General features: G+C 37.0%; 1 protein-coding gene across 5 annotated transcripts; it reads right to left on the reverse strand.

Annotated features, from left to right (window-relative positions):
- Window positions 1-47182: 47182 nt before the first annotated feature.
- Window positions 47183-113864, reverse strand: MBNL3 (muscleblind like splicing regulator 3). 5 transcript variants are annotated; one of them, XM_080652884.1, is made up of 10 exons: window positions 113591-113864; window positions 75321-75485; window positions 61873-62064; window positions 60555-60791; window positions 57291-57441; window positions 55504-55539; window positions 53334-53428; window positions 52452-52507; window positions 52052-52125; window positions 49895-50061 (listed from the first exon to the last, which is right to left on the reverse strand). In XM_080652884.1, the coding sequence occupies exons 1-9, from the start codon at window positions 113765-113767 to the stop codon at window positions 52107-52109; spliced, it is 1128 nt and encodes a 375-aa protein (XP_080509010.1). In that variant the 5' UTR covers window positions 113768-113864; the 3' UTR covers window positions 49895-50061; window positions 52052-52106. The 5 variants fall into 5 exon arrangements, with proteins under 5 accessions (XP_080509014.1, XP_080509012.1, XP_080509013.1 ...); XM_080652885.1 differs by lacking the exon at window positions 113591-113864 and adding an exon at window positions 82722-82848; XM_080652886.1 differs by lacking the exons at window positions 52452-52507; window positions 113591-113864 and adding an exon at window positions 82722-82848 and having other exon boundaries at window positions 47313-50061.
- Between the last annotated feature and the right edge of the window lie 30315 nt (window positions 113865-144179).

Here is a 144179-nt window from a genome sequence, read left to right on the forward strand (position 1 = left end):
CCCTCTGCCCTTACCTCCCCTGCCCCACTGTCCTCATCCATAGGTGTACGATTTTTGTCCAGACTCTTCCCACAATCCCCACCCCCCATTCCCCTTGAGAATTGTCAGTCTACTCCCTTTCTATGCCCCTGATTCTGTTATATTCACCAGTTTATTCTGTTCATCAGATTTTTTATTCACTTGATTTTTAGATTCACTTGTTGATAGATATGTATTTGTTGTTCATAATTTTTATCTTTACCTTTTTTCTTCTTCTTCCTCTTCTTAAAGAATACCTTTCAGCATTTCATATAATACAGGTTTGGCGGTGATGAACTCCTTTAGCTTTTTCTTATCTGTGAAGCTCTTTATCTGCCCTTCAATTCTGAATGATAGCTTTGCTGGGTAGAGTAATCTTGGTTGTAGGTTCTTTCTATTCATCACTTTGAATATTTATTGCCACTCCCATCTGGCCTGCATAGTTTCTGTTGAGAAATCAGCTGACAATTGTATGGGTACTCCCTTGTAGGTAACTAACTGTTTTTCTCTTGTTGCTTTTAATATTCTCTCTTTGTCTTTTGCTCTTGGCATTTTAATTATGATGTGTCTTGGTGTGGTCCTCTTTGGATGCCTTTTGTTTGGGGTTCTCTGTGCTTCCTGGACTTGTAAGTCTATTTCTTTCACCAGGTGGGGGAAGTTTTCGGTCATTATTTCTTCAAATAGGTTTCCAGTATCTTGCTCTCTCTTTTCTTCTGGTACCCCCATAATTCGGATGTTGGTACACTTGAAGTTGTCCCAGAGGCTCCTTACACTATCTCCATATTTTTGGATTCCTTTTTCTTTTTGCTCTTCCACTTGAGTGTTTTTTTCTTCTTTGTATTTCAAATCTTTCACTTGTTTCTTCTGTTCCTTTAGTCTGTTGTTGGGTCTCTGTATAATATTTTTTATTTCAGTCAGTGTATGTTTAATTTCTAGTTGGTCCTTTTTCATATCCTCAAGGGTCTCACTAAATTTATCAGCCTTTTCTAGAAAATTCTTGAAAAACCTTATAACCGTTGTTTTGAACTCTATATCCAGTCGTTTGCTTTCCTCCATTTCTTTCATTTGTGACCTGTTTCTTTGTCTCCGCATTTTGGCTGCTTCCCTGAGCTGGTAGAGTAGCTTTGTGTGCTAGGTGTCTTATAGGGCCTAGTGGCTCAGCCTTACCAGTTACCTGAGGTGGATACTCTTGGTGCACCCCTTTGTGGGCTGTGTGCACAGTCTTGTTGTAGTTAAGACTTGATTGTTGTTGGTATCACTGGGAGGAATTGACCTCCAGGCCAATTGGCTGTGAGCATCAGCTGTGTCTACACTGGGAGAACTTCTGTGCCAGACACACCCTTATGAGAAGATTTGCAAAATCCTCTGTGCTCAGCTTGGATGGGGCAGAGTCTCAGGGCGGAGCAGACAGCATTGGCTTCCCATCAGCCCTTCCCCAACAGGCCCCTGGGTCTCAGTGTCCTGTGGTAATCACTGCAAGCACCTCTGAGAGAAAGCCACCCTTGAGTTTCGCCCACTGCCAGACAGTCCATTTTCTCCACGAATGAGTCTGGGTCCCCAGAGTCTCACCCGGAACTGGAGTTCAGCGCAGTCGGGAGCTTTTGTCTCCCTCCTGCTTGAGAAAGCCAGCCGCATACTCAGTTGCCAGTCCTCTCCGCGTGCGTGTCTCTATACATCTGCCTTCTGCAGTTCCTGTGAGTCCCAGTGTGCTTTGCTCTTTCCTTCTAGTTGTAGAATTTTCACTCAGCCAGCCTTCCTGTGGTTCTGGATGATGTCCATTTGTCTTTTAGTTGTAGTTTTGAAATTGTTGTGGGGGGCAGCAGTTTAGGTGTTTACCTATGCAGCGATCTTGGTTTCCCCTCTGACTTGTATTGTTTTTTCCCCAGAAGTCTACAGTCATTCTTTTGGTTCTCTTTTATGGTATTTCTTTTTAATCTCTTGTTACTTTTGAATTTTTCTCTTTATTGTGGCTTTTCAGAAATTTTATTATGATGTGTCTTTGTGTTGTTGTTTTTGTATTTATTCCAATTGATTCATTGGAATTCTTGGATCTTTGAGTTTATAATTTTCATCAAATTTGGAAAAAATTTTGGCCAATATTTCTTCAAATATATTTTCCAACTTTCCCTTTTGCTTCTTTCTAAGACTCCAATTAAACATGTATATTAGATTGCTTGGTATTGTCCTTCAGGTTTCTGTTCTTAGCTGTTGAGTGATCTTTGGTGTTTGGTGTTTTTGTGTTTGTTTGTTTGTTCATTTGTTTTTGGCTTTTCTCTCTCTGTGCTTCATTTTAGTTAGATTCTATTGCTATATCATCAAAGAAACGGATCTTTTCTACTGCAATGTTTCATTTACCATTCAGGTACAAAACTTTCAACAGTATACTTCTATTTCAAATATTGCTATTTTCATATTTGTTATTGTATTTTTCAGATTTAGAAGTTGCACTTGACTTTTTTTAATAATTTGCCATTATCCCCTCATTATGTTCATATATTTTACTTTATTTTCTTGACCATGTTTAAAATAGCTATTTGAAAGTTATTTTTAACTAATTGATTGACTTTTCTCTTAATTGTGGGTTTCTGTTTTTTGCTAGTCCAAATTTTGAATTGAGAATAGTTTTTAAGTATCTGGATTTGTTGTCTTCCTTAAAAGAATGTTGAGATTTGCCTGGTAGGCAGTTATGTCACCAACAGCTCATTACTAGTGGCCCGGTGCACGAAATTCATGCACATTAAAAGGGGATTAATCAGAGGAAATAATTTAATATCGCTATTTGCCCTTTCTCTATAATAGAAGTGTCAGAGATGAAAGAAAGTTAGTAAAATGTATATAAAAACCTTCCTCCTGTCAGAGTCTGGGGCACACCATGGGACCCAGAGTCAAGTCCCCGCCCACCCACATGTGCCTCAAAATCACTTGAGATCCAGACCTGCCGCCCACCGCCCCATTGGGCTAGATCCAGTCCCAGCCATTCCCACCCTTGTCAAGCCCCGCCGGGCAGGGGACGTACCCTCAGGTTTCCTGGCCTGGCCCCAGGACGGTGGGCATGGCCTGAGGTCCCCCAGCCCATACCAGGGCGGGGGGGGGGATGTGCCTTGAGGTCTCCCGTCAAGCCCTGCCAGGTGGGGGACATGGCCTGAGATCCCCTGTCAAGCCCCGCCAGGCAGGGGTGCGCAGCCTCAGATCCCCCGGCCTGGCACCGGGAGGGGGGCACAGCCTCAGGTCCCCTGTCAAGCCCCACTGGCAGGGGGGTGCAGCCTTAGGTCCCCTGTCAAGCCCCGCTGGGTGGGGAGCATGGCCTGAGGTACCCTGTCAAGCCCCGCCAGGCAGGAGGGTGCAGCCTCAGATCCCCTGGCCTGGTGCTGGGGCGGGGGGTGTGGCCTGAGGTCCCTCTGCCTGGTGCTGGGTTGGGGTGTGGCCTGAAGTCCCCTGTCAAGCCCCACCTGGTGGGGAGTGTGGCCTGAGGTCCCCCGGCCTGGCACTGGGGCAGGGGGAGCAGCCTGAGGTCCCCTAGTCCAGCACCAGGACAGGAAGTGCACCTTGAGGTCCCCTGTCAAGCCCCACCGCCGGGCAGGGGGTGTGGCCTCAGGTCCCCTGGCCTGGCGCTGGGGCGGGGGTCGCAGCCTGAGGTCCCCATCAAGCCCCACCGGGTGGGGGTCCCAGCCTGAGGTCCCCCAGCCTGGTGCCAAGGCAGGAGGCGTGGCCTGAGGTCCCCTATCAAGTCCTGCGGGCGAGGGGTACAGTCTGAGGTCCCCTAGCCCAGCATCAGGACAGGAAGCGCACCTTGCGGTCCCCTGTCAAGCCCTGCCAGGTGGGGGGCACGGCCTGAGGTCCCCTGTCAAGCCCCATAGGGGCGGGGGAGGGCATAGCCTCAGGTCCCTGCTGATTGCTCGTTAAGGCTCCTTATGGGAACTTGGCCTCAGGTGTGGGTGTAGCCATCTTTGTGACAGAGTGATGGTTAATTAGCATATTCACTCTTTATTAGATAGGATGATACTTTTCAGTCTTGTTTTGAAATTCTGTTAAAGAAACTCTATTATAGACTTTATTCAGGGTTTATTAGGCTTTAATACAAGATATACCTCTTCTTGAGCCTCTATTGTCATTATGCAGAAGGTATTCAACAAGTTCATTTTCCATTATCTGGTTGGAACTCAAATGTCTCCTATCCTTGTGTGAGCTATGTGAATTTTTCAGCTTACATCACCCTGGTAATTTTTCTTTGCCCCATAGAATTTCACTATATGTGTATGTGGCTTAGTATTCAAAAACAGACTCCAGGGTACCCCTATGCAAATTTCGGAAGGTCTCTTCCTGAAAGTCTCCCTCCTCTTCTATGCTTTGTCCCACAAATTTGACTCACTTCAACTTTCCTAAAATCCAGTCTCTGTCTCCTGAACACAGCGTGTCTCATATGCTCTGCTTGAGTTCCCTCTCCTTGCACTATGGACAAGAAAGTAGGGTTCAGGTTGATTGTTCTAGTTTCTCATGGATCACATTCCTATGCCTAGAACAATGAGTACACTTCTTCTCAACCTTGGCATTATTAAAATTTCATTATTTGTTATGGGGAGTTGTCCGTGCATTGTAGGATGCTTAGAAGTGCCTAAACTCCACCCAATAGATGCCAGTAGCACTCCTCTATTTGTTCCAACTAAAAATATCTCCAGGCATGACCACGTGTCCCCTGGAAGGCAAAATCCTCAATTGAGAATCAGTGCTCTAGAGAATGACAGAACGCTGAGGGTGGGTTGAATCTCAGGGCATCAGATTGACCCATAAATTCCTTATGGCACCTGCTTTTGCACCTTTCACCTAGATGTGTTAGGAGCAGTTGAGAAAAGAGCTGAGTAATCTGAAAGTCAATAGACATGTGCAAAATGGAAAAGGAAATAGTAAGTTATTCTAGGTATTGGAGGTTTCTCCTCTCCCTGAAATCCAGAAGAGATTTCTATTGTATAATATAACTAATACAGGCTTTAGATTCAGATAGACCTTTTTTTAATTATATCTCTAACACTGTTTGGTTGTTCAGTCCTGGCCAACTGACATTACTTCTCTGAATCCCAGTATATATATAATCTTTATATATATATAATCTTTATATGTATAATCTTTATATATATATATATATATATATATATATATATATATATATATACACTTTGATTTTAATTTTCATATTTATAATTACAACTTTTTCCTAACAAGTGAATAACTTTTATTTATTTTTATTATTATTTTTAAATATTCACCCAATTTTTTTTGTTTGTTTTAGAGAGAGAGCATCTATGTGAGAGAGAAACATCATTCTGTTACCTCCTGTATGTGCCCCAACTGGGAACCAAACCCTCAACCTTTCAGGTGTATGGAATGATGCTCCAACCAACTGAGCCACCCAGCTGGGACTAACAAGTGTATATCTTTTAATTGCCATGCTCTTTTATCTGCTGAGCACATTGATAAAGTTAACTAAGTAAGTGTGGATGTTGTAGCCAGTGAGAATGAAAATAAAATGGGTAAGAAGAATTTAACTTGTCAGAATGGCTATCATCAACAAACAAGTGCTGGTGAGGATGTGGAGAAAAAGGAATCCTCATACACTGCTGGTGGGAATGCAGACTGGTGCAGCCTCTGTGGAAAACAGTATGGAGTTTCCTCAAAAAATTAAAAATGGAACTCCCATTTGACCCAGTGATCCCACTTCTAGGAATATTTCCTAAGAATCCTGAAACACTCATCAGAAAGAATATATACACCCCTGTGTTCATAGCAGTGAAATTTACAATAGCTAAGACTTGGAAACAGCTTAAGTGCCCACCAGCAGATGAGTGGCTAAAAAAATAAAACAACTATGGTACATTTACACAATGGAATACTAAGCAACAATAAAAAAAAAAAAGAACTCTCACCATTTGCAACAGCATGGATGTACCTGGAGAATATTATGCTGAGCGAAATAAGCCAATCAACGAAAGATAAGTATCATTCATATGTGGAATCTAATGAACCAAATAAACTGATGATCAAAAATAGACCCAGAGTCATAGAAGCATGAACAGACTGTTGAACCTCAGAGAGAAGGCAGGGGAGGGTCAGTAGGAAGAGATTAACCAATGAACTTATATGCATATATGCATAACCTGTGGACACAGACAATGGGGTGGTGAGGGCCTGGAGGGGGAGGAGGATGGGAGAGGGCTGGAAGAGGTTTATGGGGGGGAAAAGAGGACCTATGTAATACTTTCAACAATAAAGATTAAAAAAAGAATTTGAAGTTCCCAAGAGCTCTCTGGAGGAGAAGGAAGAAGAAACTGAGAAGGAAGGAGGAGAAGAAAGACAGTAAGATGTAGTGTACAATGTAACCCCATCCCTATGATTGCCAGAGTTGCAATAAAGTTACTATATTCACAAATATTTTGTGCAAGAGGGATGCATAGGAATTTGCATATGTTTGTGGAAAATGAACAGGAAACTGAATTTCACATGAAGGTTGTCACTGTGAGGACAGAGATCATGTGAGAGAAAGCAGAAGCCCAGGAGACAAAGGAAGCCACAGAAAATGTGGATTGGAGTTTCAATTTCCACTGATAGTGGATTTTGAGGTTTGTGGTTAATTTTACCTGGAGCCAAAAGTAATGGAGGCTGTAAGTGATATTTACCATACATGCTAAAATGGGAGTAAAAATACTTCAAAAGATTATATGAGAATGAGAGCTAATGTAAGTAAAGAGGACACATGAAAACAGGTCTGGCATATATATATATAAAATTTAATAAGTGATAACTATTATTAATTTGAATATTACTGAATTTTAGTTGGTGAAGGTTTAATCAAATATACCATTTTGTCACTTTTTTCCTTTGATAGTGCTATTCGACCCACCTTTTACAGTAGGAATTCTCCTTCCTATAATCTTCACCTCCACCTGCTCTATCTACAGAGGGTTATCAGTCTGAGACCTCTCAGCACTAAAGAAATAACCTGGAGGACTCAGGGTTTCTCTTCTTCTAATCCAGTTCCTCTTGATGACCATGACAGAATTTCATTGATGTGCATCTTCCTGTTGTACCTGTAAAAGATTATCCACTGTGTATTTGCCCCTTCCCCAAACCTCCAGCCATTTAATCTTTGCGTTCCACCATCAGTTAAAATCAGAAACCTTGAATCTGTCTTGTTCACTAGGTCCTATATCATGACATATAAAAATCCTGACAACTACATTTTTATTAAATTTGTTTTCCTGGGTTTTACTCATAACACTAAAATTCATCCCCAATATGCCATAATTTTAAAAAATTATCAGTGTGCTTTTACAGTTACTATAGCAGTAAAGTTTGCACTCAACACTATTATTACAATTCTCTTTTACTTAGGTTCATGTTTTAAAGACAGGGAAGCAAAGAAGTAAATAAGATTAATGCCATTATCACTACTGCAATTTTTTCTGTTCTTGAAACTCACAACCAGTGATACATACAACAAATGATTGCCTGAAAACACATAAAAACCCTTCTCGGAAAAAGTGGGCTTTTTGTTTCCATCATGGTGAAACTCAGGTCCTTTGATAGGATGACTGATGACAAAAGATAGAAAAGGCTGAAAAGGTTTACCTTTGTGCACTCTACACCAGCACCCTGTGGACACATGAATATGAATAGTGGTGTGACTCCTCTAAACTTCCCAAGATCAAGTAACCCAGACTACAATTTGCTACTGATGGATGGAGCAACCCTGGGATCAGGCCTTGCTGATGGGACAGTGGAGTGGCTCAACAGTTTTTTATGCTTGCTATATTTACTTGCTAGTCTTAGTTCCTATGGATCCTGAAACTCCTGCAATCCTCCTTCCTATATACCTGCAAAGGAGCAGGGATTATCTGTGTAGATAGAATTAGTTTGGGAATTTGCTTTTTGGATAATCCAAGCTAGAAATGGGATATTCTATCTGAAGCAACACAGGAAACATTAGACAGGAAAATTAATCAATGTTAATGGAAAAGTTCAGAAGTTCAGTTCTTTGAGATTTAATATCAGTGGGAGACAATCTATGGAAAACAAGTGGGTGGGTCTTGTTGGGTTTTGGCTAATAGCCTTGTAGGGAGGTAGATGCATGGTGTGAGTTGAATGGTTTGGCTATTTTCCCTAAGCATCTAAGAGATTTATTACTTCAACTCTATATTTCTACTGCCAGCAAGTGTCTACTCACCACACCTAACACTAGGACTCCTTCAGGAGGGAAAAAAAGAAGCTCATTTAAAACAGACTCTCTTTTACTGTTTCCTTCCAAGAGTAAAACCCATGAATCAATACCATCATTTTCAACTACCCCATTTTTCTCCCCGTCCCCAAATTTGTTTAAATATCCCCAAACAGTAACTTTTTGTAAAATATCCCTTTATTTTTTGAAGGGACCTATTACATTTAAACTAGACGGGCTTATCAAATATTTCTTTGTACTTCATATTTTTTCTCAGGGTAGAAGCGAAACTAAAAGAGCTAATCAGTTATAAAGCCAGGAAGAATTAAAAACTCTATTTCCATTTTATCATGTTAGAAGCCCCTGAAAAATTGATTTTAGAAAGCTTGACACAGGGCTTCTATAGAATTGACTCTAGATGATGTTTTCATTAAACCTGGATCACAAATACTGAAACCCAAAGGGGGAAATAGATTAGACCATTAAAAATATTTCAAATGTTGCATACAAAAAATCATAGATGTGTGAATGATGCAACTTTGTGTATGGAGATGAATATATAATCTGAAAATACAGACTCATGTTAAGTTAATTAGTATAAGATATGCTTCTCCATGGCAGATTCAAGAACAGTTAATAAGCTCTCAAGAACAGTTAATAAGCTCGGTAATATTTGGCTCTGTGTTCCACAGATTTTAGTTTAGTAAACTACAACCTTTTCCTTCAGTCTAGGTTTCTCATTTTTCCTTATAATCCATAGGGCTTTTTATTGGAACAATCTATCACTCTCTGGAGTTTGGCTCTTGCTTTGCTGGTCCTCAACTCTGGGGTTCCACTTCCAAGGTTCTACTTCACCACTCTCAAAGTTAGAAGACAATTAATATATCTTAGCAACCTCAGACTTGTTGGCCAAATACAGATTGTCTAGCATTCTAGAGATTACAACATTTAAGTTCCTTCTGTTCACCCTCGCACCCTCAAGAGTAACTTTCAACTTTATAGTCTTCTTTGAGGAACATTGGACAAGTTGACCATAAACCATTGTGGAGACATTTTAGTGGCACCTCTCCATGCTGTCCTGGGATTATTCCTTCCTGACCTGGAACCACAGTACAGGATGTTTTGACTTTCCGAACCTATTTTGAGTGATCTGACTTTTAAAGAAACTATTCCATCCTCCTACCAGAGGTCTTACTGAAAGTCTTTTTGTAAGTTTTTTTTCAGTGTTTAAATATCCTTTCCTATTTTTACCAAGTGGCCTCTTAGAAATTGAAGTCCATTTGGCTATACCTGATATCCTGAAGTTTCAAACTAGACCAACATAGGACCTTTCTTTTTCTTTTAATATATATTTTTATTGATTTCAGAGAAGAAGAAAGAGAGAAACATCAATGATGAGAGAGAATCATCTATTGCTGCCTCCTGAATGCCCCCTATTGGGGATCAAGCCTGCAACCCAGGCCAGTGTCCCTATGGGGAATTGAACCATGGCCTCCTGGTTCATAGGTCAACACTCAACCACTGAGCCACAGCCACATCACACCTAACACTAGGAGTAAGGCAAGGACCTTTCTGTAGTCTTCCAACCCCATGAAACTTTTACAGTCTCTGTAAAGCTTTCACATTTGCCCAAGATCTCCCCTTTTAAATGATGACGTTGAGAGCATTCCTTTGACCTCAATATCAACTCGGAATGTAGTTCCTTTGTATAAAGTAGCTACTTAAATATTTGCTGAATTAAACAATCAGTGGTGAAATGATGAGAGGAAGGAATGCTTGAAACAGATTTCCAAGTGTCAAACAGTACTGAACAGGCAGTAGTGAACCAAGACAAAGGTTCACTTTAGGGTTCATTCTTCTCAATCTTTCTCTTTTTGTGTGTTTTCAAAACTTTAGTAGAGGGAGCCCTGACAAGACTCCTATATTAAAGGTATGCTCTACTCTGACTAGGTGGCTGTAACTGTTTCAAAATTGACAGTGTTTTCATCCAGTAAAAAGTTTTCCAGATTCAAATTATGAGCCACTCTATCAGTCTTGAATTTGGTCCCATAATCACTCCCTGATTTCAAGATAACCACAGATTTTTACTCACATACTCTACCACTGATATACAGTGTCAAGCTTAAGGGATCAAATCCTACATTAAAAATATGGCAAAAAAATATGATAGGATTAACTTCACTCTATGTGCTGATCTCATACCTTAATTATTTTACCATCTCTTCATCAAAGCCATTGAGTTCAGGTCAAAGAGAAACCAAGATATATTTATGGTCTCAACCTACTTTCTTAAGGGCCAGCCAGATGTGGAACTAATGCTTTTCTGCTATTTTGACTTTCTGCAACTACATCATTGTTTCTGAAACACCAGGGCTAAATTCTGACTGCTGATATATCCAGCCAATAAATAGCAAGGATTATCATAAGAACAATATAACCGAAGGGTTGTGCAAGAATTACTTGTCCTGTAAATTTGGGTAATGTCTTTTCAATATCCATTTCCTTCTTTTTCTCTTTTATTTAATTTATTTTTTTTAATTTCTTTATTGATTAAGGTGTTACATATGTGTCCTTATTCCCCCATTACCCCCGCTATCCACCCCACTCATGCACTCACCCCCCTGCAGTCTCTGTCAATTGGTTATGCTTATATGCATGCATACAAGTCTTTTGGTTGATCTCGCCCCTTACCCCCACCCTCCCCTACATTCCTTCTGAGGTTTAAGCATCTGATCGATGCTTCTTTGTCTCTAGATCTGTTTTTGTTCATCAGTTTATGTTGTTCATTATAATCCACAAATGAGTGAGATAATGTGATATTTATCTTTCTCTGACTGACTTATTTTGCTTAGCATAATGCTCTCCAGCTCCATCCATACTGTTGCAAATGGTAGGAGTTCCTTCCTTTTTACAGCAGCATAGTATTACATTGTGTAGATGTACCACGGTTTTTTAATCCACTCATCTGCTGATGGGCACTTAGGCTGTTTCCAAATCTTAGCTATGGTAAATTGTGCTGCTATGAACATAGGGGTGCATATATCCTTTCTGATTGATGTTTCTAGCTTCTTAGGATTCCTAGAAGTGGGATCACTGGGTCAAATGGGAGTTCCATTTTTAGTTTTTTGAGGAAACTCCATACTGTTCTGCACAGCAGCTGCACCAGTCTGCATTCCCACCAGCAGTGCACAATGGTTCCTTTTTCTCCACATCCTCACCAGCACTTGGCGTTTGTTGATTTGTTGATGATAGCCATTCTGACAGGTGTGATATGGTACTGCATTGTAGTTTTGATTTGCATCTCTCGGATGATTAGTGACTTTGAGCATGTTTTCATATGCCTCTTGGCATTCCTTCTGTCTTCTTTCAAAAAGTATCTATTTAGGTCCGTTGCCCAATTTTTGATTGGGTTGTTTATGTTCCATTTGTTAAGTTGTATGAGTTCCCTGTGGATGTTGGAGATTAAACCTTTATTGGTGATAACATTGGCAAATATGTTCTCCCATGCAGTGGGATTTCTTGTTGTTTTATTGATGGCTTCTTTTGCTGTGCAGATTTTTATTTTGATGTAGTCCCATTTGTTTATTTTCTCTTTAGTTTCCATTGCCCTAGGAGCAGTATCAGTGAAGAAATTGCTTTGGCATATGTCTGAGGTTTTGCTGCCTGTGGATTCCTCTAGTATTTTTATGATTTTCCATATTATATTTAAGTCCTTTATCCATTTTGAGTTTGTTTTTGTGTATGGTGTAAGTTGGTGGTCTAGTTTCATTTTTTTTGCATGTATCTGTCCAATTTTCCCAGCACCATTTGTTGAAGAGACTGTCTTGACTCCATTGTATGTTCATGCCTCCTTGTCAAATATTAATTGAGCATAGTGGTTTGGGTCGATATCTGGGTTCTCTATTCTCTATTCTATTCCATTGATCTATATGTCTGTTCTAGTGCCAGTACCAGGCTGTTTTGAGAATAGTGGCTTTGTAATACAGCTTGATATCTGATATTGAGATCCCACCTACTTTGTTCTCCTTTTTTAAGATTGCTGCTGCTATTCATGGTCTTTTTTTTTTTTATTCCAGATGAATTTTTGGAAAGTTCGTTCTAGGTCTGCGAAATATGCCATTGGTATTTTAATGGGGAGTGCATTGAATCTATAGATTGCTTTGGGTAGTATGGACATTTTAATGATGTTGATTCCACCAATCCATGAACACAGTATGTTCTTCCATCTGTTTATGTATTCCTCTATCCCTTTATTCAGTGTCCTGCAGTTTTCCGCGTATAGGTCTTTTACCTCCTTAGTTAAGTTTATTCCTAAGTATCTTAATTTTTTGGTGCGATGATAAATGGGATTGCTTTTTTAGTCTCTCTTTCTGTAAGTTCATTATTGGTGTATAGCAATGCCATAGATTTATTAGCATAAATTTTGTATCCTGCTACATTGCCAAATTCATTTATTGTCTAATAATTTTTTGATGGAGTCTTTAGGGTTTTCTATGTACAGTATCATGTCATCTGCGAATAAGAACAGTTTTACTTCTTCTTTTCCAATTTGGATGCCTTTTATTTCTTCTTGTCTGCTCACAATGGCTAGTACTTCTAGTACTATGCTGAACAGGAATGGTGAGAGTGGGCATCCCTGTCTTGTTCCTGTTCTTGGGGGAAATGGTTTTAATTTTTGCCCTTTGAGTATGATGTTGGCTGGGGGTTTGTTGTATATGGCTTTTATTATGTTGAGGTATGATCCTTCTGTTCTCACCTTGCTGAGAGTTTTTATCAAGAAAGTGTGTTGTATTTTGTCAAATGTTTTTTTCTGCATCAATTGATATGACTATGTGGTTTTTGTCTCTCATTTTGTTTATGTGAAGTATCACATTTATTGATTTGTGGATATTGTACCATCCTTGCATCCCCGGGATAAATCTTACTTGGTCATGGTATATGATCTTTCTGATGTACTGCTGGATCTGATTGGCTAGAATTTTGTTGAGGATTTTGGCATCTATGTTCATGAGGGATATTGGCCTGTAATTCACTTTCATTGTGTTGTCTTTATCTGGTTTTGGTATTAAGGTGATGCTGGCTTCATCGAATGAGCTTGGAAGTTTTTCTTCCTCTCAAATTTTTTGGAATAGTCTGAGGAGGATAGGTTTTAGTTCTTCCTTGAATGTTTGGTAAAACTCCCCTGTGAAGCCATCTGGCCCCGGGCTTTTGTTTGCTGGAAGCTTTTTGATGACTGCTTCAATTTCATCCATAGTTATAGGCCTAGTGAGATTTTTAGATTCTTCCTGATTGAGTTTTGGAAGGTTATATTTTTCTAGGAATATGTCCATTTCCTCCAGGTTGTCTAGTTTGTTGGAGTAGCGTACATAGTTATTTTTTAACAATCCTTTGTATTTCTGTGGGGTCTGTTGTTATTTCGCCTCTCTCATTGCTGATTTTGTTTATTTGAGTCCTCTCTCTTTGCTTCTTGGTGAGCCTGGCTAGAGGTTCATCCATCTTGTTTGTCCCTTTAAAGAACCAGCTCTTGGTTTCATTGATCCTTTATATTGTTTGTTTTTTTGGTCTCTATGTCATTCATTTCTGCTCTGATCTTTATTATCTCCTTCCTTCTGCTCACTCTGGGCATTTCTCATTGCTCTCTTTCTAATTCTTTGAGTTGTAGAGTTAGATGATTTATTACCATTTGTTCTTATCTTTTGAGGTAGGGCTGTAGTGCTATAAACTTCCTTCTCAGGACTGCTTTCATTGTGTCCCATAGATTTTGGATTGTTTTGTTTTTATTGTCATTAGTTTCCAGGATGTTTTTAATTTCTTCTTTGATCTCTTTGGTAACCCAATCACTGTTTAATAGCGTGCTATTCAGCTTCCAAGTGTTTGAATTTTTTCGGCTGTTCTTATTGTAGTTTATTTCTAATATTATGCCATTATGGTCTGAGAAAATTCTTGATATGATTTCAATCTTCTTGAATTTAGGGAGACTTTGCTTGTGACCTAATATATGGTCTATTTTGAAAATGTCCCATGTGCACTTGAGAACATATATTTCGTGGCTTTGAGGTGAAATGTTCTGAAGATGTCAATTAAGTCCATCCGATCTAGTGAGTCATTTAGGATTGCTGTTTCTTTGCAAATTTTTTGTTTAGAGGATTTATCCAGTGATATCAGTGGTGTATTAATGTCCCCTACTATGATTGTGTTGCTGTCAATCTCTCCCTTAATATCTTCCTGGAGTTGGTTTTTTTTTTTTATGTATTTGGGTGCTGCTATAATGGGTGCATTATGTTTATCAGGGTTATATCCTCTTGTTGTACCAATCCCTTTAGTATTATGAAATGACCTTCCATATCTCTTGTTATGGCCTTCACTTTGAGGTCTATTTTGTCAGATATAAGTATTGCTACCCCAGCTTTTTTTTCATTTCCATTTGCCTGAAATATATTTTTCCATCCCTTCACTTTCATTCTGTGTGAGTCCCTTGTTTTGAGGTGGATCTCTTGTAAACTGCATATATATGGGTTATGTTTTTTTATCCATTCACTCACTCGATGTCTTTTGATTGGAACATTTAATCCATTTATGTTTAAAGTTATTATTGAAAGGTAATTGTTTGTAGCCATTTTTATTTTTTGTGCCTGTGTTCCTTCTTACCTTTTTATTTCTTCTTTTCACACCAGTCCCTTTAGCATTTCTTGCATTGCTGGCTTGGTTGTGATAAATTCCCTTAGACTTTTTTTTTTTTTTTTTTTTTTTTTTTTTTTTTTTTTTTTTTTTTTGGTCTGTGAAGCTCCTTATTTCTCCTTCAATTTTGAATGATAGCCTTGTTGGATAGAGTATTCTTCGATTCAGTCCCTTGCTTTCCATCACTTTGTAAATTTCCTTCCATTCTTTTCTGGCCTGATGTGTTTCTGTTGAGAAATCATTTGATAATCTAATGGTAGACCCCTTGTATGTAACTTTCTGTCTCTCTCTTGCAGCCTTTAAGATTCTCTCTTTGTCCTGAACATTTGCCATCTTAATTATGATGTGTCTTGGTGTGGGTCTTTTCGGGTTCACCTTTTTTGGGCCTCTCTGTGCTTGTGTGACTTTTTTCTTCCCCACTTCAGGGAAGTTTTCTGACATTATTTCTTCAAATAGGTTTTGTAACCTTTGTTCCTCTTCCTGTTGTTCTGGCACCCCTATTATTTGTATGTTGCTTCGTTTCATGTTGTCTCATAGCTCCCTTAGGCTCTCCTCCTGTCTTTTAATTTTTTTCTCCAATTGCAGTTCAGTTTGTGTGTGTTTTGCTTCCCTGTCTTTTAATTCACTAATTTGTTCCTCCGCTTTTCCTAGTCTACTGTTGAAACTTTCCATGGTGTTTTTTATTGCAGCTTTATCACTCTTCATTTCTTCTTGATTCTTACATAAGTTATTGATTTTTTCATCCATTTCTTCTTGATTCTTACATAAGTTGTTGATTTTTTTCTCCATCCAGTTTATGAACTGTCTGACCCTTATTCTGAATTCTTTTTCTGACATATTGCATGCCTCTGTTTCACTTAGCTGCCTTTCTGGCGATTACTCCTTTTCTTTCCTTTGAGGGTTTCTTTGTCTACCCATTTTTGGTCTCACTGACTGATCTAGATGTTGAGACGTGTAGGGGCTGCTCCTTGGATGGCAGTGGCTTCTTGGGCTGCAGTTGCTCCTCAGGCGGTCGCTGAAATGGCTGCTCCTCAGTTGGCAGCTGCTCCTCTGGTGGGTGCTGTTCGCATTAGTGGTATCTCCTCTGGCTGGTGGGGGAGGCTACTAGCACAGCTGCTGTTCCTTGGATGAGGGTGGCTGCTCACATGGCTGCTGCTCCTTGGATCGTGTCTGGCTGCACACTGCTGCTATTCCTCAGATGGGGCGGGCTGCTCATTAGGCTGCCACTTCTTGGACAGGGGAAGGTTGCTTGCCGGGCTGGTGTTCCTCATATGGGTGCAGGTTCCTCGCTTAGCTGCTGCTCCTCAAACGAGGGACAGGCTGCTTGTGTGGCTGCTTCTTCTCAGGCGGGAGTGAGCTGCATGTGCGGCTGCTGCTCCTCAGACGGGGGTGGGCCGCTCACCCAGCTACTGCTCATTGGACATGTGCAGGATGCACAGGACTGCCGCTCCTCGGACATGGTCGGTCTGCTCGTGTGGCTGCTGCTCCTCAGTCCGGGGAGAGAAAAGATAGCACAAATGATATCAAAGAAAGATAAAAAGATAAGAGAGAAAAGAAAAAGGAAGGAGGGAGGGAATAATGGCGGCGGAATAGACAGACGTGTTCCGAGCCTTGTCCCGGAGCAGAAAGAAAGAACAGCTGAGGGTCGCACAAGGAGTGTTTGTTGGCTGTTTGGGAGACAGCTGAATTCCAGAAGGAGGTGGGGGACTGCTGAACGGGGTTCCCCTGACCTGGCAGCACCAACTGCGGCTGGGTCCCCTCCCGGAGCTGCGGGGTTGGACGCAGAGTCTGCGCCATCTTGATCCGGAAAGTGGAGCTTATCTGAAGCCTGAGAATCCACAACGGCGGCACCCCAGGAACAGCTGCGAGCCCCAGAACAACGCTCCCCAACTGGCGCAAGCACACGGGTTCAGAGGAGCTCTACACTCCACCACGGAAAGGTCAGATTTCGCCTGGGATAAGGTGAGGTCTCTGGTCCCGGCGGGAGAGAGGAACGCACATTTTGCGGGAGCTGGAGGACCAGGGAAGTCTGTGCCTAGAAAAATCCGTGGCTGTAGGGGCTGGCGTGATCTGTGATTGTGGAAAGGGGTCCTCAGAGCTGCTAAGAGAAGGGCACTCTAAAAAGCAACCCATTTTGATCTGAAGTGCAGGGACACCCTAAGAATTTCAGGCAGTCCAGACTTACGCGCAGCCCCTGCGTTCCCTGGGTGCCTGGGCTTACGCGGAGTCCCGGAGTACGCACAACTGGGCTTTTTCCTCTTGAAATTCTTGCTTCTGATTACTAAGCCCAATACATAGGATCACCCAGTTGGGGACACCCTGGGAGACTGCAGGGGAAGGTTGTTTTTCTGGAACCTGGGGATCGGAGCGGGGAGTGACCATCAGAGAGTCAGCTCTGAGGCAGACCACTCCCACAGGCCGGTGACGAGTGCCACAGAGAAAGAAGGCTCTAACACTGCCTAGAGAGGCCATAGATAGACCCGGAAGTTAATCCAGAAACACTGCCACCCAGGGGCTGAATCACAAATTGACTCTTGTGTAATCAAAAATAAAGGAATACGAGAAATTAAGACACACCGCCTGCTTAAAATCAGGACTGGCTTACAACACCGAAGAGCAGTGGATCGCAGGGAACTGCAATACTGTCTGGACTGAGAAACAGGCGTGCCAAACAGAAAAACAGAGGAAGTGAATGACCTTCACTACTTCACATTTTATTTTTACCTTTTATTTTTTTATTTTTTAAATTTTTTTTTATTTTCATTTTTTGCATCTTTTAATCAAGAAACTTTTTTTTCTTTTTTCATCACTTGATTTTACCTTTTTAATGATTACATTTTTATTTTCAATCCGTATTATTACTACTGCTATTTTATCTTTTTTTTTTTTTTTTTTTAAAGTGTCATTTTATTTTCTCTTCATTTTATTTTGGGATTAGGGTTCTACATTCTATTTTTATCTTTCCTTTAGCATCGTTTTACTCTATCTCAACTCTACCTTTAGGCCATCACTCTCTTCCTAACCTCCCCCTTTTCAGTGTCCTGTTTATATTACCCTTTTACTGCTTTAGATTTTCCCTATTCTTTCTGTTTACCCCTTGTTAAAATCTCACCCTACTTACATATCTAATCTCCAATCCTCTGCTCCAAGTCCACATACACCTCTCCCTTCGCTGTCTGAGCTATCCATAAACTTGTCCTTCTCTCTGTCCTTTTGTTGTTGTTTGCTTGAATGTAGATTATATCCAATTTTTATGCTTTTTTGTGAGATTGTTTTGCTTATTCTTCTTTTGTTTATTTTTTTGTTTGTTTTGTGCTTCAGCTTTCCCTTGCCTCACTCCATATTAGTTGGTGTGGTAGTTTGTACTAATCCCCAGGCACTTGTTGCTGGCATTTTCTGGGATTAGTGATTGTTCTATTGGAGTTTTATCCCCAATATATATAGTCTGTTCCCCTTTCTCTCTTACTCACTTTCTTGTCTCTCTTACCTTTTTTTTTTCTCTTTACTTTCCCTTTTCCCAATTTCATTTTCACACTCTTTCTTTCTTTCTTTCTTTCTTTCTTTCTTTCTTTCTTTCTTTCTTTCTTTCTTTCTTTCCTTTTTCCTCTTTTTCTTTCTCTCCTATCACCTAATTTGCCTTTCTCTGGTGGTCACCTTTATTGGAGGTTATTAATATCGTGAATACATTCCTGTTCAGTGCCTTGTGAGTTGTACCTGGTAGTGCTGTATTTTGTGCCTTTAAATCAAACCAGGAGAGAGAGAACTACATAACCAGACACCCAGAGAAGAGAGACCATGGGGAGACAAAGAAGCAGCCCGCATATGAAAGAAAAGCAGGCATCACCAGAAAAGGAAGTAAACGAAATGGAGGCAAGCAACCTTCCAGAAAAAGAATTCAGAGAAATGGTCATAAGGTGGCTGAAAAGAATGGAAGACAAATTCGACAATATGAGCAAGAACCAAGAGGAAATGAAGAAGAACCAAGAAGAAATGAAAAATGACATCGCTGCCGTAAAGAACTCAATAGAAAGCATCAAGAGTAGACTAGAAGAAGCAGAGGACAGCATCAGTGAGCTAGAAGACAAGATGGAAAAAAATACCCAAGAAAAGCAACTTCTAGAAAAAAAAATTAAAAGGCAGGAGGAGAGTCTAAGGGAACTTTGGGACAACACGAAACAAAACAACATCCGCATAATAGGGGTCCTAGAAGGAAAGGAAGCTGAGCAAGGAATAGAAAACCTCTTTGAAGAAATAATGACAGAAAATTTCCCAGATATAGGGAAGAAAAAACACACACAAATCCAAGAAGCTCACAGAGTCCCAAGCAAAATGAACCCCAAAAGACCGACACCAAGGCACATTATAATTAAATTGGCAAACACCAATGACAAAGTAAGAATCTTAAAAGCAGCAAGAGAGAGACAGAAAGTTACATACAAAGGAACCCCCATCAGACTAGCAACTGATTTCTCAACAGAAACTCATCAGGCCAGAAGGGAATGGAATGAAATATACAAAGTCATGCAAAGGAAGGGTCTGAATCCAAGAATACTGTACCCAGCAAGGCTGTCAATCAAAATTGAAGGTGAAATCAGGAGCTTCACAGACAAAAAAGGACTAAGGGAATTTATTACCACCAAACCAGCAATGCAAGAAATGCTAAAGGGTCTGCTGTAAAAAAAAAAAAAAAAAGAAAGAAAGAAAGAAACAGGAAGCGAAGAAGTAACACAGGGGTAAAGAATAGGAATGGCGACAAATAAGTACCTATCAATAATAACTTTAAATGTAAATGGATTAAATGCCCCAATCAAAAGACATAGGGTAACGGATTGGATAAGAAAACACGACCCATATATCTGCTGTCTACAAGAAACCCACCTCAGAAAAAAAGACGCACACAGACTGAGGGTGAAGGGATGGAAAAAGGTTTTCCAGGCAAATGGAACTGAAAAAAAAGCTGGGGTAGCAATACTTATTTCTGACAAATTAGATCTCAAACTGAAGGACATAACAAGAGATAAGGAAGGCCATTTCATAATACTAAAGGGAGCAATCCAACAAGAAGAAATAACTCTGGTAAACATATATGCACCCAATACAGGAGCACCCAAATACATAAAAAAACTCCTGGAGGATATCAAGGGAGAGATTGACAGCAATACAATCATAGTAGGGGACTTTAATACCCCACTATCACCACTGGAGAAATCCTCTAAACAAAACATCAGCAAAGAAACATCAATCCTAAATGACTCACTAGACCAGATGGAATTAATTGACATCTTCATTACATTTCACCCCAAAGCCACAGAATATACATTCTTCTCTAGTGCACATGGGTCATTTTCAAAGATAGACCATATGTTGGGACATAGGCAAAGTCTCTTCAAATTCAAGAAGATAGAAATCATATCAAGCATCTTCTCAGACCACAGTGGCATAAAACTGGAAATCAACTACAATAAAAACAACCCAAAGAAATCAAACACATGGAGACTAAACAGCATGCTATTAAACCATGACTGGGTTACCAGAGAGATCAAAGAAGAAATAAAAAGCATCATGACAACAAATGACAATGAAAACACTACAATCCAAAATCTATGGGACACAGCGAAAGCAGTCCTGAGAGGGAAGTTCATAGCTCTACAAGCCTACTGCAAAAAACAAGAAACAGGGGTAATAAATTACCTAACCCAACAACTCAAAGAGTTAGAAAAAGAGCAACAAGAAAAGCCCAGTGTAAGCAGAAGGAAGGAAATAATAAAGATCAGAGCACAGATAAACGACATAGAGACCAAAGAAACAATACAAAAGATCAACAAAACCAAGAGCTGGTTCTTTGAAAGGATAAACAAGATTGATGAACCTCTAGCCAGGCTCACCAAGAAGCAAAGAGAGAGGACCCAAATAAACAAGATCAGAAATGAAAGAGGTGAAATAACAACAGATCCCGCCGAAATACAAAGGATTGTTAAAAAATACTACGAACAACTCTATTCCAACAAACTGGACAACCTGGAGGAAATGGACATATTCCTAGAAAAATATAACCTTCCAAAACTCAATCAGGAAGAATCTAAACATCTCAACATGCCAGTAACTATGGAAGAAATTGAAGCAGTCATCAAAGAGCTTCCAGCAAACAAAAGCCCGGGGCCAGACGGCTTCACAGGAGAGTTCTACCAAACATTCAAGGAAGAACTAAAACCTATCCTCCTCAGACTATTCCAAAAAATTCAAGAGGAAGGAACACTTCCAAGCTCCTTCTATGAAGCCAGCATCACCCTAATACCAAAACCAGATAAAGACAACACAATGAAGGAGAATTACAGGCCAATATCCCTCATGAATGTAGATGCCAAAATCCTCAATAAAATTCTAGCAAATAGGATCCAGCAGTACATCAGAAAGATCATACACCATGACCAAGTAGGATTTATCCCAGGAATGCAAGGATGGTTCAATATCCGCAAATCAATAAATGTGATACATCACATAAACAAATTGAGAGATAAAAATCACATAGACATATCAATTGATGCAGAAAAAGCATTTGACAAAATCCAACACCCTTTCTTGATAAAAACTCTCAACAAGGTGGGAATAGAAGGATCATACCTCAACATAATAAAAGCTATATATGATAAACCCACAGCTAACATCATACTCAATGGGCAAAAACTAAAACCATTTCCCCTAAGAACAGGAACAAGACAGGGATGCCCACTCTCACCACTCCTGTTTGACATAGTACTGGAAGTATTAGCCACTGCAATTAGACAAGAAGAAGAAATAAAAGGTATCCAAATTGGAAAAGAAGAAGTAAAGCTGTCCTTATTTGCAGATGACATGATATTGTACATAAAAAACCCGAAAGACTCCATCAAAAAACTAACAGACTTAATAAATGAATTCGGCAATGTAGCAGGATACAAAATTAACACCAAGAAATCTATGGCATTTCTATACACCAACAATGAACTTACAGAAAGAGAGACTAAAAAAGCAATCCCATTTTCCATCGCACCAAAAAAATTAAGATACTTAGGAATAAACCTAACCAAGGAGGTAAAAGACCTATATGCGGAAAACTACAGGACACTGAAAAAAGAGATAGAGGAAGATGTAAACAGATGGAAGAACATACCATGTTCATGGATTGGTAGAATCAACATCATTAAAATGTCCATACTACCCAAAGCAATCTATAGATTCAATGCACTCCCCATTAAAATACCAACAGCGTATTTCACAGACCTAGAAAGAACTCTCCAAAAATTCATCTGGAATAAAAAAAGACCCCGAATAGCCACAGCAATCCTGAGAAAGAAGAATAAAGTAGGAGGGATCTCAATACCAGATTTCAAGCTGTATTACAAAGCCACTGTCCTCAAAACAGCCTGGTACTGGCACAAGAACAGACATATAGATCAATGGAACAGAATAGAGAATCCAGATATCAACCCAAACCAATATGCGCATTTAATATTTGACAAAGGAGGCATGAGCATACAATGGAGTCAAGACAGTCTCTTTAATAAATGGTGTTGGGAAAATTGGACAGATACATGCAAAAAAATGAAACTAGATCACCAACTTACACCATACACAAAAATAAACTCAAAATGGGTACAGGACTTAAATATAAGACGGGAAACCATAAAAATACTAGAGGAATCCACAGGCAGCAAAATCTCAGACATATGCCAAAAGAACTTTTTCAGTGATACTGCCCCTAGGGCAATGGAAGCCAAACAGAAAATAAACAAATGGGACTACATCAAAATAAAAAGCTTTTGCACAGCAAAAGAAACCATCAACAAAACAACAAGAAACCCCACTGTATGGGAGAACATATTTGCAAATGGTATCACTGATAAAGGTTTAATTTCCAACATCTACAGGCAGCTTATACAACTTAATAAAAGGAAGATAAAGGATCCAATAAAAAAATGGGCAACGGACCTAAATAGAATCTTTTCGAAAGAAGACAGAAGGAAGGCCAAGAGACACATGAAAACATGCTCAAAGTCACTAATTATCCGAGAGATGCAAATCAAAACAACAATGCGATACCATCTCACACCTGTCAGAATGGCTATCATCAACAAATCAACAAACGACAAGTGTTGGCGAGGATGCGGAGAAAAAGGAACCCTCGTGCACTGCTGGTGGGAATGCAGACTGGTGCAGCCACTGTGGAGAACAGTATGGAGTTTCCTCAAAAAACTGAAAATGGAACTCCCATTTGACCCAGTAATCCCACTCCTAGGAATATATCCTAAGAAACCAGAAACACCAATCAGAAAGGATATATGCACCCCTATGTTCATAGCAGCACAATTTACAATAGCTAAGATTTGGAAACAGCCTAGGTGCCCGTCAGCAGATGACTGGATCAGAAAACTATGGTACATCTACACAATGGAATACTATGCTGCCGTAAAAAAGAAGGAATTACTACCATTTGTAGGCACTTGGATGGAATTAGAGAACATTATGCTAAGTGAAATAAGCCAGTCAATGAAAGAAAAATACCACATGATCCCACTCATTTGGGGATAATGAAAAACATTATAAACTGATGAACAAAAAGATAGTTACAGAGGCAGTAAAGCATCAAACAGACTGTCAAATTACAGGGGTAAGGTTAGGGAGAGGTGGGGGAAATAAGAGATCAACCGAAGGACTTATATGCATGTATATAAGAGTAACCAACGGATGCAAAACATTGGGGGGTGAGGGCATGTATGGGAGTGGGGTGGGGGTGGGGGGCAATGGTAAGATATGTACACATATAATACCTTAATAAAAATTTGAAAAGAAAAAAAAAAAAAAAGAAAAAGGAAGAAAAATGAGAATATATATATATATATATATATATATATATATATATATATATATATTTGGAAAACACCACAGAACCAACAGATAAACCAAAAAAATACAAACACCAAACACAGAGCAAAGAGGGTGGGGGCAGAATCTGTAGAGGCTGAGCTTATATACAGAAAATAAGGTTAAGCCCTGACCGGTTTGGCTCAGTGGATAAAGCATCGGCCTGTGGACTCAAGGGTCCCAGGTTCGATTCCTGTCAAGGGCATTTACCTTGGTTGTGGGCACATCCCCGGTAGGGGGTGTGCAGTAGGCAGCTGATCAATGTTTCTCTCTCATCGATGTTTCTGGCTCTCTATCCCTCTCCCTTCCTCTCTGAAAAAAAAAAATCAATAAAATATATTTTAAAAAAAAGAAAATAAGGTTAAGAATTGGATGAATATGGGGAGTCCTCAGTTCAGTGTAGAGGGAGTAGAAAGGGGATGGGTGGATAAGAAGAAAGAGAATGAGAAGAAAATAATAATAATAAATTTACAAAAAATTGATTTCAAAAATGGTATAAAAAATAAAAAATAGCAAATAAAAATAAAATAGAGTGGTGGAAAAATAATGCAAAAAGAAAAGGAAAATAAAGCAACAAATAAAAACAGGTAAATAAAGAAAGAAGAAAAAAAGATAAAATAATAATAATTAAAAAAATAAAAATGAAAAAGTGAAGTCTCGTTCCTTTGGCTGGCTTAAGATCCCAGTCTTCTGTACTGTCTTTAGGCCAGTCCCTTTGGACTCTCAGGGGCTATTTAGATTTTTTTAAAATCCTTTGTACCATTCAGGGTGGAATCTGGGTGTGGTTGTATTGGTTGCCTGGAAACTGGAGGGAGGGGTTATCTCTTCAGGACAAAATGGCTGCCCAGGTCCGGGCTCAGGTATGACTCAGCACCAGACTCACTGCCACTTCTCCTGGACCTCCTTCCCTCCCCAGACTCCAAGAGTCAGCCCCTTCTCCCTCACCTCAACCACGGGTAAGTGTCTGTATCTGAAAGGTCCTATGAACTAGGTTCAGTGAAGAAAGTCTCAGGCCACAGAGAGGTGAAAGACTGCGCCTCTGTGCACTCCTTTCCTGCCAGTGCTACGCGGTCTGGCCAGCCCTTCAGACTGCACCCTCTGGGTTCAGCCTTTAGTGACTCTGGACCCAGTTCTAGAATCCCCTGCAGTCCAGCAGTCCTGTGGAGCTTCTTTCCACAGTCAGATGCTGTGCCTGTCCCCAGGGATGTGGCTTGGTGCTGTGCGGGTTCCCTCTGACCCTCTGGGCTCAGAGGTCTGGCAGACTCTCCTATTAGATCCTTGATTTTTACCTTTTTCCATGGATCCTATGCCCTTCCTGGTTGCCAACTGTATCACCCGCTGAGTCTCCTTCGCCAATTCGGGTTGGATGTTATTCGTTTCAGCTGCTCATTTTATCTGCTCTGGGACAAGGCTCAGGACACTTCTGTCTATTCCACTGCTGTTTTGTCTCTCCTCCTTCCTTTTTTCTTAAGAGAATTCTTACTCAGGGCAGCCTCCTCTTAAGCTTAGGGGTGGTCTTATTTCAAAGTTCTAGCCAGTTAAATGTAAAGAGAAGTTGAACAGTTTCGTCTACTGGGAAAGCTGTTTTCCTTCTTAGAAGATAGAGACTCAGTTATCATACACATTTTGCCTTTGCTTTTTCCCTTCTTTTCCTTCTGTGTAACATGGATGCTGTGCCTGGTGCTACAATAACTATCTTAAACCATATGAAAAAAAGATAAATTGTAAGAATGACAGAAAAGGAAGATTGTAGCAAGGAATAATCTTGAGCAACTAAACCAACCCTGGGCTACCAACTATCAAACTCCTTGTAAAAGGAAAAGGAGAAACCCATTACTTGCAGCCAAACACCCCTAAGTGATATCTGTCTCTTTAATTCTGAGAGTCAAAGGGTACTTATCAGGTCACATATCTTCCAGGAAAAATTATCAACTTTTCTCATCTACAAGGGCCTATTGAGAGTTTCTAAGACATAAATAATCCCTTTTTTCAGTATCTCCAGGCTGTGTATACTCTCTGCAATTAGTTACTTTAGTAGCCATCTTGGTTATCAGATCAATTATCAGCAGAGATAGACCACATTCACATAACTTTTATTATAGTATATTATTATAATTATTCTATTTTATTATTAGCTCTTGTTAATCTCTTACTGTGCTTAATTTACAAATTAAACTTTATCATAGGTATGAATATATAGGAAAACATATAATATATTTAGGATTTCATACTTCTTTGTGGTTTTGGACATATATTGAGGGACTTTAAATGTATCTCCCACAGATAATGGGGAATTACTGTGTTTGACTTTTTGCTATTGAGTTGTATGAGTTCCTTATATTTTTAGGATATTAATCCAAAATTGACTTAAAATGTTTTCTTCCATTCTATATGTTGCCTTTTCATTTTTGTTTAGATGAATACTGTATGAACTCACTTATATGCGGAATCTAAAAGAAATTGAACTCAGAGAAAAAGAGAGGAATGTGTTAAATAATCTTATTGTGGTAATCATTTCACAATATATTGATATATCAAATCATCAAGTATACACCTAAAATTTACATAATGTTATATGTCCAACATGTCTCAATAAATCTGGAAAAAAGGAGAAAAAAAGAAAAGAAAGTAAAACATTTTTATTTTTTTCTTTATTGATTAACGTATTACATATGTGCCCTTATCCCCTCATAGAAAGTAAAACATTTTTGACATTCAGATATTTATAGAATAACTGGGGAAAAGGCAATGCATGCTTAGGACATTATCAGAAAACAAGAATAAAAAGAAAGGACTCATTTATGTCATCCCAATGCTAAGTTAATGGATTTTGAGATAGGCAAAGACTGTGGGATCAGAAAACCATCAGAAAAGCAGTCACATTCCCCAATAAAGTTTTATTAGCAATAAAGCTAATATTTTTGTCTCTGACTCCATATCTAATTTTCGAATGTTTCTAAGTATTGATGGGTAAAGGGCCATAACTGATACCTCTGAGATGGTATGCAGATATGCACCAAACTGGGACTCAGGTAATCTTGGTTTCAAGACAAGCTAGTAGGCAAGTCACTTCCCTTTTCTGGGACTCAGTTTTCTCACTTATAAAACAAGTGATTGGGCTTTGGAGAGAGCTCTAAGGACACGTTCAGATCTAATATGTCATTATTATTATTGGGTAATGAACCAGGTCTTGAAGAAAATATGATTCAGATTTTTGAAGAGAAGAGTTGGGGAGAGGGTAGCATGGATGAAAGCATCAAGGAAAAAGTTAGCATGGTAAATACGAATAATAGAAAGAGACAGGGCTGAATGTATACCAGAGGCATTTGCAGACTGACTCACCTTGACAAGCATTTAAGTTTATGCACATAAAAGGATGTTGAGGATTTAGGCATAATTACATGTAGAAGTTTCACTGATGCACGTCTTGAAAAAGCCTCTCCTGCTCTAAGAAGTTTTATGCTGTGATCTTAATAAAGATTTCAAACGGAAAGATAAAAAAAACTCACTAAATATTTTTAATTTCTATAATTGCAATCTTAAAGAACAGAAAAAGGATGGGATAATTGATTAAACCACTTATGATTACTATTTTTGCTTGGACTCCGTGTTTAATGAACATAGCAGCTTTTTTTCCTTAGACTTCATTTCATGAGTTTGACATTGATTATATCTGACTTCTCTGACCTTGTCCTATCTTTTATTCTGATTCCACATATAACTAACACAATGATTATTATTAGGCAATGATTATCATCCTATATAATAAAGAGGTAATATGCAAATTGACCCTCACTCCAACACACAAGATGGCCCCCATGTGGTCAAAGATGGCCACCCCATGTGGACACAAGATGGCCAGCAGGGGAGGGCAGTTGGGAGGACCCAGGCCTGAAAGGGAGGGCAGTTGGGGGCAACCCGGCCTGCGGTGGAGTACAGTTGGGGGGGACCCAGGCCTGCAGGGGAGGGCAGTTGTGGGGAACCAGGCCAGCAGGGGAGGGCAGGTAGGGGCAATCGGGCAGGCAGGGGAGCAGTTAGGTGTCGATCAGGCTGGCAGGAGAGTGGTTAGGGGGTGATCAGGCTGGCAAGCAGAAGTGGTTAGGGGTAATCAGGCAGGCAGGCAGGCCAGCGGTTGGGACCCAGCAGTCCTGGATTGTGAGAGGGATGTCCCAGATTGGAGAGGGTGCAGGCTGGGCTGAGGGACACACACACACACATACACACACACCCGTGCACGAATTTCATGCACCGGGCCTCTAGTTATCTTTTCAAGAAAGCAAAATAAAAGGTTTAGCTTATATTTCTTGCTAAATTACTTCACTTAACAGCTCTGAGGGACCCATTTAGGTGGATTATACACACTGGGAAAGCTATGAAAGTGCTGATCATATATCTTCATGTCTTCATATCTTCAGGCAAAAGCTCTGCCTTTCTAACCTAGAATCATTCTGGTTGGTATCCATATATATTCAGAGGTATCTTTTATATTTGCTTTAGTGTTTTTTTTAATTATTGGTTTATTGATTATAAGGAACTCTTACATGAAGCCATAGTGACCACTTGAAGGGGGAGGAGTGACATTAAACCATTTGATCATCACTGGAGTCTATTATTAAATTGGTATTTCTTTTTGAAAAAAAATTAGCAGCTCATGATTGTAAGTAAGATATATGGAATGAGGGCCTGGACTACTGTGTAGCCTGACCTATGACACTAGAACACTTGCCAAGCTCTAGCCAAAGCTATTCAGTTTTTATTATTTAGCATGACCATGGGCTTTTACAACTGTCTTTGACAATCTTAGTGACCACCACTCCCATAGCCCATGTCTGAAGAAATCAACTTCAGGGTTCTTTCTGTATAAAGTTGCTAGATCCTGTGCCATATGCATTGAGAGCAGTTAACTCTTGAAATATAGTTAATTCCAGGTACAATAGGTTGAACCAAAGATTTGTACATGATCAAGGCCAACTAGTACCCAAGGTTGTTTGATTGAAAAACACTGGCTTATAACAGTGCTCTATATTTAAAGATACGGCTGCCAAAGGTTCACATCTATAGAATGAACATGGAGGAGGCTATCTGTCCCTGCAGTGGCATATTGAGAAATCCAGCTCTTGGAGGTCCTATAGATATAGAAGCGATTGGGAAAAAGGAGGTGTCTCTGAGGTTCTGAATGAAACTTGATAATCATCCAAGTCTAAGAATTACTGGGATCTAAGATACCTATCTGGATAAGAAGATAACATGTTCCATTGAAAGTAGAGTATAAAGGTTGGGTGCAGTTTCTGGAGCCAATATGCCTATGGTTGAATACTAGCTCTGCTAATTAGGAGCTATGCAACCTTATGCCAGTGACATCAACACTCTGAGCCTTAGTTTCTCCATCTGAAAAACAGGGAGAATGATAGTACCTACCTGATCAAATTGTAAGGCTGACATTAATACATGTCAAGCACTTAGAACAATGACTGGTACATAGTGAGCACTCAAAAAATACAAGCTCTTAGTATTATTTTATAACAAGTGAGGCATGGTAATTTATTGAGATATTGTGTTTATTATTTCTCTTTTTTTTCTTTCTTATATTCCAAATTGAAAGCCAATATCTTTTGTTTCCTTTTCTGGGGACATAGTAAGTTGTGTTCCAGAGCCCAACGTCTGTCCCTTCCTCACTTCTGTTTTACCTGGAACCCTGAGCATATTGTAAGATTTATGCTCAAAGGAGGGGAAGGAAGTTGTTGGCTTTGGAGTAGGCAGAAGAAAGAGTGAGATTTCTTAAAACCTTAAGATGGAATGATAGTTGACATTTTTGGAGTAGTAAGGATCTGGGGTCACTTGCTGCAGAACACCTCAGGGTAATATATCTGTGGTCAACTTTAGACATCTAGCTAGATTCTAGGTGCTGGAGCTTTCACCTAGGTATGGAGGAAGTGTGACTGCTTGCTTTTACAGTACCAGGCAGGCTTGGACTAGAAAGCATGATGGCCTAAGGATTATAGATACTCTCCCTATTTGAAAGTTCCCACTGTTTGTGTGATCCTAGGGAGGGTGAAGAGCTCCAGAATGTGAATGGAATTTAATTTTTTTGTCAGTCTGGCAGCAGATACATGTTGAGTTGAAATAAATTTAAAGAAAATAAAGGAATGTGATAGTTCTTGCCAACCCAAGTTTGTTGAGTAGCATTCATACCAGTTACACAATAAATTATCATTATCCAAATAATTTACTTTTTATGGGGTCTTTTTCTTTATAGTGTTAGAAAGAATAAATTATATACAATTTTATGCTAAGAACGTTTCATAGAAAAGACACTTAGAGAGAATGAGAGGCTATAGTGGTGGAGTGGGTAGTGGAAGGATTGCTCCACTTGAAGTCATTGCTTATAATGGTGAAATCATTAATTAAGATGTCATTCAGAGGTAAGGTAAGGCTTTGGAGCACACGGTATCTGTCACTGTAGAGTATATATTCATTTCTTAGGACTGCTATAAAAATGTACTACAAATGTTAGCTTAAAACAAAGAAAAATCTTTTCTTACAGTTCTAAGAGCTGGAAGTCTAAAATAAAGGTACCAGGATTATGCTTCCTTTGAAACCTATAGGGTAGATATTTTCTTTGCCTCTTTTAGCTTCTTGTGTTTACTGGTACTCCTTGGCATTCTTTGACTCATATATACATCCAATCTCTGCCTCTATTATCGCTTCTATGAAACTTCACTGTAAGAAATCTTTTCTTCCTTTGTACTGCTATAACATCCAATTGTTATCCTGTAGTGTTTATCTTCTATTATAGTTATTTGTAATTACATCTGTAGTATATACATTTCCAGTTGTCTTCCCAGAAAATTCAATCTCTACTTTGGAAACAACACTGCAAAAAAGCAGGGGAGAGTTTCGTCTTCCATATTCACAGTACAAAATCCTTGCCTACCCTAAGTGTATTGCCAGAGAAAAACCATAGCTAATTTGATGATGGGTGAACAACTAACCAAACTGAATCAGTAAGATTCTTTCCATAAGGAAGTTGAATTTTGGACTCAGAGATTCTGGTAAGTCCTGGTGCTCTTAAGTTGCTGACATATTAATTCAAGCATTTCTGGGGCCAGCAGAAAGCTCAAAGAAATAAAGAAATTTATTCTGAATAAAGAAGAATGAAGCGAATGTACAAAGAGAAATGGCTGTAGTGTTAGGAGATATTACAGAGGGAAAAATCAGGACTTTGGAATTTACTACTTACTTTGTATTTCTTTCACTAAGGTTCTATAAGAGAGGAATTAACTTAAACTAGAACTGAGGAAGTCTACAAGTAGACATAGGAAGAAATACGGCATTTCAAGGATGTTTTCTGCTTATGAACTAAATTGACTGTTACATAATTTGAAGCCTCACAGGATTGAAAAAAAACAACAACAGCTTTTCTGTCTCAAAACTGGTTCAATCAGTGGCAAAGAAATGGTAGCCATAGCAGAAGATGTAATTGGTGGTCTAGGCCTTTCTCAAGTAAGTTCTGCTAAACAAATTCTCTGCCAGACCAAGGGTAAAACCTACTGACAATGACCTAATTATGAGTGATGTCTCATTAACCAAGGATATTTTAGTGCTAAGGGAATGGGTATAGAGACAATTAGATAAAAAAGGGGACACTTTAAAACAGATAAAAAGGGAAGCACAGTGAAACATAAGAATAGGGCCTGGGAAAATTCAGATCCCCCAGGTATCCCTCAAACACATACTCCTATCAAAGAGGGCCAATATATTGGACACATTTTAAAAGAAAGGTAGATTAATTGTGCCTCCTTCACCCTAAAGTAACTTTTTAATGAGCCTACTGCAAAAGCCAAGATGCAGATCATTTAATTGAGGGACTAGGAGGCCCGAGCACAGTCGTAAGGTCTGTTGCTAAAAGACAGAACTATATAGGCCAGTGTGAATATTTAAGGACACAAGTGTACATTTCTTCCTTTTACTATCACACCATGAAATAGAATTTTAATCAAATCTTTTGTGGTATAATGTAGAATTCTAGTTGCCTACTCCATCAGCTACTTTTTCTTTCTGTAATAACACATTTCCAATTTAGTTCATTCTGTTTTCACTCCAGTACTAGACATTGGGTGTTTTAGATGGGATCAAATGTACTATTTATCTAAAGATATGAAATCTTTGGGAGCTACATTAAGACCTGCCCAAGATGACTATGAATTACTTAAAGGTCTTGGGCTTGATGTTCAGTGTACTTGGGGCACATGATTTTAGACTGTCTCTAAGTATAGAAGTCATGAATACATTTCCATTTGCATATGGATGGTATAGTGAGATATTAGTTGAAAACCATTTGTAAACTGGGTGGGCTATCAAGTTCATATGTTGTTGTTGTTTTTTGTCCAACATAAATTCCCAATTGTTTTGGGAATAGCACTTAGGTTTTCCTTTGAGAGACAATCTCTCTCTCTCTCTCTCTCTCTCTCTCTCTCTCTCTCTCTCTCTCTCTCTCCAGAAGGTTTGAACAGAGTTGTCTTATTCCCTGGTTCAAAGAGTAGGTATATAACCTCTAACTCCACCAATTAGAATGTGCTATCCCCTGGCTTCAGGAATGAGCATCCTATCTAATAAAAGGGTAATATGCAAATTAACAATCACTCCATCACAAATATGGTAGCATCCATAGAAACAGATGGCGGCACCCAGTCCTCTCAGCCCCGCCAGAGTCCCCCAGTCCTGAGGGGCAGCCGCTGAGAGCAGGCAGCGTGAGCAGCCTGGCAGAACGCTTGTTTCATCGCCATGGTGATGAGGCAAGGGTTCTGAACCCGGCTGCAGATAAGCCTCTGGACTGCGGAGAGCCTCTGGGCAGCGGGTGCAGAGCAGCTAGGCCCCACAGAGAACTACTGGTGCATGAATTCTTGTGCAGGGCTACTAGTGTAATATAAGCTGGTATAATTATGTGCCCCAAATTAGGCCAATAAATTATCCATTGGAATTATGCTAGTGCTATTAGCAGCAATGCATTCTTTCCTTCTGGAATACTAATCTAGTTAGATGTAAGTATGGACCTTTGCCAGGGTTGACCAGCAAACCCTGAGCGATGGATGAACAGATTACTTTGACACAGGTTTCTGTGAAAGAGAGGGCTAAGGGACTCTTTTACTTTAGTAGTAAAAGCAGTCCTGTTTGCCTGCCTCATTGGCTTATTTTTGTAACAACAGCTTGAATTTAAATTAACCTTTAGATACAATCAGCAGGGCAAGTATCCTTGAGAAAGTATATGCTTCTACAAGGTCAGGTCTTTAAAGACTAAACATAGAGATTCTAGCAAAAACCCAGGAGATTGGACTTGTTTGGAAAAGTCAAGGTAAGGGCTGCTGCCTTCGGCAAGGTCCCCTCAGAAGCCCTCGACCTTTCAGAGAATCCTCCTTACAGACATTGCAACTAAGTCCCGTGCTTCCCCACAGATCTTCCAATGGTATATACAGAGGAAGTTAAAGCTGCAAAAAAAAAAAAGAGAGCTGCAGATTCCCAACCTCACATCTGAGAATCAGCATACAACTGTGTCTGAAGTCAAACTATCCATGGATCTTTCAACTATTTGACCCAATACATGTCCTCTTTTCTTAACCTAGCTTTATTTTGAATCTTGTTACTTATAACCAAAAGAATGTTGACAAAAAGACAACCATATCCTTATAATGCACTCATGCCCCCATTTTACTTATGCTAAGGACCACTTATTGAGAGTATAGAAGTTATGTGTTTCTTTGTTTTCTCTGTGCTATAGGTATTTTTCCTCCAGTATCACAGGGTAAATTATTTATTCTTCCTTGTCTGATCTGCTTAAAGTCCTGTCATTTGCAACAACATGGATGGACCTTGAAGGCATTCTGCTAAGTGAGATAAGTCAGAGAAAGATACAGTATGAGTATGATCTCACATATATGGAACATAAGCTCATAGAAACAAAGAGTAGAATGTTGAATGCCAGGAGCTGATGGTTGAGGTAAATAGAAAGATGTTGGTCAAAGGGTACAAACTTTCAGTTATAAGTTCTGCAGATGTAACATACAACATGGTGGCTGTATTTAACAATACTGTATTGTATACTTGAAAGTGCTATGATAGTAGAGCTTTAATGTTCTCACCATAACAATAATAACAACAAGATGCTAATTATGTGAGTTGAAGGGTGTGTTAACTAACCTTATTGTGGTAAACAATTAGAAATATATATGTGTATCAAATCATCATATTGCACACCTTAAACTGATACATGTTATATATCATTTATAGCTCAATATAGCTGGAAAATTGTATCCTCTTAACGATTTTTAAGTGTATAGTTTGGAGGCATTAAGTACATTCATATTATTGAGCAACAATCACTACCATTCACCTCCAAAACTCTTTTCATGTTTCAGAACTGAAATTCTGTACCCATTAAAAAATAACTCCCCATCCCCCCTGTTCCAACTCCCTGGCAACCACCATTCTACTTTCTGTTTCTATGAATTTGACTACTTTTTGGCATCTGATATAAGTAGAATAAAATATTGTCTTTTGTGACTGGCTTATTTCACATAGCATAATGTGCTCAAAGCCCATCCATGTTGTAACATGTGTCAGAGTTTCCTTCATTTTTAAGGTTGAATAATATTCCATTGTATGTATATATTACATTTAAAAGATGTTTTTATTGCTTTTTAGAGAAAGGAACAGAGGGAGAGAGAGAGAGATAGAAACATCGATGAAAGAGAAACATTGATTGGCTGCCTCCTGCATGCCCCCCACTGGGGAGCAAGCACATGACCTGTGCATATGTCCTGACCAGGAATCTTACCTGGTCACCTCTTGGTACATGGGACAATGCTAATCAACTGAGCAACACCAGCCAGGCTATATACTACATTTTTAAATCTATTTATCCATTGATGGACATGTATCTGTTTGAACTCCTGCTTTCAATTCCTTTGGGTATATACCCAGGTGTAGAATTGCTTATTTATATGGTAATTCCACTTTTTACTTTTTGAGAGACTGCCAAACTGTTTTCCACAATGTATCATTTTTTCCTGTCTAACAAACAATGCACAGGGTTCTGCTCCCTTCAAATCCTTACCAACACTATTTTCCATTTTTATTATAACCATCTTAGTGAGTGTAAAGTGGTATCATATTGTAGTTTTTATTTGCATTCCCCTATTGACTAATGATGCTGAACATATTTTCATGTGTTTATTGACCATTTGTATATCTTCTTTAAAAATATCTGGTCAAGTCCTTCCTTTGTCCATTTTTTAAATCCTCAACTGAGGATATTTTTCCATTGATTTGTTTTTTAGAGAGAGTGGAAGGGAAGGAGGGAGGGACAAAGGAAGGAGAGAGATTGTTTAGCTCCTACATGCACCCCAAACAGGGCCAGAGATCGAACCTGCAACCCAAGTACGTGCCCTTGACTGGTAATCGAATCTAAGACCCTTCAGTGCATGGGCCTAACCACTAAGCACCACTGACTAAGGCCTTCCTTTTTCTGTTTTTGAATTGAGGTGGGTTGTTTAGGTTTTTTTTTTTTGCTATTGAGTGATATGATACCACTTTAAAAAAAATCACTATGCTAGGTGCTAGAAATATAGTAATGGATAAGGCACAGACCCTATACTCAACAAACTCACAGGCTAGTGGGAGCAGCAAAAAATATTTTAATGCAGTGTGGAAAATCCAATGACAAATATACACCCAAGGTATTAGGAGAGTTTCAAAGAGGGGTACACTAGTAGAGGTGGGAAGCAGGCATAGAAGTTTTCCTGGGAGATATGGTGCCTCAACAGAATTGCAAAGATTGCTAACCAGACCACAAGGGAGAAGGTTGAACATTTTAGGCAAAAAAAGAAATTATGAGCAATGGCTTACAGGCATGAACCAGCAGGGCATTTGCTGAAAACTACACACATTTACCTGCTGTTGAAGTAGCAAGTCCAAGACAGGAAGTGGCAAGAGATGAGGCTGGTGAGGTAGACAGGGACTATCATACTATGTGTTTAGGCTTCATCCTGAGGGCTATGGGGAATGATTAAATTATTTTAAGGAGAGGAATTACATAGTCAAACTTGTGTATACATACCATGATATTTTTTTATATACATGCTGAGGTAGTTAAATTTGCAGCTGCATGCTACTAGAAAGGACAGGCCCAGGCTTTACCTGCCTCAGGCCTAATATAGCTGTCCCAAAACCTAAGATTGGGAACTTGTTTTTGATAGATCATTCTGACAGCCGTGTGAAGAACTGATAGAAAGAAAGCACTGGAGGCAGGGTATCAAGTTAAACTAAGTATAGTAAGGGTGGAAAAAATAACTAGGAGATATAATTGAAGGCCTTGATAGATTGGATATAGAGGGTGGTGAAGGAGGAGTCAAACATGATTCCCAGGCTTCTTGCATGTACAACTGGGTGGAGAAACAATATATTTGAGAGGAAAGATTGTGAGTTTAGGAATGGATAAGAGTGGTTTTACTTTTAGATGATTGGCTGGAGATGTCCAATAGATGGTAATGTGCTTATTGGCTCTATTGGCTATGAAGATTGAATTGCATAGACTAAGGATCTAGATTAGTGTGGAAATTCTTATAGCATAAAAAGGAGCCATTTGAGTGACTATACTAGAGATTCACCTTCTTCAAAGTTTCCCTGTCCACAGCTTCAAAGAAGCAACCCTTCATTATATAACATGTAACTACAACCTTTTGGACAGAATTGAATACAACAGGAATAAACATTTGACTCACTAATCAAATTCTCTTTCCTCACAATCAGGTATTGGGGCCCAGTGACTGAGTCAATTATTTGTGGGGAACCAAGCTTGACACTCAAATGGATTAATCATTTTCAAATTGTGTCCCAAGATTATCACAATCATTTGGTGACTTGTTAGAAATATAAATTCTCATACCTCATCCCGTATCTACTGAATGAGACAGTTGTCCCAGCAATCTGTTTTATAAGCCTTCCAGGTACTTGTGGTGCAAGCTATCACTGATATAGACTCTTAGGATAAGACAACCATTCTGGAAGTGGCCATATCAAATAAGTGCAGATAAGTAGAGAAAGTTGAAAGCTTGTCTGGGGTGAGGGGGGGGGGGGGAGAGAGAGAGAGAGAGAGAGAGAGAGAGAGAGAGAGAGAGAGAGAGAGAGAGAGACTACTTGATAATTTTCTAGTTCCACTAGGTCTAATTGTTCTTCTTCCTGCAATTGGAATTTGTGCAAATTCCCTCTATCATCACATAAATCCCTTTTATTTGAATAAGGTTTTTTCTTTACAATAAATTATCCTGATTTCTTAGTTGATTATTTCCCCAAAAAATTATTATCCATTCACTATGTGGCTATTGTTTGAGACACCATAAAGGATACCAAGATCAACTAGACCTGGTTCTTGCATTTGTGAAGCCCAGTTTAATGGAGAAGTCATATAGACAATGTTAGAAACACTGTAGGGGAGGTGGTTACTAAGTTTGAGATTGTCTGCTAAGCATTAAATGAATATGAGCTGCATCTCAGTGATATTTGGTAAGGCCAGAGAAGACCTGAAGGAAGGAAGCTGATAGCTCATATATACCTTGAGTGATAAGTTTAATATACATAGATTCATAGTTAGACAGATAGCCCTCATGAGTGATTTGAAAGAAGAGGAGGAAAAACAGAAGAAGTTGTTTCTCCAAGTGGAGAGAAAAATAGCACAAATATATATGGACTATGGCATATATCTGGGTGTAAAGACAATTACAAATTTAAAATAAGAGGCTAAATTCTCTTTGTGGAAAATAAGGAAAGAAACCTCTCCCCACCTCTTCTCTTTTCTTTCAAAATTCCCTTCCCCATCCTTTTCAAATGTATTTAAATATTTATAATGGCTAAATGAGCCTCTCATTAGTCTCACAACTCAGGAATGTTCCTTCAAGGACCTGGGAGCATTCTCTTTGAAATGTAAATATCAAGGAAGGTAGAACTCTACTTCCTATGATAGAGCAGCCTAAATTCCCTGAGCACCTTGTTCCAATTTGCAAAATATTCTGTGGACTTCTCCTAAGGATAAAGTCAACATAGTTGGTCTCCCTAATTATGATAATAAATTGAGAAAACACTATGAATGACAAAAGGTGTTGTCAAATCATCTTACTGAAGACTAGTTATAGTTTATTTTCAAAACATGTACGTAATGGGTTGTATCTGCTTGGCTGCATAAGGAGGTGAGATTCCTTTCTATCTTTGCAATTTATTAGTAGACTAGGGGCCCAGTGCACGAATTTGTGCACCTTGAAAGGAACTGTGGGCCACAAGGCTGCAGTGGGCATAGGGGCGGGTTTTGGCCCATCCTCCACGTCCCTGTCCAGCCCCTCCTGCCATGGCCTCTGGTCCCCTGTCTGCCAGCAGCCCCTCTCCCGTCACTGCCACTCCCATGTGCTGATGGCACAGAGCAATTGGGGCCAGTGCCAGCAGTGGGTGCAAGCATTGGCTGCTGCCCTGATCGCCACACAGGAGCAGGGGGAGGTGGAGAAGTCCTGAAGTCCTGAGGGGCGATTTGGGCTGGCAGCCGCTGCTCACACCACTAACGGCACTGAGCGATTGGGACTGGCACTGGGCGCCAGAAGCGGGTGCAAGAGGCGGCTGCCCATCCTGATCGCCCCTCAGGAGCAGGGGGAGGTGGAGAAGCCCTCAGGGGCGATCAGGGCCAGCAGCTGCCCTCACACCCACTGATGGTGGGATCAGGGCTGGCGCCAAATACCGGCAGTGGGTGCAAGCGGTGGCTCCGGTGCCAGCAGCAGGTGTGAGCTGGGTCGTCGCTGGCATCAGGTGCGAGCACAGGGCAGGACCATGGCAAATGGGAGCAAAGAATTTTTAGTAACCAGTAGGCTTGCCCCAATGACAGCAACTGGTGCCCCACCTTGGTCTGGCACCTCCGCTCACCTGCTCCACCATCCTGCTGCGGCCAACGCCCACCATGTTCCGCACTCTGCCACCTGCTGCCAATGCCCATCATGTCCTGCATGCACCACCTGGTGGTCAGCACACATCATAATGACCAGTTGTTTGGTTGTTCAGTTATTCCGCCGTTCAGTTTATTTGCATATTAGCCTTTTATTATATAGAATTGCCTGTGATGCACATCTCATTCTGGTTTAATGTTTACTCAATAATAAAAGTGTTTTCTTCCACTATCACCTTTGTGGAAAGGACTTTTGAATTGGAAGAAACTATAATTTTTAAAAATATTTTTAATTGACTTTAGAGAGGAAGGGAGAGAGAGAGAGAGAGAGAGAGAGAGAGAGAGAGAGAGAGAGAGAAACATCAATGATGAGAGAGAATCATTGATTAGCTGGAACTCACAGCCCAGGCATGTGCCCTGACTGGGAAATCAAACCGTGACCTCCTGGTTCACAAGTCAATGCTCAACCACTGATCCATGCTGGCCCAGCAGAAAATATCATTTTTAATTATATTTTCCCAACAATGCTTTGGTTTGTTGGGAGTGCTTAGGTTATAAAAGGCGGCGGGCGGGGGGGGAGAGATAAAGCTAGAGGGGAAGTGTAAGGCAAAAGCAAGGAAGAATCCTATGTTACAGTGTAGGGTTTATTCTATAGGCCATTAGGAGCTATGGAAGATTTTTAGTCAGGAAAGTGAAGTAATCAATTTTTGACCTTAGAAAAAATTACTCAGGATGTAATATAGAGAGTGGAACAAATGGCAAAGCACTAAATGTGGACACAATAATAATTTAAAATACTATTTAAGGATTTTCTTAGTCCAATTACTCAAAAGTAATTCCTGTGCTAACCTTTCTCTATGTCACCTAACAATATTTGGATCCGAATATTTTTATTTTTATCTCAGGGACATTTTTCACGGATATTTTGGGAGCAGAGAACAACAATAGCGGATGTGGCTGCATGCTATTTTTCCTGACTGGTTTGGGTGCTCTTCTGGCCCTATGAACTCAGCCCAATGACTCTTAAGGTCCCAAGCATATTCAGGATCTAGAATATCACTGATGGTGTCTATCAGAAGAAAGGAGTTGCTTATTACAGTGGTTTCTACCATTGGCTGGTGCTCAGTTTATGGTAAACAATTGCTTGATATTTAGTGAGGTCCTGTACACAGTCCAAATTCAAGTGTTACTATTAACACAAATGCCTCATTTATTAGCAACTTCTATCCGGACCCCCAAATTGTGACCATTGATTGCCTGGATTCATGTGGGTTCAGGTTTTCCAAGTATAACAACCCATAGATTTTCTTAACATGGGACATTGTAAATAGAAATTGAGAAAAACCAAGACACTTTGAATGAACTACACATACATTTATTAAATAGTTAACAAAAGCACAACAATAACATATATATATATATATATATATATATATATATATAATTAAATATATATATATATTTAACACAGATATGAATCTCTCTTAACTGCCAATTTCCCCAACAAAGAATTGTTCAACTCTTCAGGTCATGAAGGCTAAAGCAAAGTCTCAGTCCTGATCCTATTCTTTCCCACGCTCTTTTTAAGACCTACATTGATCCTCAACGGGTTGACCATCATCTTCTGTAACCAGAACATCTCTAGAAGTATGCTGACTGCAGAGTCTCCTCAGATTCCTTCTGCATCCTCTCAAGTACAGTTGTTACTGCTTTAAAAGGTGCTGCTGCTACTGGTTGTTGCTACTCATCCACTGTTACTCTGATTTTTTACCAATCTCTTTTTTTGCACTTTTACATGCATGAAATGCACTGAATCTCTTATGGAGAAACCTCCCTCTTCCTTATTAGGTAAACCTATAATTTTTCATGCATCTGTTGTTCTATGCCTGGGTTCCCTGGCTGCCTTTGCACTGCACTCTGTTTTCATTCACAACAAAAATGCTGGGCGCCGAAACTGGTTTGGCTCAGTGGATAGAGCATCGGCCTGAGGACTGAAGGGTCCCGGGTTCGATTCCGGTCAAGGGTATGTACCTTGGTTGCAGGCACATCCCCAGTGGGAGGTGTGCAGGAGGCAGCTGATCGATGTTTCTCTCTCATCGATGTTTCTAGCTCTCTATCCCTCTCCCTTCCTCTCTGTAAAATATCAATAAAATATATTAAAAAATAATAATTTTTAAAAAAATGCTGGGCTACTCTAACCAGAACTTGCTTCTTATACTGATTTCTGCATCTACTTCAGAATGTTGTGCTTTTGCTTTTGGCATCCATTTGTAAGGACAAAAATTAGACCTGTTCCTTTCCGAAACTTCACCCTTATGTCTGGGTGGCTTACCTTTTTATCACTGGTGCTCTTGGCTTTTATTCCTCAGCCTCACTGTCCTCCTGCCTAAGGGAGAAGTATAAATCCAGGCACCAAAAGGAAAACTTGGGAAGGCCAAATTAAATGGATATTTCTAGTACAGAAAAGAGTCAAGTAAAAAAATCAGAGTATGAGTGTCCATCTGGTTTTGCCTGTAGGTCAACTTTCTTCTGGCCAATAGAAATTTAATTGTCATGATGATCAGGAATGCCTGCCCTGAATTCTTACCTATCATTCAGCAGCTTCAAAGAGAAAGACATAAACTGAATTCTGATGAGCCCAAATACCTCTTATAAATGTCTATATACTGAATTGGTTTTAGTGCTGGGATTATCACAGAGTCACAGAAACATGCACAACAATATATCAAAAGGCTCAAATTTGGCTTATCGAAAAATGCCATAGTGGGAGCCACACTTAGAAATAGTAAAACATAAGGGGGCAATGGAACTAGTAGCTCTGTATGATTCATTTGATATTGGACAGGGACCCAACCTCTTCCCTGTCCCATTTTACTGTTATAGATGTGTGAACAATAATACTTTATTCTGTCACAACCTCTCATCCACAGGCTCTTCACCACAGTTTTCCATCAGTTCCACTACCAAATGGTGACCAATGAGAAGTTCACAATTAGTGTGTTTAAGTATTTAGAAATCTGACAGAATAAAGTATTACCAAGTTGCATTTTGCTTTCTTAAAAACCTAAAATGATTATCCTTTCATTCCTGTGCCATTTATTGGACAAAACCAATTTTAAGTGAGAGAAAACACTTTAATGAAAAAAATCTATGCATCCCATTGTTATGAAACGATTGATGTCCATCTTGTAGAGAATAAAATGAACAGCACTGGTTTCATATGTTACATTAAAGATGCAGGGTAGAACGGAATAACTGGAAATTACAAACTTCTGATAATATATCTTAGAATATGCTTCAATTTTTGAAATGGAATAGAAACCAATAAGCATTATCTCAAAATTTTAAATGTTCTTTTACTAAAATATAAGTATATCTTTATGGGGTTAGTAACTTCACTATCATAGGAATAATACATCTAATACAATGGATGATTATCTATATCATTCAAAATACTGAAGGTATATTAGGAAATAAATTTATTCTATGTATGAAATATAACATTGATGGGGGGCAATGAGGGGATAAGGACCCATATGTAATACCTTAATCAATAAAGAAATTTTAAAAATATTTGAAGATTTGAAAAAAAGAAATATTGAATCAAATTACAAACTTAAATTTTACATTAGAATTATAAAATATGAGGATTAATATGCTAGAACATGAATAGCTTTTAAGTGAACTCTTAACGTGTGAATATGGATTCATAAAAAAAAGACATAACCAAGAAATTTAACATTTTATTAAAGGACCAAAAGATGAACATAGAAATAGCATGCTAAAATGAGTTGTATAATGCACACTTTTAACACAAAAAGCAAAAGCAGTTCAGCACTAAAACTTGGAAAAAAAAACATAAAAATCAAAACATCTAGATGCCCTATTGATAGCAGTTGAGAGAATGAGCTATTGTATTTTAGCTCATATTATGACCTAAAATATTATGGGAAGTTTATATTTTTGAAATATTGTGGTCAAAATCTATAATTGTTGCACAGGGCTAATAATTTTCTTATCTATAGGTATTTTTAAATTGACATTTTCTACCCAAAATACATGTTTCCATTTTATACATTATACTGGATTGTTGTTACAAAAATGTGGAGAGTTGGCCCTTAAAAATACATTTAAGAACTTCTTAAAATATCTTAATTTAAATTATTGTAATTAGTCATAATAATAAAAGTTCATTTTCTAATAAAGCAGCAGTAAAAGCAATAAAAGGAAGTTTATTTTGAAAAGGGCAACTCCAGAATCCAATGATATGATAGTTATATCATTCTCTCAACCGCTAGACACAAAAGACAGCAACAAAATATTGGGTTTTTATCACTAAAAATAGCATCAGTATACAGAAATAAAACTTTGAAATCATGAAGTTCTATGACAGACAAATAGTTAGGTTGTGTATTCTGGGGGGAAAAGAGCACTGCTTAAAACTTGGTTACTTTTATGTCTTGTTACAGAGGTATTTATGTTATTAAAGTAATATGATGTAGTATATGACTAGTGAGGATTTTTGCAATATCTGCAAATAGCTGTGATTTACTTCAAAGTGACACATTATTTTTCTTTAGGTTTAGCACTATAATTGAGGATGGGTTCTACTTAAAGGTAACATTTCTCTGGAATAATCCTGTTTCAGATTATTAAATGGGTAGTTCTCTTCCAGGCAAGCACAAGTGGAGAGGCTGGAAAGTATATGAATTAGTCAACTAAACCTTTTCCTAGTCTTAATGACAGAGGTCCTCTTTTGGCCTCAAGTTATTCACATTCTGTTAGACTTCATCCTCTACTTTTACTTCTTTAAACACAGCTACTCTGTTTAAGTGCCAAAGAGTGTGGCCCAGTGGCTGTCATCAGGCACAACATGCCAGAAGTTAATTGGATATCTTTTGTGATGATTCTAGGTTCATTCTTACTATTTTATAGATTATTTTTCCTGACTGAAAATCTTACTATATTTCTATTGACTTCATGAAAATATATTCTTGTGGCTATACACTCACAGGGAAATGTTAGAAAATATGTTGGTGATAAGGTTGAAGTTGAAGTTCTTAAATGCAGAATAAGTGAATGCTTACATTTTATATCATGAAAATGCTGGTCAGATAGTCAGGCTGTTAGTTATAGGTTGACTCTAAGGATGAGCTGAAGGGACAAAAATAAATTTCTAATCAAATGGCCCTGAGTTATTGGACAACTGTAAGGCTTGGATTGCTTTCTAGCTTTGGCTTATTTTCCTGTCCCTGTGAGAACTATCAAAATGGGTAGCAATACTAATAACTCCCTCACCCCCAGGATGGGCTTCTTCTCTAGGGCAAGGGCAACAAGTCCCAAGATGTGAAGGACTCAAAGTACCTGTGGTGATTTCTCCTTAATCCTTTCTAACCTCGACCTTCTCTGGACCTCATTGCTTAGAAGAAACAAAAAATTAAATGGTGATCTGGATATGACATGGGAGCTAAAATTGGCAAAGATAGTCTGACTGAAACATTCTTTTCCAGCTCCTATGTATGTAAGCTTTTTGCTGATTCTCTCCTGTTTAGTTAAAACAGTGGGAGGCTGAAGTGGCACAATGTAGTACTTTCTAATTTGTTAAAGTTAAGTCAGAAAACAGCTTCCACTGATCAGGTATAAGGCAAATAAAGGAATTTATAAAGTTGTACCAGGAGCATTTTTTTCCTTTGTTGAAGGGAATGAAATGCCACATACTGGCCATACTTAACTGTTAAATTAAATCTTTCAATGGTTGCCAATTTGGTTTTGGGTCCTGGATCTTAAAGGGGAATTAGTGGTAGATGCTAACTATTGATTGTCACTTAAATAGATATTAATTTATGATATATATTGATAATTTTATGTGAAAGATGTAATCTAATTTGATCATAATGGGAATATCCATTTTGGAATTTATAGGGTATTTCACTACTTGCAACCACTGGGAAAAAGAACAAACCTCAGCTAGGAACCTGCCTGGTGTGTGTGTGTGTGTGTGTGTGTGTGTGTGTGTGTGTGTGTGTGTGTTTACAGTGCGGATTAATTTAAAAAGCAAACACTTTCTGCTAGTGATCTTGCTAAAAGGTGAAGTACTTTTATTTTTGTTCAGTGCTGCTAGCTGAAGTTGAGCTGCTACCTGTTACCAGTCTACTCTTTTGGACAGCTGTAGCAAACTAGAAAGCCTTCACAATAGCAAAGCAACATCCCTCCCTCTCAAAGCCTTAGAAATAACTCTCTTACTAACTTTTCCACTATTCTCACAGACTTCTTATATTATAAAAAAAAAAACCTCCAAGGATTGCTTTCATGGACTATGTACATAAGTGCAAAAAAGGTGTGTCTCACACATTCGCACCCTAACCGAGACAGTCAGTTAACTGCAGCATATGTCTCTTAAACATTGTTAAGGGGTCATTCCACAGTATCTTTATGCATGCTTTTGTGAGTGAATTAATTTCATAGTATGCTTTTATCATTCTTTAATACTCATTTGAATATATTTGTGTAAGTATGTAATTCTAGAAAAGAGAAGTTCTGCAGCTACAGCTTTGCCATTTGAATGATTTTAAATAAATGAAGTTATGAGAAAAGGTCTGGTAATATAAATACCACAATTTTGTTTTGAAGTCCAAATACTGTGGAATAAAACCCTACCCACACAACAAATTCTATAAACTATAAAGCCTGATTTTAGAATCCACAACTTGTAAACTTTTTGATGAAAAAAGTCATACAAGGACACAAATTCAGCTTTCAAATGGGAATTTGGGATAAAAAGAAAATCAACCATATATGTTTTTTGAGATTTGAGATGTATCTTCTACATGCTCATACTGTCAAAAACCATGTATAGTTTATAAGTAAAATTTTCACCAAAAAGGTGTCTAAAGGTAGCCATGTTGTAGTTTTGTTGCTAAAGCAACTAAATATAATTAGTTAAAATTATTATTTGTATATAAAGTTTGTTCTTAAACTGTGAACTGTAAAGAGTAGTTATGGATTATAATCTATATTTTGTTATGCTTCAGTGTCAGTTTAGAACCTATCTAAGAAGGTTGAATACATGTAGTAAAATCTTAAACTTTCTCTAACTCTCCTTCAAAAGTAAATTCATTAGTCAACTAGTGATATAAAAAGTAATAAAATCAAAACCTTAAAAACTAACAAGAAAAATGAAAACATGGCACCAATTAGTGAGCTGGTGCTAAGAACCTTAACTTGTCATTATATTTACAGTTTGATTAGGTTATCAACTAAATTTGTAAAAAAGTTATACCCTTTTACATACTATTTATTCTATTGCTTTTAACAGGCACTGGTAAAATAAAATTAGGCCACTATCTTTCTAAATCTATTCAACAGAATTGGGAAATCATATTTCCTTATTTCTATTTCAATGTGTGTGAAATGTAGAGGTGTTAAAAAATAAAAGAGGATTCCAGTTTTTAATAGTTCTGTGCAAAACAGCCTATCCTACAGATTAAAATAACTCGAAAACCTTGTGGCTGCATTTTACCTAAGAGCATCCTCATCTACTCTCTCCAAAGGAATGGGAAAGGAACCCAATAACATTCCAAGTAGCAACAGGCCTTCTTTACATATTATTTAATACAATTTAATGCCAATGTTTTCCTTATTCAGGCATTACTATGTTTACTGGACATGCTATTAAAAACTGATTCAAGTTGTAAAGGTTAATTTTATTTGGTTCCTACTGATGGTAGTGAGAAGGTACTTGCTTTTTCCCAATTTGAGAGCTTGTGAGGCTACCAACTAGTGAACACAGCCCAGTGATGTAGGACAACACTTCTGGCAAAATCAAAGTACTTTAAACATGTTAAAAAAATGGATGGAGAAGATTGACGGAGTAGGGAGAGGATGGCTTTTCACATCACAATAAATTACAAATTAAAGACTAATCTAGACAAGTGAAATGAAATGTAATAGCTGGTTACAGAGTCATGCTCCAATTGCAAAAGAAAATACTGTATTTAAATAGCAATTTTATGAATCCATTTAATTTTGATTTAATCTTAATCTCTCTTTAAATTATACCTATGGTCACAGTGCTTTTTATAAAAAGTTGACACTACTAAAACCCTCTTAAAAGATAATTTTTAGATTATTTTATCTGTATACATGACTTATTTTATTCAAGTGTCAGCACTATTGCATATTTTTGCAAAAGGCTGAGAGAAATGAACAAACAATTTTGGATAATTAAAAATAGAGGCCCTTGTAAATTACAAAGCTTATAAAATCTTACCTAAGAATCACAAGTGATTAGAATTTTATATATACAATTCATTCAGTAAATTACTGTTTAGAGTCACTGATTAGTTTTGTGACTTCTCTTTTTATCTGAAATTTATAGTCTAATGACTAATCTTTCTTCTTTTCTTGAATAAAGATAAGTTGCACAACTCATTGCACAACTAATTTAAAACATGTTATCTTAAAATAGTATCTTGTCAAAATTCTTTTGCATCTGCATCAAAACTTTAGTGCTTTGACTTTTCTTTCTTTAAATTCATTTATAAAGCAATTTTTAAAATGCCAACAACATCAAAAACTGTGGCACCCAAAATTCAACTACCCTGAATATTCCTCACCAAACCTCTTACTAAAAAATAAGTCTTTATTAATGTTGTCCAGTGCTTAAAGCAACATGAAAACAGCTGTACTCTAGGTTTGCTGTCTATGCACATCTTCATCAGAAGTTTAAAAAGTTAAATGAGACAGCATGTTACATCAAAAATATATAAATACACAAAAAAGTTCATTTTACCCTGAAACATCTCTATCCCCTTTAGGAATACATCCAGACTAGGTTAGGTGCATCCTTCCTGAAGTCCTATGATCAGATCTACCCATCTGGGGTGGCACTGACACAGATTTAACAAAACTCAGTTCCAAACACATGTAAGTTCACAAAGGTGTACTCTACTTTCTTCTCTATCAATGTTAAGATTTGAGGAAATAGAAATTAAGTGGTTCAAAGAATCAATAGGTAAAAGTCAGGACACCTCTTATTCTTTAGCTCCAGGCAATACTATAAATAAATGGCAATGGCTCCATACAAGCAATACCATTTAGATATCACTGATGATCATGATTTGGATTGATAATTAAGATCAACAGGATATCAACTATTAAAGAGGTAATTTTGCTCTTTTTTTATTCTGAGCCAATTTGATCAGCTTTGGGATGGAGTCTCAAATGTCCTGAAGTACAAACAATGTGAAACAGAGGAACAACTGGGAGCCTGCAGATATTTGTGTCCGACTGTGCCCAACTGGGTAGGTAACCTTGGGCAAGTCACATGCCCTGGGCCTCAGTTTCATCTTCTGTTAAAAGGTTTTACCAACTCCATTGATCTGTGATTCAAACACTATTAGCCTGTTTAAGGTATCCTAAATCAGATTTTCTCTTCATCATTTTCATGAACTAGAAAACATTAAATCTAAGTTGATGTAAAATATCATATGGTTCCACTACTGTATAATAATAGTAACTTTAATAAGTGAGTAAGGTGGATGAGGCATATGATATACAGGAATTAATTACTATTTTACTTGCTTATAAATTTATTTCATAAAAGTTAGTAATGTGAATTCAGCTCAGGTCCGTGGAGGGCAGCCACTCTGTCTCAACCAAAGGCTCTTAGAAACCTCTCTGTTATAATTTTCAAATACATATAAAAACAAACGAATCCAAATCAACATTGGTTTTGATGAGAGAGACTCTTGTTAATAAAGTTTGGGGAAAGCAACACTAAAATATATCACAGGTGCTTGCTACTTCACTGAAGTGTTTAATAAAACTGAAAACTCAGCTGAACTGGAGCTAAAGCCAACTGTGGACATCCTTCCTAGAACTTTTAAATAGATCAAAGAATAATTTTAAATGTCTTCCAACCCTCCTTCCCACCCCGCCATTTCTCTAATCCTATACTCAGGTTCCAACTGTGATCAATAGAAAAGATTGTCCATTTGGGGAGGAAAGGCCTTACTTGGAACTAATTCTCTTTCACCCTGACAGACTTTTGCTAGATTGCACCTTACTTATTATAAAGAACATAAGACATTTGCATTCAGAAATGGCTCTTGTGTAAAAGGTAGCAATCTAATGGTTTTTATAGGGTTTTCTCCAATGTGTAAAAAGTATCTCCATGTCCCCATATCCCTGTTTAATTTATTACCTATAATTAGCATATCTTTAAGTCTCCAAGTACCAATTTTTCAACTGAAGATGACAAATGGCTGTTTTAGACAATCAACCTAGGAGATAGGCTCCTTGATCCATAAAACATGTAATGGGTACTTTACATATTTTTTAGTATAAATGTTGAAAGATTCATTTAAAGGTAAATTCTAGTTTTATAAGCTATTTAAAGAGTGAAATTAGGAGTTAATTTTTTAAGCAGTTCCCTGTTTGTGGTTTGTTTGTTTGTTTTTGCAGGTAATTATGTCTCTCTCACAAATAATGTACTAATGTGATCATATTATACAAGGTCAGATCTACACATATAAATTATTCACAAGCATGTTTATGAACAGGTTTTGTGAACACTCAAAAGTAAGGCTTTTAAAATGTCTGCCCCGAGAAACCTACAGAAATATTCTAAACAGAGAAAGCATATTAACATTAACCTGTCATATTTTTTTAAGCACATGTATTTCTGTTTCCCATTAGTAACATTTTAGTTGAAACAAAAGACCACACATATTACAGCAAAACTCTGTAGTATGTAAAAATCTAACACAACACAATATATCACAATACAGTACGATACATTAATGAGGAAAATGGTATTTTGATATAATTTTTACATTTTAAATCAACCCAATAGGCTACTGTGTAAACAAAACAGTAAGGTAACAGCACTTCAAAACAGATGAACATTACCCACCAAGAATACACAGTAAGCCAAAAATCCACTGTGAAGATTTACTCAGCCTAATAGTTATTAGAAAATCACAAAGAACAGTGTGACAAATTACAAAATTTTATGGTAGTGTTCCACCTAATAATTCAAATAAGATAGATGGTAGTTAGTTTTCTATTCATGTTTTGTTTTGACATCTCCATTGATTGTTTAATGCTTTCTTTTTAATTTGAATTTGTTGGTTGGTATTTTTGTTTGTTTAATATATTGACTGCATGATGCTTATTGTTGTGTTGGTAGAAGAGGACAAACAATACTACATATAGAAAGGCCATATGGAGGTTCTCAAGGAGAGATTCTGATAATCCATAACTCTGTTGTTCAGAATTTCAACTGAAATGGAAAAAAAGAGTGAGAAATATTTAAGGTTATTGAAGCAGGAGTCAGGATACTTTGTTCTTGTTCCAGTTCTTTATGTGAACTATACCAAGATATTCCCCACTCTGAATTTTATATTCAACATCTGTAAAAATGGAGCTGTTGGAGATGGTCTCTAAAGACTCATCTCTAAAGTGTATAGTTCTTATTGATGCTAATGTGCAGAGTTGTCCTAAGTTAACAGAGATGCACTCAATTGTTTAATGCATTATCTACACAATGCCAAGCCTTTTGACAAGCATCCACCCATCCATCCAATTCCTTCAACAAGCATATTGAAAAATCATGCTTACACCTGAAACTAATATAAAGCAATATTGAATGTCAACTGTACTTGGAAAAAAAGTTTGATTCCAAACATTCAAAATATGCAAATATTAAATAAACTTTAAACATTTTATCTGAATGTATTGGAGAATAAATGTGAAATCTAAGTACTATATAGTATTTTACAAAATTACATCTTTTAAACTTTGAAGAAATTTTCAACATCTGTTACATATTAATGTGATTATGGTCTGCCAAGTCCCTCTACATTTTATAATGGAATCAAACAAAAAGGAATCAGTATTCCCAAACATGTTCTGTTATAAAGTTAATTTGACAACTTTTGTTTACCTTTATATGATGCGGCCCATGAGAATCAGGGAAGTGTTCACAAAATCCACAGTCTCATATTTGGTGCTATTCCCAAGTTGCCACTAACCCAAATGATACCACTGAAAACTATTACAATTCTCAGCTACTTCAATTATTCTATATACTCAAAGGTATCTTTAAAAAACATTTCTTATGACTGAAGGGACCTATTTATCTAATGTACAGTCAGCTACAGGCTCTGGGCATGTGTGTTCTCAGCAGGAAAGAAATGCTAACCCGGTTCTGGGGAACCAGCCCATCAAGAGAATAGGACTGTTGCCTTTTTCAACCAAATGACACACTCATTTGGTTTTGAGAACTTCAAGCTTTCAACGACTAATGTATGCAATTCAGAATAGATATACTTGTTTAATAAGTGCATATAATTAATTTATTAAGATACCTAAGAGTCTTAAGTGGCTTCAAAAGTCACATGTACCAAGTGAACAATTGCTCAAATTAAGTGTGTGCTATTATAAGCTCTGAACCAGACAGAGGGCATCAAATGTTAAGGGGTTAAAAATCCAACAGCAGCAACAAAAATTACATACAAAAAAAGCCATGATTTGAATGGAAATACTGATTAAATTACTGAATGATGTCACTCAAAATTCAAAACAGCTGGGGAAATTCTGGTAGGCTTACATGGGAAGAAATGCAAAATAGCAGACTGTAAAAACACTATTTTCTAAAATGACATAGGAGAGGCATATTACTTAGTGTTTTTTAAAAATCTTTATTGTTTAAAGTATTACATAAGTCTCCTTTTTTCCCCATTGACCTCTTCCCAGCCGCCCCCACCCCCTAGCACATGCCCTCACCCCCCTACTGTCTGTGTCCATTGGTTATGCTCATATGCATGCATACAAGTTCTTTGGTTGATCTCTTGCCCCCTCTTACTTACTGTCTTTAAGATAATTATCTCAGTCAATTTGTGACAAAATTATTTTGCTTAAATTTAAATTTTAGAAGAAGCTAGAAAAATTGAAAAGAATTAAAATTGAAAGGTGAGCTTTGTCTTTGGCTAACAAATTATACAAAAAATAGTAGAAAAATATTTCAGCATTTGTAAGCTCATTTGGGAAAATACAATACCAGCTGTCATTTTTATATAAAAATTGCACATTATCTTTATTAATAGCTATCTACATTTCAATTTTGAAAATTTTGAATGCTTTAAATCAAGCTATAAGTTATAAGCAATGTCTATTAGTGAAAGTATTTACCAGAACTTTAGCAAATGCAATGTGTAAATAAAAATATAACCTATAAATATTATTTATATTAATTACTCAAAGAAACTTACTGTTCTATTGGTAACTTCTACATCTGTGAAACAAACATGCTACTGTTCAGTTCATCTATTGATAATGCTGGTATCTATAGTAAAAGAGATTTTAGATTAAAATAGTTTCTTGAGAGAATTCCACTTATTTTGTTCACTGCTTGGACATGGTAATCAATACCATAATCATTTCACAGAAAAATTTAGACAATATTAATGATATCTACTAATAATTAATTTTGCAAAGCACAGATTAGAATGTGATTTATTTCTCTAATTAATTAATGATTTGTGTGCTATATGGTTATCATACTTATAATTGAAACAGCAGTGGAACTTGCAGTCATGAAGCATGATTACCACTTTAACAAGGCAAAACGGCCATAACATTGCACAATAACTATTGCTTGTATATCCTTACAGTTTCAAGACTCCCCCCAAATTTATAATTTTCCTTGTAACTCGGCTTGTAAATACCTAAAGCAAATGAAAATCAAAACAACAGAAGCACATTTAATGTCAGTATGAGAAGAAATTTCTGACATAATTATTAGATAAGTATAGGGATATCTGTGCCTTAGAAATAAATGTATTAACTTGCTTTCTTTCCAGCAGATATGAAAGTCAAGGTGATGATTGTACTTAGTGAACATTTAAACACAGTAACCAAAAATGGTAGTAAAATAAAACAAATTCACCTCTCGAACAATGAAAAAGTGTTTAAGAAATATTTAGTATATACATTTAAGGATTGGTGTAATAGCAACAATTGTATATATACTATATAACATATCAAGAGAGACATCTTGTAACTTATTGAAAATGAGATAACTCTGCTGATTCATCTCAGGATCAGTAGCAAAGCAGATACACACCTCTAGGACAGAAATTTTCAACCTTATTCATCTCATGGCACACATAAACTAATTATGAAAATATGTGGCACAACAAAAATATATTTTCTGCTAATATGACAAAAAATATATATAATTTTAACTCATTCACACATTGTTGTGTTGGCTGTTGTCATTTTTTTATTTTATGATCTGAGGGAAAAGAGGTCAGTGCCCCTAACTAAATAGTCAGGTATTGCATGTTTTAAAAATTCTTACAGCACACCACTGTGCTGTAGCACACAGAATGAAAATCACTGCTCTATAAGGGCCACAAAAATAAAAACTCTAAATGTAACGACTACTTGGGAAACACAAGAATATGGAACAAAGTCTCTCACCAATTCCATAAGCATATACCGTGTCTTACCAATACACCGTAGTTATCTAGGTGAAGTAAATTGCCAAACCTGATTGCCTGTAGCTGTTGCAGCAAAGGGAACACTGGTGGCAGGTGTTGTTGCTGCAGACACAGTGGTAGGTGTAGCACCGTGCATCATGGGCACTTTCCGTAGGAAACCATGGAAGCAACACACGGGAGGGTGAACCATTTATGCAACCATGACATAAACGATGAAATGGAGCATGGTAGGTATCACAGCAACGAGCCATGTGACATCATCATCATGGATACACCAGGGTGCAACATGCAATCACAGTCAGTGCAAAGCAACACAGCACAGAATGGGGAAACATTCAAAAAGAGAAAAGGGATAAACAATTATAGTTTACATTGAGAAAAACAAAATTATTTCAACATTTAGTTAGTTTTTTAGTAGAATCACATTTTATTTGAATTAAAAGGCCATATTTCCAGAGGGATAAATTGGCTGCATAAAGTAAAATCTTATTTTACCAAGACTATCTTTATTAATAGCTAGTTAAGTAGACAAGTGACTGGGTTTCACATTCAAAATGGGAGTAGGGAACTGTGAGTTGGTGCCTGGGTTCATTAATTTATAGATATGAGTGCTGTCACTAGATTTGCAGGTTCAAAGGGACAGTTATATGTGTACTTACCTGATCTACATGCAAAAATATGGTAGTTCAGTTGGTGGGTATATGGTAGGGGAGCAGAGATGAATAATACAATGGCCTACACATTCAGGTTTTTAAATACACCTCTGGCAAACCTCTTGAAATGTAGGCTATTTATCAAACACATGGGATACTTTAAAGAAAATATCTGACAAAATGTTGTCTTCATGGAAAATGTTACAGCTTATGGCTAGCAGCTATAACATCTTTTTCAGAGTGTTTTCTCTTTGCCTTTTCTAGTTTCTACCTTATTTAAAAAGCTTTTTGGGTGCTTTTCTCATTTCTAGCTCATTGGTCAAACAAAGTAGATGCAAAGCCCAAAAAGAACTAAGGGGCTTATTGAGAGGAAACAAAAAGTCAAAACAGCAACCACATAGTAGTACAATAAAATTCACTGGCTACGGAAGTGCAGTCTCTGTTATTGAGGGATTGGCTGTCCTTTGTAAAAATAAAAAAATATATTTCCATTGATAATAACAGGAGCCCTATATGCATATGACTAGACGATCTGACTTCTGCAAATTTGTGAAATGTGTCTTCACATTTTGTGACTCTGCTTCCCTGTCCTTTCACCTAAGAACTCTGTGTAGGAATGCAAACTGCATGTGTCAATAGTGCTGCTTCCTGTAGAGTTGCTGTGTTTCCAAGGTGGGGAGGAGTGTTTTTAGAATTGACATGTTGTACAGTAAGGAATGTCTCTAAGTAATGGATAACTAGCGGTAGGAATAAGGAAAAACTACAGTTTCTGTTAATCACCATTTGGGGTACAACTATGGTTTCTATGACAATAGATGTGTTGATTTTCCTCTCTCCAGGCCATTCATTTTCTCTTTAAACTTCCAGAAAATCTGAATTCAATCAATGTAGATGTAAATTATTATATATGAATGCTAGCCATTCACCCTTTAATTCCTTGGTTTGCTTTCCAAAATGAGCTAGAAATGAGAAAAGCACCCAAAAAGCTTTTTAAATGAGGTAGAAACTAGAAAAGGCAAAGAGAAAACACCCTGAAAGAGACGTTATAACTGCTAGCCATGTAGCTGTAACATTTGCCATGAAGACAATATTTTGTCAGATATTTTCTGACACAGGATATTAAGAAATGTTCTAGCTTTGCTAAATTCATCCTCTCTAAACATCTGAGTATTGAATAATTTAGATCTTATGGATAACTTTTTGGAGGAAAATTTTGTACTTTAGAAATTGTACATTTTAAATATTTTATAGTGTCCTCATAACAGATATAAAGCTAAGAACAAAACTGCCCATTCTGGCTAGATAATGAAATGTTTCAAAATAGTTCAGCTATACTTTTTAGGGTGAAAATAGAGCAATGAAAGGGTCAGTATTTGGCCAACAAACTAGGGCTTGGGAGTGTAGGACTAATGTGATTCCACAAAGATGTGAAACAGCACTATATTAAACCTTAAATACTCAGATAATGTCCAACTATATCATTCAGTCATATGCTCTTTCATAGTCACAACAAAAAGTCAATTTTTTTCAGATTAGAATAATTGAGAATTTTTGTACAAAACCTACCAATACTTGAAGCAGGTGCCATGCACAGTATTTGCCCTGTACACCATGCAGAAAAAGCGTGAAAAGTAAAGAAAGAGATTATTTCATTATTTAAGCTTTACTGATAGAGATAATTTTAACTAAAAAGATAATCTTTGCAATATTAATTTATTAGCACATGCAAATCCAAGTAATCTCCTATGCTTATAATTACAGCTTAGTTTTAAAATCACAAGCCCAGGTAATCAAAGTAATTCTTGGATGCTTAGGTATAAACTTGAATATTAAATTTTCTTTAAGATGATTATCTCACTTAAATTACATCCTGTATTTATTTTGGACAAATACATCCTAAGTGACTTTAATCATGAAAGGGAGAATTTTATTTATTACATAAATTGTTTTCAAAATATGCACCAAGATCTGGTACCTAGTGCCAATAGTTCTATTTAAAATATTTATCTATTATCACTACCTACTCCACCTTGTAACTGAGGACTTGACTATGAACATATGGCAAATAGGCTTTTTATCAAAAGGGTTTTCAGCCTGAAAGGTTTTTAATTTGTTATTACTTAAGGGGGACAGTGTTCTTCAGATATTTTGGCTTGTAAAGCTAGATTTTAAATAATCAAAATCCAGCAAAAAGTCGAAAAATTGTGAAAATTGTGTGTGTTTTAAATGATACCATGAAAATTACTGTTAGTAACTAGACAAAACTTTTTAATAGATTCTTCCAAAATGTATTACTGATTAATTTATCGATTAAGCAAGAGGTTTTTTTTCAAGTCCAGGTATATAATTCTATGCATTTAGTATTTTTATACAATTAACAAGGCTTTATAAATTAATTTTTAAATCATGTCATTTTCATTTAATAATAATTTTCAAAATGGGAATTTATAATTCTGGCAAGAAAATCTACTATACTCTGGGTAACTCGTATTTTCAATTTATTCCTAAGAGACTATATGCTAATTCTTAAAGTACTGAACCACTAGAAGAAAAGTATTTTCCCTCACATATATATATTTGGACAAAATTCTGGCTTAAAATTTTTATTCAATTTGGTACAAAATTGTTAAGCTATTAAATGTAGTTGAATGTAAAACATAAAATGTGCTGCAAAGTATCAGGAAAATATGTCAGGAAAACTGCTATATTTTTAAATATTAACTGGTTTAAGAATTAGAGGCATGAGATGGGGGTGGGGCGGGTAGGAGAGGCTGGGGGAAGGTCAATTGTGGGGGGGAAAGAGACATATGTACTACTATTTGTAATACTTTAAACAATAAAAAAGAATACAAAATAAAAGAATTAGAGGCTAGAACTATCTGTTATATTATACTATATATTACCTGTATATTATACTATGCTATAAATTTAAAGATAGTTTTATTATAAGTATCTTCAGTATATCAAAGATATATGGACTTCATATTTTTGCAATGCGGAAAATGGGAAAGATTTTTTTTGAGGGCAGACCAATGTCTTTGAATGTTATACCTAAGAGTCAAAAAATTAGTTTGAGACTGAACCAAGTGAATCAATGATAAGAAGCAAAAATTAAGAAATGTTAAAAAGAAAAATATGGACAATGTTTCCTAGATTGATTTCAAATCATTAATTTTCAGAAATCACAGAAACAAAATTTTTAATATATACTAGCAGATCAAACATAACTGCCCTGTTTTATTTCCACTCAAAACACCTGTTGATAGTCCTGGCATAAAAGTCATTTGGTAGCTGGTGTGCATTGTATACACTCACAAACATTACACTCACAGTGTTCACAGCCCAGTTCTCACCTGCAGGGATAAAGGCTGGCTGTGGGAGCTGCAGGTTAGTCAGAGCCTGTTGGCAGTGGAAAACACTGGGATTAAAGAGCGGGACGGCACCATTAGTCTTTTCAAGTGCCGATCTCTTTGGTATCAGTTGAAATGCACCAGGCTGTAGGGCCTGTGAGGGAGGGATAGATTAATAAATAGTACCAAAGAAAGTAAAGAATGTACTCAAACCAAGCAAGCAGCATTTAGATAAGGTATGGTCTGGGAACCCTCTGCAAGGATATCCATCGAGCAAGGTAAGCAGCTGCAGAGATGAAGCAGTTCACTAAATGACAACTTAGTTCAAAACAGAAAAATACATACAAGGAAAAAAAGAAACTTTTCAACTTCACTAATTTTGGCAAATAAAAAAGGGCCTCGTCATTTGGACAGGATGTGACAGGAAGCTGTTAACAGCAAATAAGCATTTAAAATGAACATGCTCATCTACTAATCTATTAAAATGAGATTAACAGAGGCAATGTGTATAGCAGGAAAGACATTTTTTTCCAGTTAAAATTCTGATAAGGATTTAGGAGATAAATGGTATATAGGTAATAAAACATTATCAGTAGTTCGAGTCTGCTACTGTAGCCCAATAAAACAAATTCAGTTAATACCAGGTCTTCAGATCCAAATTCTATAACTGCATATCTCCCAACTAAAATGTAAGAAAAAAAGGCAAATTAATTATTACTTCCCCATCACCCACCTCACCCAGGTACCATAGATAGTTAGCAAAATCAATTATCATTTGTAGAGACTTGCTGTACATTTCAGTATGTGCCATTTGCTTTGTACAGTCCTTGTAAAGTTTAATTCTAAACATATTAACATTTTAAAATCCTCCTTTCATGTCTACAATTCTTTCAAAATTCCACTATGCTTATAATACTCAGTCAAACTTGTTGCTGGATCAGATTCATTGGAGAAGTTTGCCATTACATTTTTTTCTTAGCAAATTGTACATTACTTAAAAAACATGCTCCAGAAACAACAATTAGGTGTGCTTCAAATTCTCAAGTAGACAAGGACACTTGTGCAGAGTAACTAACCTTCCACACACTGAAACTGTTATGCCATGACCTCCTTACTCCTGTGAATAAAGAAAGCTTAAAGCAGGAATGGGGAACATCCAGCCTAAGGACCATAAAAAGCACATAAAATCATATGGTCTGGCCCTGCCAAGGCATTAGGGATGAGTTAATTAAATGTTTGACGAAATATAGCAGGCTAATTTTTTAAGTCGATAACTTTGTATGGCCCATGAATGATGTTATAAATATCCAAATGGCCCTTGGCAGAAAAAAGGTTCCCTCCTCTGGCTTAAAGGAATCAGTATTTTCTTTGGGAAAAACTAAACATCAACCCTTCAAGTCTTTTTCTTTTAAATGCATACAAACTTCTTTCAAAGAAGTCAACCTGAGCTAGGCACATGAACATGAACAGTGTGAAAATATCTCTTTTCACTAAGCATTTCTATTATGAATCCTTAAACACATAGAAAGCTTAAACTTCTTCATGGAAAGCCTCCTTTGTTTAATCTTATTTCAGACAAATTCATATGGGCCAATTTGACTTTACCACTAACACTCTACTCTGATCAGTTATTCAGAAAGGAATATTATATTAACATTCACAAATACCAGTCGATTGAAGGCCAACTATATAATATTCAAATTTCTACATGGAAATTTGGGCCTGACTTATGTGCATTTTACCAAATATGCCCAGATTATCAGGAATGAGCACATACATATGAAGGCCCAATGCCTGAATGTGGAACAAGTACATAAAGGCACAAGCAAGCCATTCTTTATATACCCCAAACATATGAGAACCTTTACTTTTATGGAGCCAGCTGTATTCTTCTCTTTTATAATAGGCCCATGCTGTTTCTGAACTCTATGCCACCAACAGAAATAATCCAAAAATTGAAGGCTTAGTTTTGCATTGAACATTCTGGATGCCATCTATTTTCATAGCTTAAAATTCCCTCATTCAAAAGAATTTAAGATAAACAACATGTGGTGAGGTCTTTTTTTTTTTTAACATTCATTAACAGATTATGTTGTCCAGATCAATCTTTCATGAAGTAATGCATTCAGTTCTGAGAGAACAGGGATATTGAGAAAGCGGAGCAAGTCCAAAATTGGTGCTTTGTCCTTAAAACCATAATCTACCAAGAAAAGTTGGGAGAAATTTGGGGTATCTGGTTTAGAGAAAAAGACATCAGAGTCACCACTCATGGAATAGGGATTGACGTATTTTGTGTAATGAAAAAAGTATGAGTTCCAGTTATAACAAGATAGATTTCAACTCATTATGAGAAAAACATTGTTAACAAATATGGGGTTTGAAAATAAATATATTTCTCTTATTAAAGGTAAGGTCTCTGTCAGGGGGTTCAGGTTCTTGTAGATGATTTTTTTCACAGCCAGAAAATATGAGGTTCCTCAAGGTTTTGTCCCTTATTGGATTATTACATCCTGTTACAGGAGGAAAGGCCCAAGCCAAAAAAGAAATAACAAGGAGCTTATCAAAATAATTGACAGCTGTGACAAAGAAGTAATCATAATTCCTATTTCGCAACCTATCACACTGTAGTATGGTATGCAAATATTTTCCCTAGCTCCTAAAATCAACTTTTCCCCAAAACTGACTTGCTAGGACAACTTTTGTTGCCTCTTCTCCCAACTATGTAGAAATGCCCCTCCCAGCCTCAGCTGGCTGCTTCCTTAAAACCATTCCTCCAAAAAGGAAAGAGAACCTTAACTTCTGGGAAACAAAAGCTTACTTATTATCCCATCTTTCAAGTCCTCTGTTTTTGAAAGGCATTAAGGATATTACTAACAAAGTGCCCATGTAGGTGGCTCATAGGCAGAGGAGCAACTTGCTGTCTTTTTTTCATATGCTAAGGTTAGTCATGCTATTAAAAAATCATTCAAAACTAATTTACTATTTAAATTATATAATTTTCTCTTTCCCTAAGAAATGGTAGAAAAAGCACAGTAGGTTATAATAATCAGTAAAGCTTTTTAAATAGTTACCTTTAGAAAATGTTAGTGAATGAAGTAGAACAAATAGGTTCTCTCTTTTCCAGCTTATAACCTTGGTTATTCATATTAGGGTCCACTCATGACTATCCAAGTTTATGGTTACAAGACAATAGACACACTGAGGTATATATTAATCATTTACCACCCCCCAAAAAAAAATAGTCCATAAGTCCTGGCCTGCTCTTACCATCCCAGTGGCAGCTGAGTGGTTCATCTGGTGATGAGCTGCCTTGAGTTTGGCTTGCAAGTGTGCGGGAGGATGAAAGTACTTGCATTTCTCCCGGGAGCATCGGCCTTTGATGTAATCCATGCAGATGGTCACAGTATTATCACTTGACTCAATCATAGAAACATCAGTAGGATGAGCATAGCGGCAATCGTTTTCACCACGTGTACAGTTTCCACGCTGAAATTCTCGGCAAACCTTAAAGAAAAAAATATCACATTGATGACTTAGAAGTTGATTAGGTTTTATTTATTTTTCCAGTGAATGTAAGAGCAATAGTATACATTACGGTACTTTGCCATCTATGGTATTTAGGAAAAATCTAAAAAGCTGAAGGATAATGTAAAGCCATGTTCACTCTGAGATGTAAACATAGACATCATTTTGATTCTTAGAAAAAATTTCCATTCTCTCCAAAGGAAAGCTGTTTGTTTTTCTTATGTTGAAATAAAAGTGCTTAAAAGCATTTTTTACTTTTCCATTTAATACAGCCTAAAGTGTAATTAGCTACATATGCAAAAGGGATTTATTTTGTTAAGGTCCAAAATGAGTCTTTATCACACAGCAATGTGCTTTTCCAGAAGCAGACTTGTGGGCCATGATTGAATTACATTATGTGTACAATCAAATTCTATTATAATACACTGCCAGGCATTTAAGAAGCTGCCAATGAAGCTGACTTTGTAAGAAATTGACTAGTTGTTTATTTCAATTTATGAAGAATGACAATTAAGAGATGTTTGAAGGACTTCAATAAATTAGAAAGCTGTTTTTTATTTTTTTACATTTTCTTTTCTTAGCATAAAGGGATATTTAATATCTAATACATAATTCTTTTAAAAATGGGGGAAAAGGTTTAGATACTATGAGACTCATTTACATTCTGCATTAGCAGATAGACTAGCCTATCTTTTTTTTCAGTTTGATTATTCTAGCAAGTAGAAACTCATCAACAAACAGCAATTCCAATCTATGAAGCTGGAGCTTGGGTAGAAGCAGCAATCCCACCAGATTTCCTGTGCATAGCAAAGGAGATGCATTTTGTGGCCAGGTACACTAAGACATGCTTTAACCTACTGTACAACTGAATCAATTCATTTCACAAAAGGGTATAATTGCAGTAGTAAAATATTTAACATTGTTCTGAGGTTATACTCCTAAAAGCTAAAAACCCAGGTGCACTCATTTAAGGCATTCAAAACATAAGGCTCTGAGGCTGTTGTTTCATGCATTAGGTTAATATAAACCATATAGTATTTATATATTGCTACACAAATACCTCCAGTTTATCTGAACGCATCGGTTTTGGACCAGCAGCTCCTGGCAATGTGAGAGGCGGGTTTCCAGAAAACAGAAGAGGTGTGTTTGGTAAAAGTTCTGCAGGAACCAGGCCCATCCCAGGATGAGTTAAGTAAGGATTGAAAGCCATGGTAGGATTAGCTGCAAGTGATGGAGTCATAGGAAAGGAAGTCTGTATGTTTGAAAGAAAAAAAAGTGTTAGAGTTAAACAGATTATTCCTATTAATACACAAGGAGGCATTCTTTTAGAAAGGCTAAGCATATAAAAATTTATCATTGTTTCTCAGATTTATTTTGAGTCTTATTCTAATTTCATATAGGAGTTGCTTTAAACCAACAAACATCTTTGAGTATCAAATTTATTGGTAAACTGATAAAACAAGTCACATACTTTTAATAATCATGAGTTAGCCAAATTTCACCTCATTGATGGATTCTGTTCCAAATGTGTTTTATTTAGCACTTTTCTTTTTACCTAAAAATAATGCCACCAATGATATCATATATACAGACAATCTACCCTGTCTCCTTTCATAGGTATGACTTTTGCAGGTAGATTTAAGGTTCTTCTGTAAGCTTGCTTTGTTCTACCCTCCTCCTTCCTCTTCTCCATCAGTATTGCTTGGTTCTAAGGCTGCCTGTCCTACTACAGTTCCCACCTGCCCCACCAGACACTTGCTTCTCTTGGTTCACTATTAATTTTGGAAGACAGAAATGAATGAGGAGGAAAGGGGTAGATTTAAAATGTGGGAGCTTTAACAATTTCATGCCATTTACCTAAAATGAGATTGGTATGGTAATTTTTTAAAATTTCAATGTCCTATTTCATAAACTAATCTGACTTGCCTAGCCTTGTCTTTATCTAATGGGCCAGATGATATCTATAGTTCAAAAGGAGACCCTAAAAATACTACAAGGATCCCTGTTAGGCAGGAAGAAATAAGATAGGATTATAAGGTACATAAACTGGAGTATAGCTTATGAAGAAAATCTTTACAAACACAAAGGATTCTTGCAGATTTTTTTTTATTTTTAAAAAGTTCTCATCTCAAAGAGTTTGATATATACACTTGAGTGGCCAGATTATTGTGATCTCTGAACGCATAATAATCTGGCCACTCAGTGTATATGTATATTAGAGGCCGGGTGCATGAATTCGTGCATGGGTGGGGTCCTGCCAGCCTGGCCAAGGGGAGGGGACATGGGCAGTTGTCCAGCCTGCCTGCTGGTAGAACTCCTGGTTGAGGGGACAATTTGCACATTAGCTTTTTATTATATAGGATATACACTGAGTGGCCAGATTATTATGTGTTCAGAGATCATAATAATCTGGCCACTCAGTGTATATTGCCTTATTTATGGGTAACCACAGAATTTATCACTTTACTGTGCTGTTTTCCAGTTTATTCCACATGTGGAAGTCTTTACTTCTCAATGAGGTTATTTCTTTGATAGTTCTATTGTCTCCCCTGTGGTACCTAATACTTAGTGAATGACTGATCAACTTATATAATCAATGCTAAAGTTTAAAAATAAATGTAAACATTTTAAATTAATTAATAACAAATCATGTTTAAATGTAGTACACTTCTAACAGAGACTCTATAAAGTCGTTAGTGCCATGCTGTGCAACTTGTAGTGTTTCACTGTGTATTACTGATAGCATGTGCTCTTTCTTACTTTCTTGTTATTTCTTTCCCTAAAAAAAAATAATGAAACTGTTACCCTGACAACCAACCTGTGCCCAAACCTCTGCTAAATCACATTAATAGGAATAACTCTAAATACAGGATGAATAGGAGGTTGTAGAGTATGAAGTGAAGAGCAATATACTTGAACTTTTCACCAGCACAGCATTCTCCATAAAGTCCCTATTATAAACCACACTTAACTTGGAAGGAAAGACTTCTGCATTAGCACTCTACCTTAGATGAGTTTATCAAATTAGCTAATTTGACATTGGGAAGGACAGGAAAAAACCTTCCCCCTGCAAACTGGTAAGACTCACTAGGGTGAGTAGAGAAGGCATGGCGGACAAGAGTTTTAAGAGGAAAGGGGCAATACCAGGTTCCAGGAAAGATGATGGAACAGTCTGAAAGGTGCTTTTAAGTTTGATCAGACCATCAAACCTCAGAGGCAAGGTAGGGGAGGGTGGGGGTAAGGGGGAGAGATCAACCAAAGGACTTGTATGCATGCATATAAGCCCAACCAATGGACATGGACACCAGGGAGATGAGGGAATGAGTGGGGGAGGGGTGGGGGTAATGAGGGAATAAGGACACATATGTAACACCTTAATCAATAAAGAAATTAAAAAAAGGTTTGTGGACAGTCAGCCAATGGCTTACCCAGACTAACTAGGTACTATGATGTAAGAAGCTATACAGACATGTCATACTTTTTATTGAATAAGATATGAAGGCCCAGTAATTAGCTGATGAAATATTATCTTTTATAATGGGTAGAAATCTCTTGGAAAGAGCCACCCAGGCATGTTTACACAAAATGCAGACTTTATCAATTTGATAATGTATGATTTCTCAAAATCAGCAAGAATCTCTCATTATAAAATCTCCATATTTGAACCACACAATAGTATGCTTTGTTGTACTTTTTTCTCTTTTTCATAATAAATTTCTAACTAAAGTCACTATCCTATTCTCCTAGATACTTTTTGTTTCTGCCTTTTACAGAACTGAGAAGAACCATTATTACATTTTAAAAACTATTGAATTAAAAGAAAGATCTACCTGTGAGTGGGTTTTCCAGTTTAAAAACACCATTAAAGACTAATAAATACTGATCAATTAATAATAATTAAGCCTAATGTACATATAAGCAATGCATCCTATTTACAGTAGCACTGAAGTTCCACTAACTTTTCCTTTCTTTTCAGGGGGGAAATTTTTTCTGCTTTCTTTGGATTATATTTCAACCTTCTTAAATTTGTTACATTCTCCACAGTTCAAAAACTGTGAAAACAAGCTGTAAATTAATTAAAGGTCTACCTAAAAAGTGCAAGGGGCTTGCTAAAAATGTCTAGGTTTTCACCATATACTACACTGTTCCATCTTTAGGTTTTAAAATGAGTATTATGTTTTATAATAATTTCCTCCTTGAGTACAAACTTCATTCAACAACACTGTTATTAGAAGAAGCAATTATTCTACTTTGAGAAACTCCTGAGGTTTTTATTTATTTTCAAATGGACATTTCTGTTCTCACTATTATCTCTGCCCCAGGTAACTACTCCATTTCATGAATTTGAACATTCAAGGGTTCAGATTTGGGTAACAGCATCCCTCCCCCCACCCCCATTAAGCCAAGAAGCCTGCAAGCTTGCACATTCAGTTTTAATAAGTAAATTTAATCTTGCTTATACCTGTATTGCAGCCTTAAATGTCATTTAAAATAAAATAAACTGTTCCAAGGGGTAATCTTTGTTTTAAAGAAAAAAGTTCCTAACATGTTGAATGTGATTTCTATTTATAGCCTGAAATGTTCTAGACACTTCCATCCACAAATAAAGTCAACTGTGCCCATTGGTTCAACAAAAAGTTGTGGCTACTTGTTTTCTTTCTTGCTATAGAAGTGCCTACATAATAACCTCAACTTGGCCCATTGTCCCACAAAGCCTAAAATCTTCACTATTTAGTCATTTACAGGAAAGTTTGTTGACCCTCATTCTAGAGGATTCCCCAAAATAAAGCACTCTATCAATTTATTACTAAATTAAAGTACTAATTATATATAAATCTATTGATGTGAATTTAATACTTGTGGCAAGATTCTAGAAGTTGAAAATGTTTGGCTTTAGAAACCAATACTAAAGTATTCACTGAAATGTTCTTTTAAATAGTCACTAAAATTAGTATTCTATTTATTTATTTATTTATTTATTTATTTATTTATTTATTAAGGTATTACATATGTGTCCTTATGGCCCCATTGCCCCCCACCCCCCACTCATGCCCTCACCCCCCTGTTGTCTGTGTCCATTGGTTAGGTTTATATGCATGCAAACAAGTCCTTTGGTTGATCTCTCCCACTTACCCCACCCTCCCCTACCTTCCCTCTGAGGTTTGACGGTCTGATAGATGCATTTCTGTCTCTGGATCTGTTTTTGTTCATCAGTTTATATTGTTCATTATATTCCATAAATGAGTGACATCATGTGATACTTATCTTTCTCTGACTGACTTATTTTGTTTAACATAATGCTCTCCAGTTCCATCCATGCTGTTGCAAATGGTAAGAATTCCTTCTTTTTTACCACAGAATAGTATTCCATTGTGTAGATGTACCACAGTTTTTTAACCCTTAACTACTTGTTAATAGAAGAATAACCACTAAGCAACAAATATAGATGTAATCCTATACAGGCAAAATGTTAGGAGTCACCACATATTGGTCTTAAAGGATTTTGAAGCACCACTGAATAATAATATAATCCAATGAAAAACTATGCCTTAAATATATATGTCCAATTTACACATACACTTTAGAGACATTGATTTAATACTTAAATGAGTTATTCCTCAAGCTAGTATAAAGAAATAAATGGTAAATGTTATGCTAAATCAATCTTTGTGTCTCCCCAATAGCCTAGATCTATTTGTAGTTGTTTCAACAATATCCAAGATCAGTTACAATTATTGTTGGATGAATGCAAAGTCACTTTGGCTAAACCTGGCCAGAAAGTAATATAATAATTGAGGCCTTTCATCTCTGAGGTCCTATTTAGAGATGGATGACCAAACATTTTCTTTAATAAGATGATAAATATTTGGTAACAATTTGTTGACTTGATTTTAATACCAGAAAAATAGTCCTCTTAACTTTTACTAGCACTCATAATACCGTAGTTTTATTGCTCATTTAAAAGAATTTATATGGTACAAAAGGAAGCTTGTTTCACCATCACCATGCATATTTTTATCCTTAGATTATCTCAAAGCACATTAAAATGTATAATTTTAGTTTCTTTAAGACTTTATTAACTGTTCACATGGAGCACAAATTAATAATCTTGGTTTCATAGTTTTTGTTTGGTCATCTCCACACTCTTTGTGTGAATTTTTGCAGGGAATAGAGTGGCCAAAAGGCACATAACCTCCAATAGTTAATTGGTTCCTCGGTAATTAAGAGTTAACTTTATAAACAAACACAAGCAGATAGTGGTGTTTATATACTAATCATACTTGTTAATGAATAAGTCACCATGGCTCCAGAGAATGCTAAGAAAAAAATAAGTTCAAGGGTCAAAAGTGGATAGCTGTTCTCACCTAGACCTGGATTTTCTAACCTTATTAGTCACAGAAGTCTCTAATTAAGAGGAAGCATTGAAGGTAGGCAAGTAGGTGAGGGATCAATAGATTATTGTGGATATAAAAGGTGTAAACTGGTATAGCATGCAAGAGAGGACAAATCCTGGTTTGGATTTGACTGTATTAGGTGGAGGACAAGCTACAAAGTAGGCCAGAAGTTATAACTGTGAACTTACACACAGATCAGCATATCACCAGAAGATGACTAGAGGTAAGGATCTGGGAAGAGGGCAAATGACTTCTTCCTTATATGGACAAGGCATTTTTTACTTTGTTCCCAAGAAGCGAACAAGAACTGACCTAAAATTACTTGTTGGTGAACCACAATGTGATAGTAATGACAATTCAATTAACTTTAGCATGCTGCTAGGAAAGGAAAAGTATTTTTATAAAATCAAATGACTACTCAATTTAAACAAAAGGTATGAAACTAAATATAGATTTTTTTTTGAGGAGAGGAATGGCAAGATCTTAGAAAAGCAAAAACAACAACAACAACAACAAAAACAACAACAACAAAAAAAACACCCACATGGAGGCTGGAGACTATAAATATCTCAGTGCAACTCCAGGATAAATAGATGCCAAGGGTTATGATGATCAGGGGTTCAATGAACAACCACCACAACTACCAAAATAACACAAATAAAAACAAAACCTTGCATGGTTAATAGCAAGATAGCTATATATGGAAAAAAGAAAAGCCCAAAGCTATAAAAATACAGAAGATTGGGTATATATCAGAAAGTAATGGGGTAAAAAGAAACATTAATTCACCATCTTACCATTGTCATACTTTCCTAGAAGGTAAAGATTGTTTCTAATTCATCTTTTTATCCACCTCTTATCCTTTTAAATGTTTGGCACAGAGTAGATGCTCAATAAATGTTTATGAATTGAGTGAAAAGGGATTCCTAAGCCACTGACTACTTTTATGATTACCAATTAGAAAAATCCAATTTAAAAATTACAGTACAAAAAGAAACACTCAAGGATCAAAAGCAGTGGACAAATGCATCAGTTTTGCTCTCTACTGAGGGAGACTAAACATAATGCCACTCACAAATTGTCTTTTGATGTAGATGTGAAATGCTAGATCAAGTAGTATGAGAAGCACAGGGTATTTTGTACACTCATATATACTGTATGTGTGTGGATGTGCATGGATACACACATACACATACTTGTATATATGCATTTTTACATTGCAGTGGTTAAATCATAAGTACAAAAAGGTATTCAATAAAGAGTTCTGAGAAAAACAACTTATTGATACTATAGTCCAACATATGTAACTTCTTATCACAAAACGTCTTTGTTCCAGGGAAGTTGTGAATTGTTAATATTACTAGTATTCACAGAATGGTTTAAGAGAGGAGATTAGGTAAAGAAGGGTTTAAAATATTCAGTAGACCCTTACAAGATATTAAGGCAAATTAGGAATGTTTGGGGGACCAGTTTAACTTTAAGACTAGTATCATGTGCAGTGGCAACCACAGGATTTATGCTAGGTTTCCTGATGGAGATCTGAGCAAGGAAATAGCTTTGATAAGAAAAAATATCATCCTCTATAGGTGAAATTGTCAAGCATTGGTTTTGTTTATTGTTAGTGTTGTTGTTTTGTTTATCTTCCATCAAGGAAAAAGTTTTACACAGAGGTTTCCCAATTTCCTGCCTTCATCTCACTGGTGATCAACAGCAAACACTTTTGAGGTAGCTGACTGTAGCTTAGACTGTGACCAAGACAGGAAAGCTAACAGGCTCACGTGGTTTCATTAGCACCAGACTCTAACCAACTGAACTAATCGGCCCCAAAGGAAAAGGACACACAATGTACTGAGAGGAGATTATGTTTAATATATCCCATTGGAAAATATGAGGGAGGATAAAGGGAGAATTTTGAGATTTATCACTACCAAAGAAACTGGGATCTATAAAAGATATCATGTACAAATGCCCTCTGTCTGCAAAATTGTAGCATTTTTGCTTAACTTTGGGAAAAGGATTTCACATTATGAATTAATAGACTTGGCACAAGGCAGCAAACCTACTGCTGGTGTCATTTATTTTGTTTTACTATAAAAGGAGCTTGAAGCAGTATAGCATGCATAGCCTTGGGAAAGAACCTGAATAACTACTCTACTTTGGACCAGTAATTGCAATCAGGAGTGAATCCAGGATCTATAGGGCCTAAGTCTTTCAGTAGAGTTGGGGAGGGGAGGTTTGTACAGAAATATATTTTGCAAATTTTACAAACCCATTGTAAACATATTGTTTGGGCTTCTCCAAGGGCCTTGAAAGTGAGGGCCCCTGAGACTTCACTAACTTCAAGTTAAGTATAACCCTGGAAATAATTTGTTGAACAAATAAATAATGCTAGGCTTCAGTTGCTATCTGTAAATAAAATCTTCTCTAATATTTTGGAGAGCGTAGTGAAATCCAGATGAAATGTGAGCTCATCGTATGGTTTTACTCCACCCACTCCTGTGATGTGATTTGGTCAACTTGTCATTATGGAACTTCACATGATAATGACAGTCATAATTATATTAAGAGCACATCAGCCTTATAATCTATTGACTCAAACATTTTGCAAAAATCACTTTACAAGACATTCAGTGTCACCACATCCATATGAAACAGCTACTTGTCATTTTGCAAGTGGGTAAACTGAGAAATCCACTGAAGAACTGCCATTAAAATACACAAGACTAGTAATCTGGAATGTGAACATAGTTTCCTTTTCCTTGAAATCTACAAAATACCTTGGCCACCTTTTTCATGATAATTTTATTTATTTTAAATTTATCTTTATTGTTGAAAGCATTACAGATGTCACCTTTCTTCCTGATTGTCATGATACTATTTAATAAAAGGGCCATGACTATAGGAAGAGAACACAAAGAATTCAGTCAATAAAATTACTTTATGTGAACTAGAAAAAATGTACTCTGATGCTAACATGCACAATGTATAATGTACCTTGGTGAGGAAAAGATATTATTATCCTTTTGTCATTAACTACTCAATTATTTAACTACTAGAGGCCCGGTGCATGAAATTCATGCACGGGGTAGGGTGTCCCTCAGCCCAGCCTGAACCCTCTCCAATCTGGGACCCCTCGAGGGATGTCCGACTGCCCGTTTAGGCCCGATCCCAGTGTGGGATCGGGCCTAAACGGGCAGTCGGACATCCCTCTCACAATCCAGGACTGCTGGCTCCCAACTGCTTGCCTGCCTGCCTTCCTGATTGCCCCTAACCGCTTCTGCCTGCCAGCCTGATCACCCCCTAACCACTCCCCTGCCAGCCTGATTGATGCCTAACTGCTCCCCTGCCAGCCTGTTTTCCCCTAACTGCCCTCCCCTGCAGGCCTGGTCACCCCTAACTGCCCTCCCTTGCAGACCTGGTCCCCCCCAACTGCTCTCCCCTGCAGGCTTGGGTCCCCCCCAACTGCCCTCCCCTGCAGGCCTGGTCACCCCTAACTGCCCTCCCCTGCAGGCTTGATCACCCCCAACTGCCCTCCCTTGCTGGCCTGATCGCCCCCAACTGCCCTCCCTTGCAGGCCTGGTTCCTCCCAACTGCCCTCCCATGCTGGCCATCTTGTGGTGGCCATCTTGTGTCCACATGGGGGCAGGATCTTTGACCACATGGGGGCAGCCATCTTGTGTGTTGGAGTGATGGTCAGTCTGCATATTACTCTTTTATTAGATAGGATAGAGGCCTGGTGCACGGGTGGGGGCCAGCTGGTTTGCCCTGAAGGGTGTCCCGGATCAGGGTGGGGGTTCCCTTGGGGCATGAGGCGGCCTGGGCGAGGGGCCTGTAGTGGTTTGCAGGCCAGCCACGCCCCCTGGAGACCCAAGCAGAGGCCCTGGTATCTGGGGTTTATTTATCTTCTACAATTGAAACTTTGTAGCCTGGAGCGGAGCCAAGCCTTCTGCTCGCTCCGTGGTAGCAGCCATTTCTGTTGGAATTTATGTATCTTCTATAATTGAAACTTTGTAGCCTTAAGTGGAAGCCTGGGCCCGCCAGGGTGTGTGGAAAGCTTGGCTTCCTCCATCGCCGGGGGCAACCCTACCCTCCTGCTCTTTCCAGCTCCGTGGCTGCCGCCATTTCTGTTTGGGTTTATGTATCTTCTGTCATAGAAACTTTGTAGCCTTGAGTGGAGGCCTAGGCCAGCAAGGGCAGGCGGAAAGCTTTGCTTCCTCCATTGCCGGGGAAACCCAAGCCTCCCTCCTGCTCTCTGTGGCCTTAGCCATCTTGGTTGGGTTTATTTGCATATTCGGTCCTGATTGGCTGGTGGGCGTGGCTGGTGGGCATGGCTTGTGGATGTAGCGGAGTGATGGTTAATTTGCATATTACTCTTTTATTAGATAGGATACTTACTAAATAAAATTACAAAAATTATTTTAAAAGGTGGGGAGAATCCCAGACAGACATCAGATGATTCTATCTAAGATGAAGGAAAAGCTTGGAATGAAACCCATGCTTATAACCTCTGTGGTTAGGGACACCATAACCTGGCCACAGGAATGCAAGCCATGAAAAGCATAAAGCAGAGCAGATTTGGCACACCTTAATGGTGAGCCAAATGTGCCAAGGCAATAATCTCTGTATAAATCATCAGGTGAATACATTCGACTGAGTTAAGTTTACCTATGTGTAAATAACTGCCTCCATGTGAATCAACACATTCAGCGAGAGAAACTAAAGAAATTTACTAGATATGGACAGGTATAGATTATGTGAAATGTCTAAATAAAAAATATTTTATTTTTTTATTTTTTTTAAAAAATATATTTTATTGATATTTTACAGAGAGGAAGGGAGAGGGATAGAGAACTAGAAACATCGATGAGAGAGAAACATCGATCAGCTGCCTCCTGCACACCTCCCAATGGGGATGTGCCCGCAACCACGGTACATGCCCTTGACCAGAATCGAACCTGGGACCCTTGAGTCCACAGGCCGACGCTCTATCCACTGAGCCAAACCGGTTTCAGCAATAAAAAATATTTTAATAGCCTTACAACACCATGTCCACTTTATGCTTATATATATTGCATCCAGCAGGAAGACTCCTTTCTCTTTGTAATGAAAATTCCTAGTTGTGAAATTAAAATTTTAAACCATTAGCTTTGTTTGAGAGTAATCCAGTGTGTCTACTTTCCCTAAAATTCTTGTACAGTGCTCAAGTTTGCCTCCCTAATGATGCCAAGGGGAGTTCTTAAACTTACAGTTTTTTGCTGTGAACATCAGAAATTCTCTTAAACACTGAAAAATATTAGGGAGTCACACGGTTTCTCTCACTTGCTCAACTTCCTCCATAGGGCTAACAAAAGCTTTCAGAGGTGGAAATTTATACTACCAAATGTAAAATCAGGCCTGTTAAATACAGTGAATAAACTTGCCCACTACAATAAGCATTCCATCCCAATTGACTAGGTGTGGCTCTTATTCATTGTTCAGTCACACTGAACAGAATCTGTTCTCTAGCTACCATCCCATTTAGGCTGACATTCCCTTTATCTGAGGGCTTATAGTAAGCAAACCATACTCAGTTTTCCAAAGAGCAGATGTGCTCTTCTGTTATCCTAGAAACAGATCAAAGTATGTTTTGTGGAAAGACCTGAAGTTCAAGCCAATGATATCATATAGGTCTTAATATACAACCATACAGACATCAGGACTGAAAATTTAAACAAAACTTGACTATCTTAGAGAAAATAATCATGTTATGGAAGGTGTTAAAAGGAATTGAGGATTGTTTTGGGAGAGTAAGTACCAGAGAAGTTAATTAAAATCATGTTACTTTTATAGTAATATCAAAATCCATAAGAAGAACATTTATTTTGAATCATAATGGTAAATGTCATTTAAAATAGTCACTAGCTCAATTACAACATGCCTCAAAGCAGCTTTCTAGACCTCAAAAGAGAATCATATTAACCATTGTGGGGTTAATTTTTTAACATGTAATAACTGCAAAAATTAACCTTTTATCAGTTTATGACATCACAACAGCCATTTTTAAATACATAATCCACAAGTTAGAAATGCAATTTCCAATTGTTCCCTGGGGTGTAATAAGTAATGTCTTACATCTTGTGATATGCTATAAAATAAATTGTATTCCTGTGAGTCAGTCATATCAGTCATGTTCCACAGCCTGAAATCTAAAATTACCCTCACTGAAGAAATAAGGCAAATGTATTCTATTATAGAAAGCACAGAGAATCAAATTAAAAGGCACAAGAGGCCAGAAAACTCAATGTATCTCTTATTAGTCTCTAAAAAAGCCACCCCCTATTTCCCAGTGTCAGCCATCATGATCGATAATGCATAAAGGGTTGAGACTTGGAATGGAGAGACTCTACTAGAATCTGAATAGAAAATGAATAGTCTGCCTTCTGTCTCCACCCCTACTTTACCCCAAGCCTTGCTCTGATTCCCCGAAACAGGAATTTGATTGCTGCCCTGATGCTGTCTCTTGACTTGTGAAAATATATACGCTCCAAGTCTATAGAAAAGGCTGAGCTCAAGTGTGTGATAAAATCTGGCTCCTATTCTTTTTTCAGTCTGAAATTGGGACATCCCAAGAGAGGCTGAGAGTAGTAAGGATGGGTGAAAAACTCCTTTGGTTTATTCCCCATCGACTCACATTTTCTGGACTCACCAAACACATTTAGTCTTTTGTGGCTTTGTTTATCCTGTCTCAGTATCTAGTAGACTTTTGCTTCCCTACCCCTTTAGAAGTAGGAAAAAAAATGTAAATATTTCAGTGTGTGAAAGCCTAGTTTGAAGGAGTTCAACCATGTAAAGTAATCCTGAAAGCCAAAGAGGAGCTCTGAGGAGCTCACTGGTGACTTCCTGGGAACTAATTTATAATGTAATTAATAAGCAATGAATTACAAGGCAAATATTTTATGTGTCCTATCTACACATATCTCCTTTAATTCTGAGAATCAACTTTATAATGGGATAGTCAATTCCTCTCTTCACTTTCATTGTATCTAAATGCTATATACTATCTTTCAGCATTCATCAGCACTGATGAAATAGGTAACAAATAAAGATAACATAACCCTTTCAAGTTAGTATCTTGTTAATGGTTTAAAACAAGTAGGCCAGCTAGAATTAGAATGAAACATCACTGAACTAAATTTGAGACCTGGTAAATTCCGTAGAAAGGGGAGGTTTCAATTCCCCCTAAAAGCCCAAACTGCAACTTTATATTTTAAGGTAGCAAAACAAGATGAATCATCAATAGGAAAAAATGATTTTAAAGGATCTAAGCTCACTGATTCACAAAAATAGTAGATACTGGTCTAGAATGACACCATAGTCTTATTAATTTCTGCAAAGGAAAACTCTGTGGCTAGGCTAAATTAAATCCACTATCAAATACCTGACCAGTATTCCTCAAGACTGACCAGGTCATGGGAAACAGGGAAAGACTGAGAAACAGTCACAGACCAGAGGAGAGAGGGGAACAGATTCAAATAAATGCACTGTGGTGCCCTGGATTGAACACTGGAACAGAAAGAATGATGAGGTCTGAATAAAGTCTGGAGTTTAGTTAATAGCAATGTGTAAATGTCAGTTTCTTAATCTTGACAAAAATACCATGGAAAAATATTAACAGTGGGAGGAACTGGGTGAGAGATCATTTGGGAACCTTTTGCACTATCTTCACAACTTTTCTTTAAATTTAAAATTATTTCAAAATAAAAAGTCTATTAAAAAGTAACAATAAAACCTTGAAAAACTGTTTGAGTTAATATCGTAGAATTCATAGATTTACATCATATAATAATAGTCAAACCTCCTCCTCATTTTAAAATGCCCCTGTTCCTTTATTGATATTTTTTTCTATAAACTGAATTCATGTTTAAATATAGCCCAGATTTTAAATTGAACACACCTGATTGCTCCCTTTACATGCAGGGCAGCTTTGTAGTGTCAATTAATATATTAGCTTGTGTCCTAAATCCTTCTGTAACTAACTTCCCAAAGGCCCTGCAAGGTTATTCCAATGTAGATATATATTCTTTTAAAAAAAAGGTACACATATGCAATTTTTAAAAACAATGCTGTGACTTACAAATGATGACATTTGAGCATTTTGGAGCATAAACTGCATCTGCTGGGCAAACATGGCTGCGGCAGTCTTTTGTTGAATCAGATTGTTCCGTCCATTAATTTCCAGCTGCGTTTTTAAGTGTGGAGGAGGGTGAAGGTACTTGCAATTCTCTCTAGCACAGCGACCCTAAAAATGAAGAATTAGAATAATTTTCATTATTTTTTCTAAAAATCTGATATGGCTAAGAAAAATGAAAGTGAATCAAACAATGACAAAACCAAGGGAAAAATGTTAAATTTTCCCTCAATTGAGGGGTGGAGAAAGAATATATATAAATATATGACATACGCATAAATATATTTTCTAAATTTTAGACCCATTATTCTGGACATTTTAGGGTCTAAAGTTCTTTTCCATGAACCCGTACAATGTGAGAAAAAATCTTGAAATCCACTGACATTCTTTTAACCATAGAATATATCCCTTTACCTGGTAGCCATGTTGTTCTTTAGGTTCCAGAGACAATGGCTCTAGATCACTTGGATAATTGAGACCAAAGTTTATTTTGGAGCCACAGCTATATGGATGTTTTATTGATGGTTTAAGCACTTCCAAACAGAATAATATGTCAGTCCTGTGGAATCAAGCATCTTTAGTGTTGCCTAAATGTTGACACGGCTACTATATAGTGTTTACTATGTGGTAACAAAACTGGACAGATATTTATTACATTGTCAAATGTGACCTGTTGTGTTTAGCTCATGAGCATTATATAAAGCAGCTAATGATTCTCTCATTTAGATTACTGGGTTCACCATAATTTGTTTAAGGCAATCAAAACTGCAAGCAATTTTCACCCCCACAAATGCTGGAGATGGGTGAATAAAAAAAGGCAACTTTTTGTTTTGATCCAGGAGAAAATGAGTTAGTTCATCAAGTGTTTTGAACACATGCTGTGGATTTTCCATATTTATGATTTCTAAATGATTCTCACAATCACTTCTCCATATTTAGTTATCTTGTTACTAAAGTCTTCCTATAATTTCACTGAGAATCAAGTTGTCTCCTTCAAAACTTTATAGAGCTACATATAATGCAACACCAAATGCACTGCAGCTGCTCTTTTAAATATCAGGTCCCTGGGATGAGCTGGCTCTATTACTTCACTTTCTCTGGCAAGGAGCTGAGTACAACTTAAAATGTAACTTGAGAAATTAGAGGTTCAACTTTTGTTTTCTGTCAGGGTTGTCCTTTTATTTCTCCCATTGATCAATTTATTTCCAATCAAATGAAATAGGTAACAAATAAAGTGATTTATAAAATAAAATAAGTGATTTATAAAATAAAATAATATCTTAGTTTCAATGTACCTTTACATTTCTCTGCAAATCCTGGAAAAGGAAAATTTATTAGCAGTAAGAGTTGACAATGGTATTAACCCAATCTTTCCAAATTCGTAAAAGTAGTCTAAGAATAGCTATATGATTTCAGCACATATTACAGTTGTAATAAATTTTTATATGCACGAAATATCACAATAATGAAGATTCTCCCTCATTAATATGCCTTCCAACAGATAACATGAGCCTCTGTTTTACACTTACCACAACCTGCACCAAGCCAAAGATAGTCACAAGGATTTTAGTCCCTAGATTCTCCAGTCTCAACCCAGTATAACTGAGATTATCTGGCTCAGAATTAACAGCCCTGGGGAGCAGTGGTACTTGTGTCTTCCACAGCCAAGCATGTTAGTTTATACTTCAGCATTTCTCTTCTTCTTCTCACACCCTAACATTAAAGATTTCCCCAAAGTTTGGTCCTAAGTCATTTGCTTTCCTCTCTAATCTCTTTTCCCTCGGGGAATGAAATTCTTGTGAAATTTCATGTATCACTGTAATTGCTCAGATCTTAAATATCTATCTCTCTGACTCCTCTTCTGAATTTCAGTCCTTTTTATCACTAATTGCAGCGGTATTCGGAAATCCTGCCCCCTAACTAGTTCTAAATAACTTACTCCTGACCTTTTTCCCCTTAGACTATTTTCTGTTTTCCTGCATACTCATATTTAGGACCCTTGCTCAAATCCCCATACTTTAGGACAGTTTCATAGCAAGCCATGAAAAAAGAAATTAGGCACCTGCTGAGCAGGATTGCCTTGGGATTGTAAACCAACCCTGGTAGCTTTCCCAGATAAGTGGCAAACACAACCATAGATATTTATACAGAACACAATTTGCACCCCCCCCCAAAAAAAAAGCTGTATAATGCGGACTGTCTCTTATATTCAGAAATTCCAAACAAGTGATCGTTTATTTTTAAAGGGGAAAGAAATAACTAGGAGTTTGACTTTTGTTACAATTTAGAGTTTTAACATCATTTCCATTAAATACAATCAGAAATGGGATAGGAAGGAAAGGAGGGAGAAAACAGGGGGTATTTGGCACGTCTTACCAATCTTCAGATAAAGAATTACTACTTGCATTTGTGTTTTTATATAATTTTCCATTACATATAATAACTTTTCTTAAGCTTTTATCTTGAGAAACTAATGACATTTTTTCCACAAAGCAAAACAGTATACAAAAATAGAAAAAGAGAAAGAATTACTCTAAAAATTACATCAAGTTGGGTTTTAAAACTGAACTATGGAATATAAGGCAGCATGATATTTTTAAAAAACTTATTTACGAAATTTTACTTGATTTATAAACTATTCTCTTTTGAATGACAGAATCCGCAATTTAATTTTATAAAATGCAGATGCATAGCAATAGTACCTTATCAGAAACTGTTGCTTATGTTAAAGAATGTTTATAAAAGACAAAAATATCTGCATTTTCTACCCAAACAGTAAATGAGAAGACCAAGTAATTTTATGTGAATGTTATCTGTGGGACACAATATTTCAAAAAGAAAACCAAGGCCCTAGGAAACAAGTTTAGAACTCAGGATAATAAATCTCCTCTGTATAGTACTCAGTTTTCAAAAGGCCCCAACTTAATTATACACCAAAACATTTTAATTGGAGTTTGGAGGGAGGAAGGGAAAACTTTTTTGACATTGGCTAACATTTGCTTTAATCCTTGTAGGGAATTGGGCTTTTTGGTAAGCATGTATAAATGGGGTGGGGTGGAGGCAGGGAAAGGACTGCCCAGCACAATATATAATCACCTACTGTTTTTGTCTTTTGGGAAATAAATGTCTACGAACAAAAAGGTTCCAATGTTGCCCAAGCCAGTTTTTCTCAGTGGATAGGGCATTAGCCTGCAGACTGAAGGGTCCCAGGTTTGACTCCAGTCAAGGGCATGTACCTCGGTTGTGTACCTCTATGCAGACTCTATCCCCAGCCCAGGTTGGGGGCACGTGCGGGAGGCAACCAATTAATGTGTCTCTCTCAAGAGATGTTTCTCTCTCTGTCTCTCCCCTCCCTTCCACTCTCTCTAAAAATCAACGGAAAAATATCCTTGGGTGAGGATTTTTTAAAGAAAGGTTCTAATCTTGTCCTTAGGCCAGCTAAGCACTTTGAATGGGCCACAAGATACCCTCTCACACTGGGTCTATAACAGCCCAGAAAGGTTCTTGGTATGAAAAAAAAAAATCATACCTCAGGTTTCCCAAGCCAAGTCAATAGTGTCCCATGTTCTCTAGAAGACCAAGAAGTTCAGAATTGCCATGTGCTCAGTTCAAAATATTAGACCATGTCATAAAGGTTTACAGATGTTGTATCTACTACAGTCACCATCCACTGGCAGAGCTGACTATATACTAGAAACAGCAGCAAAGACCTGTCAAGCCATGCAGACCTTTTTCTTCTTCCCCTACATATACACACATAATTTTAAAAACTATTGAAAATATTAGAGCGAAAACATTTATGCTAGCCTCAATTTCACTCTTTTTCCACTTCATTTGGCCTTAAAAACAAACCATTGTCATCTAGACTATGTAACTGAGTTAAGAAAATAACAAAGTGATTAAATAGTAAAGTGATTCTCTGCTGAAATAAGTGCTACTATACCTATGAATCTTCCAGCTTCCTTCTCTTATCTACTCTTTTTGAAAATGCATCCAAAAAGCAGCAGGGGGAGAAAATTGCCAATGAAATTTCCAAAATATGTCTGTATCAAAAAAGTTGATGACAGACAAAGAAAAAGTTGAAAAGCATTTATAAAACTTCCAAAATTCAATCTATTTCCCTTTCTTATCTTTAAGCTTTACACAAATGCAGTCAAAGCCTTTGACTGGGAGAAAAAAAGTAGCATTGTAGAGATTCAAATCCCACCTAAGTCTTGGGAACTAGGAGATTCTGTCAGATATAAGGTTTTCCATATACTTGGTGGTAGACAAATCCTGAGAAATGTATTTTCATGGTCATGACAGAAAGTTCTACTATCAGAATAAGAAAAGGACCCTATGAAGCTGAAAATGACACTTTGTCAATCAGTTTCTTAACAGAAACAGCTGATTGCAAAATGACTTGCTTTTTTAAATACATTTGGAATTATAGGGAGAAGTCCTCTCAAATACAGTAACTCGATTACATTTTCAAAGATATCTTACTGCTCTGCTAGGCTACCAAGAGTTAAAAGTTAAATGTTAAATAAAGGCAACAAACAGATGATTTGTTCTATAAAAAAATTATTCCATTTAAATGACCATCTATTAAAAGAAAGAATCCTATTGATTTTATATTAACCCACTGAAAACTATTTACATGCATAGACATGACCTCTCAGAGGAAGTAATAGCAATTTTGAAATTACAAATCATACATACTAGGTTGCTGGGTTCCTACAACCATGGCAGACCTATTAAAGGCTAGGAACAATCACAAAGAGCTAAAAGTGAGTCACAGCAACAAAAACTATCAGCCAGATGTCAGCATGAGAATGGCAAATTCCCCACTTTCTTATTTTTAGAGTTCTGTCTTTATAAAAATAAATATAATCACTATTATTTTCTCCTCCAATATTTTACCATCTATGAATATTGATATTGATACACACACACACACAAAGAGCATTTTTAAAATCTTACATACAAGTTTTAATTTAAATTTGGGATGCAGACAAGAATTTTTAAGTCTATAATAAACCATTTCCTGTATATATTGAAGGCAAAATTAATGAGGCTAAACGTAGACCCCACGTAGAGGGCCAGCCAGGTACACACACCCTCCACTGTAGTTAGCACTGATATACATATACAGGGCAATGACTTTGGAGCAAACCAGAAACCAAGTTTGAATACGTAAGAAGCTGGGAGAAGGGCAGAATAATTTTCTTGCCTATCTGTCTCAAGAAAGCTTTCAAATTGTGACCTCCAAAAGATGAAGGGAGTAATAGGCTCAACAATCACATCATTGCTCTGAAATAGCCCACTAAGATAACTTGTTTACCATAATTGCAACGTTTAGGGCTGAAACAGATTTTAAGGAACATCTTGTGCACCTTTAACTTACGGAGAAAGAGATGAGGTGGCTTGTCATAATTAACAAGCAGCACTAAGGACAGAAGCCAAGTTTTCAGATTCTCACTACCCAATATGGATTTTCTGTTCAAATGACTCTTCCTCTGTAAAAATTTTCCTGAGCCCATCTCCCCACCCCCATTGCTATTTATCTTTCCCTCTTTTGTGACTCCAGCTGCACCTTGTACTTAGTTTTATGGTTGTACTTATCACTGTGTACACTGTGATAAATTGTTTGCATGCCTATCTCCCCATTAGACTTTGAGCTTATCTAAAGGCAGGGCTATATCTTCCTCATCTTTGAATCTTCAGGAATGTTTCTGTGCCTGGTTAATAGTGACCACTCCATAAAAGTTTGCTGATTGAATGAATAAACTTTGTAAAAATAATCTTACAGGGCCTTACACTAAGTCTGCCTTAGAAGCCTAATTCTTTCTCTTGCTATTTCCTTTCATCAGTTCTTTTATCTTGCTCCAAGAGGAGAATCATAGCCAACACGTGACCAAGGTTGTTCCTGGTTGTCTGTTCCAAATGAACCGTTATCCTATGCAGTCCCAGAAAATAACTAATTTATATCTTTTTTTTTTTTTTGCCATGAATATATACTCAGAGATGTGACCATATGGCTAAAAAATTCTGGTAATTCAGTATAACTGAACCAGAAATATCAAGAATCCATAAAGTATACAGACACCAACTCTGGTCTAATTGCAGGGGTCTGTGGTCACAGGAACCCCCAGGAAACAGGACCATACAAAGCTGAATAAAGGAACCTTCAAAAAATTCGTAGTTAAAGAGCATCTGGGCCTGCCTAGGGGGAGCACTGAAAGTCCAGGATTGGTTTAGAATAAACTGCCTTCTCAAACTGCTCCACTCCCACCCCACATTTTTCAGAACAAGTTGTAAGTCAAATTCCCATAAGCTACTTGGACAAAGGTGGAATACCTGGTTTGGAGATAATCACATAGGTGGGGCCTTCTTGTGTATCTCTATTGCATATACTGACTTCTTAAAAGAAATATGTTCCCCTGTACTTCAAGACACATATCCAGCTGCATTCATGTTAAACATTTATTTTTCAAATAATCATGACCTTAAAATTTTCACTTGAAATGTTTGAAGGGCAAATAACAAAATATCATAGTTGCTGTTCACAGTGAAACCAGGCCTGCCTCACCAATATCCCATATATGCTTCCTGCCCCTAACCCAATTTCCCCTGATTTAATCAAACACCTTCAATCACTTTAGAAAAATATTAACTGAATATCTGTTCAATAATAAGCTCCCTAAGAATTCATCATCTGTTTCCAAATAGCCAGAATCAAATTAAAACCCAGAGACAACTGAATTACACTTGTATTAAGTTACCAAAAGTCAGAAGGCATTTCTGATGCTAAGTACTCATGGAAGCTGTCTTTAAAGTAGTTGATGGCAGCGAACATAAAATGTCATTAAAATATAGCAAAAAAAAGGGAAAGAAAAATCATGACATTCAATGTGTTACTCTAAGAAATAAAATACACATAAAATCATGCAACTTCAAAATCCACTTACTATATAGAATTTGTTATGAAATAACATAAAAGGGTATCTCAGCCAAAAGTCAGTCAAATCTGCTCGTAGGGTTCCCTCACTTCTCTTTTCTGCACACCCCATCCAGTCATCTACCACAGTGATTTAGAACAAGGACAAAGAGGACACCAGCTACTTGCACCCTTTCTTCCTAGCTAGGGCTTCTGCTTAGAATCCTATCTAGGGCTGCCAAATTATCAAATGAAAATACAGGACTCCCAATCAAATTTGAACTTCAGATAAACAACAAATAACTTTTTAGTGTAAGTATGCTCAATACAATATATTATCTATCAATCCTCTCCCTATTTCTTCTTCTACCCTGATGAGTTAAGCTAAATAGAGTCAAATTCTCCAAAACTCAATTTACCCCCTTTACCTTAAAGTTGTAAGCAGCCCTCTCCATGGAATCAGCCTGGATTCTACCTGGCCTTCAGTTCACCAGAGCAAATCAGAAGGCACTCTCAGTCCCAGCTAACCTGACCAGCTACAAGGAATTTAAGGAAGTAGACTGTTGGGGAAAGCAGTTTTTTATTCCATGGCTCCTCCCACCAAAAGCTTCACAGGGCTCCCTCCCAATCCTGTCAGCCACTCAGCTTTCCCACCCAGAGTGGTGCAAGTGTATATTCAAATGACTCTGATGCCTGCCAGAGCTCCTCGTTTAGGTTAGGATGAAGACAGGCATGGTGAGTGACCACCATGCCTAACTACTGACTCTATACAAAAGTTTTGAAGATATGAATTACTACAGGAAAATTAGGCTTTTATGTTTTTAATGTTTTTATATATGTGTCTGGGGATGAGGAGGGCAACTTAACATTTTTTTTCTTCAGATCTGTCTGTGGAATACTCAAATTCAAGCAACAGTCATCTGTTGAAGCCCAGGAAAATGACTGCTTAAGCATTATGTTTCTCTATGCACACATAAGATCTATGCAGATACTTACTCAAAACATGTAAAATGACACTGAATAGCTATTATGTGCATATTTTTTCTAGTCAACCCTTGATTATGCATATTAAAAGACAGAGAAAAGCATGGTTAATTCTAGTGAGCAAAATAATATATTCAGGAAAAATGGCAATCTACTATAGCTCCACATTACAGAATATATATATCACAAAAGTGGCAATTTTGGACATTTCAGAATCAGTTTCTAGACAATCCTAAAACTATTTTTTATTCATTAAGATTGCAAACTCATTTATTGGAATTATCAAAGATTCAGAATTAGTTCTATCAGAAAGAATGAAATGGTACTTCACTGAGGAAGTTTATATGATAATAGACAACATGTCACAGAAATATTAAATAGTAAAGCTGGAAATACTCTTAGACATCATTTAGTCCAGCATTTGCCAGAGTGTGTACCACAGACCTCTATTCCCAGTAAGCCTCAAAAACTGAGTTTCCTGGTTAAATACTTATAAGAAATGGCAAACTATATTACTCTCTTGTAGTCTGATAACACACCAGAGCATAGTAAAGGTTCTCTCTCATATGTCCTACAATAAAGAAACCTGCTTACTTTTGTTAACTCAGCATTTCCCAACGTAGTTGAATCACATAAACCACCCCTCTTTTCTTCTTTTATCTTCACTAAGGGATTTATTGATTTTAGAGAGAGAGAGGAAGGGAGAAACATTGATGTGAGAGAGAAACATCAGTCGGTTGCCTCCTGTATGCTCCCTGAACAGGTTTGAACCCGCAACCTAGGTATGTGACCTGACCAGGAATCGAACATACAATCTTTTGGTGTATGGGATGACACTCCAACTGAGATACCCATCCCTATTTTTAATACCTTTTAACATATCTCATTAGAGTATCTTCATAAAAATACTGATCTAATTAAATTCCCTCCTACTCAAACCCATACCAAATCCTGTGGCATTTTATGAGTCAAGTTAGTTTTCCGTCATATTTTTCATTTCTCTTTCTCTCCTAAATAAGAAAATATAGTGAACTCCAAAGAACTGGATCTCCCTTTGAAATGACACTTAATATTTTTGCTTATACAGTAAGTTCTCACTTAACATTGTCAATAGATTCTTGGAAACCGAATCTTTAAGTGAAATGACGTATAAGGAAACCAATTTTACCAGAGGCTAATTTATAAACAAGAGTTCAGTTCCTACGGCATATTTCTGGTCACAAAAAAAACCAACAACAACACATCACCAAACTTCTAAATAAAAACCCCAAAACACTTCTAATACTAAACATGGAAATAAATGGGGCTATACATACATATAAGAAAGATGAATCAAAACAAGTAAGAGAATTCTTTTCTAGCCCACTTATTTTAGTTCAAGGTCATGGGTGGCCAGATCCTCTCCCAGAAGCTCTGGGCACAAGGTGGGACTCACCCTGGACAGGACACCCTTCTATCACAGGGGCACTAACACCCTCCACTCACTCAGACTGGGACAATTTAGATACCCCAATTTCCCCAATTCACCTCGCATGCACATCTTTGGGATGTGAAGGAAACCAGAGGACCCAAAGAATAGTCACGCAGACATGGGGAAAACATGCTAACTCCACAGAGATAGTGGCGCTGGCCAGGAATCAGTCCCCCCCACTCCCGCCCCCCGCACCCATCAACTTTGTAAGAAAACGATGTTATTCAAAGATTTGCCTACTTGATTTCCCCAAAGCTAACAAAATGGAGATTTTGCCTATGATTGCTACAAAGACAGATCCCACAATTATCTTCCCAACACCCCTTGCCAAAGCTGTAAGTTTTGTCAGTTATTTCCATATGACTGCTGGAGCTTTCTTCTTTTATTTGAATGTTTCTTATGCAACTTCTGAAGTTACAACTTTGAGTCTTATCTGTCTAACTGGATTTCCTACAGTATAACTTCTGTCCCTTGAACCCATGCCAGTTAGCTTAGGTTTTCCATGTCTTAAGGGTCTCAAGTGAGTTCTAACTGTATTAAAACTTGGGAAGTAACGTATTTGGCAACCCCCTCAATTCCTAAGGGTCTTAGCTTTGCACTCATCTTAAACCTTGGGGTTTCCACTTGGCAAAATTAAATTTCCTGTCTATAAAAATAAAGTTACAAAGAAGAATTAAATTTAGACAAATATCTTGCAAACATATAAGGAGGAGGGTATAAGGTGAGAAAGGCACTGATTATTTTTCAGATTTAAACAATTTATCTTTGCAGAGCTCAGTATGCTGCTAAGAATAAATTAAATAATTACAACTCTATAGCCAGACACGTAACCCTCCACCCAGAGGTTATATAAAGGGCAGATATAGTTATTGATTTACCTCTGCATTTTTAAATTAGAGGCACAAAGATGAAAATCAGCCCCTCCTTTGCTAAACATAAATCTTCTTTCAGATAAAGAAATTTAAAAGCATGATATCAAAATGGCTGTTTACAGGATCTGGTTAAATTCATAAGTGTGAAATCATGTTTCAAACCCCAAATAGAGCAAAATTTATCCACTTTAAAATAAGCATTTTCCTCATATTCCTACCCAACACTAAATATACAATTTTTAAGCATAAAGTTTTACTTGATATATGGACTGCTATTAAAATAATTTGATGCACAGACTACATCTACATTTTGTTAATGATAATATATTTTTATTACCAAAAGTCTTACTGAAACCTTTGTGCTAATTTGTTATTAAAAGTGTAGGCATTTTAGAGTATCAGACAACTACCCCTAACTCCCCCCGCCCCCCCCCCCCAAAAAAAAGCTCAAAACTCCAAATGCATTGTGTATTTAAATAAAGTGAAGTGATGTTTTTAGCCCAGGGAGTCTTTTTAAAAGCATCTGAAAATTAGGCCAACTTACTGTTTGTTTTGTTCTCCAGACATAAGAAGAGCAATTTACTGATACAAATTCTTTTTCTTTTAAAAATAAAGATTTATTCTGCCTGGCCTGAATATCTACCAAGTATATTAAGTTTCATCCAGAATGTGTTTCAGGGATTTGAACAGAACTGACAGAGTTCTAGATAAAAGCACTGAGATTACTTTTAAAAATATATGTATTTTAAAATTATCCTGTCCCAGTCTAAGTTAGTAAATATAGTAACCTTGTTAAGCTCACCTGCTTTCAGTGAGAAGTTAATATTTGATGATGATGAAACTGTTCCTGGTATTTAAAGAACCTAAACAAGGCTATCCACAAACAATGTGACTAGAAATGGGGTTAGTTTAAAGAAGATAAAATGATAAGTGGAGGTTTTATGTTTTAAAATAAATCAATCCCTCAACCATAAAGTCTCATATCTTTACAGAGAAGAATATGAAATATGATCTCTACTAGAGAATGTCTATCTCCAAATCTAAAACAAGGAAAAAAATAAAGCAAAGCAAAGAACAGGAAAAAAGTTAATTAGTAATTTTAAAATCTGTCCATTTGAACTCCTCAAGTCAGTTTCAACAGTTTGGAATAAGAGTTATTGGGAGAATAGTGCACTTGTAGAGATGTAGTGTTTTTTGAAAACATATACCTTCTATATTAACCAAAAAAGGTTTCAAGGGTCATAGTGATAGTCTAGTAGGTGTCTTTTGATTTGTAGACTCCTTATTTTAGTGAGGAAAAAATAAAATAAAACAGATTTATTCTAGCTTCATTTGCCCTCCCTGAAAATTAGGAAATTTCAGAAAACGTCTTTTTGAAAAATAAAATGTGTCCAGTTTATGTCTCTTATATAAGGCAAATAAAATTTAATTCTAGAAAAAAATCCTATATAATAAAAGCCTAATATGCTAAGTGTCCAGTCAGCCAATTGGCCAGTCTGCCTTTCAACCAATCAAAGCGTAATATGCTAATGATATGCTAAGGCTGCTCAACCGCTCACTATGGCATGCACTGACCACCAGGGGGCAGACAGTCAACCGCTTGACCAGTAGCTATGATGTGCACTGACCACCAGGGGGCAGACGCTCCGACTGGTAGGTTAGCTTGCTGCTGGGGTCCAGCTGATTGGGACTGAGCAAGACGGGCTGGACACATCCTGGAGCCCTCCCACAGTCCCTCCCTGGCCGGCCAACCTCCTGTGTCCTTCACCAGCCCTGGATCGTGCACTGATTGGGTCCCTCGGCCTGGCCTGCACCCTCTCGCAATCCGGGACCCCTCGGGGGATGTCAGAGAGCCGGTTTCGGCCTGATCCCACAGGCCAGGCAGAGGGACCCCACTGGTGCACAAATTTGTGCACCGGTCCTCCAGTAGTTTATAAAGTGACACAGTGAAATAAACTAGGTAGTATAAAACATCACTGTGCCAATCTTTTCCAGTTATTTTTCTACTAAATATAACTGGAGAATGTAATTGGTTTTATTTTGTTTCGTGTTTTACATTGACTTTATATACTAGACTCTAGTATATAAGGTCAAATGACCTTTAGAAGTGAACTAATTCTTACCATTTATGAGTGTGCTGGAGAATAATTATATATACAGTTTTAGCACATGTACTTAGCATGTGACAATTGTTGACACATATTTAAAGACCAGGTTGAGGCCTCCATAAAATTATATTTTCCATTATTATCTTAAAAGTAGTCATAATGACAAAACCCCTTTAAGGGCCTTATAGAACTTTGTGAAATAGTTTCCCCCTTTTTTTCACACCACAGCCACTTGAATAATAGCAACTGACTTTATTATGTGTTTATCATGTGCTAGACACTGTTCAAAGTGCCTTATTTGCATTAACTCATTTAATTTTCACAATAAACAACCTTAGGTGGTCAGTGTTTTACTGAGGAACTGAGACACAGAGAATTAAAGAAACACACGCAAACTGACAGATCTAATGTAACAGAGGAGGATTGGAACTGAGGTGCTCTGGATCTGGAACTCACATTCCTAACCAGTATACAATTACCGCACAATACTTTGACATTAATTAAACTGAGGAATGAGCTAGTTCAAATATTTCTACTGTATGGGCCACTAGTTTCCTTCTAAGATTATTTCACATTAACTGGCTGTTAGGCATGTCCAGAAGCTATTTAAGATACATTTATGGAAAATGAGATGTTTTGTTAAGTATCTAGTGATCTTGGGTGACTTGAGAACGAGTAAGACAAGGGAACTGAATGTCCTTTGTTTTTTACAGCACGTACACCTGAATAATTACAGGTAATTTTATTGTGTATTTACCATGTGCCGGGCACTGTTCGAAGTGTTTTATATGTATTAAGACTTTCATCCTTACCGAAGCAGAACAATTAGTACAAACCTGTCCTCTCTTAGCTCAGCTTTTTATTAACTGTTGGCACAATAGAATTTTGCCAGTTGGTTTGGGAAAAGCATTGTCATATTATCAGGAGTTGGGTTACGAGAGTTGATACACAAACAACCATGACCTGAAAAAAGAACAGTCCAGCAACACCTGATAGACAGAGAACAGATGGAAGTGGAGCTCATTGAAATAGTTGGTTGTGTACATTTTGTGATTCTCATTACCATGCTAAAAGAAGACTCTTAAAAACAGTAGTGCCATTTGGAAGCAGATTTACTCAGACCTCAAATGTCTTGAGTGCTGTAGCTTCACACAGTCACAAAGCAGAGAGAAAAACAATGAAAAAAAATGAACTGTATCACATAATAGTAAGGAGTGTTGTTCTCAAGCATTTCATTCCACTAAGAGCACAGGCAAATAAGAATTCACATATACTATACACACCACCTCACAAAAGACTACACGACAAAAGCTCAGTAGTAGTGATTTGATTTAAATGACCAGAGAATGTACATACTTTGAGATGGTGCAAAGTAGGGTGATGATTTGCAGGCCTGGGAACTAGGGTTTGACTTTTTCAGTACTTAAAAAAGTAGGATATGAACAAGAGTTATGTTCAGTTTCTTTTCTATATTTCAAATTTATTTGGAGGTAAGTATATAAATCTAAAGACTTCAAATACAAACTAATACCTGATACATCAGGTAAACACTTTAATAATATAAACACATCAATTCTATTCAATATAACATCATTCAGGTTTTCCCACAGCTGTTTAAAAACAAAGTGTCATAGATACTTGCTGAAGATAGTTGGGAACCTGAATTTTATAAGTGACTGGACAATTGGGCATGTAGGACTCAAAAGTGAACTTATAGTTTTAAAGACAATATGATAGGGAAAATAACAATAATAACAAATCCAGTGTTGAAATGAATCAACTGTTTACAATCAGGTTACAGGCTATTCATCCTTTGACTTCTCATGCATTTGTTCCTAGACAAAGTGGGAATAAGTCTAAATTTTAATATGATTTCAGGATTTTATTAGAAAGAGTGCTAGACTGGGATTTAAGAGCCCTGGATTCTGATTACTTTTAGATCATGGCTAAGTTATTTTCCAATTCTGTTCATCAGTTTTTCTAGGAATAATTTCGGCCACTAAATATTTCAGAGGTACTTTGAAAAATAAAAAGGGAGATTTAGTATGTTTAGAAAATAAAATCAGTACAAAATATAAAAAGTATTATACTTATTTCTATTTATTAATTCTTTTAAAAAGAACTAAAATTGTTGCTATGAATTAAGTATTAAAACATGTCAGATTATAAACTATGTTTTACCACTTTACCTCTCCACAAAAGTAATGCATTATATATGAGAAATTCTTGATATTGTGAGTAATGTAAATTATCATGTGCCTAGAGAGGGAACTTATATACAATGTTAAAGAGCCAAGGACACTTCTCTTCTTAGAACTGGATATTGTTAAACAGTTGTTGCTCCCACAGCTCAGTGATATGATAGGTGAAATAGCAGAGGATAAAGAAGCCGATTCAGGCTTTAATCTTATCCTTGCAAATAACTGAAAAGATAAAAGAATTATTGCTCCCTTTTCAACTGGCAATAAGCCAGTGCTTACTTAGGGAGATCCGTTTATCTAATCAAGAGACACATGTCTACCATCACAAGCTTCTTACTTTAAGGTCTCTCATAATGAAAATTCACTTTAGAAACATAATGACTAAACATTTAAAGTAATTTCTATTTTATGAAAAGGTTTGGAGCAACACACTTTTTGGTTGGTACATTTTAAATGTTTTACTTTGCCAAACTGCTGTTATATTTTATTTACAACATTCAAATGATAAAAAGAAATCGGGCAAGTCATTTTTCCTGGTAAATTAGGAGGATAAAGTAAAACAAATAATAAACAATAAGAGAAGATGTTAATGGTGCTTAAAATACTAACAAGTAATTAATTATAGTGAAGGAATTTTAAATATTATTTATATAAATTGGTGAAATATTAAAATTGAACTTCATTATAAAATGGTTTATAAGTGTTTTTTATTTTTATTTTTTTAATATATTTTATTGATTTTTTTACAGAGAGGAAGGGAGAGGCATAGAGAGTTAGAAACATCAATGAGAGAGAAACATCGATCAGCTGCCTCCTGCACACTCCCTACTGAGTATGTGCCCGCAACCAAGGTACATGCCTTTGACCGGAATCAAACCTGGGACCCTTGAGTCCGCAGGCTGACGCTCTATCTACTGAGCCAAACCAGCTAGGGCGGTTTATAAGTTTTTGAACTAATTTTTCCTTTTTTAATTTTTATCTCATTATGCCAACCTCTTAGAAGCCAATTTTGACTCATATAAGTGTGAAACATGTTTGAATATGTGATATATATGGACATACACATATTTCTATTGTTAAAAACTAATATATAACACATATTATAAATATATACATTAGAACTAATAAATATAATACATATACACATATACACACACACTTTTATGTGCCCACACTTGCTGCATATAAAATTATGAAAGTCCACTTGTAGCAGCTTAGAACACCTACAATAGAGCTCTTGGGTTATTAATGTCTCCAAAGGGTTATAATAGGAAGATTTTTGTTTGCTTGTTTCATACATTTGGACACTGATGTTATTTTGCCCAACTATCTGTAATGTAATGTTCTATGAGAAGTTTCTATATGCTCGACAAAAATAGGGTTCTGTGGTCAAAGAATTTTGATAAATATTGGGTTAAAAAGAATTAAACTGCTGTCATTTGTGCAGTATGTTTCAGAGCCTTATCTGTAATTAAGCCATATTAGCTAATAAGCATGGTGGTATTCCTTGAGGGGAGAAACATAACAACCTTCTTTCTACCATATCAGAACATAGACAATAACCCAAGAATAAGGCCATTTGAAAAGTGAGGAAAAGGAAGAAAGAAGCATTGAGGGACCGACTGCTGAGAATTCTGAAACTGAGAAATATCCTCTTTGTTGATATTCTCCTGGATAGGCATGGTTTTCTCTAAATCAATGATTTTCAAACTTTATTGTTCTTCAGAATCACCATGAAGGCTTCTTAAGACAGACTCTCAGACCCACCCCCAGAGTTTCTGATTCAGATGTTCTAGGGTGGGACCTGAGAATTGACATTTCTAACAAGTTCCCAGATAGAGCTGGTGCTGCTAGTCTGCTAACTATTTTGAGAACCTCTGCTCTATGGGAATACTGTCCTATCCAACAATGGATTTAGCTATTTATTAAGCATGTTCTTATGTTACTGATAATCCAAACGTTAAGTTTCTTTGATATCTTAATTCCACATCTCCGATCTCAGTAATGATGTTAGCAGTCATATATATATGGCTAAGTGTCCCTCCAACCGGTAGCTATGACATGCACTGACCACCAGGGGGCAGACACTCAATTCAGGAGCTGCCATGACACACACCACGGACCTGGTGCCAACAAACCAACATTTGGCTTCCCCTAAGTGGGACACAGGCCCCACCACCACCCTGGAGTGACAGCCTACCAAATCGCAGCCAACAGCCAATGCTACCAAGACCCCATGGCACAAAATGCAGCCCACAGCCCAGCCCAGCCCAGAAACGGCCACTGTGGGCACCGGGTAATGATGTCACGTAGCAATGTCTGGCTTCCTCTCCCTAGTGACTAGCCTCCTTGGAGTTTCTTCAGCCCAGGAACACAACTTGCTTTTCAGACTGGTGGAAACAGTTTACACTTTAACCAAATGTCTGTGAAGCATTTTCACATGCGTCATATCATGTGATCCTCACAGAAGTCCTGGAGTAGGTAGATAGGAGACTCAGTGGGATCTTATTTTCTTTTCATTAGCTGGAAAATGGAGATTTAGAAAGCTTAGAAACTTGACCTGACTAAAAAGAAGAAATGGTGGACCTTGAAAATGACTTCAGGTTTTCTCATTGCACAGGATATAGTCAAACACAGCTACAGTTAAATATTTTACCCTTTGTTCCCCCTGCGTGATCTACAATAATAATCTGCTTCGTGTTGATATTTACTGCTGTGTTGCTGACAATTATCTGAAAGAGAAGTTGGGGTGCTTCCATGGGGTGGAAAAAGTTTAACAACATCAGAAAGCAGGTCTAAATAAGGAAGTTCATTCTATATATATAAAAGGCTAAGTTGACACACACATGCACCTTACATATAAAGCTCTCACTAGCATCAATTGCAGGTGTGTGCTTTGATCTGTCATTGTCGATTGTGAATTTGGTTGACACTTCTATTATAGAGAAAAGGTGAATAGTGATATTGAAATATTTCTTCTAATTAATTTCCTTTGAATGTGCACAAATCCATGCACCGGGACACTAGTATAAAATAAGGCCAATTCAAGTCATGCAAAAAAAAAAAAAGGACAGGGCTTCTCAAAACTCTATTCTATTATTCTTCAAAAACATTCATTTTCTGTTTACAAACTAGTGAGTGGTATTAGTTATAAAGTTAAATGTATAAGAGCTTTGTAAGACATGTTGCTTATATTTACTCTATAAACTTCCCCAGAGTGTTTTTCTAAATGATTGCTATATGCCCAAATTTAAGCAGATAAAATATTTTGTAGTAAAGTCTCCTCAATTTTCCAATAAATTAATAATTTTACTCACTGCAGAAACCATACTCAATTGTAAGCATTACCCCTTCTCCTCATTCTCCAAAATAATATCTGGAAAAAGACAAGCTAAGAGGAAAATGATGTTGTTTTTCTGATGTTGCTTTTCACATCAACTAAGCAAACAACATAGTGCAGATCATGGCATTTCAGCATGGACAAACAGAAGCTGAAGTATCGATAGATTCCCAGACCTCAAAGCTAGCACTGAATCCAAAGTTCATCAGTTGTACCCTGCAGGGATGCAATAAGAAAACAACACATTTCATACATCACTATGTACTTTTAATTGTAAAGAAAACAATTAAATATAAGAAGATCAAAATTCATTATTATTTTGTTTATGTATTAAGAGTAGTCTCAGCAGCACTTGTTTACTTCTGAGTATCGCTGAAGCCTATAAACACCAAAGCCCCCAGCTTGCATTACTGAAATACCTGCAATACAATTACACAGCAAAATGAAAAAAAAAAAACACACCACAATTCAGCTTAATAAGCTTCAAATAAATTCAGAAACAGAATTATCTCCTTCCCTTGCTCGCTTGCTCTCTCACTAGTTATGCAACTACATTCTTCCAGAAGAGCTCAAAATAACTTATAATAAAGATGCCTTTTCAAGAAGATCATTTTCATAAACCTGAATAGTAAGAGTGATATATAATGGTAAAGGCAGGACAACAGCAACAAATATATAAAAAATACAATAAAAAATTTAGACTAAGGTGAATTGCTTCAGCTGGGCAGGAAATTTAGCTCTGAGATTTCTAGCAACCATAGTATTAAATTGCATTGTTCTTACTGCCTGATAAAAGAAAGCATATTGGTTAACTAGAGGCCCAGTGCACAAAAATTGTGCACTCGGGGGGTGGGGGGGTCCCTCACCCCGGCCTGTGCCCTCTCGCAGTTCAGGAGCCCTCGGGGGATGTCCGTCTGATGGCTTAGGCCCTCTCCCCATGGGGAATGGGCCTAAGCCGGCAGTCAGACGTCCTTAGTGCTGCCGTGGAGGTGGGAGAGGCCCCTGTCACTGCCGCTGCACTCGCCAGTCATGAGCCCAGCTTCTGGCTGAGCAACGCTCCCCCTGTGGGAGTGCATTGATCACCATGGGGCAGCTCCTGTGTTGAGGTCTGGCCCCTGGTTGTCAGTGCGTGTCATAGCAACCAGTTGTTCCGCCATTTGGTTGATTTGCATATCAGCCTTTTATTATATAGGACTAGAGGCCCAGTGCATGAAATTCATGCACGGGGGCGGGGGGTGTCAACCCGGCCTGCACCCTCTCCAATCTGGGATCCCTCTTGCAATTCAGGACCACTGGCTCCTAACCACTCACCTGCCTGCCTGCCTAATGCCCCCAACTGCCCTCCCCTGCAGGCCAGTTCGCCCCCAACTGCCCTCCCCTGCTGACCTGATCTCATCCCCAACTGCCCTCCCCTGCCAGCCTGATCTTGCCCCTAACTGCTCTCCCCTGCCAGCCTGATTGCCCCTAACTGCCTCTGCCTCAGCTCCCAACACCATGGCTTTGTGCAGAAGGAAGTTGGACATCGGAAGATGGCCGGTTAACCCAGTCTAATTAGCATATTACCCTTTTATGAAATGACTACTGATACTATGGAAGACATAAAGAAGAACAGGATATGGAGCTTGCCCACAAGGAGTTTACCTATCTTATCTCTCTTGCAATTGCAGAGACATGAAGAATGTTGCTGGAAGGGGCTTTAGCACTTGCCCTACTAGTATGGACAGAAATCAAAGAAAAACCATGGGGTAGAAATAAAAAATGACGAGGGGTACATTTAATGGTGCTATTGAGGAGGAGGAGCAAGTTTGATAGGAACAATGATATATCTCTGAGCCATAATTAATCACAGATCTTTATTTTCACTTCAAGAAGAGATGAGGAGTTTATAGTGGAAAATGTGTGATAAAAATGGCTTAAATAATTCTCTCTCTGGGGAATCTTACTTTCTTTAACACCCCCTTTTCATTAGTACATTATTTTATTCATTACTCCTTCATTCTGGTTTCATTTCAAATACATTATTATTGGAGCTGAAGTATTTCAAAATGAAAAACTTTCTCAATAGGTGTTTCCAAACTTCCTTCCTTCCTTCCTTCCTCCCTTCCTTCCTTCCTTCCTTCCTTCCTTCCTTCCTTCCTTCCTTCCTTCCTCTCTCTCTCCTCCCTCCCTCCCTTCCTTTCTCTCTTCTCTCTCTCTCTCTCTCTCTCTCTCTCTCTCTCTCTCTCTCTCTCTCTCTCTCTCTCTCTCTCTCCTTCCTCCTTTCCTTTCCTTTCCTTTCCTTTCCTTTCCTTTCCTTTCCTTTCCTTTCCTTTCCTTTCCTTTCTTTCTGGCTTTCTTTTGGTTTTCTCTCCTCTCTTTCTGTCTTTCTTTCCTTTTTCTCTACAATCTCTGACTTAGAAGTAATGTCATTTTTTTCTTATGTTTTTATAGTAGGAAAATTGTATGTTTTATCACTAATACTTCAAAGATGGAGTAAATGTCATGTGCCATTCGAGTGAGGTCTTTAAAATTTGGGAAAAGTGAGAGAGTCTTGCTTCAGTTTTAGCTGTCAGTAGCCTATTAAACATACGCTCCTGATTAAAAATATTAATGACATCATCATCATCATCATCATCATCATCATCATCATCACAGCTTCTGCACAGCAAAAGAAACCATCAATAGAACAATAAGAAAGCCCACTGCATGGGAGAACATATTTGCCAATGTTATCTCTGATAAGGGCTTAATCTCCAACATTTACAGGGAACTCATACAACTTAACAAAAGAAAGATAAACAACCCAATCAAAAAATGGACAAAGGACCTAAATAGACACTTTTCGAAAGAGGGCATACAGAAGGCCAAGAGGCATATGAAAACATGCTCAAAGTCACTGATCATCAGAGAGATGCAAATCAAAATGACAATGAGGTACCATCTCACACCTCTCAGAATGGCTATCATCAGTAAATCAAAAAATGACAAGTGCTGGCGAGGATGCGGAGAAAAAGGAACCCTTATGCACTTCTGCTGGGAATGCAAAGTGGTGCAGCCACTGTGGAGAACAGTATGGAGTTTTCTCAAAACAAACAAACAAACAAAAAAAAAACAACCAAAAAAAACAACAACAACCTAAAAATGGAACTCCCATTTGACCCAGTAATCCCACTTCTAGGAATATATCCCAATAAATTAGAAACACCAGTCAGAAAGGATATACTAGTATGCACCCCTATGTTCATAGCAGCACAATTTACCATAGCTAAGATTTGGAAACAGCCTAAATGCCCATCAGCAGATGAGTGGATTAAAAATCTGTGGTACATCTACACAATGGAATACTATGCTGCTGTAAAAAGGAAGAAACTCCTACCATTTGCAACAGCATGGACGGAACTGGAGAGCATTATGCTAAGCGAAATACGTCAGTATGAGAAAGATAAATATCACATGATCTCACTCATTTGTGGAATATAATGAACAACATAAAGTGATGAACAAAAACAGATCCAGAGATAGAGAAGCATCAATCAGACCATCAAACCTCAGAGGGAAGGCAGAGGGTAGGGGTAAGGGGGAGAGATCAAGCAAAGGACTTGTATGCATGCATATAAGCATAACCAATGGACACAGACAACAGGGGGGTGAAGGCATGAGCGGGGAGCTGAAGGGGAGGCAATGTGGGGGGATAAGGACACATGTAATACCTTAATAAAGAAAAATATTAATGGCATCAGTTAAATGCTGCTAAATATTCAAATAATTTTGTTTCTTTTTAAATTTTTAATGAATGTATTGGGGTACATTGGTTAATAAAATTATATGTTTCAAATGTACAATTCTATATTATCTGTATATTGCACTGTGTGTTCACCACCTAAAGTGAAGTCTCTTTGCATCACCATTTATCCCTCTTTATCCTCTTCTATCTGGCCCACCCCCCTTTTCCTCTGGTAATCACCATACTGTTGTCTGTGTTTGAGTGTTGTTTTTTTTCCTTAGTCCCTTCACCTTTTTCACCCAGTCTCCAAACCCCCTCCCCTCTGAGAGTTGTCAGTCTGTTCTCTCTATGAGTCTGTTTCTATTTTGTTTGTTAGTTTATTTTATTCATTAGATTCCACAAATGAGTGAGATCATGTGATACTTATCTTACTCTGACTGAAATATTTCACTTAGCATAATACTCTCCAGGTCCATCCACGCTGTCGCAAAAGGTAAGATTTTCCTTCTTTTTTAGGGCCAACTAGTACTCCATTGTATAATTGTACAACAGCTTTTATATACACTCATCTTCTGATGGGAATATATCTGAAGGAACCCAAAACATTAATTTGAAAGAATATATGCACTCCTATGCTCATTGCAGCATTATCTGCAATAGTCAAGTTTAAGTTCCTTTCTTTATGGAAATATTTTTCTAAAATGTTCCAGGTACCTTTCCTGTGTCTGAAAGTAGAGTCAGTTGCCCAAAGCTGAATCATATCTTGATTAGTAAGGACTGCGCCCTAGGCCTCAAGGTCATCTCTTCTGAAAAACAAAAATCACTATTCAGAAATGGAGATGAAGATGAAAAAGATATGAGATTGAACTGATTGCAGGAACTCCAAGATGTACCTAGTAAGTCCAGAGGGCACTTAAAAACAGCATCTTGAAATTCCTTTCCCATTTCTTATTTTCTCATTTTTTTAAAAGCAGATTATTTGGATTAATTTCTAGTTATTGAGGGTTCTAGTTAAGTTTATTTATAAATGTTAATGCCTTTGAAATTAGTCTATGAGAATTATTCTTTGCCTTTCTATGACTAAACTTACTGGGCCTTGAAAATTTCATTGGGCATTCAGAACAATAGCTAGTAATTAAACTTTAAAAAATATTTTTATTGGACTAGGTAGTTACCTTTTACATAAAACCCTTTTCTGAAGATTATAACTTTATACTTGACTCAAAATGACCTTATAAGCACTAACCAGGCTTCCAAGAATACCTTGATTTGCACGCTAGCCATCTGCTGTCAAATTTAATTTTAAACATTTTAAGACAAAAAATAATGCTTAAATATTACTAGATTATCATACTAATTGCTGTAAAATAATATTTAACAATGGCCACTCAGCAATGTTTTAAAAAATCCATATGTAGGGTAAAAGCACTCAAAATGCAACATTTGGAGAGTATCCAACAGCATCTGTCCAAAGAACATTTCTATAAGGAACAGAATTAAATTTACAAAAATCAGCAACGTTTAGGTCATAAAATCTGGGTTAAAATGTGTTTGAATGAGGACAGTCAGCAAATGAGTATACAATTTCAATTAAAATTAAGTAAAAGCTAAACTTGGAGTGGAAGTACAAATGCAGATGTAGAGATGACTGGACATCTTGCAGGGGAGCCCATATTTATTTTCCCTCTATCAAAATGATTCATTAATCTCATGTTTCATTCAACAAATAATTTCTAAAATCCTAGTATGTGCTACATGTGCTAGGCACAAAAGATACAGCAGTAAATAAGACAGCATCTAACGTGAAACTGAAACAAGTAAGGCAGATTGGATATAAAGATGAGCACAATAGCAGTAGACTGGAATAGAATGTCAACCTCCTCTTACTTAACTACATTGACTTTACCAGTATCTCAACTCCATCATTGTCTTTCCCTTCCCACTGCCACCACCTAATTTAAATTCTTATTTCATATCTTCAATACTTAAACAATTTTCTCAGAAGTCCCCCTCTTGCCAGTCTCTTTTGCTCTACCAATTCATTTTGCATAGGCTGATAATGTCATCACTTAAAAATTGTCAGATTGCCCTAACCGGTTTGGCTCAGTGGATAGAGCATCGGCCTGCGGATTGAAGGGTCCCAGGTTCGATTCTGGTCAAGGGCATGTACCTTGGTTGCGGGCACATCCCCGGTAGGGGGTGTGCAAGAGGCAGCTGATCAATGTTTCTCTCTCATTGATGTTTCTAACTCTCTATCCCTCTCTCTTCCACTCTGTAAAAAACGCAATGAAATTTTTTTAAAAAAATTGTCAGGTTCCTGAAAGCTACAAAATAAAATTTAAACTCATCACTAACTTTTGAGGCTACTTTTCTGCCAACAAAAGCTCTATGTTTTAGCCAGAATACACATCACAATTTCCCCCTCTATCTTTGTTCAGCGTATCCCAACTGCCTGGAATATCTTCCTATCCTCTTTCAAAGAATACCTCATACAGCACTTCTTACATATTGCATCTTTAATCACCACAGCTGTATGTAATCCCAGCCCCTGCCTCTCCCCTTGGACTCTTTTAGTAGTTAGTTTGTATCTGGTTTATGGCAAATAACACAAACAGTTTCATACTAAGAAGTCAGGCATGGACCATGTCTTCCATAATGTTGTATTCTGCACAATACTGAGCCCTGTGCCTAACAAGTAATAGATTTTAATAAATGTTTGCTGAATGAATCATTTCTTTGGGGAATTGAATGTATATAGAAATCTGAATGGATCTAACATAACTTTCAGCATTAAATGAACCTTGACCTTATAAAATCCTTGTAGTAATCCATAACCAATAGTCCTACAAATTGAGTACTGCTTCTTGCCCTTGTATGAAGAGAAACAGAGGTAGTAGTATTCCCATGACTTGCTCAAGGCCACACAAGGAGCCCCTGTTAAAGCTATTTTCACAAGGCAACATTTGCTATGTTTATGCCACTTGCTGATACCATGCTTCATTTCATATATTTTCATGGTTATGTCCATATTTCACACAAGAAAGAGGCATCTATCAAGAATACTTCTAAAGATTTTTGGAAAAATTATACAATAACTCAAAATATATACAATGGAATACTATTCAGGCACAAGAAAGAAGGAATTCTTGTCCTTTGTGACATGCATGGACCTTAGGCTATTATGCTAGGTGAAATAAGCTAGACACAGAAAGGCAAATACTGTATGACATCACTTATATGAGGAATCTAAAACAGCTGAACTTAGAAATAGAGTAAAATGGAGATTACCAGGGGCTTGGTATTGGGAAAATGGGGAAATATTAGTCAGAGTGTACAAACTTCTAGTTAAAACAAGTTCTGGGGAGCTAATGTATAGCAGGGTGGCTAGAGTGAATAATACTGTATTATACACTTTATAATTGCTAAAAGAGTGGATCTTAAATGTTCTCACCACAAAAATAGAAAAGGTAATTATTTGAGGTGAGAGAGGTGTTAACTAACCTAATTGTGGTAATTATTTAAAAATATATACTTGTGCCGAAACCGGTTTGGCTCAGTGGATAGAGTGTCAGCCTGCGGACTGAAAGGTCCCAGGTTCGATTCCGGTCAAGGGCACGTACCTTGGTTGCGGGCACATCCCCAGTAGGAGGTGTGCAGGAGGCAGCTGATCGATGTTTCTCTCTCATCGATGTTTCTAACTTTCTATCCCTCTCCCTTCCTCTCTGTAAAATATCAATAAAATATATTTAAAAAAAATAAAAATAAAAATATATACTTGTATAAAATTATCACATTGTACACCCTAAACATACACAACATTACATGTCAATTATATTTCAATAAAGTTGGGAAAATAAATCCTTTCTCCAGTGGGTACTAGAAAAATAAAAACAAAATTTTCACTTGTTTTTAAGGTAAGAATGAAATTGTTACTATATAAAATACTTTCCTGACTAATAGAAAGTGAAATAACCAGGAAATTGCAAAAATACTAGAGAGTATGTTTTTACAAAAGCTGGAAAATTTGTAAGTTCATTTAATGGAGCATGTGATAAGCATAAACATTAACAACAGAAAAACAACTTCTGGGATAGGTGTTCATCAAATATTTAACATAAGAACACAGAGCTCTTGAAGATACAAACAGCTTCAAATTGTTACTTCGGTATTACTCTCTTTACAAAATAAAGTGAACAAAAATTTTTAAGGCATTGTGGTCATAAAAATATGTCACTTTAAAACATATAGCCTCCAAAAGTATTTGAAAATAAGTAAGAGATGCTTGATACTAAAACGCAGCCTACTCATAATACCTAGACACATAAAAGATTGGTGAAGGGCTTAACCTCATAGATAAAAAAATACTTTCTTTGCATTTCTGCATGCTAAGGAAAGACATTAAAGCCTTACTGCAAATACAGTTAGCTAGTAAATCATGGCTGACACATAGCCTATGCCTTAGGAAAGGGAATTTGCCATATTTAACAGTTATATCACTGTGGACTTCATATTTTCAAAGTAATGGATGGTTTTTAGAATGTAGAAACTGTCTTTACTATCCAATGTCTACCCACAAGAACATGGATAAGAATAAAAGGCTAATTTCTTTTCTACAAATTTCCAGCGGGTAAATAAAAATTTGAGTTTCAATAGAAAAATATATCCCCAGTTGTAAAAGAAAAAAATCCAATTTAAAGCATACATTTAAATACCTATGCCCCAATGGATCCTATAGACATATCTACTTCACTAAATAACAGATAAGACATGACACTAGGCAATATTATACAGTCATCATGAAAAGACATTGAAAAGATAAACTCTAGAAACAACATGGTTAAATCCAAATAGTGGAGATTATTTAGAAAATAAAAGGTTAAAGAACAAATGGAATCATTTACTTACTTTTAAGAAAACAATATCAAGAAACACAGGAAAGCATTGAAAATCCAAGCAGGATTGCAAATTTGGATTAAACAGCAGCAGCAACAATAAACAAATTTAAGAAACCAAAGACTGATGTGCTGGGGGGCAAGAGCAGCTGGGGAAAGGACAATGGGGGAAAAGAAGACATATGTAATACTTTCAACAATAAAGAATTTAAATTAAAATAAAATGAAAAGATTATTTAGAGATAATGAGGAAATAACAGACAGCTAATTTCCCCTGGAATATATAACCCTATAGGTCACCAATCAAGCAGCAGACTGAGATAGAGGAAAACAGGGTAATCTCAGGGATGTTATAAGCAGAAACCTCATCTGTAAGAGCAAAAAGAACAGTAAGTAAATGATGTTCTATAAATAAAATGACATTCCTAGAAGAACTAATTGCTATTTCCATATGCACAGAAGTACCTTATCCACATTTCACAAAAACTTAAAATAGGGAAAAAGACAATATATATAATTACTTCATAAAGCTATGCAACATGAAAATAATTTATTTTTTTAATTTCTTTATTGATTAAGGTATCACATATTTGTCTTCATCCCCCCATTCCCATCCCAAACCCCTCCCCACGCATGCTCCCACACCCCTGTTGTCCGTGACCACTGGTTAGGCTTATATGCATGCATACAAGTCCTTTGGTTGATCTCTCCCCCTTACCCCCACCCTCCCCTACCTTCCCTTTGAGGTTTGACAGTCTGATCGATGCTTCCCTGTCTCTGGGTCTGTTTTTGTTAATCAGTTTATGTTGTTCATTATTTCCCCCAGATGAGTGAGATCATGTGATACTAGAAATACACTTATAAAGATAACTTATTTAATGATCAAGTAGAATCATTTATATTTCCCTAACATGTAAGAGTTTCTTTGAAGCAAAAGAGTTGACAAATAGTAGACAGAACATTTCAAACTTGAGATGTTCAGATATCTCATACTAAGTGGGGTTCCTATAACAAAGCATCAATCTTAATACTGACCATATCACAGGTCTTTTCTCACCATATAGCCAATAGCAAACTTGGCTTTGAGGAGAAGAGAAAAGATTTTGAGCTATGCTCCCATAAAACAACAATATTTGACCCATAATAGGCTACTGCTACTACAATATTTTCAACTGACCTGTAACAGGTACCCCTCTAGCTGACCAGGGCATTATTCTAATGAGTATGTAACAAAATCAGACATCAAAGACTTTCATGCAATGAAGATGCATATGATCCACAGCCAGTTAGAATCCCCAATTCTGCCTAGCTAACTCAACAAAGCAGGGTTTAGGGAGAAGAATGGACAAGGGAGTAGAGATAGCTCAGAGACCTGACTCTCAGCAATTAGACAAAGCTTAGTATCACTCATTTAGATAACTTTGTCTAAAAATAAAGAGTACCTTGCCTCTTTTCTTCCTTGTCAAAGTTAATAGCACAAATGATTGTCAAAATTCTAAATATGAAACCTTAAAGTGTTCATCTAACTACACTGTCATGAAACAATAAGCAAAGGAAGGATTAGGGAAAAGAAAGGTGGCTTTTCACCCTTTTTGAAGTACAAAATGTGAAGAAAAGCAGCAAAACTTCACAGGCAGTGTAAAAGCCAGATGCTTTTTATTTAATAAAACAATAGTCCAGTTGCTGTTTACACCATTTCCTTCTTCACAGGGAAAAAAAAAACAACACACTAACATAACTAAAAGAACATAGGCATCCTCAAGCTCTTGTGATAACTGCTTACGTGACTTTCGGCAAGTGTCTCTTCCTTACTATCTCCAGTTTCTTACATGGTAATCATTTGAACTGAAAGGTCTTCCTTCTAAAGTCAAAATTCTTGATTAGCTAGGTTTGTGAAATGCTGTTATGGATATGAATGCTTTCTTAACTATTTAATTATCTGACTCATCCAGCTAGATGGGGTCAGTTGCAGAATGTCATTTTATGAGTTTGAGAGTTTTCTCCTTACCATCCCCAAAGTTTTCAAAAAAGAAGAAAAAAATGAAAAGAAACAACACCCCACTATTTCTGAGCATTAAAAGACAGGAGATACACATGTAAGACTAAAAAAGCTAACTTTTAAAAACATTTTATTTTTAAATAATTTTAGACTTACAAAAGATTGCAAAACTACTACAGAGAGTCCCTGCATACCCTTCACTCAAATTCCTGTAATGTCAACAACTTACATACCATACATAGCACTGTAATCAAAACCAGGAAATTAACTCTATTACAATATTGTTAACTAAAATAAAAACCTTACTTGAATTTCACCAATTTCTCCCTAATATCCTTTCTATTGCAGGATCTCACATTGTATTTACTTGCCATGTTTCCTCCAATGTGTGACAGATCCTCAGTCTTTCTTTATCTTTCATGATCTTGATGCATTGGTCTTTGGGATCTCCTTCAGATTGGCTCCTGTGTCTCTTGTCATGCTCCAATATTTTTGAGAATTTCCTTAATTCCTGGCACAAAGCATTACAGATTCACCTTGCATTTGTCCTTTACTGATCCAGAAGCAGCCATTACTCCCAGGAGCCCTAGTTCCTTTATTGAAGAATAGTATTAGAAACCAGGATCTGGGAGCTAGGTATGTTTATTACTATTGGGGTGTCATTGCTTTTAGGTCTTCCTAAGACAGAGTTAGAAAATATAATCAAACATACTAATCCATGAATATACACACATCTAGATCTATTTCTACACCTGTATGACTATATACAGATTAAAGATGAGTTCATACTGATGTTTCCACTTAAATCCATATAACAGGATTCATTCTAGCCTTACCCTTCCCTTATTTTTAATTATTTTTTTCTGATGGTAAGAAACTTGGCTACCTGTATCTATTATCTAGTCACTTATTTGTTGAACCCTAGCATCTACATAGAGTATTTACATTGCCTGTGAGTAACAGAGTTACTAACTAGAGCCCAATATCAGTATGCAATTTTGTTTATCTTTAATATAAATATAGCACCCCAAGGCTTCTTTTGACCAATGTCATCATGGTATTATCTTTGTTCATCCTTTTACTTTTAATATTTTTAACTAAAAGATGCAAGGAGAAGAACAGTATGCTACTATTTGTGTAAAAAATTAATAATAGTAGATATGTACATATTTACATATATATACATAAAATATCTGTAGGACTAAATATATTGGTTGGGAAATCAATGGATTAGCTGAAAAATGAGATGAGAGGGAGACTTCACTGCATATCCTTTTATACTTAATTTTTAATATTTTTTATTGAATGTATTGGGGTGACATTGCTTAATTAAATTATATAGGTTTCAGGTGTACAATTCTGTCATATATCATCTGTATACTGTATTGTGTGTTCACCATCCAAAGTCAAATCACTTTCCATCACCTTTTATCCCCCCTTTACCTTCCTCTACTTGCCCCCACTTTTTTTCCCTCTTGTAATCACCACACTGCTGTCTGTGTCTATGAGTTGTGGGGTTTTTTGCTTAATACCTTCACCTTTTTTATCCAGCCCCCCAAATCCCTCCTCTCTGACAGTTTATCATGCTTATTTTTAAAAACATTTTCTTGAGATATTATTCATATACCATAAAGTTCATCTTTTAAAGTGTACACATCAGTGGTTTTTAGTACATTCATCAGGTTGTATAACCATTACCACTATCTAATTTCATAATATTTTTTTACCCCCAAAATGAAACCTTTTACCGATTAGCAGTCACTTTCCACTGCCCCTCACCTCTACCACCAATGCCCCTGGCAGCCACTAATCTTCTTTCTGTCTCTATGGAGTTGCTGACTCTAGATATTTAACACAGATGAAATCACACAACATGTGGTCTTTCTGAGCTGGCTTTTTTTCATTTAGCATAATGTTTTCATGGTTCATCCATGTTGTAGCCTATATTCATACTTTGTTCCTTTTTATAAATAAGTAATATTCTGTTGTATAAAACCACATTTTCTTTATATATTCATCAATTAATAACCAGTTGTTTTAAAATTTTAATTATTAAAACATTTTTCAATTAAAAATTACATTTTAAAAAATAAAAAGGAAAAGAAACAACCCCTTAATAAAAAGAAAAAAAAGAGGTTTTTAAAAATCATCAAGTAAATAATGTATAAAGAAGAATAATGTATGAAAAAACTTGGTTGGTGCTTTGCCAGAGGACTCACAAGACTCAGAGAAGATTATATTAATGGCTAAGATTTATGAAGAGCAAAAGATACAGAGAAATAACAGCAGGAAAAATATACACATCAGGAGAGTCCAGAGAAGCCCAGCACAGGACAGGCTAACTGCCCTGAGTTTTACCATGATAAATACAGTCCTCCCTGATCTCCTTAAACCCAAGATCTCTCTGACCTCATCCCCTACAGCTCTTCCCTTTCATCCCTTTGCTCCTCCCACCCCAGTAATCTTGATTTTCCTCAAACACACCAGGTTTATTCTTGCTTCAGGGCAATTGCTGTTGCTGTTCTCTTTGCCTGGAATGTTCTCAGAAATCTTCATAGCTCACTCCCTCACCTCCTTTATGCATCTCCTCAAACATCACCTCATTAGAGAGGCCTTCCTGAGCATTTTATTTGAAAGAGCAGCCCCTGCTGCTCTCTGTGTTCTTTCCTTGCTTCATTTTCCTTCACACCTAATAATATGTCATTAACCTGAACATTTATTTCTTTTTTGCCTGACCAGTTAGACTGTTCCATGGTGGCAGGGACTGTTTCTAGTTCACTGCTAGATCCCATGACTAGCACAATGCCTGGCACACAATAGCTGCTCAATATGTACCTATCCAGTGGATGAATGAATGAATGAATCAGATATAGACACTGAGTGGGGAAGGAGAAGGAAGGTATTTGGTTTACAATAAGATTCCCTATTCTCAGCTCCAGGCTGTAGAGGAAATGCTCAACTTCTTACTTAATGCTAAATTCTTACTTTTAAGACTTGAGTATGCAAACATTATATTTAATATCATAAAATTTATTTGAGATGATTTTTGTTTCCCCTTAGAGGCTACCCCTGTCTAACAAGGTTCTCTCTCTCTCTCTCTCTCTCTCTCTCTCTCTCTCTCTCTCATTATAAGTAATGCATTTGTAAAAGAATATACAAACAATGCAGAAAGGACTACAGTAGAAAGTGAAGGTCCTCTGGACTGGAGGTTAGGGGGGAGGGGGAGTATGCTCATTATAACAGGGACAGCTGAAACTCAGCAGCTGCATCAGAGTAGCTGTGTCAATAGGGCTCATAAAATGTCCTCAGAGTGTTGAAGAAGATAAATTGGTCACATCAAACTGTCTTGCTCTGCTGTTTATGTCCTTTGCCTATTTTACTAAGAAAATATTTTTAAAACATATTTTTATTGATGTCATAGAGGAAAGGAAAGAGAGCGATAGAAACATCAATGATGAGAGGTAATCATTGATTGGCTGCCTTCTGCACGCCCCCTACCGGGGACTGAGCCTGCAACCTAGGCATGTGCCCTGACAGGGAATCGAACTGTGACCTCACGGTTTATAGGTCAACACTCAACCATCGAGCCACACCAGCTGGGCAAGAAAATATTTTTTAATGCTTGTGTTTTTTATTCATAAAATTCATTGTATATTAAAATAATCTGTCATGTGTGTCACAATTTTTTTCCAAATTATTGCTTATCTTCTAACTGTAGTGTTTTATGCCATTCAGAAATTATTTTTATTGTGTGGTCCATTCTAATAATCCTTTGCCTTTATTGGTTCTACCTTTGATAGAATGCTTAGAAGGTCTTCCCCACACATGATTATAAGTGTCCACCTACACATTAGCATAGTACTGTCATGATTTAATTTTGTTCTTCATGTTTAAATTTTCAGGACATCCAGAATTTATTTTTTGAAAGATATTTCTTGAGTGCTTATGACGAATCAGGACCTGTTCCGAGCACCTTACTTGGATCATCTCATTTGAATGCACCTACAGAGGTAGGTGACAGTAGGTTCTATATTTTCACAAACGAGGAAACTTAGGGACAGAAAGTTTGGTTACTTATCTAAAACCACACAGCGGATGAAACCTGGCCCATCCAAAGGTAAAGTTAACACAGGGTGTTGTAAAGATTAGAATCAGCATGTGAAAAGTTTCTGGTATATAGTAGGCAGTCAATAGAAGGAAGAGTTTATTATTATTCTGGCATAGTTATCATAAACATAACTTCTGATGGCTACATATCATTTAAATAATGGTATATTTTAAATTAAGCATATTTCTAAAACATTATTCCTTCGCAAGTGTGAAAATACTTTGGGAGTCCATGAAGCAAATGAATCTTGTTTAAAGACACCGTTGTCACTGAAAGAAATTTTGGCCTGGCCCTGGTGGCTCAGTGGTTTAGTGTTGACCTATGAACCAGGAGGTCATGGTTCAATTCCTGGTCAGGGCATATGCCTGGACTGTGGGCTCGATCCCTGATCATGGAGGAGGCAGTCAATCGATGATTCTCTCTCATCATTGATGTTTCTATCTCTCTCTCCCTTTCCTTTCCTCTATGAAATCAGTAAAGATATATTTTTTAAAAAAGAAAATTTGAAAGAAAATATATGAAGAGTTCAATTGGGTAATGGAAGTATATATTTTTAAAAAATAGATTTGTCTCTATATCACAGTTTTCTAAAAAAAAGTGTGGTTTTTTTTTTAATTTTTCTGATCAAATAGCTCCTACAAGAGGTCAATATCCAAAATATATAAAGAACTCATACAACTCAACACCAAACAAACAATTCAAGTAAAAAAAAATGGGCAGAGGATACGAACAGAAAATTCTCTGAAAAGACATACAAATGGCCAACAGATATATGAAAAGTTACTCAGCTTGACTAGGTATTAGGTAAATGCAAATCAAAACTACAATGTAGATGAATGGATAAAAAAAGCTGTGGTACATTTACACAATGGAATACCATGTTGTAAAAAAGTATCTCTTACCTTTGAGAGAGCATGGAGGGACCTGGAGAGTGTTATGCTAAGTGAAATAAGCTAGCCAGAGAAAGACAAGTATCACATGATTTCACTTATATGTGGAATCTAATGAGCAAAAGAAACTGACGAACAAAATAAATCCAAAGACATGGAAGCATGCAACATACTGACGAATCTCAGAGGGAAGGGGGGATGGGAAGAGATTAACCAAAGAACTTATATGCATGTGTGCATAACCCATGGACACAGACAATAGTGCAGTGAAGGCCTGGAGATGGCTGGAGCAGGGTCAATGGGGGAAAAAATAGGACATCTGTAAAAAAAAAATTACAATGAGATGCCACCGGATCCCTGTTAGAATGGCTATTATCAACAAGACAAGTAATAAGTGTTAGAGAGTTTATAGTAAAAAGGGAACCCTCATTCTCTGCTGGTGGAAATGTAAACTGATACAGCCACTATGGAAAACAATATGGAGATTCCTAAAAATATTAAGAATAGTGTTATCATCTGACCAAACAACTGCTCTTCTGGGTATCTACCCCAACATTTGAAAACATTTATTCATTGATATATGCACACCTGTGTTCATTGTAAATGGCATTATTCACAGTGGCCAGTACAATGATTGGATAAAGAAGATGTGGTATGTATAAACAATGGAATATTACTCAACCATAGAAAAGATGCAACACTGCCATTTGTGAAAACATGGATAGATCTTGAGAATATCATGCTAAGCTAAATAAATCAGTCAAAAAACGTTAAGAACCATATGATTTCACTCATATGTGGGATATAAAACTGAAAGCAACAGAAGTTGTCTCTGTCCATGAGTCTTTCAAGTGCTGTTTGAAATGTCCAAAATAGCATTGACCTTTACCACTTCCTTTTTAAGGTTAGCATCATAGAAGATAGAGATCCTTAAGTAAAATGTTATTTTCCTTGAGTCTAAGGATGACAGGTGCTGCCTTTATGTCTTTATAGTGCAGCAGACACCTCTGATGGAGCTCAAAAATGGTTCTAAATCTTGCATAATCCAGTGACCTTTGGGATTATGTTGCTAAGTGTCTTCTGCTCCCTGTAAATTTTCCCTTAGCAAACAGGTATGAAGTAAATATTCAGTCAAAAGATGATCAAATTTTAAACTAATGAAAACTGTTATTACTAGTGATAGTAGTGCAAAATATACTGGTAACTGAGGACAATTTGACCTACAAGGATAGATTCACATTTGTAGGCCTATAAAACAGGTTTCACTTGTGAAAATATTATGCTTGTGATCATATGAGATGTTTAAAGATAGTGTGGGACTGTTTTATGAGCATTCTTTACCCAGTTCAAATATTTTAGGAATGTATATGGGTTAACATGACTATTTTCTGACTATGCCAGATGTTAAGACCTTTCCCGATAACTTTTGTTACAAAACTACCCAAAGTGGTGAGTGTATTGGGCAGATGTGATGGGTGTTGATATGTCATAATGAAATAATGATAGCATTTATATTCTTTCTGGAAAACAGATGGCTGATATCACACTGCTTCAGGTATGAAAGGGAAGGTTCAAGATATGACATTGTTGAAGCAGAATACATGAAGATAACATTCTTGACTATGAAAATAATCTCATAGATTTTAGGTTGGTATTTTTAATGATGATGTTTTGTTAACTGCCAGGGACATTCACTAAAAATACCAAACCAAATTAATGGTTAACTATAATATCAAGAATTTGGTGCAGAATGAGTTAAGCAATACTTGGGAGTGAAATTTTTAAATAAATTGTGTCAAGCAGACTAGGCAATTGAGTAAAAAACAGCTGCATATCAACATAACACAATACTCTTTTATGTAGCTGGAAAATAATCTATGGGCTACACTCTCTAGGGCTCTATCTGAAGGTAGTGAAACCTTTATCATTGAACACTCAACATTCACAAAGTGATGGGCAGAGCACTTCAGCACAATGCACAATTAGCTGTCAAGTTTGCCCTCCTTATATTCACAATATTCTCTCATTATGAAGTCAGTATAGGACATATTTATTTTGCCTATTATGAAGGCAAAGAACCATCATCATCTGGTAGAGTACCTACTGTTAAAAGAGTCCTTATAAAAATAAAAAACAAAAAACAACAAAAGCATCAGCCAAAACTCATCAAATGATTGCTTCAATTATTTAACCACTCATAAAAGAAGAAACAGGTGCATTTTGAAGGTGTTTCAATTATACAGACTCAAGAGGAGGATAGCAAATGCTGCAATAATCATTGAGGTGTGTAATTTGTGTATTATAGATATGATAACATTACAATCCACATAGGTCAATTACCCTCAACTTAATATACATTTCAAGCATGTCTAGAATAAGGATAATATAAAAGAAGAGAACTACAAAGTTTTTGTGCAGACATGGAACTGTGACAAATGTGCTATCTAAATAGCAACTTTTTGAAAGGCATTGTATATTTGAAACATTAAGGTTTTCATTAAAATTTGATAATGTAATAATGATGCAAATCATCTATATCCTGTGTGACTGGTCATCAGGTATTAACATAATGCAAAAATTATTTTTAAAACTCTGAATGCAGTGAATAGATAGTATATTTTAAATAAGATGTTTATTAATACTTATTGGCTATGTAGTTTCTGAGTTAAACATTTTCCAAGCTTTGAAGTGATAGTGCAGTATGCATTTTGTTAACAATCACTTTCTATATTACTTTTCCTCAAAATGTTTCCTTTGTGGCACTTTATTGCCTTTAAGTGGAAGAACTGATTTGAACTGTAACTATGATTAGGAACATCACATGTCTCCTTCCACCAGATGCCTGGGAATATAGACATTACAAAACCTGAAAGGAACTCTATGTCAAAGTAAACCATAAAAACAGTGATACTTAGCTTGAAGAACTAACATCACACTCAGGCAACTAGATTTGGGCATATAGATTTGAAACATGAGTATATAGTTTTAAATAATAAACACTGACTTAATAGAACTGTTTTTGAAGATTCATAATAGTAAAAAAACCTTTCACTTAATTCACTTTTATAATAATAGATGATTTTTCATTTATCTTATCTATTGGAATCTCCACAATAATCGTGAAGGATAAGTAGAGAAGAAGATCCACCTGTTAGAGATGAAAGAACTCAAGTTATGTCAGATTAAGTAGCCGAGGTCAATAGTGGGGCTGGAACTGCAACCCAGAGCTCCTGAAAATAAATATGTAAAGTTCCTAGTGCAGTGACAGATCCTTTTTATGGACTGGATGAAAGACATATCCCTCCCCGCCCCCCAACTAACCCAGTGCTCTTCCATTTCATGGCACTGCCCAGTTCTGCAGCAGTAGATTTAAATAATATACAAAATAACTGTAGATGGAAACTTGAATGAAACTGAAATAAAGAAAACAGAATAAGCCTTTAGTCATTTATGGTAACACCTTGTTACCATAAATAGAATGGTAAGCCCTACCATTAAAAATGTCTGAATTACTCTTATTTGCAGTAATTTTTAAATTACATTTTTAATGGTAGGGATTACCATTCTATTTATGGTAACAAGTTTTCATTCTTGAACTGGAATGGTTTGTAACAAAAACTAGTAACTACAAAATAAGTAAAAGTAACTACTTAAGTAGTATCACTTGATAAATGTTTTTTGAAGAAAAGAGCACATGAAGGAATACATCTCTATTGGTGAATGCATAAATAAAAATTTTAATGAGATATAATTGGTCATGACAAGTATAAAATAATATCAAGAAATTGGAAAGTTCTTGCTAAGCTTAATTCATTTTAACACATTTTGAAAAAATTTTTAATGTAGCCTAGCAAATCTTACTCATTAGACCAGGAATCTATTGCTTTTTTACTTCTATGCTTTTTTCCCCTTCGGAATAAATTTTTATATTTAGAAATGCTCGGTCAAAAGGCATACAAAAATTTTAAGCTTTTTTGTTGCTAGGCTTTAATTTATACATCTTTATCCTTAATTTAAGGATAACTGAGTAAAACATGAAAATCAGTGCATTTGTTCTGCAATCATATATGTTCTATTCTACATAATATTTCCTTTGCTTTCATATTTTGTTTATTCTATAGTACATATTATTTGGGTTTGTTGGCCTTGATGATAGGACTTTTCTTACAAAATGTACTGACAAATCTGAAATTGGTCAAAAAGCAGTTCGGGAAGATAAAACAAGTGAATCTAGTTTTACAACAATATGTTAAACGTTCAAAATATACTTTGACTAAGAAATTTTAAAATGCCATCATTTTCTTTCTGGGTAGTGATATTTTCAGCTTTTTCTCTCTGAAAGCTGACCGGTCCTTGACAAGTGTATTTTGATAACATAATTCAGCAGAGGACTTCTCTAGATTATATGAGGATTATGATCACTGTACTCAAAACCTAAGTTGTACACAAAGAATTATGGCAAGGCTGAAATTTCTCATTCCTACAAAAATTCTTAAATTTTTTTCTTTATACCTATCTCGCTTGATCAGTGTCTTTGATGGGGTGAACTTTAGTCTGGCTTAGTTGTACAAACACAAGGTCTACATCCTGTCTTAAAAAAACAAACAAAAGAAAAACGTAACCACTTTCATGCTATTATTAACTTTACCAATTTCAAAGCACATCACCTTTCAAAAATTGAAACAAACAGACTTAATTTAAACATTATGCACATTTAGATGAGACTCACCTTTAAAGAATCAAAACAAGCCACCACACGGCCATTTTCCACATGGCAATCTCTTGGTGGATGGGCAAACTTGCAGTCTGCATCAGCTCGAGAACAGGTTCCTCTCTGAAATTCTCTACAGACTTCTAAAGTCAGCCACTTGGTGTCACGAACCAGGGCAACATTGACAGCCGTCATATTGAAAGCAAAATTAAAATCAAGTGCACCCTCTCTAAGACAGTATTACTGCTGTTGTTAAAAGATTAAAAATGAATTCAAGCTAAATGTAAAGAGATCACAGATTGCTTTGGTGAAATGTTTCTTCGTTAGCACTTAGGTTTTCATTTAAGTCAAATTAGGTCTAGTCAAACAAAAAGCCAATCATACAATAAAAATTGTATCAGAATAACTAAAAACCAAATTAGAAACCAACTTCTAAGAAGGCAACCATAAAGGTTAAAATATTGAGTGTTTTATTTTGTTCTTCTGCCAAAGTTACTTCAAATAACTGGTGGACTTTCAAAAGAATTATGTGCTCTCCAGTGGATGTTTTCAATTATTCTGGCAAAAAGCATATGCTGTTGGCTGCCCTTCAATTTGTGAAATGGTCTCAGTTCAGGGGGAGAAAAGTTTTTCTCCCTATTTCTTGGCTTTAAAGATTAAGATTGGTAAGGTTGATACAATTGTAAAAAAAATTGCTGCAAAATCAGGATGAGGGAAAATGACTATGAGAAACTGAGAATCAAAGAAATAAAAAGAATTAGCACACCAGGTTTTGAGTGGTGGTGGTGGTGGTAAGGAGAGGAGTTTATAAAGAGACAGCTCTAGAGTGGAATCAAAGCAGAAGAGCTTTCAGAAAAGACACCTCAGAAACCTGCAAGGAAAACATAAAATAAAATTAGCAAATATCATACAATGCTTCTGATTTAAACTCTAGTTTTAGAAAAGAAGTAACTGTATCCTATTTAAAACAGGAAGCATCTAAATACTGACAGTGCAATACACTTCAATTAGCCATTGTCAATAAAATGGGAATTTCCCAGTGTAGAATTGTGCATAGTAAAAGGAAGCAAATACTTAGATTCACTGTTGTAATACAAGACTAGGCAACAACCCAATTTAAAACAGAATTCTTAATTTTGATCTGTTTGGGGTAAGAAATTCATTCTTGGGTCTACTGCACAGAAAATCCCAGAGCCTGACATGACAGACTCTTCCACAGTTATGATGCACCTGCGCCTCTCAAGTTTTTACAGGCTACCACAGACCTGTCTTTAAACTGGCCTTACTACATTCTGATTGAAGGCTTGATTATCTGCTCTCAAAATCCAGAAAACAGGAATTGTTAAGAAAATGTAAGTTGCTCTACGAGGTAACTCTGTGTGTGTACTTGATATGTAATTGTTTATGATCACATAAAATGGTCATGACATAACTAGCTAGAGACCCACTGAAAATGAGGCAGGATAAAGGCTAGAAATGTAACATGTGCTTCACATAAAGAAATAATTTGAAAAGATGCTGGGTGTTTTTTTTTTCTGTGTATGCTCTATTAGTTATTAGTCTCCATGAAGGGATATTGGAACAACTTAGAAAAAGGTTTCAGCATATACAAATAAGTGAGACAGAAAGCACTGTTCATTCATACATTCAATATTGTGCAGCTTTAAGGTTTGCAGTTTAACCCAGTGTCAACCAGCAACAAATTCTAGCAATTCAGCTGATAAGGCAGATGAAAGGTTAATTTACTGGCAGTATGCCATGAACACATACTGAAGTAACAATGATTTTCTAAAGCAAAAGTAAGCACTGAGTATGAGGCAAATCAACTAATTGTTAACTTTATTAAAAAAGTAGAATTAAAGTTCTTAAAATTTTTTCATTTACTTTTTTTAAACAATGTCTTCTATAACTTTGTAGAATCTGAATTTTCTATTTGTTTTTTCCACATTCAAGATGAAATTCAATATCACCTAATTTTTCAGGTGCCAATGTGAAATTCAGTATCTAGAAAATCCATGCAAGCTTATCTATTCAAAAGCAAAGGGTGAGTTTCTTGAGTCATTCTTTATGGAAATCTTTCTAAAATGTATTAGATGTAGCTTTGGCTTCTTAGAAAATATTGAACATAATTTGGCCTCTGGTTGAAGGCTTGGGATCACAAATGTCCTGGGAAATATTATAGTTCTTCTTCTTCGGTGACAGAGGGTTATTTGTCACTTCTATTATTTTTTTTTACTTGAAAATATATTTATTTATTTTAAATTTTATTTTTCAATTACAGCTTACGTTCAATATTATCTTTTTGTATTAGTTTCTGGTGTACGCTGTAGTGGTTAGACTTCTACTCTTACTTGCCACAATATCTGCCATAGTGGACTATCCAGCTCCCTTCTGTAAAACGTAATAGCCAATCATGAATGTTGAATAAGAGTTACTCAGTGAATGAGGGGCCTCAGGGAGCAAAGTGCAGGGCTTTCATGCAGAAGATCTATGACTGCTCTTATTTGTGTATGGGATCTTTCACAATATGTTCCATAAAAGACCATGTTCTAGAGGGCTAAGGTTGTCAGGCAAATGACCTCTAGAAAAAAAATATATATATATGAAAGTAGCCAGATGAGGGAAATTCAAGTGAAAACCACAGTGTGATACTACTCTACACCCATTAGGAGGGCCAAAATAAAAACAGAAATGGGGAAGAAATTTGAGTTGTTATACATTGTTGGTGGGAATGTAAAATTGTGTACCTACTGTGGCAGTCTGACAGTTCCTCAAAATGTCAAACAGTTACCATATGACCTAGCACTTCTATGCCTAGCTACATGCCAAAAGAATTGAAAGCAGGGTCTCAAAGAAATATTTGTACACTTATGTTCATAGCAGCACTATTCACAATAGTTAAAAGATAGAAAAAACCCAAGTGTCTCTCAACAGATGAATGGATACACAAAATGTGATATATCCACAAAATGGAATATTATTCCATCATCAAAAGGAATGAAGTGCTGATAGATGCTACAACATGAATGGACCTCAAAAACATTATGCTAAATGGAAGAAGCCAGTCACAGTGGCCACATATTGCATGGTTCAATTTATATTAAATATCCAGAATAGGCAATCCATAGAATAAAAAAGCAAATTAGTGATTGCGAGGGCCTAGTCAAGGGGAGAAAGTAGAATAACTACTTAATGGGTATGCTGTCTCCTTTGGAGATAACAAAAATATTCTGGAATTAGATAGTGATGATGGTCCTATTCACTACTTTGTACACTTTAAGTGAGTGAATTGGATAGTATGTGTATTATATATTAATGATATTATTGTATTTCTTAAAAGTCTACAGACACATGAAAACAAACCAAAAAAAGCCTCATGAGTGATGAAATTGGCTACACCAATCTTTCTTAGATTCTCCTTGGACACAAATTCTAATTAGTGCTACTAAGTTGAATTTCAAGAGTAAATTAAGTTCCATACTGTAACTGACTAAGTATATAATGGAAAGTACTGTAAAAGTATATATTCTGTGAGTTTATGAGTTTATATTTCAAGAAAATTTTGACAACTAAATTATATAGGCTGCCTGAATACATTTGAAAGAATAATACCTCTCCCAAATTTTATATATATATATATATATATATATATATATATATATATACACACACACACACACACATACATACACATACACTGAGTGGCCAGATTATTATGATCTCTGAATGCATAATAATCTGGCCACTAAGTATATATATATATATATATATATATATATATATATATATATATATGAGGCCCAGTGCATGAATTCGTGCATGTGCATGGGTGGGGTCCGGCCAGCCTGGCCAGAGGGAGGGGACATGGGCAGTTGCCTGGGCCTGCCTGCTGGTTGAACTCCTGGTCGAGGGGACAATTTGCATATTAGCCTTTTATTATATAGGATATACACTGAGTGGCCAGATTATTATGCATTCAGAGATCATAATAATCTGGCCACTCAGTGTACCTATATGTGTGTGTGTGTGTAATTTGCTCAGAATATAAACAGTGAGGGTATGTAGAAATATTTTTTTCTACAAGGGTCCATGAAGTATAGAAACAGATACTAAATAATTTTGAGCTTTTACATGAATAATGCAAACAGAAAATGGACTCTGGCCATGCAATTTATGTAAGATAGGGGTAATTGAAGAAGGAATTTTCGTGTGTGTTTTTTAACTCAGCCTGTAACCTTTTCTGGGTCCCTAGCCAAATCCTCAAAACACTTCCTTCAGACTGGAACTATTTTTGGAACTGGCATAGAAAAAGCTAGATGCTCTGAAAGGGTTCTTTAGGAGCCAATCAGCCCTAAAAACTGAAGTCCTCCTTCAGTCCACAAGGCAGGCAGAATAGTCAAAGCAACTGGGGCAAATAGGATTCCTACATAACATCAAAAGCATGTGAGATTCTGCAGCAACTGGGAATACTTCAGGATTGGCATGTAATTGCTTAGAACTAATTTCACCAGAAGAGTTTAACAAGGTGGACATTTCACCACATCAAGAACCCTTTCAGAACAGTGCATGGCATATAATGTTATAAACCCCCACAACGGAACGTGTGTGTGTGTTTAAACCAAACCTAACATGCTGATAACAGCTGCTAGAAGGTAGTATTTATTTTAGAGTCACGCTTGTAAATGTAAAATAATTATGGATCCCAGTTTAGCTCTTTTCTAATTGCAGAATTATATTTTTGCTGCTGTTATCTTAGAATCATTTTTAAATGTCACCTTGAAATAGATATATGTATTTTAAGTATTAACACAAAGGTAATGAAAAACAGTTTTTAAATATTTGGTGTATATTCATTTTCTCTGTAAGAATCATAAATGTTAAACTAAACAAATTACCTATAATGGAAATGATGACTGATTCAAGAGCAAGCTCTGCAAAGACATTATACAAAAACTTTGGTGTACTACAGAAGACTTTATTGCACTTATGAAATTCTAACCTGAATTACATTCCATGGTGATAACATGGTAAATGTAGTGTTATTAAAGTAAGTGAACACATAAAAAAAAGAAAAGAAAGAAAGAAAAAGCTAGATGCAACAATTAAAAAGAGCTGTTGTGACGATGGAAAGAATTTCTCTCCTGCAGCTGTGCTTATCTGACTGTGTATAAAAGACAGGGAGGGTGTCCATTTTCCCTATATTTTAAATAAGATCAACTTTTGCAGACAATACAGTTTTATCTTCACTGTCTTAGATTTTAGTGAGAGGAATACAATTTTGCTTGTTTATGTTTTTTAATCCTCTAATGTAGAGCATAAAGTTTCCATTGCTTAACACATTTGTATTTGTATAGTATTTGGAATTCACAAGTGGTTTCATTCCATTCATCATTGGAGCTCTAAAAAAATACTCAAAAGCAAGAGTGATAACCCCAAAATAACAGTGAAGAAAATACAGCTAGTAGAGGTTACTTATCTGAGGTTACAAAGCCTTAAATGATAGAACCACAAGTAGAGGCAAGATCTTCTGACTCCAAAATTCATGTTTAAATATCAGCAGAGAACTGTAAATAGAGATCATTTCTAACCTCTTATCTCACTTTGGACTCTTAAACAAGAAAAGCCAGTCATTTTTATGTAGTACTCATGACTCTCAAAATTACGTGCATGTCTGTTGTATCACCATTTTCATAATATCCCTGAGTTGTGCTGCACCAACATTTATCTATGATGTACCAGGCACTGTTCTAGATGTTGAACAAAACTGGTAAGATCGCTGCTATCATGGAACTTCCTTTGCTCATTTAAATAGAATCGACCCAAGCCACTATGCTCAATTAATATTTGACAAAGGAGGCATGAACATACAATGGAGTCAAGACAGTCTCTTCAATAAATGTTGTTGGGAAAATTGGACAGATACATGCAAAAAATGAAACTAGACCACCAACTTACACCATACACAAAAATAAACTCAAAATGGATAAAGGACTTAAACATAAGATGGGAAACCATAAAAATACTAGAGGAATCCACAGGCAGCAAAATCTCAGACATATGCCGAAGCAATTTCTTCACTGATACTGCTCCTAGGGCAATGGAAACTAAAGAGAAAATAAACAAATGGAACTACATCAAAATAAAAAGCTTTTGCACAGCAAAAGAAACCATCAACAAAACAAGAAAGCCCACTGCATGGGAGAACATATTTGCCAATGTTATCACCAATAAGGGTTTAATCTCCAACATTTACAGGGAACTCATACAACTTAACAAAAGGAAGATAAACAGCACAATCAAAAAATGAGCAACAGACCTAAATAGATACTTTTTGAAAGAAGACAGAAGGAAGGCCAAGAGACATATGAAAACTTACTCAAAGTCACTAATTAGCTGAGAGATGCAAATCAAAACAACAATGTGGTACCATCTCACACCTGTCAGAATGGCTATCATCAACAAATCAACAAACGACAAGTGCTGGCGAGGATGCGGAGAAAAAGGAACCCTCGTGCACTGCTGGTGGGAATGCAGACTGGTGCAGCCACTGTGGAGAACAGTATGGAGTTTCCTCAAAAAACTAAAAATGGAACTCCCATTTGACCCAGTGATCCTACTTCTAGGAATATATCCCAAGAAACTAGAAACACCAATTAGAAAGGATATATGCACCCCTATGTTCATAGCAGCACAATTCACCATAGCTAAGATTTGGAAACAGCCTAAGTGCCCATCAGCAGATGAGTGGATTAAAAAACTGTGGTACATCTACACAATGGAATACTATGCTGCAATAAAAAGGGAGTACTTACTATTTGCAACAGCATGGATGGAACTGGAGAGCATTATGCTAAGTGAAATAAGCTAGTCAGAGAAAGATAAATATCACGATCTCACTCATTTATGGAATATAATGAACAACATAAACTGATGAACAAAAACAGATCCAGAGACAGAAAAACATCGATCAGACCATCAAACCTCAGAGGGAAGGTAAGGGAGGGTGGGGGTAAGGGGAGAAATCAACCAAAGGACTTGTATGCATGCATATAAGCCTAACCAGTGGATACAGAACCCAGAGGGGTGAGGGTATGAGTGGGAGGATAGGGAGGTAATGGGGGAATAAGAACACATATATAACACCTTAATCAATAAAAAATTTAAAATAAAATAAAATAGAGAAGAAACCTAAGGCACAGAAAAGCAAAATGATTATGAGAGTCAATGAAGTTCTAGAAGCACACACTAGATACTCTAATTTCAACCTCGGCCTCTAAATCACCTTGAATGGTACATCAAGCACTATGACTTAAGAACACTCTTAAATACTCAAACACCTTTGCATAGAAATGAGTCACCAAACGGAATACCTTTGAATTACAGATCCCTTTTGAAGAGTATGGTACTGCTCCCATTTAACAGATTGGAAAACAGAGGTGGAGAAAGGTTTAGTAATTTTAACTTGCTCAACTTCATGTTGCTGGTAAGTTATCAAACCATGGTTCAAACCCAGGCAGTCTGAGTCCAAAGCCCACCCTCTTAAGCATGTCACAAATACTGTGTCTCTCATGGCAACTATCACATTCTTCCATTATAGCCCTTAACTTTTCTCCATTATTAGATTGTAAGTTCCCTGTGGGTAGAGATCATGTCTTACTCAGGTTTGTTAGCACTATCTTCTCATTGGAAGTTAGAGTGCTATAGCATTCCTTAGGATTCTTATTTTGAAAAGTCGAAAATTAAATGGTAATTCAACATGAACCCTTCTGCTGTAGCATGCTAGCAAGGAGTTTTGTCAAATAAGCACCATCAAGGCTGGCAGAGCTTTGGCCACCTCTATCAGTTTTGAATCTATTAGACCTGTAAAGTTGAGTTTTTCTCAGAATTTTAGCTTTCAAATTGGAATGTTAATACCTGGGATTCTTGATTTGTAGAGCATGCAGTTTCCATAAGAAATACTTATCCCTGGTCATTTGACAGCAACAAGATCTAGTCCTGGATTTAGAATAAAAAAATTGGGATTCCCAAATAATTTCTGCCTATAACTTTGGATAGTAGATTAATCTTTGAAATAATTTGTTCAACAATTCATGTGATGAAACCGCAGTGGGCATGGGGGTGGAGAAGACATCATTTTGAGTATTCACAAGTTTTCTCATGGAAGTTGTCTTGGTAAAACAAAAGAAATAAATATTATCTACCAATCTACTGGAAACAGTAGCTTGTTCCAGAGAGTTTTGCCAGGACACCACCAGCAGCTACTTTTGCACACATTTTCTACATTTTCCTTGTCTCCTCCTTTCTTTTGCTTTCCTTCCACAAACCAGCGCATAAGACAAACATTGCCAATGCCTGGTCTAGAAGATACTATTTGACACTTAAAGGAATACATGAACAGGCATTTATTTAAATCTATTTATCAAACTCCTGAATAAACAATGAAAACAATGTTTTCTTTTTTTCCATTTTAAACTTTCCTTACATCTTTATTACCTTGGAATTTCTTGTGGCCATTTATTTTGGCTCTATGAATGTATGACACACCTGCCACATGCTGCTTGAATTGGCAGGCTAACAAAATTTAAAAGCTTCCAAGTTTTCATATTTCCTTCAGGTTCTATTTCCCTCACATGTTATCATTAGTGATCTACTAATACTCGTTCTTTAAGGCATATGAGAGGTGCTTAGCATTGCAGATAGAAACAATGATCTCACAGGAATCCTATGGAAAACTGAGTTTTTTATCCAGAAAAAAAAAAACCGACTGTAAAAATAACGATATTTTGCTTATGTGCAGGCTTTTTCATTGTTTTTTAAAGGTTAATTGCATTTTCCCACAATTTTACGAGAGTACTAAATTTAAGATACCTTTTACAAAAAGCAGATAAGGGAAGATAGAAAATGGTGGCTGAATAAGCAGCAGTGTTGTACACCGCCTCCTAGGACCAGGTCAGAAAAGCAACTAAATGGGAGAACATCCACCCTGAATTAACTAATTAGACACAGCTAAGGAGATAATTTCCAATAAGGAAAGGCAGAGGACACCTAGAAAATACCACTTGCCAGCCATTGTGCTCAGCAGTGAATGGTGCAGCACCTCCTGGCAGGCTCCCAGACATCTACAGGGAGCATGCACAACCAGAGTGAGCTCCTGCACCAGGCCTCCTCGCCAGCCCACTGTGACCCAAGGTCTTAGGATCTGGCTCCAGGACCCCACAGTGAGTGCAAGCCAGGGGAAACCCCACAACCATCCCCTGCCCCGGCCCCCTGGACAGCCCTGCTGGAGTGACCTGGAGCAACCCACACTTGCTTCATCCTGGCCTGAGAGGCACAACCTAAAGCAACCTAGTGCATGCCTCACTCGGGGCCACAGGGGAGGTCTGACTGTGTGACCCAGAGCAACCAATGCCCACTCCACCCCAGCCCCCGGAATAGTCCTACTAGGGCCATCCAGAACAACCCAATGTGCACCTCACTCTGGGCCACAGGAGAGCACTGCTGGAGCAACCTGGAATAAGCTGGGTTGCCCAGCCAGGAGCCACAAGACCATGTTGCAAGTGTGCTGACAGAGGGAACTAGGGTGCCACTCTACCACAGGTGCCAGAGCTGCACAGCGAATTGCATGACAGAGGGCTCTGGGTCCTCACAGGGAGTCACACATCAGAGGAACTGTGCATGTGCTCCCACCACCACAAGCATCTGAAGCAGACAACTCAGGGACCAGATCTGTGGGAGAATGGGGTACAATTCAGAGCAGAGATAATAAAGGTGTGAGACTCAGGGCAGACCCAGCGTCTGTGCTAATGATTCCTGGACCATTGCCCTGATAGGGTCTTCAACCTCTCAAACCCGAAGCATGGAGCCCAGGGCCAAAAAGAGACAGCAAAAATAGGGGGACAAAGAAAAAACCCTCCAAGGAAGGAAAAGGAGGAATTGCCAGAAAAGGAACTAAATGAAACGAAGGCATGCAATATGTCAGAGAAAGAATTCAGAGTAAGCGTCATACAGTTCATAAACAGGATGGATGAGAAAATCAAAAACTTATGTAAGAATTAAGAGGAAATCACGAATGATACAGATACAATGAAAGGTACAATGGAAGGTTTCAACAGTAGACTAGAAGAAGTGGAGGACTGAATTAGTGAGTTAGAAGATAGGGCAGGAAAACACACCCAATCTGAACAGCAATTGGAGAAAAAAATTAAAATACAGGAGGAGAGCCTAAGGCAGCTTTGGGACAACATGAAATGAAGTAACATACGTATAATAGGGCTGCCAGAATGAAAAGAAGAGGAGCAAAGATTAGAAAACCTATTTGAAGAAATAATGACAGAACACATCTCTGATATGGGGAAGGAAAAAGTCACACAAACACAGAGTGCCAAAAAAGATCAACCCAAAAAGACCCACACCAAGACACGTCATAATTACCAAGGCAAATGTTAACAACAAAGAGAGAATCTTAAAAGGTTTCAAGAGAGAGACAGAGAGAAACCTACAAGGGATCTCCCATTAGATTATCAAATGATTTCTCAACAGAAACACATCAGGCCAGTAGGGAATGGAATGAAGTATACAAAGTGATGGAAAGCAAGGGACTGAATCCCAGAATACTCTATCCAGCAAGAATGTCAATCAAATTGAAGGGGAAATCAGGAGCTTCACAGACAAAAAAAGGCTAAGGAAGTTTATCACTACCAAGCCAGCAATGCAAGAAGTTATAAAGGGATTGTTGTAAAAAGAAGAATTAGAAAGGAAAGGAGGAACACAGGCATAAAGAATAAAAATTGTTACAAACAAATACCTATCAATAATAACCTTAAATGTAAGTGGACTAAATACTCCAATCAAAAGACATAGAGTGGCTGAATGGATAAGAAAACATGACCCATATATCTGCTGTCTACAAGAGACCCATCTCAGAACAAGAGACTCACACAGACTGAAAGTGAAGGGATGGAAAAATATATTTCAGGCATGGGAGAACATATTGGCCAATATTATCTCCGATAAGAGTTTAATCTCCAGCATTAACAGGGAACTTATACAACCTAACAAAAGGAAGATAAACAATCCAATCAAAAAAAGGGCAAAGGACCTAAATAGATACTTTTTGAAAAAGGATATTCAGAAAGCCAAGATACATATGAAAACATGTTCAAAGTCACTAATCATCTGAGAGATGCAAATCAAAACAACAACGAGGTACCACCTCACACCTGTCAGAATGGCTATCATCAACAAATCAACAAATGACAAGTGCTGGCGAGGATGCGGAGAAAAAGGAACCCTCCTTCACTGTTGGTGGGAATGCAGACTGGTGCAGCCACTGTGGAGAACAGTACAGCATTTCCTCAAAAATTTAAAAATGGAACTGCCATTTGACCCAACAATACCACTGTTAGGAATATATCCCAAGAAAACAGAAACACCAATCAGAAAGGATATATGCACCCTTATGTTCACAGCAGCACAATTTACAATAGCTAAGATTTGGAAACAGCCTAAGTGATCATCAGCGGATGAGTGGATTAGAAAACTATGGTACATGTACACAATGGAATACTATGCTGCTGTAAAAAAAGAAGGAATTCTTACCATTTGCAGCAGCATGGATGAACTGGAGAGCATTATGCTAAGTGAAATAAGCCAGTCAGTGAAAGAAAAATACCACATGATCTCACTCATTTATGGATAATAAAGAACATTATAATCTAATGAACAAAAATAGATACAGAGGCAACTAAGCATCGAACAGACTGACAAACTACAGTGGGAAGGCTGGGGAGGATTGGAGAGGGTTAAGAGATCAACCGAAGGACTTGTATGCATGCATATAATCATAACCAATGGACGCAAGACACTGTGGGGGGTGAAGGCATGTGCTGGGGGGTAGGGGAGGCCGGGAGGAGTTTAATGGGAGGAAAAAAGGAGACATATGTACTACTATTTATAATACTTTAAACAATAAAATAAAATTAAAAAAAAGAAAAATTATTTCAGGCAAATGGAAATGAAAAAAAGCTGGGGTAGTAATACTTATATCTGACAAAATAGACCTCAAAGTGGAGGCCATAACAAGAGACATGGAAGGTCACTTCATAATTCCAAAGGGATCGATTCAATAATAGGATGTAACTCTGGTGAACATATATGCATCCAATGCAGGAGCACCCAAATACATAAAAAAAAAACTTCTGGAAGATATCAAGGGAGAGAACAACAGCAATACAATCATAGTAGAGGATTTTAATACCCCATTGGGATCACTAAACAAATCCTTTAGTCAAAAAAATTAGCAAATAGGATCTAGCATTACATGAGAAAGACCATAAAACATGGCCCAGTGGGATTTATTCCAGGGATGCAAGGATGGTACAATATCCGAAAATCAATAAACGTGATACATCACATGAACAAATTGAGAGATAAAATCACATAGTCATATCAATTGATGCAGAAAAAGCATTTGTCATAATCCAACCCCCTTTCCTGATAAAAACTCTCAGCAAAGTGGGAATAGAGGGATTATACCTCAACATAATAAAAACCTTTTATGACAAACCTATAGCCAATATCATTTTCAATGGGCAAAAACTAAAACCATTTCCCCTAAGAAAAGGAACAAGACAGGGATGCCCACTTTCACCACTCCTATTTGACAGTACTGGAAGTGCTAGCCATAGCAATCAGACAAGAAGAATAAATAAAAGGCATCCAAATTGGAAAAGAAGAATTAAAACTGTCAATATTTGCAGGTGACATGATATTGTACATAGAAAACCCTAAAGAATCCATGAAAAATTATTAGACTTAATAAATGAATTTGGCAACCTAGCAGGATACAAAATTAACACCCAGAAATCTATGGCTTTTTTTATACACCAATAATGAACTCACAGAAAGAGAAACTAAAAAAAAACAATCTCATTTACCATTGCAAGAAAAAAATTAAAATACATAGGAATAAACTTAACTAAGGAGGTAAAAGACCTGTAGTCTGAAAACTACAGGACATTGAAAAAAGAGATAGAGGAAGACATAAACAAATGGAAAAATATGCCGTGTTCATGGGTTGGTAGAATCAACATCATTAAAATGTCCATACTACCCAAAGCAATCTATAGATTTAATGCAATCCCCATAAAAATACCAACGGCATATTTCAGAGACCTAGAACAAACTCTCCTAATATTCGTCTGGAATAAAAAAAGACCGCGAATAACCACAGCAATCCTGAGAAAGAACAAAGTTGGAGGGATCACAATACCAGGTATCAAGCTATATTACAAAGCCACTGTTCTCAAAACTGCCTGGTACTGGCACAAGAACAGACATATAAACCCACTGAACAGAATAGAGAATCCAGAAATCGACCCAAACCATTATGCTCAATTAATATGTGACAGAGGAGGCAAGAGCATACAATAGAGTCAAGACAGTCTCTTCAAAAAATGGTGTTGGTAAAATTGGACAGATACATGCAAAAAAAAATGAAACTAGAGCACCCACTTACACCATACACAAAAAATAAACTCAAAATGGATAAAGAACTTAAATATAAGATGGGAAACCATAAAAGTCTTAGAAGATGATATAAGCAGCAAAATATCAGACATATGTTGTAGCAATATCTTTACCGATACAGTTCCTAGGGCAGTGGTCAGCAAACTGGGGCTCGCGAGCCACAGTTTGCCGCTCTGTTGACTAATGAGTTTGCCGACCACTGACCTAGACTCTCGATTCCAATAATTACAGGCTGTTGTTGTTCCTTGTGATTAAGCCCCTATCCCATAGGTCGGCAAACTCATTAGTCAACAGAGCGGCACACCACGGCTTGTGAGCCACATGTGGCTCGTGAGCTGCAGTTTGCCGACCACTGTAGGGCAATGGAAACCAAGGAGAAAATAAACAAATGGGACTACATCAAAATAAAAAGCTTCTAGACAGCAAAAGAAACCATCAACAGAACAAGAAAGCCCACTGTATGGGAGAACATATTTGCCAATGTTATCCTATCTAATAAAAGAGCAATATGCAAATTAACCATCACTCCACTACACCCACAAGCCACGCCCACAAGCCACGCCCACCAGCCAATCAGGACCGAATATGCAAATAAACCCAACCAAGATGGCTACGGCCACAGAGAGTAGGAGGGAGGCTTGGGTTTCCCCGGCAATGGAGGAAGCCAAGCTTTCCGCCTGTCCTTGCTGGCCTAGGCCTCCACTCAAGGCTACAAAGTTTCAATGATAGAAGATACATAAATTCAAACTGAAATGGCGGCAGCCAGGGAGCTGGAAAGAGCAGGAGGGTAGGGTTGCCCCCGACGATGGAGGAAGCCAAGCTTTCCACACACCCTGGCAGGCCTAGGCCTCCACTCAAGGCTACAAAGTTTCAATTATAGAAGATACATAAATCCAAAAAAAAATGGCTGCCGCCATGGAGCAAGCAGAAGGCTTGGCTCTGCTCCAGGCTACAAAGTTTCAATTGTAGAAGATAAATAAACCCCAGATACCAGGGCCTCCACTTGGGTCACCGGGGGGCGTGGCCGGCCTGCAAACCACCACAGGCCCCTCGCCCAGGCCACCCCATGCCCCAAGGGAACCTCCACCCTGATCCGGGGTACCCTTCAGGGCAAACCAGCTGGCCCCCATCTGTGCACCAGGTCTCTATTCTATCTAATAAAAGAGTAATATGCAGATTGACCATCACTCCAACACACAAGATGGCTGCCCCCATGTGGTCAAAGATCCTGCCCCCATGTGGACACAAGATGGCCACCACAAGATGGCCAGCAGGGGAGGGCAGTTGGGAGGGACCCAGGCCTTCAAGGGAGGGCAGTTGTGGGCGATCAGGCCTGCAGGGGAGGGCAGTTGAGGGGGACCCAGGCCTGCAGGGGAGGGCAGTTGGGGGTGACCAGGCCTGCAGGGGAGGGCAGATAGGGGCAAACATGCTGTCAGGGGAGCAGTTAGGCATCAATCAGGCTGGCAGGGGAGTGGTTAGGGATGACCAGGCTGGCAGGCAGAAGTGGTTAAGGGCAATCAGGAAGGCAGGCAGGCGAGCAGTTGGGAGCCAACAGTCCTGGATTGTGAGAGGGATGTCCGACTGCCCATTTAGGCCCAATCCCAACAGGATCGGACTTAAATGGGCAGTCGGACATCCCTCGAGGGGTCCCAGATTGGAGAGGGTGCAGGCTGGGCTGAGGGACACCCTGCCCCATGCACAAATTTTGTGCACCGGGCCTCTAGTATCCTGTAAGGGCCTAATCTCTGAAATTTATAGGAAACTCATACATCTTAATAAAAGGAAAATAATACAATCAAAAAATGAGCAAAGAACTTAAATAGACACTTTTTGAAAGAGGAAATATAGAAGGCCACGAGACATAGGAAAACATGCTCAAAGTCACTAATCACCCTAGGAGGTAAATCCAAACGACAATGAGATACCACCTTGCACCTGTCAAAATAGCTATCATCAGTAAATCGACAAATGACAACTGCTGGCAAGAAAGTGGAGAAAAGGAACCCTCCTTCACTGCTGGTGGGAATGCAGACTGGTGCAGCCACTGTGGAAAACAGTACGGAGTTTCCTCAAAAATTTAAAAATGGAACTCCCATTTGACCTAGTAATCCCACTTCTAGGAATATATCCTAATAAATCAGAAACACCAATCAGAAAGGACATATGCACCCCTATGTTCATAGCAGCACAATTTATAATAGCTAAGATTTGGAAACAGCTGAAGTGCCCATCAGCAGATAAGTGGACTGAAAAACGGTGGTACATCTAGCCAATGGAATACTGTGCTGCTATAAAAAGAAAGGAATTCTTATCATTTGCAGCAACATGGATGGAACTGGAGAGTATTATGCTAAGTGAAATAAGCCAGTGGGAGAAAAATAAATATCACATGATCTCACTCAGTTGTGGAGTATAACGAACAACATAAACTGATGAACAAAAATAGATCCATAGACATAGAAGTATCAAACAGACCGTCACACTTCAGAGGGAAGGTAGCAGAGGGGGCTGGAGTAAGAGATCAACCAAAGGACTTGTATGCATGCATATAAGCATAACCAATGGGCACAGACACTAGGGGGGTGAGGGCAAGTGCTGGGGCTTGGGAGTAGCTGCTGAGAGGTCAATGGGGGGAAAAGGAGACATATGTAATACTATATGTAATACTTTAAATAATAATTAAAAAAAAGAACTGATATCTTCTAAACATCACACATCAAAAATCAGATAAGTTATTTCATAAACCAATTAAAAATCACAGTTCATACATATGGTAATAGAAAGAAAAACAAATAGGTGCTATAGTGTCTCTTTCAAACATAGCTTTAGCAATGTATGTGACTGGTTTTTGTCAAACAAGTTCATCTTTTTTTAAAGGTTTATCTCTTTTTATTATTTTTAATATATATTTTATTGATTTTTGAGAAGAGGGGAGAGGGAAAGAGAGAGAGAAACTTCCATGATGAGATAGAATCATTGATCAGCTGCCTCCTGCATGCCTCCCATGGGAGATTGAACCAGCAACCCAGGTATATGCCCCAATGGAGAACTGAATCGTGACCTCCTGGTTCATAGGTCAATACTCCGGTACTGAATCACACCAGCTGGCCAAGGTTTATCTTTTTTTAAATAGTATACAAAATTATGAGAACTTGTTACCAAATGCCATTTAAATACTTTAAACTAACTCAATTTAATATAAGAACAACTTAAAATCTGGATTTTAAACACAGTTGTTATTAAACAATACCAGTTACTTGCTTGCTTATGTGGATGGGGCAGATGTCCTAGTGCCATTAAAAGATTTTCATTCACCCAAAACTATTTAAACTTGAAGAAAATGGAAACTTAACATATTTAGCAATTCATGTCTTTTAATGTTCTAATATTTTAGATGAGTAAAATACAAAATGAATCACAAGACTGATTGCATTTAATGTATACTGCGTGATTTTGCTGTATTAATTCCACAGATATTTATTGGGCATTTAGTATGACCTAGGTATTTATCTAGGTGCTGGGGATACAAAAATGAACAAGATACAATCCCTGTCCTGAGAATTATACAATAAATTAGTTGGCCATGGATGAGAATGAAGAGGGTGAAAATAAACAAAAACATATCAATCATTCATTTTATCCATTTAACAAATATTTATTATCATTCCCTAAAATCATGCAAACTAGGCCTTTGATAAATTCACGTGGGAAAATATCAAACAACAAACATTATTGTACACCAACTATATGCACAGACTTGTGTCACATGCTTCTGGAGAATCAGAAGAACTCTAAGACACTGCCTCTGCACTCAAGAAGCCTCTACTGAATCGAGGAGGCAAGAACAACATAATATAAAATAAAAGTAAACAATCGAGACAAAAAAAGAGAAAAATTCAGGAATATTAACAACAAAATCAAGAGTTCTGAGATGAGAATGTCATTCAGGTCTGGAGTGGTCAAGAGAGTTTTCAAACAGGAGAAAGTGGAGCTGGGCCTTAAAGAATGAGGACCGAGGAGAAGCAGAGAGCATTCTGGGAAAGAACAATGACAATGAGGGTGAAAAGAAAAGATTAGGTTCCTGGAATTTGTAGGATGGTGAGCTGATGTGGGCTGACTGGGATGGTAGGTTCATACTGGGGAAGAGAAATAATGTGTGGGTAGTTTCTGAAAGACCTCGAAAGTGTCTCAAAGAGTGTATCTGTGTTATGAAAGGGAGCCTCTCTCAAAGATTTTAAGCAGAGTAGAAACTTAGTGGCCACAAATGTAGCATGGTAACAATGATCTGCCCTTGGAAAATTGTTTTTATTTAAGTAGCTTACAACACACAATCAGCACAAAGTTTATGTATCCAACATATTGTGGAAGAACAAAAGATAAAAGGAACTGGATGAAGGTCAGAGTGTTTCTCTCCAATTCACAGACTCTGTTAGGCCAGGACAGGCAGTGATTCATGTCAGGCCAGAATGAAAAGTAAGTAGAGAAACAAACTGAAAAATGCAGGATCCTGTTTGCACTTTAAAAAGCATTTTATATCATCTTTATTAATGTACACAGGATTATAGAATAACTTAATTGGCATCCTCTAATTGAGCAGGCAATTGTACACTTGTGGAAATGAGGCCAAGGAGCTTAAGTGACTGGTTCAAATTTATTAGTTATTAGGAAGTATTTGTACTAACTACTTATCAAAGACCCCAATCATTAAGGACATGTAACTTTATTCTTATTTTCTGAATTGACTCAAACACTTTTCAATCTTAATGTATACAATGAAAATTTCTTTTGAAAATGTAGTTGAAATTTCAACAAGAATTTTCTTTGTTAGATTTTGTTATAGAACAAGCTTATGCCGTGAGTTAAATTAAGATAGATCAACCAAAGGACTTATATGCATGCATATAAGTCTAATCAATGGACACAGACAACAGGGGGGTGGAGGCATAAATGGGAGGTGGGGGGTAATGGGGGAATAAGGACACATATGTAATACCTTAATCAATAAAGAATTTTTTAAAAAATATAGTAACTTTTAAACTAAAATGGCATCCTGTAAGTTCCTGTTACAGGACTTTAGCACTCCGTGGTTTGGAAGTATTCATGGTCCTCCCAAATTACATATTTAATTTAACTCAATTGCATTTCTGGGGCTAATTTTTTTCACTGATAATATTTAGTTGAGCATTCACTGTTCACCAACACAAACACACACACATACACACACACAGCAAAACAATAATCAAAAACTATCACTAAGTGTTTATTCTCAGAATACTAATAAACAGCTCAAGTAAGTCTGTAGTCAAAGTTGTCAATCATATAAGGATGATTATTTGCCAAAGAGATAAACAAAGGTAGCATCTAATGGATTTAATGGAGTAAAGCAGTAATTTTCAACCTTTTTCATACATAAACTACTAAAATTCTGTGACACATCAAAAGAAATATTTTTGCCGATCTGACAAAAAATAGGTATAATTTTCATTCATTCATACAAGACTGCCATTGTTGTGTTGGCTGTTATCATTTTGTTATTTGATAATCTTAAAGAAAAGAGATCAGTGCCCCTGATTAAATAGTCAGGTATTGCATGTTTTAAAAATTATGTGGCACACCTGTTGAATATCGCTGGTATACAGGGATTCGTCACTGTATCAAGTAGGCATTCAATGAGGGCTTCCTTACATGAATTCAACACTGGTTTTATAGACAATAAATTCAGATTCTCAGTCTCAATTCAAAGTCCCTACTACTATTAGGAGCGCTTTAAAACTAGTGAACAGGTAGAGAAAAATCTTTGTGGCTGAAAATGTTGAGAGAGGACCAAATATGCACTAATTTCAAAGACCAAGTAGTTTAATACATCAATGCCAATACTTCTAGTGGACTCAAAGGGATTTTTCTGAGAAAGTAATTTTTCTGGATAAGTGTACACAAGAGTTATACCTTTTGTGTCTGAAGTTACTGCTGCTGGAAGGCATTATTTCACATTTATATCATACGCATGGCTGAAATACACACACACACACACACACACACACACACACTCTAGAGGCCCCATGCACAAAATTCATGCAAGGGACTTGGCCCTTGCAGCCTCAGCTTTGTCCGGAAGGTCATCTGGAAGGATATCTGGAAGGTCGTTCAGCTGTCTGGTTAATTAGCATATTATGCTTTTATTATTATATATATATGCCAATAGCCTATAGTTAATTGAAAATCTGGCTGCTTTATTAAAGAGTTGAAAATAAATTATTGGGAGCACATACAGTACATAATCTTAAATTCTACATCTCCCAATATTCATAAAGGCCTCAGAGTATCCTTCCTTAAAGAACTCTAAAATTCCATTTTTTCTCTTGATTTTTCAGAGTGGTTTCTGCTGGATTGGAAATGATGGGCCTTTCTTTATAGAGAAATTTAGAGGAAATGTAAAATAAGCAGGCTTTTAAACATAATTTCATCAAATTTTGGACAAGTAAAGTCATTATAAATTCATCTTCATGGCTCAGATATAATAGTTCTACTCTATCTCTTAAGGTCAATCTCAGCAACTATCACAGGAAAGACTGCAAAACCCTCAAAGCGGTAGAGACCTAGAAAGAAGATTGGTTCAATTATACCATGAGAATAGAAAGCAAAACCTTAACCCTGAAAAGTAATAGTCATCTTCAATAAAAACAACTCTATGAAATCAATTAATTTCAACTCTGGTTTGACTTTAAAAATAGAGAAATATTTTTATGTAGTCCCATTTGTTTATTTTCTTCTTAGTTTCCTTTGCCCTGGGAGATGTATCTGCAAACATATTGCTACGAAAGATATCTGAAATTTTGTTGCCTATAGTTTCTTCTAAGATTTTTATGGTTTCACAAGTCTTTTATCCATTTTGAGTTTATTCTTGTGTATGGTGTAAGTTAGTGCTCTAGTTTCATATTTTTGCATGTACCTGTCCAATTTTACCAACACCATTTATTGAAGAGACTGTCTTGACTCCATTGTATGTTCTTGTCTCCTTTGTTAAATATTAATTGAGCATAATGACTTGGGTTGATTTCTGGGTTCTCTGTTCTGATCCATTGATCTATATGCCTGTTTTTGTCCCAGTATCACAATGTTTTGATTACAGTGGCTTTGTAGTATAACTTGATACCTGATATTGTGATCCCTCCAACTTTGTTCCTCTTTCTCAAGATTGCTGCAGCTATTCAGTGTCTTTTGGTTCCATATGAATTTTTGGAGTATTTGTTCTAGGTCTGTGAAATATGCCATTGGTATTTTAATAGGGATTGCATTGAATCTATAAATTGCTTTGGATGGTATAGATGTTTTAATGATGTTGATTCTGCCAATCCATGAACATGGTATATTCTTCCACTTGTTATATCTCCTTCTATTATTTTTTTTCAACTTCCTGCAGTTTTCCAAGTACAGGTCTTTTACTTCCTTGGTTATGTTTATTCCTAAGTATCTTAATTTTTTGTTGCAATGATAAATGGGATTGTGTTGTTGTTTTTTTAGTTTCTCTTTCTGAGAATTCATTATTGGTGTATAAAAATGCCATTGACTTCTGGGTGTTAATTTTGTATCCTGCTTCATTTCCAAATTCATTTATGAAATCTAGTAATTTTTTGCAGAGTCCTTAGGGTTTTCTATGTATAATATCATGTCATCTTCATAACAAAAGAAAACATCAACAAAATGAAAAAAAACTTCTTCACAACAAAAGAAACCATCAACAAAATGAAAAGAGAGCCCAGTGCATGGAAGAACATATTTGCCAATGATACATCCCATAAGGGGTTAATTTTCCAAAATAAATAAGGAACTCATACAACTTAACAAAAGGAAGACAAACAATCGAGTCACTAATCATCTGAGAGGTGCAAATCAAAACAACAATGAGGTACATCTCACACCTGTCAGAATGGCTATCATCAACAAATGACAAGTACTGGCAAAGATGCAGAGAAAAAGGAACCCTCGTGCACTGCTGGTGGGAATGTAGACTGGTGCAGCCACTGTGGAGAACAGTATGGAGTTTTCTCAAAAAACTAAAAATGGAACTCCCATTTGACCCAGTAATCCCACTTCTAGGAATATATCCCAAGAAATGAGAAACACCCATCAGAAAGGATATATGCACCCCTATGTTCATAGCAGCACAATTTATCATAGCTAAGATTTGGAAACAGCCTAAGTCCCCATCAGCAGATGAGTGGATAAAAAAGCTGTGATACATTTATACAATGGAATGCTACACAGCTATAAAAAAGAAAGAACTCTCACCATTTGCAACAGCATGGATGGACCTGGAGGGTATTATGCTAAGCGAAATAAGCCAGTAATTTAGAGAAAGGTAAGTATCACATGATCTCACTCAAATGTGGAATCTAATGAACAAAATAAACTGATGAATAAAATAGGTTCAGTGACATAGAAGCATGGAAAAGACTGATGAATTTCAGAGGGAAGGTGGGGTGGGGTGTGGGAGGAGAGTGATTAACCAGGGAACTTATATGTATATATGCATAACTCATGGATATAGACAATAAATACAGTGTTGAAAGCCTGGGAGGGGTGGGTATGGAGTTGAGGGGGTCAATGGGATAAAAAGCACACAAAGGGGACATGTGTAATACTTGCAACTATAAAAATAAATTTTAAAAAATAGGGAAATAACTTATATGCCAACTTTTGTATGGTGTGTAATTTAAATCCAGATTTCAGACTTTAAAAAGGCGAGTGTGGAAAATACAGTCCACATCAAATATAAAAATAGTTGAAATAACTCTAAATGAGCTCACAACAGAGTTATCAAAGCCAGTGGTGAACAAAGTATCCTTTTGATTGCTTTGACCTTGAATGGAGGCCCAGAAAGGTTAATCTACTTGGCTAAAATGCCTGACATTGTTAGTGTATATATGAACAACTCATGATCAAATTTCATCATATCTGATATCTTAGTAATCTGTGTTCAGAATGGGTAGGCAGAGTCCCAAAAGTTTGATACAATTGTCCTGATTCATTTATTTTTTTTTTCATTGTCAACTCATGTATGTTGGAGCTTAATTCCTGGCTATGGTAGCATTTCATAACACTGAAAATCAAAAGGGCACTCTGGGTAGCTTTGAATCCTTGGGAAAAGGCAGTACCTTGCCTCTGAAATTATAAGGATTTATTGATCCCAGTTGGTTTGTGTCTTCCATTAATTTCATTGCAACTGCCTTGACACCCTCTTTCAGTTTCAGAAAACACCATCTTTTTGGCATGCATGGTTTTGTCCCAACTGCTTCTCTAATGTAGGTTATCCAAATGTTGGACTATACCTTTCTACCACACTCTACTCAATCTACTCTAATTTCTGAAAACCTTTTAGAATCAGACTCAGCTTACTGGCTTATAATAATCTGACTCTCCCGGCCAAAGGGTATTGCTAACCAAAACATATAATCGAGTATATTTCTCCCATTGACCAAATCTTAACAAAGGTTTTGACCTCTTATTTCCTGTTTCTACTTATGTGAGACCATTTCATCTACTATCCTCTGGTCAGAATAAATATGCATACAAAATATTCTATAAACGAAATGCCTGAGACCATAAAATTCCTAGAACAAAACATTGTTAAACTATTTGACATCAACGTAGTAATATCTATTTGGATATATTCTCTCAAGGAAGACAAAGAAAGCAAAATTAAACAAATGGTCTTCATCAAACTAAAAAGTTTCTGTACAGTGACGAAAACCATCAACAAAATAAAAAAATCACCTATGAAATGGGAGAATATATTCACAAAAGGTATATCTGATAAGGGGTTGATATAAAAAAATACAAGGGACTCATACAACTCAATAACAAAAAATAAACAATCCCATAAAAAATGGTCAGAGTACATAAAAAAACATTTCTCCAGAGAAGATATACAGATGGCCAACAGACATATGAAAAGATGATCAATATCACTAGTCATCAGGGAAATGCAAATCAAAACTACAATGAGATACCACTTCACACTAGTCCGAATGGCTATTATCAAATGGCAAATAACATGTGTTGGTGAGGATGTGAAGAAAAAGGGACTCTTGTGCACTTTTGGTGGGAATGCAAATTGGTACAGTCACTATGGAAAACAGTATGGAGCTTCCTTAAAAATCTAAAAATAGATCTACCACAGAACCCAGCAATTCCATTTCCAGGTATTTATCCAAAGAAAACAAAAACACGAATTTGAAAGATATATGCAACCTATGTTCATTGAAGCATTATTTACAACTAGAAGCCTGGTGCACAACATTCGTGCACTAGGGGTGGGGGGGAGCGGGTGTCTCCTCAGCCCAACCTGCACCCTTTAGCAGTCCAGGAGCCCTTGGGGGATGTCCAACTGACAGTTTAGGCCTACGCCACAGTTAGACATCCTTAGCACTGCTGCAGAGGTGGGAGAGGCTCCTGCCACCACCTCTGCACTTGCCAGCCATCAGCCTGGTTTGTGGCTGAGCAGCGCTCCCCCTGTGGGAGTACACTGACCACCAGAGGGCAACTCCTGCTTTGAGTGTCTGCCCCCTGGTGGTCATTGTGCGTCACAGCCACCGGCTGTTCCACCAGTAGGTCAATTTGCATATTACCCTTTTATTATATAGGATACCTAAGATATGGAAGCAAGCTAGATGTTCATTGATAGATGAATAAAGAAGAAAAGATGTGATATATATATATAGTCCATTATATATTATATACTTAATATATAATGTAATATTACACAGAAATTAAAAAAAGAATGAAATCTTGCCATTTGTGACAACATGAATAGACTTAGAGAGTATTACGCTAAGTCAGACAGAGAAATATAAATACCATATAACTTCACTTATATATGAAAGCTAAACAAACAAACAAAACAAAACAAAACAAAAACAGACCCATAGAAACAAAGACCAAAGGCATGTTTACCACAGTGGAGGGTATAAGGGGATGAATAAAAAAGATGAAGGGAAATACAGTCAATAATATTGTGGTTAGTTTGCATGGTGACAGATGATTACTAGAATTATTGGCATGATCACATTGTAAGGGATAAAATGTTAAACCACCATATTGTACACCTGAAACGGATATAAATAATATAATATTGTATACCAAGTACACTTAAACTAAAAAGTTCTCTATATAAATTTATAATCAATTGGGATACTGGGGATTTTATTGAGTAAAAATTCCAAAAGTGAGTTTAGGGATAACAGAATAACCACTAAAACACAATGAGGATAAATTAGCTTTACTATGCACAATTTATGATGTGCTCTAAAGTGGTATCTTGTTTATTAAACAATTGGTATTCCTAGATGTTAAAAACAGTTAACATTCATGGTGCTCTTATTTTGTGCCAGACACTGTGTTGTGTTTTTATATTGATTATCTCACTCAATCATTCCAACACCATATGAAGTATATAATAATAAAGAGCACTGCTGAAGTCTCATGTTTTAAAAAATCTGCTGCAAATCTCAACTCTAGACTTGTCACCAAATATTGAGTTTTTATATTTAAAGTTCTCAGATGTCATAATAATAGAGTCATGAACACTAATTTTAAAATCTCCAGTTTCTTATCTTGTCAGTGTGGCTCAGTGGTTGAGCATCGACCCATGAACCAAGAGGTTACTGGTTCAATTCCCAGTCAGGGCACATGCGATCCCCAGTATGGGGCATGCAAGAGGCAGCAGATCGATGTTTCTCTCTCACATCGAGCTTCTATCTCTCTATTCCTCTCCTTTCCTCTCTCTAAAATGAATTTTTTTTTTAAAAAAAATCTCTAGTTTCTCAATTTTCTTTCCAACTTCTTGTAATTGCAATGTGGAAGTTCATTACTGCCTATCCATGGAAGCCAGAGGGTTCTGAACTGCTTATTATTTTTTGAATATATCATCTCATGCACTTCTGGCAAATAAGTTAGAAAATGCTTGACACATTGGGTTTAAAATCTGCTATTCAAGCGAACATGTGGTCCAGAAATCTGGCATCCAGCTGGCAGAGGGAAAGCATAAAAGCCTTTGGGAATACTAAATCCCTCCCCCAATAATAATAAAAAATATTTATGAAAGTAAATGGTTATCCAAATCCAAGTGAAAACTTTGAACCAAGATTTATAAATTATTTAAAAAAAAACTGTGAAGGTAGCCAGCACTTACAAAAACTCATCTCTGTTGCTAATTTGTAAGCTTGCTATATCAAAATCTGGAGTATGCAAATCATAAAGAGAAGAAAAAATAAAATAAAAATTTCTCCATGTGAAGATTTCAGTACAAGATCTGAGTAAGAGCCTGAAAAGAAAGCAGGAATTTGAAAGTAAAACTCAAGGAAATTGCTGAAGTCTAATTAGCAAGGAAGTCTGTACACTAAGGTAAGCTCCAACATATATGGAAAGTAAGAAGACACCTATAGATCAATAATCACTTAAAAAACAACTCAGCTTAAATGGCCAAGCAAAAAAGAAAGAGGAGAAGAATTAATGGCTTCAACATTGTGTTAAAGAGAACACTTACATTTATACAGAGGTGAATGGTCTTTCCATTAAAGCTGATGAAAGGCTATACTGTAGTAACAATGCTGTGTTCATCAAATTAAAATAATGTAAGTATACCTTATAGGGATGAGGAAATGTTACCTATATCCTCCTTATAGAGATAAAGAGGATATAGGTAACATTCCATTACCTATATCACCAAGTACTGAATGACTTAAATGATTAAACTTGACTGCCATATAATTTGAAGACCAAAATGCCTTGATTCTATTGTAAATAACAGTATAACCCCACAAAAGATCATAAAGGTTGTCAGCATAACAGAAACTTCTTCAACTCACAAAGACATAAAACTGAGCTTAAATTCCCAGCTTCTGAATATGAATGATATTATTAATCACATGTACTACTAAACAGTGGTTTAACAAAAAACATTCAAGCCGCAAGCAACAAAACAGCTTTCATATTAGTAATCATTGGAACAACACAATTGAGTTATCAAATTTGTGAAAGTCAAATATGATGCTTTGAAGGGTAAGGATTTTGAGAATTCTAAGTTGCAAGTAATCATGAAAGATGAAATTTAGTTCATTACCATCAGGCAAATAAATGGACTCTAAACAATTCAAGGTAAATGGCTCATATTCAATTACTGAATGCATATTGATAGTAGTTCTTTATAATTTATTTTTTCATAAATATACTCCCTGAAAAAACATTTATTGAAGACTACCTTAAGACCACATAACTAGATGTCAAGATGTATAAACATTAATAAGCTACAGCCCCTCATGTTTACATTTTTTTAAAATTTCAAAGAAATTTTTAAAAGATAATCTTAGTGGATATATGACATGAATTTAGGAATCCATATGTTATATGCACTTCATTTTTTTTAAATTTATGTTTAGGGCCACAAGGTTACTGATTTAGAGGTCAAGCCATATCATGAAAAAGTCATCCATTTCCTAGCTATGTTCTTCAGGTGTTTGCCCAGTATGTCTTAAGTTGCAATTCTGTCTCTCCCAAAAAACAACCCCTTGACTTTTCTACAAGTCAGCTCTTTCTCTTTCTCAGGGAAGGCTTTCTTAAGCCTTCATTCTGAAATATTTTCCACCTGATACCTCCTCTTCCTCACTCCCAATCACTCCTGTAAACACTACAATATGACCTCGATCTACACCATTCTATTAAAACTGCCCTAGACTCAGTGGAATTTAAGAACAACACTAATTTGATTTAAATATCACTAAAACCATAGGTATAACCCCAGCACAGTACCTACACAACTAGGTTCTCAATAAATACTAGCTGAGTTGAATATTATCTATATATATAAAAGGCTAATATGCTAAGTGTCCGACTGTCCAACTGTTCACTATGACGTGCACTGACCACCGGGGGGGGGGGGAAATGCTCAATTCAGGAGCTGCTATGACATGCACTGGTCATTTACAGAGAAACGGCACTGTGGGCCTGACACCCACAAAGCAACACTCAACTTCCCCTATGTGGGACACAGGCCCTGCCACCACCCCAGAGCAACACCCCACCAAAACGCAGCTGACGTTACCAAGACCCCATGGTGCAAAATGCGGCCCTCAGCCCAGCCCAGCCCAGAAACAGTCGCTGTGGGTGCCTGGTAATGACATCACGTAGCAACGCCTGGCCTCCTCTCCCTAGCGACTAGCCTCCTTGGAGTTTCTTCAGCCCAGGAACACAACTTGCTTTACAGCCATGTGGAAACATTTTACACTTTAACCAAATGTCTGTGAAGCATTTTTATGTGCCTCATCTCATTTTATTCTCACAGAAGTCCTGGAGTAGGTAGATAGGAAACTCAGTGGAATCCTATTTTATTTTCATTAGCCGGAAAACGGAGATTTAGAAAGTTTAGAAACTTGACTCAACTGAAAAGAAGTAAAAAATGGTGGACCTTGAAAATGACTTCAGGTTTTCTCACTTCACAGGATATAGTGAAACACTGCTACAGTTAAATATTTTACCTTTTGTTCGCCCTGCGTGATCTACAATAATAATCTGCTTTGTGTTAATATTTACTGCTGTGTTGCTGACAATTACCTGAAAGAGAAGTTGGGGTGCTTCACTGGACTGGAAAAAGTTTAGCTAAATCAGAAAGCAGGTCTAATTAAGTAAGTTTATCTATATTATAAAAGGCCTGTGTCTGTAATGCGTAACGACCAGTCACCAGGAGGTGCATTAATAGGTCTCGTGGTGTAGCGGGTCTGGGGTCCTGCCCCTGTGGCAGTGTGGCAGGTCTGGGGCCCCATGCAATTTCGTGTGCTGGGCCTCTGGTCTATTATATAAAACTCTTGCTGGCACCAATCACATGCATGTGTTTCCATCTGTCATTGTCAATCATGAATTTGGTTGACACTTCTATTATAGAGAAAGGGTGAATAGCAATATTCAAATATTTCTTCTAATTGATTTCCTTTCAATGTGCATAATTTCGTGCTCCAGGCCTCTAGTATGAATAATAAAGGTGGCTGTGCACATAACACAGTAGTTACTCCTTAAAAAGTCTTTGAATTGTCAATTGTGTATAGGAAAAAGTTTGTTTATTTACAAAAACTGTTGTTTTCCTTAATTTATTTTCCAAATGTGTATTAAGTACTATGTACAAGGCATTGGACATAGTTTCTATTCTCATGGATTTCAAGAGTCTAGCAAACTATATTTTTGATACCACATGCTTAAATTTTACATATATATGGAAAATAATGGAATGTACTTCCTTAAAAAGGGAGAAATCCCCTTTGTTCTTCTAAGACCGATTTCTCAACTCCACCAACAGAAGGAATCAACAGGTTCTCAAATCATTGTTCAAATACAACTATCCACCATAATCCCATCATATCATAGCTGTGCACCTATTTCTGCGAACAGTTTGGGGCAGGACTTATTCTGGTGCCTGGCATTTATTAGACTCTCATTCCATTTGTTTTCATTGCATATATGAGGAAACTAAGGCCCAGAAAAATAAAGAAAGGTTAGTTTTTCTGTGGTCTATAGAATGAGCTGTAAAATCACAAAGACCTGAATTTAAACCTTGGTAAAATTATTTGACCTCAGCATTTCAGTTTCCTAGCAGGATTAAATCATATGACAAATGTGAAAACCCCTGGTGTTAAATAAGCACTCAATAAACCCATGATCACAGTAAATGACATAGAACTTATGGTGTTAGACACCATAAATAATTTGATAAAAATTTCAAAAAAATGAAAAATATAAGTAAACAAATTATGGTAGTTATTTGATTTTTTAGATTTGACCTTACCTAAAGTGAACATTTATATAAATTCAGTGTGGGACAGTGCAAAGGACCTAGATGGGAAAAAGTAAAGAGTTTCCCTAGGGGCAGAAAACAGCTGATTTAACAGCATCCTTAGAGATTAGGGAGTAAAACTTACTCAGATATTAGCAACATCAGTTATATTATTAGGAAAAAATGTTTTATATAATCAAAATAAATGTACAGTGCTTCAAGGTGGCAAAAACAGAGTAAATGAAAGCAGTATCTCTTCAGATATTTAAGCAGTATTTTTTTAGATGTTTAAAAGGGAAACTATTTAAAAATAAGTAAATAACGTCTCGTGAAAAATGGAAATTTAAACAACTAGGTATTTACTTATAAGAACAAAAAAGAGGAGAAATTGAAATATCCCTGTTTTAAAAAAACAACAAAACTTGAAACATATCCCACCATAGCATAATGGTTGAGAAGAGAGTCAGAAGTCTCTTGTTCATAATTCTATGTCTTATCTACTAGTTGAGATACCTTGGGCAAGTTACCTAAATGATCAATACTTTAGTTTCCTCATCCGTGAAATGGTGTCAATAATAGTATCTATCTCAGGTTTGTTTTGTAGTTTGGAATGTGTTGATATTTATAAAGCACTTAGAACCATGTGTGGCACAAATTTAGCACTAAGTGCTTCTGAAATAAATCACCTGAACTCATCTTGTTCAATATGGAAATAGGAATCTGACAAACCTCTTTCCATTATTTTATAAATATTAATTTTTAAGGTTTTGCTATGTATTTACTCTGTAGCCATTGAGTTCCTTATATAAATACTTAAAAATGAGGAACTCTAGAAATGAATGAAAAAAATAAAGGCAAGAAGTTGACTTGTTTTCTGTTTCTTTAGAAGGTTCTATTGGTGAAAACTACAGATTCATGGAGATACACATTTTAGTTCAACACAGTGAAGGGCTAACTCTTCAACAACACATTGTGATTGCTTCACTAGGTAGTACACACCTATTCATTTGGTTTCTAACACATGACATGGGAAGTTGGATTAGAAACATAAAAATTATTATACACAGCTAAGATGCCATGAGTTAGAATTTATTATAGTATCAGAAAGGACGTGCGTTGCTAACTTGTGTACTATGTGCATAGCACTGCATTTGTTTTCAAGTGACACAAAATGCATATATGAGGCAGATTATCTCCCCTCAATGAGTTTATAATCTAGTTGGAGAGATAAATCTCACATCCACAAATTGTTAGAGGTAGCAT

The sequence above is a fragment of the Plecotus auritus genome (genome assembly GCF_963455305.1).
Source record: "Plecotus auritus genome assembly, chromosome: X".
In the NCBI taxonomy this organism is placed as follows: domain Eukaryota; kingdom Metazoa; phylum Chordata; class Mammalia; order Chiroptera; family Vespertilionidae; genus Plecotus; species Plecotus auritus.

Excerpts from the sequence above, each read along its gene's own strand:
- MBNL3 (XM_080652884.1), bottom strand. The coding sequence starts at position 113,767 with ATGACGGCTGTCAATGTTGCCCTGGTTCGTGACACCAAGTGGCTGACT. Across the intron at positions 55,540-57,290 it reads GCCAGCCTTTATCCCTGCAG|GGCAAATACTGTGCATGGCA; the intron begins GTGAGAACTGGG and ends CATGGTGTACAG. Across the intron at positions 53,429-55,503 it reads GGCACCTGCTTCAAGTATTG|TGCCCATGATGCACGGTGCT; the intron begins GTAGGTTTTGTA and ends TCCTACGGAAAG.